The sequence below is a fragment of the Copidosoma floridanum genome, unplaced genomic scaffold, assembly GCF_036245765.1.
Source record: "Copidosoma floridanum isolate Cflo_tuat_1 unplaced genomic scaffold, Cflo_Japanese_pri ptg000019l, whole genome shotgun sequence".
Classification (NCBI taxonomy): Eukaryota; Metazoa; Arthropoda; class Insecta; order Hymenoptera; family Encyrtidae; genus Copidosoma; species Copidosoma floridanum.
In genome coordinates, this window is record NW_028321896.1 from 21,226,291 (window position 1) to 21,370,469 (window position 144,179).

The 144,179-nt window shown below is 35.0% G+C and overlaps 9 protein-coding genes and 1 long non-coding RNA gene across 19 annotated transcripts; 7 read left to right on the forward strand and 3 right to left on the reverse strand.

Moving 5' to 3' along the window:
• Positions 1-2,008: 2,008 nt before the first annotated feature.
• Positions 2,009-15,809, forward strand: Sclp (leucine rich repeat containing protein 20 sclp). 2 transcript variants are annotated; one of them, XM_023390775.2, is made up of 4 exons: positions 2,009-2,221; positions 12,393-12,536; positions 12,628-12,795; positions 12,999-15,809. In XM_023390775.2, the coding sequence occupies exons 1-4, from the start codon at positions 2,059-2,061 to the stop codon at positions 13,157-13,159; spliced, it is 636 nt and encodes a 211-aa protein (XP_023246543.1). In that variant the 5' UTR covers positions 2,009-2,058; the 3' UTR covers positions 13,160-15,809. The 2 variants fall into 2 exon arrangements, with proteins under 2 accessions (XP_023246543.1, XP_089448842.1); XM_089592716.1 differs by lacking the exon at positions 2,009-2,221 and adding an exon at positions 9,349-9,433.
• A 90-nt stretch (positions 15,810-15,899) lies between these two features.
• Cip4 (formin-binding protein 1-like Cip4) lies at positions 15,900-37,723 on the reverse strand. 4 transcript variants are annotated; one of them, XM_089593458.1, is made up of 11 exons: positions 36,316-37,723; positions 27,611-27,726; positions 25,839-25,889; positions 24,278-24,584; positions 23,211-23,357; positions 22,563-22,925; positions 20,577-20,606; positions 19,653-19,960; positions 19,326-19,523; positions 18,871-18,995; positions 15,900-18,781 (listed from the first exon to the last, which is right to left on the reverse strand). In XM_089593458.1, the coding sequence occupies exons 1-11, from the start codon at positions 36,337-36,339 to the stop codon at positions 18,624-18,626; spliced, it is 1,827 nt and encodes a 608-aa protein (XP_089449584.1). In that variant the 5' UTR covers positions 36,340-37,723; the 3' UTR covers positions 15,900-18,623. The 4 variants fall into 4 exon arrangements, with proteins under 4 accessions (XP_089449584.1, XP_089449583.1, XP_089449586.1 ...); XM_089593457.1 differs by having other exon boundaries at positions 18,871-19,007; XM_089593460.1 differs by lacking the exon at positions 20,577-20,606 and having other exon boundaries at positions 18,871-19,007; positions 19,653-19,927.
• A 1,089-nt stretch (positions 37,724-38,812) lies between these two features.
• On the forward strand, positions 38,813-39,844 carry mRpS18B (mitochondrial ribosomal protein S18B). Its single transcript, XM_014358832.2, has 5 exons — positions 38,813-38,961; positions 39,038-39,206; positions 39,295-39,392; positions 39,474-39,604; positions 39,682-39,844. Exons 1-5 carry the CDS (start codon positions 38,899-38,901, stop codon positions 39,842-39,844), a joined length of 624 nt encoding a protein of 207 aa, XP_014214318.1. The 5' UTR covers positions 38,813-38,898.
• Positions 39,845-39,884: 40 nt separating this feature from the next.
• Pyroxd1 (pyridine nucleotide-disulfide oxidoreductase domain 1) lies at positions 39,885-41,372 on the forward strand. Its single transcript, XM_014358831.2, has one exon. It carries the CDS (start codon positions 39,885-39,887, stop codon positions 41,280-41,282), a length of 1,398 nt encoding a protein of 465 aa, XP_014214317.2. The 3' UTR covers positions 41,283-41,372.
• On the reverse strand, positions 41,365-61,931 carry neb (kinesin family member nebbish). 3 transcript variants are annotated; one of them, XM_089592903.1, is made up of 13 exons: positions 61,587-61,931; positions 61,345-61,461; positions 60,612-61,130; positions 59,977-60,526; positions 59,672-59,899; positions 59,458-59,586; positions 46,390-46,550; positions 45,518-45,718; positions 44,623-44,898; positions 43,457-43,529; positions 43,208-43,377; positions 42,673-43,135; positions 41,365-42,608 (listed from the first exon to the last, which is right to left on the reverse strand). In XM_089592903.1, the coding sequence occupies exons 1-13, from the start codon at positions 61,634-61,636 to the stop codon at positions 41,856-41,858; spliced, it is 3,690 nt and encodes a 1,229-aa protein (XP_089449029.1). In that variant the 5' UTR covers positions 61,637-61,931; the 3' UTR covers positions 41,365-41,855. The 3 variants fall into 3 exon arrangements, with proteins under 3 accessions (XP_089449029.1, XP_014214320.2, XP_089449030.1); XM_014358834.2 differs by lacking the exon at positions 61,345-61,461; XM_089592904.1 differs by lacking the exon at positions 44,623-44,898.
• Positions 51,525-56,963, forward strand: LOC106643628 (uncharacterized). The gene is made up of 3 exons (XM_014358842.3): positions 51,525-52,119; positions 52,467-52,646; positions 56,186-56,963. Exons 2-3 carry the CDS (start codon positions 52,544-52,546, stop codon positions 56,476-56,478), a joined length of 396 nt encoding a protein of 131 aa, XP_014214328.2. The 5' UTR covers positions 51,525-52,119; positions 52,467-52,543; the 3' UTR covers positions 56,479-56,963.
• LOC149374587 (uncharacterized) lies at positions 58,678-59,677 on the forward strand. Its single transcript, XR_016293079.1, has 2 exons — positions 58,678-59,039; positions 59,150-59,677. It is a non-coding gene; the product is annotated as an uncharacterized LOC149374587 (long non-coding RNA).
• Positions 61,932-62,369: 438 nt separating the features above from the next.
• Positions 62,370-64,421, forward strand: Catsup (zinc transporter catecholamines up). Of its 3 annotated transcripts, none has more exons than XM_014358840.2 (4): positions 62,370-62,507; positions 62,579-63,575; positions 63,648-63,723; positions 63,811-64,421. In XM_014358840.2, the coding sequence occupies exons 2-4, from the start codon at positions 62,604-62,606 to the stop codon at positions 63,984-63,986; spliced, it is 1,224 nt and encodes a 407-aa protein (XP_014214326.2). In that variant the 5' UTR covers positions 62,370-62,507; positions 62,579-62,603; the 3' UTR covers positions 63,987-64,421. The 3 variants fall into 3 exon arrangements, with proteins under 3 accessions (XP_014214326.2, XP_089448920.1, XP_089448919.1); XM_089592794.1 differs by having other exon boundaries at positions 62,370-62,474; positions 62,555-63,575; XM_089592793.1 differs by having other exon boundaries at positions 62,370-62,474.
• Positions 64,149-66,139, reverse strand: Ttc19 (tetratricopeptide repeat domain 19). The gene is made up of 4 exons (XM_014358841.2): positions 65,619-66,139; positions 65,078-65,340; positions 64,703-65,010; positions 64,149-64,635 (listed from the first exon to the last, which is right to left on the reverse strand). Exons 1-4 carry the CDS (start codon positions 65,952-65,954, stop codon positions 64,436-64,438), a joined length of 1,107 nt encoding a protein of 368 aa, XP_014214327.2. The 5' UTR covers positions 65,955-66,139; the 3' UTR covers positions 64,149-64,435.
• A 496-nt stretch (positions 66,140-66,635) lies between these two features.
• LOC106643625 (phospholipid phosphatase 3-like) lies at positions 66,636-93,608 on the forward strand. Of its 2 annotated transcripts, none has more exons than XM_014358838.2 (7): positions 66,636-66,838; positions 75,808-75,897; positions 87,176-87,380; positions 90,146-90,300; positions 90,420-90,646; positions 90,825-90,945; positions 91,656-93,608. In XM_014358838.2, the coding sequence occupies exons 1-7, from the start codon at positions 66,770-66,772 to the stop codon at positions 92,148-92,150; spliced, it is 1,362 nt and encodes a 453-aa protein (XP_014214324.2). In that variant the 5' UTR covers positions 66,636-66,769; the 3' UTR covers positions 92,151-93,608. The 2 variants fall into 2 exon arrangements, with proteins under 2 accessions (XP_014214324.2, XP_014214325.2); XM_014358839.2 differs by lacking the exon at positions 66,636-66,838 and adding an exon at positions 69,958-70,488.
• Positions 93,609-144,179: the final 50,571 nt, after the last annotated feature.

Here is a 144,179-nt window from a genome sequence, read left to right on the forward strand (position 1 = left end):
AAGAAACAAAGGCGTTGATTGACGTTGATTTTTAGCTCAAAAAATCGACATGAAGGTTTCGCGGACATAACAGCACATCCGTTAATAGACTAATTGTTGCTTACAACTAACTACTTTGCCATCGCTGTATAACTATATTATTGAATTACACGGTTTCACGGTTTTCTTCCTTTTTTTTTTTTTTTTTTTTTTATAATACATCTATAATACAATATTGAACGAAATGATAAAACGCTATCAACTGTAACGACGCTTTTGTGCTTCTCTGCGCTAACTCCTCTCTACACGGATCAGCCAGCGCGTCTGGCCATACTCCGGACACTTTCTACTGATTTACTTTTACACATATATAATACATATGTATATACACACCTCGTGTCTATACACACGAGTAGATCGATGTTGTGGTGTTTGCGGACAAAAACGAACGGTAAAGAGTAATTATTATGGTCATGGTTTGTAAGAATTGTAATAATAATAATAATAATAATAATAATAATAATAATAATAATAATAATAATAATGATGATGATGACAATTGCCAAAGCCGCGGAGAAAGAAAAAGAAAAGAGGTTCATTTATCCGTCGATTATACATCACACCCATAGGTACATCGACGTCTCGGTGACCTCGGCTTGTAAAATTTCATAGGTAAGTACTTATATGCGTGTAAGTAAAAATGTATGTATACGATGAAGCGATAATTGGACGACACAGAAGCGCAAGGCTAAGATCACGTGATTATATTATATTTCCCGACAGTCATGACAATAACCGGGAAACCGCGACAGAGACAAATTATATTTAATAAGTACAGGTATGCTCCTGTATGTAGATTATTTCAGCATCCTTTTTTTTCTGCAAGTCCTTGTAAACCCTTATCAAGTGAGTAAGAAAACCACAAACTCGATCGATGGTACTTGAAAATCATGGTGCACTTTATAATACTGCAACACTTGCAAGTTGCTCCTCCTCTGTTTGTGAAAAATTAACGAATAAATAAATAAACAAACAGTACGTAAGTATACATATGCGCAAACGCAATTCTCGAAGAAACACGTGGCTCGACGTGCAATAATAAAAAAAGGGATGTTTTGGTTTCGATTCGTCCGTGGGACTGCAGATGCATTTACGAAAATGATGCACAAAGAGCGCCTCGGAGAAAGAGAGAGCTCGATGCACCAGTACTAACAATATACCTATACATATATACGTAGGTAACAAAAAAAAAAAAAAAAAAAAAGGAATAATAATAATAATCACAAAGTACGACTAATTTAAATTATAGGCATGCATACAGTGAGAAAAGAGAGCGAGGGAGGATGGATATAAAGAGATCACGAGAGAGCGATGGTCGGTGTATAGGGGGTGGGGGGAAAACATATACACACACACACACAAATGTATAGTGTGGCGCAGTCAGCTGATCGCCTGCATCTCTCGGGTATATAGGAGGTAGGTAGGTGGGTAGGTAGCGCGGGCCTGCGAGGTCTTAAATAGCCCCGATTGCTCCCGAGCGTATCAGTCATATCAGTGTAACCGCGGGCGCGACGGCTCTCGCGAGCAGGTCTCGTTGGCCCCTACAAGTATTATACCTATGCTTGATTGTATCCTATCTCGATACGCGATATACTAAAAAAAAAAAAAAAAAAAAGTCGTTTGCTCCACGTGTTTGTTCGTACATACTTGGTGCTTTCGTTCTTTATTCCGAGATCTTGAAAACTCACAACCTGCCGATTGTCATTTTTGATCGAAGTAAGATTGAAAAATAAGAAAGCTCGTACTGTTCGTAACATCCAGTGCTGGACACATTTCCATAGCTCTCGAGGAGACTTGGGAAGCGCTTGTATATATACAATTATTACGTACATATAATATATGTGTCAATGATATTATAAGTATACACACCCGGAAAGAGTAAAGCAGAGTAACGCGAGTAGGTACTTATTATAGTATACTTACTTGTACTGCACATCGCCGGGAGGAGGTATTAGAAAGCAAGCGTCAAGTTAAAAACGCATAAAAAGAGATAGGGAGAACAGCAGCAGCAGCACGAGAATGAAGCCTCCGACGTACAATCCCGAAGAGATTCAGCACCAGCAGATCAGTCAGGAGCAGGGAGAGCGCAATGTCGCGATGGCCGTGTGCGTCCAGTTGGCCGGCAGGGCCATCATCCGAGTCGTCTCGCGCTGCGAGGAGGCGCAGGACAACTGCAACCTTGGTGAGAATATTTACCTCCTTTTATTGCTCATCAAGTAAGTTACAGCTCCCTCCAAAAGTAGTTCTTACAATTACATTCGAATATATTTTTACTTTTTCTCCATCCGAACCTATATGATATATTATATATATATATATATACTTACCCCAACGATTCGTACTTTCCGACTTCTGAATTCAATTTCGAGAATTTCTCAAGTCGGTACAATATGCATCGAGATTTGAACTTAACGGTTCAAGCGCGACGAAAGATTACGTATTTCAAGGTTTAACTGACATGGATAATATATTATAATATAGTTATGTTGGAAATCCAATTCACTCGGCTACGACAAAAAATCATCAAATTTTTTTAACTAAACAAATTTCAATCAACAAAACAATAGTTTTACCATTGCATTGTTATTGCTATTTTACTTGATTTTTTCCTCGGGCTCCAATGTTTTTTTTGTTTGTTTTTTTTCCTTATTTTTACGTTTAGCTATATGATATACTCATTTGTCTCTCTTTTGTTCGTTCTTGAGAAAAATCATTGTTTGATGCTCAAAAATTAAAATAGTTGGGCATCAGAGTAAATAGCACATTTTAGTAGGTACACGTTTAAGGCAGTGTGTAAAGTAAGTGTATCGCAGGTGTATCGTCAAAGGCGAGGCGACAATGCGGCTAATAACTATATAATATGTCATACCTACAGCAATACATCACATGCGATCTGATAAATGTTAACTTTCATCCGTATAAATATGTGCATCCGATTTTACACCTTCACTTGGACAGAAAGTACAAGTTGCGGAGGAGAAAGTAGCAATATATATATATATATATCCACGAGAATGATGATGTAAAGCTTATTTTCTATTTTCGTTGTACTTATGTATAGTTGAAGCTCATGTTTTATGAGATGATAATAATAATAATAACAATAAAAAATCTATGTTTACTTTTGTAAATATCGTAGGGCCCATCAAGTAAGTACGTGTCTTTGATTATAGCTCTGTCCTGCGTGCACTTGCATAGTTATTTAGTTATCCACTTGCAGTAAACACACCCTTGTAACATATATATATGAATATTGCTCGCTAAGAAAGAAAAAATCGCTGGAGCGCGATAAGGATGCAAGTAGATCGCGTTGAGGTACTTCTTTTCGGCTGCAATATATTTCTCTCAAGGTTTAAACCACGCATTAGGTACTTACTATATATATAACCTATAACTATTCTACCGGATTGCCTATATCCACGGCAATGCAATGCGTACTTACATTATTTATAGTCACGGTATGCATGTACATACACTAAAACCTTTGTTACGTGAATTTATTTCGTTACCCTTGCGTTTCCGCTGTACCCAACCACTTGTACGTGTTCATAATTTAGAAACATTATATTTATTTGATCTTAAGTAGATTGTAGGCTTTGACTCAAAATTAAATATCGCAAATGATACGAAACTTCAATTGTCACGTAACATTATAATATTACGTATATATTTTCGATATGTTAAGCATATATTTATGTGTGTTTGTATATACTTATATATTATTTAATTATCTATACATCCCTTTGTTGGATATACTATCGCAACAAGTATCAATTTTCGTATTTTACTCCACACTCTCACCCTTCAGTTCGTTTGACTTTGAACTCTCTCTCTCTCTCAGCGCTATGCCGTAATTTCTTTCACTGTTTGTTAATTTGCTAACCACATTGCATACTGACTTTACACTTATATGTATATGTATATAGATGCTTTATACTATTTTATTATCTTCGATTCCCCGTACCTCATCTGTCTCAGTCTCTACGTTGATATTTTTTCAATCATCTCGTAAAAATGATGTAGATTTTTGGTAGTGTCGCTCTATCTCTCATTCGATACCATATTGTTCTCTGCATAAAGATGTTAAAAGTCTTTACAAATACTTTTTTTTAAATAAAAGTACGTAGGTACATGTTTTTCGTCTGTTATACGCAGATCCTTGACGATTCATAGTAATAGCAAGAGTTATTAATTAATTAATTTTTGTTTTGTTTTTAAATCAAGCATAAATGGGATTGATATGTTGAGCGTGCAGGGATGAGGCAAAGCTCTCTCTCTAATATACATACCTAACATCTGCAGACTACCTGATGATGATGATGATGATAGTCACGAGTATAAATACAAGTGGGTACTGAATAGGTATTTATATATCTGTACGCGCCATCCACAGATTCACCCTTGACGATACTGCAGCTGATGCAAGCGTTCAGTGCGTGGCACACGTTTTTTCTCTCTAGCTCGTGCTATACCAACATCGCCGAGTTGACCTATTATTATATCAATATATTATTTTTATTGCGGGGATGAAACTATGCGCAAGGTACGTTAAGCACAACGTGACCGGTATTAATTTGCAAAATATTCATTCAGTGATTCAAGTGCTACGTGTGTAAAAGTTAGTACTATATGTAGTGACGTTATTCGCAACTTCAAAAAGTTAAGAGTAAAATCGAGCAAAATAAAAACAAAAAACAAAAAAAAACAAAAAATTGTGCATTTTTAGCGTATTTTGACAAAATATACTGCACTTATGTGAAATGATATAAAAGAATTGATTGTTGTGTATAACAGAATGGAGAGTAAAAGAAAAAAAGGAGAGAGAGGAAGTGTAAATCTATTGGGACGCACATGAGAGTCCAAGCAAATATATTATTGTTGTATTGTACATATATTTTTATTATACGCATACAGTGCTGGGTGTTTTGGCGGCGAGACATTTGCGGCACGTGCACTTTGTTTGCTCTCGCCAAAAGTACTTAAATCACCGATTAGATTACTCTGAGCTCGTGCGTATATGTACAATATAACATATTATATTATATACCCATATACCCATTGGTAACCATATACAATGCATTTTTTGATAAAATTTTTCTTTCTCTACTTTTTTTATGCATACAATCAACAGACAATCTTTGGGAACCGAGTTTCCATGTATTTACCAAAATGACACTTGCGTTGTAATCTCAAACGAAAATAGCGAAATTTTGCCTCTAACATTATAAAGTGCCGCGATACAATTTAAAGCTCGCAAGCAATGCTTTACTCTGCAGAAATACCAATGAGAACTATGATAGTAGATGATTATACATATACCAACTGCTCAGATGAAAATAAAAAACACTAGCCAATCACTAACTTGGTTTACCGCCGTCATTTACTCAATAGAATTTCTATGTACAAGATTATATATATATATATATAGTTAACTGCCTACATTAGTGAAGTGCACAATGAGAGGTACTTAGTTGCGTAGACATTATATACGTAGGTATATATTTTACTGACCTTAAACGAATGGGCATTGTTCAGGTTATCCTTTTCTTCAGATAAGCGCATAGCATACATTTGTAGGTATCCCCGTAAAACATACATTGCATTTGGATAGAGTGTGGTTCGTCGACGGTGGGTATATAATATATCATGTGTATGCACTCTCTCTCTCTCTAAATCCGAATCGATTAGCAGTTACTTATTTAATAGTTAAATTAAATTATCACTGCGCCTTGGTCAGTCGCGCTTTGTTCATTCGTGAATTTTCTCTACCGTGGCCCAGTGCAGGCTAAGTTCACGGCTCCCCTTCTCCATTCGAACTTGAACAAACTGTCGTAGCCGTACTGGAATCACTGGATTCGCTGATGAATAGTTGGAACCAGATTTCTACCGATTTAGTTTTGGACACACGATTTGACGCGGTCGCTTTTAACGTTATATGAATAAAGTACCTTTGTTACGATTAATTCGGCAAAATATTGTAGGCATACCCATACGTAAACATAAATGTGAATCATCAAGTCGGTCTTGGAGCACGAAAACTGCGATCATGTTGATAATACATATATATTTTGTTACGGAGAGGGGAAAAAAGGGTATAAGGTAAGAAGGGGAGCCCTTCTCGCGAAGGATCATGTATCATGTATGACTATGCACGTATGAAACAAACAAACAAACTGCTCTCGTTTACATTAACGTCCAAAGTACCCGTGGTGGGTTTACGAGAAAAGGGGGAAGGAATAAATTGAATAAAGAGGCGGATAGTAAAAAGAAACGCGTGAGACCCCGCGTTGTTGAGAGAGAGAGAGCACTCGAGCGCGTGCCAATTCTTTGTTTCGCGCGCTTCGTCGACCCAAAGCCGCCAATCTTGCATTGTGACAAGAGCGAGAAACGATTTTTCTTGGAATTTTCCCAAACTCTGCTCGGGGCTTTCCTCTCGGTCGCGGATTTCCGTCAGCACACGAAAATAACCTTCTTTGTGTCAAAAAGGCTTTTACAACGCACGCGTATAAACGCTTGGAAAATAAAAATAATAACATAAATAAACGCCACATATATGTATATATATTTATAACATAATTTAACAAAATATAGTGCATGCAAACATCGAAAGAACATCAATAAAGCGAGCGAGTAGTCTGGTGTACACCGTGTGGTGGTGGTGTCCAGCTCTCAAGTAGTAAAAAATGCACAATAATCATAATAATGGTAATAATAATGAAGCACACGTGCTCCCTTGTTTTGCCCTATATGGGACCTAAGGCCTTAAAAGGCAGCTTGCCGTGCAGTTGCGGCGTTTGAGGACTGTAAGGTCGGTCGATTCCCGCGCGAGACAAGCCGGAACGCGTGCATCTCTAATAAGCGTATACATGTGATGTGTGTTACATACGAGAAAATCCGCGAAAAAAAGAAAAAGGAACACCATTTTTTTACGACTCCAGAAGTGGCTTTGGTTTTTTTTTACGTATATAGCTACAGTACATTTTTTTTTCTTTTTTCTTTTTAACCTATACATTCCTCGAACAACTGATTTTCCCTTTACATCTGTCATTTCACAAACCTGCGTTTTTTCGTTTCCCGATAACCATTATAAACAAAGCAAGTCTTTTACTGTCCCACAATTTTCTAATGTTAAAAAAAAAACTTTTCTTTTTTTTTTTTTTTTTTTTTTTTTTTCCCTGACACATGGTTCGAGATAAAACTTATTGTCACGGCAAAAGATGGGAAAAAACAAGCTAAACAGCTGTTCAATTTTAAAAATTACACTTTCTGCTGAATATACGTTTATGAATATCCATCCACCAGCAAAAAAGTTACAATAAAGTTTGTCAAAGAGTCTCTTACTCTTTTAACATAATGCAAGTATATATGAGTCGTACAACGACTTTTCTTAAAATTACTCCTTTAAGGGGGAACACTTTGTTTTCGGTCCTTTGGTTGAACGGTTTTGTTAAAATTTATGATGATTATACCACGCAAAATAATAATCTTCGTTTATCTACTCATACTTTCTATATGCACGTTTGGAACTATGTATTATTCGACACAACGTTTTATTCCGAAGAGTATACTAGTAGAAATAAAAACAAATACGAAATCCTGTCGAGCAGTTACAGTTTACAATTGTTTTATTAATATTTTAAAAACAAAAATATACATAAATGCCTAACTAAATTGGATTACAGTTTTGATTAAGATTCATATTCAATAACTATTGTACATGTTATCTATATTTACTGAGCGCGCGGTGGCTCGGTCGGCTAGGTCGTGGATTGGCACGCGGGGAGACCGTGGTTCAATTCCCGGCCAGTGCGACTTTTACGGGCAAAGTACCTCTGTGTCTTTCACATGTGCTTTTTCACCACGCAATGCTCCTCGACGAGGGTTTAGGCGACCTTCTCGCAGCAAATTTGCCTAATTCCCCCTACCCCCCTCCCAGTGATGGGAGGCTTCCCATCCCTCTTCCCTTCCTTCTCCCAAGTGCTAAGTGCCCATTGTAGTGCCCTTATTAAAAAGGAGCCGGACGTAGAGCACTATAATATAAAAAAAAAAAAAAAAAATCTATATTTACTGTCAGTTTTCAAATACAGTTAATGTTTCTTCTCTCTACTATTTGAGCTTTTCCATATTTGTATAAATATATACGTATGTACTTCTAGATTAATAGTACTCTATTTTATTTTTTCGTGATTTTTATTGTTCGGAGTTGCGATGACGTCCAAACAAGCTGGAAAATTTTGGGCCTAGCGCTATATCGACACTTTTACAAAGCCCATGGCAACTTAAGGCATTTTTTTTTTTTCAAGTTTCAAAAAAGCATAAAAGTAGTGATGGTTTTGGGTTATTGGTATTGGCCATGGTATTATTGTACTTAAATGATGTTTACCGTGAAGATGAGTGCACTACTTATGTGTACCCGTCTCATCGATAATTAAAAAACGGCATCACGTATACATGGACAAAATTGATTACGGCAATGATATCTGAGCGTGTTTCCAATAAATTTTATCTCAATACAAGTGTCGAACAAGAAAAAAATTAAAAAAAGAATTTGAGATTAAATTGTATATTGTGTTGTTTATACACTAGCTAAAACATGTAATAACGCAATTATTCTTATAAAATGATGTGTAAATTGATGATGCACAATTATTATACAGTCGAAATAATATGCCTTTTCATTTCGGTATGATGAGGTACCAGGTGAGAGTTATCAAGCACGGAGGGAATTTTGTATATATATACTTATATTTGGTCATTTGGTGAGCCAAGCAAGAAAGCAAGAAATATGTAATAGATAGGATCACAATACATAATGTTTGTCCTGGTCCAATTTATTTTGGACTACTTATATGTATTGTATGCTTGTGTATAATTATTATTATTATATATAGGTGTGTTCGAGGTTCATCTGCAGGGAGATCTTCCGAGCTCCAGCGCAGAACACGCATTCCTCTTTTGACACCTCATCACGAGAGGAGCTCTGTTAGCTCACTCCATTGGGAATCATTTTTTTAGCAATGAATTAAGTTTATGATGCTTTTCTCTAGGCTTTACAACATTAGTTAGACTATACGCTTGCATGATTAACAATTGGTGAATTATCGATGCTCACGTAACTCGGGGCTCCTCATGCATGTAGAGGCCTTGGATGAAGAAAGCGCGTGTTTTAGGATAAATTTTTGATCTCCGAGCGGAGCATCTCCGAGCTTCGAACGAACCTATCTACCATATAGGCAGTTATAGGTTATAGGTGTACTAGGCATCACACACGCTCACGTATATAAATAAGTATAGCAGTGTAGCCGTGTAGTCAGTTAAAGTAGCAGCAACATGGCGAACGCCGTCACGAAGGTCGTTCAACGCTGCGAGGATGCCCAGGAAAGCAGTAGTCTAGGTAAACCGACTCTGTTTACTTACTTGCTCAGCTATTATTATGTATCAAATTTAATTTTTTTATCCCCTTATACTGTTTCCGATAATCTTGCTACTTTCTGCTGCCTTTCTTGTCCAGTATCATCAAATCTACTTATCTCTTGTCTTTGAATTTTGTGGCGCTATACTAAGAACTTTGCAAGTCGATCTGCAAGCACAGCGCAGTGTTGAAGGTTAAGTTGAGCGGGCCGCAGACTCCGGAGTCCGGAGCTTTAATTTTTGCACGGTGCACGTCACATATACATACATACACACATACATGCCTATAGACAGAAATAAAAAAATTCTACAACTAAGAAATTACTTGCTCTCCGTGGACGTTGAATATTTTTGAAAATCCTCCAATTAATGAAATCGATTCAAGTATATCAGTAGTCCATCATATTTATACGGGAAGCCAATTTTTCGATATTCAAAAATGAAAATGTGTCCTAGGTACTCCTCACCTGCATAGCATATACGTATATATAGGTATACACCCACGCATTATTATATATACGTATAAATCCTACAATACTCAAACGCGTCTGTCTGACCGTTTTTCGTCCAAACACATGATGTGTGCATGTATATTTTACACTTACACGTAACTTTGGAGCTTTGGAGCTTGCGTGTTCAGTTAACAATAGTTATATACAACTTTAAAATTTTTAATCTGCAAATAAAGAAGAAACAGTATAAAGTACTAATCTCCATTGCAAGGAATAAGTGATTGCCGATTTTCCTTTTGTAATTATATTTACTTGATGATCAAACTAAACGATTTGCAATTCACGCAATTATTTTGCGTATCGTTGGAAGCGCATGTTTACATATAGGTACACACATTGTACCTTTTATCTCTAAATTGTTGTATTTCGTGTTCTTCGTTAAAAAAAAAAAAAAATAATAAAATCGTTGTAAATGTTGACAAAGGATGATATGGAGCAGCTATTGCAGAAGTAATGGAATTAACAAAGACGACCTTGGCTGGATAAGCACCAGCAGTTGCGCGGCAACAAAATTATGGCACGCCTAGATAGATAGGTATAGCATAAAAAATGCCGATTGACTGGCTAGTTGGTACTCGGGCTTATTTTAGCTCGTACCTAGGAAGAAAAAAAATTTAAAGAAACGTACGATAATAGAGCAGCGCTAGAGAAAACTGAGCGAGTTTTTTTGCGGATGTTGGATGGAAAAAAAGATAGAGTTGTAATAAATAATATGTAACGTGTGCATTAAAACGCCCGTATAATATAGGTAATAATATATTTATAGAGAGAGGTGTGCCTCAAAGCTAGGATTATTTCGATAGCGGCAATGCAATGTATATAAGTATGTACACGTACGAGTATATTATACTAGGTATTCCGTAGGTACCGAGTGATTGTGAGACAAGAGAGTCAATGCACCCGGAAAGTACAAAATCAACGGGTCCGTTAATTTAAAAAAGACTCATCGTATTTAAGTACACCTAGCATATCTGCGCGTTCCAATGCCTCGGCTCGAGTGAAAAATACTTACGCGTAGGTCGCTATAATAATGCCCAAAAGTAAATAAGTAATTGAGTGTACAAAAAAGAGGTAACAACGTGCGTGCAGCGCATCGGGCGTTGTTATAGGTATATCCGATATCATATTATATACAATATACGTTACGCGGAAGGAAACACGCAAGTAAACGCGCGTATAGTAAATTAAAACATTTCCCGTATAGGTGAAAGCGTAAACTACTTACTTTCGTCGATCCGCGTGCCTATATATGTGCATGTATCATACATAATACAATGTATATACAATGTATATACCTATAAGTAAGGTAGGATGATGATGATACGATGATGTGCACGTATGAAAACTTGCATCAATGTAACTATATAAGCATATAAATATGTTGTACATAAATAACACGTACAGGTATAAGTACTTAGGTATTTTTATTTTATTTCTAATAGATATATTTGAAGAATAATAATACGTAGGTATATCATCGAAGAAATATTAATAAGCCCGACCACAATCATGTCAGTCAATCACTCCTCGTTCAATCACCCTCCCCTCCTTGTTGTTGATAATTAATAATAATAATAATAACAACAACAATGTGTCTAATCAATTGATATCTGCTTGTACAAGTATAGCTTACATAAGTATCAAGGTAATATGTATCAATTAAAGGATTCTCGATGTGAAAACGTGGTAGTGGAGAAACATGATATACTACTTATATATTTAAATTGAAAATTTGACGAAAAAGCGAGATTTCCCATCACCTGGTAAATTGAAAATCGGATTTATGGAGATTTACACTTACAACAGAAATTAGATATAAACTATTTCTTTTATTTTAAAAGGCAAAAAGTGGCTGCTCATTTGGCGTAACAGGCTCTCGTATCACATTCAAAAATGTTCACTTTTGACGACGCCTGGAAGAAAAATACGGCCTTTTAATCATTTTTGCGAGTCATATAAGATGTTACGTAAAGTAATTAGGGTTGGCTTTACTTGGTAAATTTTAGAGAACTAAAAAAAAAAATTTTGTCGAAGAGTTTCATGCTGTAAAAGTGGCGCTCCTTAAATCTGATGAATCTCATGCATGTTCTCATAAATCCGCGCAACTGAATATACTTAGATTGTGTATTCTAAAAAATCATGGCTTGTTTTGGTCACTAACCACACCAAAAAAAAAGTACTGAAAAAAAAAAATAAAAAAACCCCAATAATCCGTTTTTCGTAAAATGACCCGTGTGCCCTTAGGTATAATAGTATATATGATATGCGTTACTATTATAGGTACCTAAGTATATATTATATTAAAGGAACTCCACTTCTTGTAACGTTTATGATATTCGTGTACCTATATATATAATGTATGTACGTGTAGCTGTTTATTGGTCGACTGATGTAAGTATATTGTAAATATATATCTATTAATGTTTGCAGATCTGTCAGAATGCCAATTGATGCAGGTACCAGATGCCGTCTATCACCTAATGCGACACACGGAACTCAAGAGCTGCGACCTTTCCGGCAATGTCATCACCAAGATACCCCCGAAATTCGCCGTCAAGTTCTCTCTTATCACCGGTTTGCATCACTGATTTAATAATGTTTTACCGCACTATGTGCTCACAACTTACGTTTTTTTCCTTTTTGCTTATGACAATGCCCGGCACAGAGTTGAACCTCAGCCACAACCAGATGAGCAAACTGCCCGAGGAGCTGTCCGAACTCCAGGCCCTCGAGAGACTCGACATATCACACAATGCCTTTATCGATTTACCCACTGTAACCTGCCGGATACCTCAGCTCAAACGTTTACTCGCCAACAACAACTCCATCATAGGTATGCAATGTTCAAATCTCTACTTGTAATTACGTGAATGCACGTACGTACATATATATATTTTTTTTTGTATACTCGTACTTCCGCACGTCAAATATCGTGCCGTGTAATTTGGTGGGGAAAAAAATTTCAAGTATTTTTTTTCATAAAAGTAATGATTTCTTTTCTTCCTTTTTTTTTTTTTTTTTTTTTTATTTTAACAGAAATCGACGTTGAAATGCTCAGACACGCGCCAACGTTAGAATTCGTCGATCTCAAAGAGAACCCGCTTCCGGCGCGGACACACGATAGTTTGCAGGACCTCGCAGTGCGACTGAGAATCGAGTTGTCGCCCAGACAACGCGAGGAGTGGGAGGACCTCTGAGCTCTCTCGATCACTCCCCATATGCTGATCATCGCACTCACAGAGACACTTGTATGCATGACTTACCTGTTGGGGTACTTACTTAATTTTCTTTTGCATCCACATCGTCGATCTTCCGTTCCAACGTCCCCACGAGTCGCGCACCGACTCAACTTATAGGCACTCGCAATACCATACTCAAGTGTATAAAATATTGTGTATGCGCTCACACACATGAAGAAAAATGAATGCTCAGATTTTGCGTTACTCAATCTTTTCCTTTATTTTTACTTTTCACGATTTTTTTTTTTTTTTTTTACGTACATCAATGACTCATATGTGATAATTAATTATTTTTACAGCGTTTACGCGGGCGCGTGAATGTACAGTTGTGCATGCAAGACGCGATCGGTGTTATCGAGCATTGATTTTTACGAAACTTGGTAATTTTATTTAATCCGACTCAACCAATTATTAAAATTTTAGTGATATATTTTTTTCGTCAACAAGCGCACAGTGTACTCGTATCGGTTGCTTAAACTCGACATGAAATTATAATATACGGATTGTTCCGTACGTGTAGGTGAATTGTGTGATCTATTTAAAAAAAATTTATGATGAATTTACGTGGATGGTGTTGTATAATTTTTACCCTACAGAGCTATCCGAAATCATGATTCGATGACCACGATCAATTTGAAACGATTATTATCATTCGTTAGGGTATGTAAATAAGTATACCATCGTCTTATTTTTGAATAACTTTATCTCGAACTTTTTTCGAGTGAAATCGCAACAGTGCAAATTTAACATCGATTTATCCTAAGATTGAAAATTACGAAACACGATTCATTTTTTTGTTGATTCATTTATCGGAAAATCTTAATCGCGCATAAAATCACGTGAAAAATGCATGTAAAAAAATTTTACAACAGTGGTACTATAGGTCAATTGGTGGATAGCTCTCTATGTAGTACGATGGACAAAAGTGCTCGACTATTATGTACTTACGATTAGTATGTATTAGTATGTATTGTTACGATGCAATGGGTGAACAGTATATAAGATGTGTGATAGTTGCGAATGGCGCCAGCCAATAAGTATTCTCCGAATACTTGTTACATCCTTATTTCATAAAATAAAATTTGTTCGATGCGGATGCAACGATGCATCATCGGTCAAGCCTTGGTACCTCAAAAGTGTTTTGCGCTATAATAAACTGCATCGTGTAGAAAATATATAAGTAATGTATACAGATATTTATATACCTACTCTTGTGCAATTATCGATCCAACTTTTTGTTACTTGGAAAATTGAAAAAAAAAACCTACATTCTTGTCATGATCCGTGCATTTCAATTCGCATTATTTTCAACGTGAATTGAATAAAAATTTGCGACGTGTACTTTTTGTTGATAAATGTCACAGATAAGAATGTGTACCTAAATATACAAATTTATACAACTTTTATAAATAATCAAAATATTTATTTACATGTATCTTGATTTTGGTGTCGAGTTAAAAATTTACTTTTGAAAAAAAGGCCGTTTGATGCTTAATGATCAATTTAATCATAATTGCTGTTAATCAAACGAAGCCAAGCGCAATTGAAAATATGAAGCGAACACTTTCGACTGGATTTCATACTGTGATATCATGTACATGACAAAAAAAACCAAACCTAAAGTAAAAGTGGATTATCGTCAAATCCATGTAATATGCACATGTTTTATATATGAAAGGCTATTATTTCCTACAGATATCGTCGATCTATATTGTTAATTCAACTATCAAGTTTAACTATATGAAAGATAATACACGATTTTTTTTACTCATTGATCACATTTTTGCAGATAAAAAAAACAACTTCTTTAGTTTAGGGATTTTCGTCAACGATCGTTTGGTATTCATAATTTAATATGTATAAACAATGAAAAATTTTACATTCAGTAAACTTATGCTAACATTGTAGATAATATATTTATTTATTTGAAATAACAAAAAGCAAACAAATCCAGCTAGTCACTTTCTAGCAGTTTGAAATTTGTTTGTCTTCATCAAACGTTTAATAATATTAACACAAGCCGTTTGCATGACAATAAATACGACTGCCAATAATAAAATTCGTCACGGCCCACCGTAGAGTGTTACCTACTTTTCGGCCGTTGATTATATATACTTAGTGCCTTTTCAGTGGCAGCGGCAATAACAACAGCTAAAGCACACACCTGTATTTATATCTACATGTAAAACTTAACATAAATGTTATACAAGTGTGAGATTTCAACGTGACTAATGAATATGTACCAATGTGTGCGTGCTACGAGCTGGCGGTACTATTTGACTAGAAAACTATCGTGATCGAGAATATGGAATATTTTCAATCTCAACGCGCAATAATATAAATAATTTGTAATTAAAATATATTTGTTTAACTAACCGATTAACTTTTTTTTAACACATACAACTGTACTACTGTTGTATTTTATTAGCCAGAGAGATTGAACATGTTTTAGAGCACAGTAATGCCATCCGAGTTGTACTAAGATCTAGGATGATTGTGCAAAAATTTTATTAACTACATTTTTATGCGTTTATATTTGTAACATATTGTATTTTTGATCTAGTCAACTGTCCACTGGACGTAATACACTTTGTGAGATTACAAGATATTATTATGTTTTTTTTATCATTTTTTATTTATCCCATTCACAAATTTCCTGGTAGGTATACAAATAATGACACATATAGATACAAAAAAATTTCTTTTCTTTCGATTGTGGTGCTTAATGCTCACAACCTTCATTTATTATACACAATAAAATTAATACACAAGCTTTGTACAGTTATTAGAAAAATTGACGAGGATATATAAATGTATGTCTTATTCAATTCGAATTTCATGAAAAAACGAAAGTACATATCCTTGCAAAAGCATTTAAATAGTCAAATGTAAAAAAAAAAAAAATTGACATTATATCAGGTTTGAAGCGCTTTGCAAATTTTTTCAAGCGATTTTGTCATTTATCAAAATGATGGAATTTTTTTTCCCCCAATAAGGTAGGTAAAAAGTCGAGAAAGTCGCACGACTCGCATACGCTTACTTGATTATTTAAAGTATACATTAGAGTAATATTGGCTTAATATTTATGCTTCATTTGAGCATTATTCATAATGTTTGTTAATGAATATCGTCAATGCAGCCGATTGCAATGATAGCTAGTAAAAAAAATCACAAATAGACAAAAAGCCAACGCAATTAACATGTCGATTATTAATTAAATCTTATTCGATCCAGGCTTTGCCGTATGTTCTTTACTTGCTTAATAAATTTCGTGACTCATTGTCATACACTTGCTACATATTGCTACTTTCTCTCTCGATTTCGACAATAAATTACAAGTCTTAAAGTATACAACTACAAGTAACTTAAAAAAACGCTATTTTTATGTGCATACATAAAATACAAATTTAGTAAACAAATTGGATAAAAAAAATGAATAGAATACTCTGATAAGAAAATCATCATCTTCATTCATGCAGTAGCATTTGTTGTCTCGCTGCTCTATCGACTAATCTTGCTGAATCTGTTTTTTCTTATGGAAAACTAGTAACGATCGAACATATATACATTGAATATACGCAACTTTCAGGTGCATATATAATTTGCTTATTCCATAATCGGATCTAGGACGTATCTAATATATTCCCACGAAATTACGAGTTTCCTCAAAAAATGAGTTAGTATAGTTCGAACTGAATTTTTTTTTTCTCAAATTCATAAAATTAATTTTCTAACTAAATATCAAGTTTCCTTCAAATTTGTCATAATAATTTATTCAGGAGCCTGTAAAATTGCCTATTACGTTTCACTATTTAACTACTGTGCAATGTTACATACAAAATACTCTTATCTACAGTAGAAACTTGATTGAAAATCTTTGTTTTGTATCTTTACATCTAATTTCAGTATAATGGCAGTAACAAAAAATTTTTACAGTTAAATATAATCGAAAAAAATAACAATAGAAAAAATTCTTTTCAAAAGTCTGAATTTACCCTGTGCAATCTCATAAAATTCTGTTGGCATTTACCGAGTCACGATTTCCGAGTACATCCGGCTTGCAACTCATGGTAAATTAAACCATTTAAATCTCGACACTCATTTTCTTTGACTAGCATTGCGCTGTGTTCTAAGAGGGATCGTGCCATTGTCGTTAATACTTAGTTAGAAAAAATAAATCAACAAAAATATGGGACAAACACATATCGTGCGTTTGCCGACGGGCCAGGAGAACTCGTAATTAACGCGAGACTCCGATTCTGGCACTTTCACGCTTTCATAATTGTTTTTTTTTTTTTTGTCACTCACGCCGATATTAATAGTATATGTATATTTATTTACATGTGAATGAGTAGTTTTGTTATCAATATGCCTTTTGTAACGATTGAGCTATGCCTTTGTTTATAAAGCAACGTTTTAGCGACTTATTCTAGGCTCTTTCACGCCAAAAGTGTTTCTAAAATAAAATAACAACGTATATACGCATACAGTACTGAATCTACATTTTTTTTCCTATCCAGAACTTTGTCTATAATCTTATGAAGTAATATATCATCCGGCAATTGGATGAGTTTCATTTTATGACTCGAAATCATTCGACGTCATCGTACTTTTGTTTTATTGAATAATCTATATACTTAATCAAATCGGATAATCACGCGTTTTTAAAGATTACAAATTTTTAAGAATAAGACGATTTTCGATACTCTAATGTTAATTACGAGAAACATATTGCAAAAAAAGGGCAGGAAATACTCATTAGTAACTTTTACAGTATACATTCTCGCTTTTTCTCCCAACAAAAAATTCTTCTATGGCTGTTTAGCATTGTTTCTTATATCTACATGCATAAAAGAAAAAATTGCACCTAATTCGATAGACGTACAAAATAATAAGATTAAAGGAATCACACAAAGTAATGCCTGTATTTCACGTATTTAAATGACAACCTATATGAATCAAGTTCCACGAAGGAACAAGTTACGTTGCCCTATTTACGTTTCTAGTGTAACATTTATGTATACATACGTACACTCGATACAGTAAAATCTGTCATGAATTAGTATTACTTTTCATTCAAACTTGATTTTAAAGCTCTATGGTTGTTTGAAAATATACATTTATGTTTTTTTTTCGACCAATAAATATATGATCCATGAAAGATGAGACAGGCAGATGTCATCTTGTATGATAAAGTTGGAATTTAGAGTCGCATTTTGCTTTGAACTCAATCAATATTGAAAACGACTTGAAGACAACTGCAGAACTAAGTTTTTCTCCACATTGAGTTTAAACAATCACATGGGACTGAAAATCCCAGCTCAAGCGTAAATCGACGTAAATTTTTTATAGACGTCTAGATCTATTACGTTTCGCACAATTTCGGAATTTTTTCTTCAAGTAAAAGTTCGTATTGCTCCAACTATGTATTGTATAAATGACATTCTATGTATGATGTGGGTACAAAACCCTCAATTGGTTGCGAAATCCGACGGACTCGCGTCCATCCATCGCCTTGGTCCAATTCAATCATATAAAGTTCTTCGCCGTCGTACATTGGTATTGATCCTTCACTAGTAGCTGAAAAGAGAAAAAAAAAAAAAAAATTACGAAACAGTAATAAAAATGCTTTATTCTTGTATCGAAATTTAATACAAAAGTATTACAACCATCAAATGGGTAGAGAGCCTTGCAGGTACCGAGCGGAGGCTGGGCGTCGACTTCGTCAACGTAGTATTCCTCGCCGGTGCTACCTGGCAGGGACGTCCTCGAGGCTCCAAGACCAGACTCCGGGCTATTCGTGGAACTGTGCATGAGTATGGTAAAACAAAATAGTCGATACAAAATTCCTAATCCTAGTCTGTTACAAACTATAATCGTTCCTAAACTCTCTTGAAAATGACGCTATCTGTAAAGCAGTCTAGCAATTAATAATGCATATAGTAATATCTAAAAGTTCTAATGCGAATGTAAGAAAAAAAAAAAAAAAATTTTTAAATAAAATGAACTAAAAAATAAAGAGTCAAAATTAAAAGGTGCAAAGTAAGCTTCGTAGCTGCAATCGTGAATGGGAACGAAAAAATATAACATTGAAGACAGTCGACAAAAATTCAACAAAACTCACCCATGGGTCGGCTGTGGGGTTCCTGGATTACTACTCTTTTTAGCATCCGCTTGATTATTTGCATTGACGTTACTAACACTCGAGTCCGACGCCGATCTTGAAAGGCTCTCTTCATCCCCGGAATGACTCGATCTTCTCGAACTCAGTGGTCTCGTTGCCGAACCGTTCGTCGTTGGCTTTCTTTGCAATTGGCTTGGACTGCAAGAGATTTTTGCATATACTTGTGGGTCACTCGATTAATCGGACATGCAGGTACAACATACAACAAGCAATCGTCCATGGTACTGATGTAACTGGTGTACTTTATAAACATATGAGTAACGCTACCTTGACAGATTGACACCTGCTTTGATAGCTTCTTCCAAGTAGGCCTGAAACTTGCTCAGTTCCGCTCCAAGTTTGTCGAGCTTGTGGCTCGACTGGTTGAGCTGGCTCTCTATGGTCATGGGATCGCCCAGAGCTGGGTTCTGCTCGTAAACGCCTTTCATCTTCATCAAGCCATCTCGCGCCGCGCTCTCTTGCTGTATCTTTGCCTGTAGCTCGTCGATTTTCTGCTGCAACCGCTTCTTGCGCTGATTGGGCGGCAGATCGCTAAAGTCCTCCTTTGCGCCGTCACCGTAACCGGGCACATTGTTCTGCAAACGGGCAAAAGTAAGTCAGAGTGTCTCGTGTTGCACTATACACTTCTGAAGGGTCGTGGCGTGGCCACCAGGGAAGGGGGGAAGAGGGACAAAAAAACAACAAACAAATGTCAAATATGAAAGTAAACGAAAAAAAAAAAAAAAAAAAAAAAAAAAAATGTAATCATCAGCTTGTTACCAATCATCATCATCATCATCATCATCATCATCATTATCATCCTTGTCATTATGATTATAATAATCATTATTATTAATATTATAAATGATAAAAAAAGCCAGCAAGCATTGATACATCAATTTTGATCCCATTCCAAGCCAATTAGCAATTTTCGTAATCACAGACTGCCGATTTTAAATGTGTGAAATTAAAAAAGCAAAGAATAGAGAATTAGAAATTTTGAAAAATAGTAAGCAATCCTGTTTTTTTTTTCGTTCGATTGGGAAACCTTTTTTATTTTTTTTGACACGTAAAAAGCTCATAAAAAATGGCTATAAATGATAAATCTGTCGTAAGTAGGAAGAAGAAAAAAAACAAAACAGAAGGATCATAATCATAAACACAAAAATAATAATAGAGGAATAAAAACTATGCGTATTGTAGAAAACAGACCTTTAAAGCTATGCACACCTCGATCAACTTCTGTCGTTTGCATGAAACAAATCACAAAAGCGTGTCATTCAACGAATTATGGATTTTTTTTTCAACATAACAAATTTGTGTATGTATAGAGATATGTTTATAAGTTAAAGTGAAAAATTCAACAGTAGATTTTTCTCCGCAACAAGAGCCCATTTGACGTAATAATTTTATTGGGCAACTCATAAACAATTTCAAACCAATTAAATCATACACTGCATCGTTTGAACGATCAATGTATTCAGCTGAAAATGCGCGTAAAAATCGCCATTTGGTTTCTAGCTGTATTTAATTGAGTTTTAAATTGAAATTGTGAATGTATCGAATATCTCAGGAGCGGTAAAGGGAGAAGATGAGAAGCCTAAAAACAATCGTATCAAACCATTTGTGATGCTCATGCCAGAGAAGTGCAAAGGTGCAGAAGGACTTTGGGCGAACAATACATTAAAAGAACCACTCGACAAAAAACACACACATCAGGCACTTTACTAAATACTTACGAGAGGTTGGATCGTGAAAATCCAATATCACATGGTGTAGTTGATTGTAAGCAAGAAAGACCATAGACAGAGACCGAGTAAAATCCAATTCAGTAAAATTTATTACAAATAGTTGTATTATTAAGAGTCGCAATACATTCAACTGGATAAATGATATCAATTGTCAATGATACTAGTATAACTATTACGCAAACACCGGAAGATGTTACCGAAAATTTTATAGAAATCGTAGTACAAAATATATGTACACGGGGATTTGGCTGATTGCACTTCAATTTTACATAAGTTGACAGTTCGGATTCTGTGCGTACCATTCTTCATGTCTTCAACCCTGCCAGGCTTTTTTAAAGTATTCTTATAACTTTAAACTTTTCTAAACACGAATTTTTTCATAATTGAAAGTATAAAAACTGGAATGTTATAATAAATTAAAAATAGCGAATTAAAAACTGGTTTAGTTGTTTGCAGCAAAAAAGCTTTGTTATAAGTATTTTATAATTATTTTACGAAAATGTCACTTGTGACCTTTTTGCGTATATAAAAAGTGAAAAAACCTAAAATAATCATTATCAGGAAAAATCTAGAAACAGTCATGCTTATTGCAGGGGACGTTAAGATCATATTCCACCATCGGGTGTACGTGTAGATTGTATGCAATTCGTAAAGGGGTGAATCGTGTGCGAGACGATTTTAACACTTGTGTAATGACGTCACACTCGATTAATCGTTCCCGGCTACGCGTGTGACGGACTACTATTGCGGGAAACCGTCTTTTTTCAGTACTTTTTGTACAAAAAAATAATCATCAAATTTCGGACAATGACAATGTTTGATCGAAAAGAGATGAAAAATCGTATACGCAAAAGGGGCATAGTTAAAATTTTCGCTTCATACGACTAACATGTTCGCACATATTATTACTGTTAAAAATAAAATGAAAAATCGAAAAAGTGATTAATTAAATTAATTTTTGGATAGGCACCACAAATACATGCTTTATAATATTGAAGAATAGTTTGATTTATCAGAAAAAATCGTAAATTAAAAAAAACGTGCAACTAGCATGCAGCAGACTAATACGCCAAACAGATTTTTTTCATACTACGTAATATTACTCATAAAACTATGACTAATAGCGGTAGTATACTCATTTTCGTATATACAATGAGGACGACACAATTTGAATGGAACTAATATTGCCGGCAGAAAAAAAAAAAAAAAAAAAAAGATCGACACATGCAAAAAGTACTACTTTTCAAGAGTAAATGTTTGCAACCAACGGAAGGAAACTTTGATGTAAAATTTACTTGCATTCCATGGATTATTAGTATACACGAATGAAAAAATTTCCGCAAAATAAAAATTGTCTTTGAATAAGAGCGAAAGGTAAAGAGAGAGAGAGAGCACCTATTGGTTTGAAAAATGAAGATGGGTACTTTTCTAGGTAAAGTGCGCGTACCTTGTTGCTGCTGAAAATACCAAAAATGCCGACACGCTTTTTCATTTTGCCACCAGAGACTGTGCCCTTGACCGTAAGGTGATTGTGTATGGGCTGCATGGTAGGCTGGGCCTGCCGGCTGTTGCCGCCGTCGATCTGCATCTTGGCCGCGGAAAGGTCCTCGAAGGGAAAATCACCGGGAGGCGTGAAGCCGCTCTTGTACCGCTCGATCACCAGGAGCGTGTCCTCCTTCTCGTTGATCTCGTTCGCGGCCTTCTCGATGCCCTCGAGGCACTGGGCTATGATCGGTGCAACCGATCGCTCTATCTCCACCGACTTGAGCATGTAGTTCCTCGTATTTTTTATTCGCTTTTCGTCCAGCTCCTGACGCAAAAAGTGAATAATATATTGTATATTGATACACGCGTGTACCAAATATTATTTCATTAATAACAATAATAATAATAAGTGAGTCAAGTTTTTCACTCGTGTTTGTAAATACTGTGAATTTTTATATTTCATTCGATTAAACTTTATTGGGGGCTCGACTCCAACCGTGATCTGATAATTTTTGACGTGTACGAGTAGGTACTTACAAACCGAGCAAAAAATTATTTTTCTCTGCTTAGAAAATGGCAGATTCGACTAATATAACATAGCTAAGCTAACCTGCAGGTGTTGGAATACTTCTGGCATGGCCGTATGGTAATGGAGGACTTGCATTTCGTTGGTTGTCTGCAGCTGTTTTGCGTACTCCGTCTTGGCCTCCTCGCTCTGTTGCGTCTTTATAGTCATGTTCATTCTTTGTTTTTCAACCTATTGGGCGACAAAGGCACAGGTATCATCCGGGGCTTTATTCAAGCAGTACGGTGTAAGTATGGACTGCCACGCGATTAAACGGACTAATTGCATCGACATAGTGTGAGCGCAAATTTTTATATCACCGTGACTTTAAAAAAGCATACATTTGAATTAAATGCATTGTTTAATAATAATTTAAAGTAACATCGAAGCGCTTGTTACGTATATACCGTTATAGGTGTATTATTAAAATGTATGTATTTCTGGCACATGACTCACGAGATAATGTTCATATATTTATAGAGGTTGTAGCACCACTGGTCACGGTATGCGATTGATTGTGGTTAACAGTAATTATAAATACATAAAAGTTAATAAATAAATAACAAACGAGTTTGTTTTAATACATTTTTACACTTTATAACAAAGGGTGTGTTGTTATACTGTATAAAAGTAACTTGATGGATTTTGTCCCCCATTTCGTAGTAAATTGGTTACCAGGGTAGAAAAATTGGATACTTGTCCCAAAGCAATTTCCCACCTTAAGGCACAAAGTGAGCCCACGTCAAGAAAAACATCGTTCGCAACTCGGGCACAACATAGTACCATCAACAGCGCCGTTCCGGCACTGAAGTCACACTTTTTGCGCTTATGGCACGACACGCAATAGTTTTATCATTTTGTAATTTGTGCAGTTTCGTAGTGAATTTTTACGAGTATTTCTCTGGCAGCTACGACGACTAGAGGAGACGTTAAAGAGTTTCGTCATTAGTCGAGATGCTTTGATTAAGTACAATATGTATGTGTATTGATTTACGTGTAAGCGATGGAAAAAAAAAAAAAAAAAAAAAAAAAAAAAAAAAAAAAAAAAATGTGTCGAATTGGTTATGATGAAAAGATAATGAAACCAAGTAAAAAAATGTTTGGGGACAAACCTCCGCCCGCGAGAGGTCGTAGTCAGCGTCGGCCTTCTGGTAATTTTCCGAGGCGCGCTCCGCCTCGCGGAAGGCCTTTTCGTAAGCTTTCCTGGCGCGCTCGAGGTTGCCGATCTGAGTGGCGAGACTCGTGCGCAGCCGGACGCCCTCCTGCAGGTACTTTTTGCGGTCCTCCTTGAACTCTTTGATGAGCAAGTTGAGCTCGCGCAGCACGTTCGCCTGGAGGTTCTCTGAAATGATCTCGCGCTGGCCCGCCTGGTCGTTCACTTCGTTCAACTCCTTTTTGAACGCTCGGCACGGGCTGTACCTGACGTATCACGAAAAAAAAAAAAAAGCCATGGTTATCTCGGCTTATCTTTTATCGACGACGCCCAATGACGCTTCGAATAAATAATTTTACGAGCCAAGCAACAACAGACTCGAGTATTTTTGTTGTTCGCGACTAAAAATGGTATGCAGATACCTAGACAATTCTAATATTGTGAGCCCCAAGAGGGGGACGATCTTTTGTACAGTTACCCTTCAGATCTGTAGGGGATCCGCGAAATCTGCATCAATAATATCAAGATTTACATTGACCCTGGCTTCCTACTACCTATACATATCCAAAAATTTAATTTGTAGGGATGAAATTTCTTATGATTGGCTAAGTCGAAAACTCCTACGATTTTTCAATGAAATTCTAAACAAAATGCCCTGTGCACACGTTGAAAAATTATTATTTTTTGTTTTTCATGAGCTAGTAACCATACAGAGATGGTTATAAAAAGTGATAGGATGAACCAAACATGAACCTGCGTGTGAGGTTTTCATTGTTGCCCTCTGACAAAAATCAGCCAACAGTGATATTCTTTTTTTATAATTATTAAAAGTTACAACAATTCAGGAAAAAGGTAAAAACTATTGCTAGAAATTCTCAACCCTGCGAGCACAGAAACCAACAAATCAGTGCACACACATCCAAAAGCATATTTTAAAAATAACTGGACAAGGACTAAAAAAACTATTAAAATTGCCTAAACTAAAGTTTGCTGTTTTACGCGAGGTTAATTTTCAAAACCTTAAAGACGATGAAGCAAACTCATCTGCATTGAAAAATGAGCGAAAAATAATAATAATATACCTGTCGAGTACAATATTTATCTACGATGTAAAAAAATAGAGAAACAGTATAGGATCATTGTTTATACTTACGTATACGCGGTAAAATGAAATACTAAGCAAGAGGATAGGAAACATAAAGCTATAGGGAGAGATATCGATTGGGTATGCAGGTACAATCTGTACCATGAGGGCTGAGAGTAATCTAATTAAAGAGACATGCCGAAGTAGGTTACAATTGCAAGGGGCCTTGAGCTCTTCTTTACTTATATATGTACAAAAACCATTTAGCGGATCGAAATGTATACTAAAATACACACGTAAAAAACGGACATATATAGACGCAAGTGCGTGTGTTACAGTTTCGACTAATCGCGTTTTCTAAGTCAATGGTCTGGTTTGCTCTTGGAAAATACGTAGGTATAGAGGTTGATAGCTTTATTAGTATTGAAATACTCACTGGTTGTCTTCCTCCTCCTTCTTTTTTGGCTGATAGCGCTTAACCAAATTCCTGAAAAAAAAAAAAATTTTAATCTTATGACATCGTGTTGTAATAATCCATTCAAGCTGTAATGTACATTATGTGGCGTGCACGTATACCACTTTTATCAGGTAAAAAGAAAGTAATATATACGAATAGAGTTAAAGTTGGATTTGCTGGTACTCAAGAACTCAATTAAACAGAATATGAATCTAAAAATTAGACAGGACACGTAGTTTTTGACAATTTTCCCCAGAGTGGTAAAGCACTGTTTTTTTTTGTTTTTTTTTTTTGTAGAAAAATTCACAATTAAACGATTTTCGAAATGGCCAAGCTTTGGATAACTAAAGTCATTACTTATTTTTTTTTAGTTTAAATTTTTTATCATCAACTTTTTTTACTCATATTTATTTTTTTCACGTTATTTTTAACGATTTGTATCTCAAGTATTTTGTACGTACGTATTTGTCATAGAATAAAATTTTATTCTGTCGGTCGTTTTCAAGTATCCATGTAAATCAAATTTCAAAAGTGACACAAAAAATCAGAAAATGTTTCTACCTGTGTGTTATGATATGAGTAGCAAATTTTATATTTTACTTTGGTTAACTGGAACATAAAATTTTTTCTGGATGTACAAAAATTATTTATAAAATTGAAACTTGAATACAAGAAAATAATTGATAATGTATAGGTACAATGTTTAGAATCATTTGGATAAAGCTATTGATGAGTAATTAAAGTGGAGTAAAGATTCACAATATTCACAACTTTGAAGGGAAACAGAAAAAATAAATGATCACATAGTTTGAGAAGATCCGAGAAATAAAAAAAATGGAGAAACGAAATGTAACGATGAAAATTACACGAATTTGCATGAACAAAAGAATGCGGGGGGGGAGGGGAGAGGAAGGACTAGAAGTTGCAATTGGAAGGAAAAGTTGCTGCCGATCATGTACACGTGTAGAGGTAAAAGGTAGCGAGTAGACAATGATATCGGGCTCGTATTTACATGCGTGTGTTTCGACACAAATGACGAACAGAGACCTGTGTAAAATCCTGTAGAATGTGTCAGTTAATTAACTATATACGGCATTTCACGTTGGCATGCTTACTTCCTTCCAACTCGCTCGTAAGAGAGAAGGCACATTTTTTATACGTCAGGCTCTCTCTTTGCACAGTCTTATTACAAACGGCTCACATGATGGCTTTCGTTTCTCGGTGCGTCAAGTATTATTTTTGTACGTACATAAAGAGCCATGACTTGTTTGAGACGATGATGAATCAACGAGTGATGTGGAATAACTACGCGCTTATAATCCTTGTGTTGTATGCCATGTTTTGAAAATTGGAAAAAAGTAAGCTTCAAGGAAGGAAGTAACGAGACTATAAGCCATCAGACTTATTTGTCCATATCAATTTTGAGTTGGATTCTAATTTCAATTCCCACTGGTTTTTCCAATGGAGCTCCATCAAACGCTTAACTCTACTTTGGGACAAACCCCTTATTTTTTATCAAATTAAGAAGGTACCTGGCACAATTTTTTATTTCACTATATTCATGTATTTCCAGTGACTATTGACTAATTCACGGTGACACGATTTTCATAATATTTTTATCAGTGGATTCAATCATAACAGTGTTTTAACACAAATGGTAGACGCGACATGAGCTGTTGTCCTATATTTATGTCTGCTGACACTACACTTTACAGTTTGAGTACATATTTATATAAGTAGACGTTTCTTACCGTAATTTCGTTGCGTACTCTTCTTCGATCGTGCAGCGGTCACGAATAAAGTGTCCATATCTCTCCAAAAAATCGATCCCTTTTTGCGTATGAAGGGATAAATTTTCAAACTGGTCCTGTAACAGAAGAAGCCAAAACGCTGATATGAGTATAAACGAGAGATTTACACTTTTTTTTTTTTTTTTTTTTTTTTTTCAAAAGTCTCTACTTAAAAATGTACATATGAAAGTGCTTTTAAAGTCCAAGAAAACGTAAATTTTGAAATTTTGTGTAATAGTAAGCCGTTTGACCTTTCGTAGCGCAAGATGAGTGCAACGGCAAGGGAGAATATTTCGCATCGAATAAAATGATATAACCTAGACTGATATGAAAAGTATACTTCTTAAAAATATAAAGTTGTTCAACACATTGGTGCGTATATATTAATTGTATTACGTAACTTTTCAAATGAAGTTTCCCGATTGGTTACGTATAGGTGCATGATTATACGCGCGCACAAGCATCATCATCAACACTTACACACAAAGATGAAGAGAAAAAGAGACGTGAGTAATACCGCTACTTGAAAAAAATTGTTGTTTGAATAATATAGTAAACAATGAGTCACACGTGCAGCTTCTTAATATTATTGGCTATGTATAGGTACACTAATGGATGAATTGTACCATATATATAGAGAGTGTGAGTATCTTTATTTTAGCTTCAGCTGCTTAATGTCAGCCATTCCGCAAACGCTGCCATTAACAAACGCACATTTTGATGAGACGCAGGAAGCAGTTTCCACTTCTGTGGGGAACGAATGCTCGTTTGCAAAAATAATGGGTAATTTTAGAGCTTCGATTGTCATATTTATTCCCAACAGTAGTTGAAAAAAGCTTTGCGATTCAGTGAAGTCGTGGGCGCCGCTTCCTGAATCCCGGATTGGTCCAAACAACCTGTATATCATCAACTTTTGACACGTATAATATTCAGGAACCGGCCCCAGTAAGGCATCGTGTGAGCGCGAGGGGTACATGTGCGTGTGTTGCAAACACGCAAACACAATTTTTAGCATGCCTATATGCGGTTTCCACTCCCGCCCCGACGATGGGATCGAAAAATAGCAATTGCATCGTAGAGAGAGATGGTTTTCGAAAAATAAGCAGTAGATACAAATATTGAAAAAAATTTATTTAGCGACGGGGCAGTCCATAAAAGGGTTTCTGTGGTAACTTTCACGGCGCGCGCGAGTACGTATATATACATACATGAATATGATTGAAATGAGAGGAGGAAAGGAGTAATAATAAGAGGAAATAATGGGAAAGGAACAAATGTAGGCCTGTTGGGAACAAACGAGTACCATCCATGTGTACTGTACAATACACACACAGTGCTTCGAAATCTTTCACGCTTGGCAGAGCGCCATGCCATCGGAGACTCGACTGCCATAACAGGAAAAGTTTACGTGCACGCGTGCGAGCATATTTTTATGTTCGTACACCCGATTTGAGAAACTGATTTTTCACTCTGCTGTCGTAGTTTTGTGCGTCTACTCGCGTCTACTGATACGTCAGTACACGGTACGCAAGGACGGCAACCTAGGTATAGGGAAAGACGGTTGGGACTTGCCAAAATTATACAGGTACTTGCATGCAGGTGCTTATATAAACTCAGTAGACGGTACTAAATCCTTATTTTTCATGGTGATCCTCAAGGGAGGAGTGATCGTTCACGTCTTATGGTTTGAATTAGCAGATAATGTCCGCCGTATTTTATCTCAACCGGAAGTACTAAGAATGCGGATGCGTATTGTCTTGCTTAAGGATTACTTGTATTTATATATTTATTTGATCGGCCGTGTGGTCATGACTTCTCGCAGCAGAGATATACATAACCCCCCCCCCCCCCCCGATATAGTCTTTAGCTTCCGATGGCAGCAAAATTTAAAAGCGATTCTTCAAAAACATTTTTCAACTCGTATGTCGACGATCGACGATATATTTATGTTGGGCGCAATTCGCTTGACATGCTAACGCCGCGTATTTCATGAGGTTTATCCAAATGCTCTTCTTCATCCGTAAAAATACAACGCGACCCTTTGGACACTACCTTTAGTATTGAACAAAATTTAGTTAAAAATTGTTTTTAACCGTGAAAGAGCATGTTTATACTTATTGAAAAGTATACAAAAATACGGCGCAGGAAGTTGGTGTACGTATCTGTGAAGTGTTGCTATAGCGGGGGCCCCGTATCGGACTACGAAGGATGCGGAGTCTGATAAACGAAGACGCGAGCTACTCGCGCGACTCCATCAAGTTTTTGTATACGTATTGCGGAGTGAATTGCCGATGATATTAATGTAATGCTTTTTTTAGAGCAACGAAGTGGAGTTTTGCTATTCCATCTCGTACACTATACAAATATCTTGAAGACGAGCTCGAGAGCATTGGTGACATTTTTTCTCCAATTTTACATGGAGCACTGTGGTTTCGGGCGTTAAAAAAAAAATAAATCGACTCTTGCTTTGTTATCCAAAAGTCGAGGGAGAGCCCCAGTGCGTGCTTGGCTGCTCGACTAAGAGAGTCCCCTGTCTAACTGACTCACTGACTGACCGTCTGCCCTCCCCCCTTCTTTTTTATACCCTTCGCTTATCGCGCGGTAGTTCTATATAGTGGCGAGATGATCACGTCGAATGCGTCATGCATATGGTACGTGACACCGAGTGTAGAAAAAAATAATGTATTACGATCGAATGGCAAAAAAAAAAAAAAAAAAAAAACTTCTGCGTTCATTTATTATTTACTTTTCGATAAAATTTCGTCGTAAATTTGGAAGAGCGTCTACTTACACAGCAAGTGGTCACGTCTTACGTTTTCAAGCTTTACGACAATCCATACAATTAGCACTGCACTCGACAATCTATATTACACAGCTCTTTATTCTAAGCTTTGTGTGTAACACACTACATATTGTACTTACATTGTAAATTACAATATAAGATTACACCGAGCTATAACAATTATAATCTTGATGATGATGATAATAATAATAATAATGAAGGAGAAGGACGAAAAGAGAGGCTCAGCGCTATTTCATTCATAACAATTGGCGAAAGCGAGCTGGTTCATGGGTAAGTACGTGAGTGTAGTAGCATTGCCTATACGTGTGGCAGTGACTAGGAAAGAAAAACTCACTCGACGCGGCCGCATAAAAAAGTTACAGCCTGAAATCAGATATATGTTCCTCCTATATATACCTCAACACCTCTTTCTCAAGAGATTACAAGTATACATGACTGATTCCGCCACAATTTTGAAATCGGTAAAAAAAGAATAAAATTATGAGAAAAGAACGTTTTCATTGTATTTACCTTTATACATAAAAAAAGTTACATTAAATTTTTGGTAATTGAAAAAAAAAAAAAAAAAAAAGTTTACATGAGTAAAAAAATTCACTTGATTAGTTTTAAATTTTTAAAGCTTAGTAATAACAAAGCCACCATCATTGATGATTTGCATGTCGTTCGTTTACATCGCAAAATATACATGCTAATCCTTAGGAAATAAAACAACTCAAACAGCTTACATCAGTATGTCCTTGTTTGTTTGGAATTTTTTTCATTCACCGAGTAAAATTATTGATTAAAAATAATTTTATTGCTGCAAAGAAAAAATACAAAAAATACAACCAAAGTAGTGTACATGGAATTAATTTTACACGTGTCTCGTCTTCGAAAGCGGGGAGAGAAAGTAAAAAAGAAACCCTTATTTTCCAAAAGAGTAACCAGAATTCCGCAATATTTTTTCCATTAGTTGGTTGCGAAAAAAACAATTGTTTATTCTGACCGCTTGGCTCGAATTTTTTGACATTGCCGTACGTTACTGAGGGGTCAGTGGATCAAACAGGCAGAAGTTCCCGTTAAATAGGTATGCGTTGTCGTGCAGGCAGTTCTCCCTGGCATGAGTACATTATACGTTCATTATGAATTCGTGAGAGCGAACCAACGAATGAATGATGATGCCGCGTCGTCTACCCTCCGTCGCCTTCATCCTTGTTCTCTCCCACTTTTATTCGGTCGTACGCGAATAAAGTAACAAGGTCGTGACCGACTGAAAACACATTCTAAATTTGACAGTTTTTTCCTTTACTTTCAATTCACAATCCAACATTTATACAATTATTATTACACATATACACATACGTACGTGCACACACTCGGACGCAAAAGCAATACTATACAATAATGAGCCTCCCCCTGCTCACTACTTTGCTCTTCGACTCACCTCGTGTAGGTATACAAATATATTGTTAATTTTTTAAATGTCTTACTCTTTTTGTACCAGCTCAAATTTTACTCGAAAGAGGGTATTATTTATCCTCACGGGTGGCGGGAAAAATTTTAAACGTTTATCCGTATTTATTGCATGGGAAAAATACTACAATCTAATAGCATTTGATTCATATGCGTTGTATTTATGTAAAATGGATAAAAACACGACATTTTATTTGCGAACTAAAGCATAAAATCATTTTCCAGCGTACGCATGACAGATAAAAACGGGAGTCACCGAACTATTTCTTTTAGAAAAAAACCCACACTGATGTGGATAGCCCCGCTTTCATGATTCATGTTCTACTTTTTATTTTACAATAAATAAGTATAAATTTTTTTTTTTATAACCTTTGATTTTGATTTACCATTTAACTTAAAAGTCTACAGTGTATTTGACGTGCAACAATTCTCAACTAAGTTCATTAAGTGAGCATATTATAGAGACAGACGAGTAAGGTAAGACGGGCAGAGAAATTGAGGCGACCTAGCCTGATCTACATTTAAAATCTGTGATTTATAATTTATGTACCTAAATGAGAGCTAATAAAAACTAAAGAGCAATGCGGTGACTCTACAGGCAGCTTAGTGATTTGTTTTAAATGGTTCTGACGGAAGAGAGATTTTCAATGAATCTAGAAGTAAATAAAAATATATCGGTTACAACACTTCCTCTGTCCGTCCCGACATACAGATAGTTTAAAAACAGAGGGGACCAGTGGACACAGATGGACAGTTTAAATTAAATAAAAGCGTTAAATAAAGAGCTAAGTACGAATGTCAATAAACAAGAAATAAACATACATACACTCACACAATTATATGTTTTGAGCCCATACGTTAAAATTTTTACTTCCGTTTCTCTGTCTGTAACCATCTGTTGTATCTGTTATCAACTAATGGATTAATACTTGTAGGTGTTCCTTTAAATTTCTCAGAATTTTATTCACGTATTGCTTGTTATGAAAAAATTTGTTAATAAGTTGGTGAAAAAAAATAAAAAAAAAAAAAAAACGTCTCATATAAATATGTTCAAATTAATACTATGAGCACGTTAGAAAATTATAGTTTCTTCAATCGTTGGTTCCGTAGTTAATGCATTTTAAGCGTGCAAAAAAATGAATAGTTATGATTTCCTTTAGCTGCCACTTTTTGTTGAGCAGTAACACTTGAAAAATTATTGAAAAGTGTTTTAGTTATCTAAAAAGCAATAGTCAGCATGTGGTGATTGCTTGAATGAAACTAATTATTTCATCGCATGATGAGTGTGTAAATAATAGCAAACTTTAGCGGTTTCCTTTATCATTTGCATTGAGGGGATTGAGGTTAAGGGCACAATTTGTGCACACAGACGTGAGCCTTTTATTGCATTGCTGTTTTGTTCCTTATTCAGTTATAACTTCATTAATTATAAAACAAACGATAATTTTCGTCATTATATTATATTATAGACACGCTATATATTATTATTATTTTGCTGTTCTTGATAAAATTTTCCCTCAGTGTGTAAAATGTGGAATAAAAATAACAACTGAGGCCCTGGTATGTGAAAATAAATTATTTATACTGGCTTCTGATACACCGTGGTAGTACGTGTCTAAAATTTTAACGTGGCTGTAGGTACAAATCAACATTCACGAGCACACATTTACTACATAGTCACGCAACGCAATGCACATGCAGTCCATCCGCGTTCATTATAGATACGTACTTGACGTATGTTACTGATACACGTGTATATGTTTCAGAAATGCGATTTAAGCACAAATTAACTCTGCTCGTGACGAGCGTCGTAAAAAGGTCATTGTAACATACTCCGAAGTTTATATTTGGCACTTCATCCGAAGCATCCGATGCTTATTGAGATTAAGTAGGTTGTCATTTAGGAACATTTTGAAAACTTTTGTATTTTATGATCAATTTTTAACAAAGTATACTGACCTTGGTGCAAAAATTTTTCTCAGAGCATTAAAAAAAAGTACAAGCGAGTTTTCACTGTGGTTTGATGAAACAAGCAGCGTTACTGCATGCATCCTATACACACGAATTATCATTGTTTGAGCCGAAAATTTCGACTTTAAAAGTAAAGATATCACTTTGCCAGGTACTCTCTTAAATGATTGGAAAAAAGAGGCTTTTAAACATATGCCATAGTCTAAAAAAATTTTTTACTCCGATTAAAACGTTTTTTCAGCTTTACCAATCAATACACGTGACAAAGTAATCGTAATATAATATTTTTAAGACGAAAACAAAATTATTGAAACCATCATAAATACCTCGAGAAAATCTGTGGTTTGTTAATTTCACCCGTTTTTTGAATTACTTCATGATCATTGAACTAGAGATTTTCTACAACAAATCTTTACAATGATTGATTATTGACTCGAAGCTTAAAGATCTTTCTTTGAAAAACCGAGCTCCTCCAAGGTATGGGCGCTGATAGGTTCTACTTAGACATTGAACGAATGTAATCATTGGCAATGCAACGATGATCAACATTTTACGTGACTTCCAAACCATCGAATCGCGGTTAGTAATATGGAGTAAACGTGTTACGATAAAGCCAGTTGTACAGCGAAAACACCATCTACGGAAGTATCCGTTAGAACACACGGGGCAGTCGCAAAATCGTCAATTGATGTAGAGAACGGCCTATTGATTACCGGAAAACAGACATAACTTTACTTAATTTGATCAGCAGGTGTTTGATGGTTTTTTGGGTTGCGGGACACGGTAAGGATAATTATAGACCGTCCCGTACGTGAATTGATGGTTTTGTGACTATGCCTATTGTATCCTGACAGACGTCCCAGAAAATGCCAGTGTTGCCATCGTATAGGTACAACACTGGCCCGACTTTACGGAGCGCACCCACGCACGTGAGAAAATCACCGTGCTCCAAAAAGCGGGTGCCCAAGCGTCCCGAATGCTAAAAATTGCAGGCACTCTCGACTTGCTGCCAACTACGATCAAGCGAATTAGAAACAATGTAGGTCATTACTTATACAATCCTCAGTGGTAATGATTTAAAAGGATCCTTCACATCAGTGACACCCAGATGATCACATAAATCGCCTAAAATCTGTTCAGCCAATAAAAAAACCTACACCCAAAGGTGAGCGCCCGTATTTTTTTAGTTTTTTGAACGCTCTGAAAGCCTTGATCCATTCGATGGCCAATTACTTATATCATGGACCATGCTGAGAGGCGAGCTAAGTTAGGTGCAGCCGCGAGTAACTTGCATGGGTCACGATATTGGCAATATTGAAACCTTTTGGGCCCATAAAAATAGATTGAGAGAAATGCACCAAGGAAACCTCGTACTTATTCTTAAATAATGTGTATTGCGCATTTCGTGTCTCGAGTAAAGGTCGGGACTGCATGTTACCAAGCACACCGAAATGCAAGAATTACAGCTTCAACCTGTATGGGTATAAAAGTAAGTATAGAAGAGGAAGAACTGCAGACGAGAGGGTAGAAACGCAAAGAAAGGAGTCCTACAGGTATACGTATAATCAATAAATACCTGTAGAAACGTGGTTAAGTATAGGTATAAGACACACGCGAAACGGGCAACCGTACAACTGGTAGGGATAATATAGTCAGGGTTGAGCAAGAATGACCAAATTCCTCTCTCATAGGTACACCTGTAGGTATAATATATGTTATAGTGTGCCACAGCGCGTCTCGAAAAAAAACTACCGCGTTTTTGCGTATACTCGACGCACCTTTGCGTGATGAACATCACGAGCTCGTAACTTTCGCGTTAAGAATGGACAGCAGGGTACCGGCGCGGGCGCTCTATTAAGAAGTCAATGAAATGATAAGTATACAATTTTCACCCGCTGCAATGTTGCTAATGCTACTCGCTAGTTTCGCTGCTGCCGCAGATCGCCTCCGCCCTCCGCCCCAAGACGTTGCGGGAAAAAGACCGAGAGACTAAGTATATAACAGCGGGACCGTCCGTAACTATACTTACATATACACACTTGACACGGTCTGAGCAGGGCGTTTTACGTAGATATATATACGCGTTGTACAGATAACTCGTATTGTTAACTAAGAATTATGGAAAATATTCATCAACCTTTTTGTAATCAATTAAAAATTATAATTCTTATACGTTAAGGTAAGTAAGGCGCCCGGAAATCAGGGCTGTGAGTGGTAATACATATAGAACGTGAATCATTGTGTCAACATATGTGGATAGGATGAACGAGCAACAGCGCTCTTTCCCTGATTATTTCTATCTTACATGAAGGAAATTAAAAAAAAAAATGGAAAATAAAGGGGAAAAAAAAAAGGTGTCAGGTTGAAAACGGAGTAACAGACATATGTATACATTTGTAGTAATTAACATTGTACAGATGTGTAATTAAACTGGACTGACCCAAAGTTCGGTTCCCCAGCTCATGTCTGATGCTTGGGGCCGACCGAAGTCGGTGCTGCTTGGAATGTCGTAAGTCGTCTTGGCGGCCTCCTCGGCAGCGGAGCTGCTGCTTCGCGCAACGACACTTTCACATGTAGCCAGGGCTGCTGCGGCTGCTCAAGTGTCCACTGACACTTGCGGCTGCTGTACTAACTATAGTCTACTGCCACCACTGTACCAATGCTTCTCTTATGTACTTATTTTTCCTTGAATAAGTTGAATGTGTAGCTCGTTTGCTTTTGTTGAGTAGGTATAATCTGGACGCCCTGGTTGTATTCTTTTAGTGTTGGATCGTTGCTTAGCAGACAATAAGCCACCCCTTCAACATAACCTTTGGATCGTGAATAGGTTTACTTGCGACGAAAAAGGCAAATTAATGAGCGTTGTTCGGAACAGCGTCCGAGACAGCTAGTGTGGCGAACAATATGAAAGCGAATAGGTAGGTAGATAGGTTGAGTATAGGAGTACAAAAAACACGCACGACGCGACACAAAAAACTCGACGTATTTAAGTATAACACCATACACCACAGCGGAAAAGTATTGAGATTAAAATAAGAGCAAGGATAAAAAACAATACATATCCAGGCCGGCTCACGAGCTCAGCTCAAATCTCAGATGACCAGACCAGCTCACTGGCTCGCACACACACTTAACACGCACGTAGCCCTGTACATATACGTACAACTTGTACCTATGTCCTATATCACTGTATACACCTTCTTGCACACCTACATGTACATTATATATATACACATATATCTTGATTACTCTTGAGCTCACTGCTCAGTTACTCACGCAGCACAGGCAGCACAGCACAGCACTTCACAACGAACGTACTTATACAGCACAGACACACAACAAAAAATAACAAAATCGTACGTTATGTTACGGATTCCTTTTTCTTAATGAAATTCAACCATCACAAAGCGGACAGACCGTACTTAGCCGCAAGTCTCCTTTTTGACATTTGTTAACCAAGCCAAACAGCAGGTATAATTGGTAGCAAATGAACCACGACGATGACGACGACGGTAAACAGCCTGCGGTTCACCTTTCTCGCTTACTCACTCACTTGTAACTTGCAACTTGCAACGTGTATACTGATATCGCGTATATACGTATATACATATATGTATATATATATGGTGAGGTAGACCCTATTTTGCACTACACAAACTACACTACTGCGCTTGGCTATACCTAGTGAGGAAAATTTTACGTTTTGTGATTGCCTATTTGTCTCTCTCGCTCGCACCACCCACTATTGCATAGTTTCATGCTCTCTCTGTGTATCGTTATCTAAATACTTGGGTGTGTAAGTGGCGTATTACTAACTCTATTCGACTCAGTACCTATGCCCCGCCCGAGACAGACTCCGACTGACTCAGAGTAAGATCTGCCCGACCCTCTCCGCGCGCGACCGACTATATATACACATGTGTGATATATATGCAACTTGCGATTTGCGATTGCGAATCAGAAAGAAACGCCGGTACTCTGGCGACTACTCTTGACATCTCGCGGTTTTTCGATCGAATTAAGTGACTATTTGTTTTCAAGCACCGGCACCAGCACGACGCAATCACTGGGTCGTAATTTCAAATTTTCATTATAAAGGACAATTACACAATTACAGTAATAAATACTCTTGAGATACCCCTGTAAATAAAAATATTTTTTTTAATGTTTCGCATATTTATTTGATGAACCAAATTATCGCGGGCTAAAATTAAAAAAAAAATTTTTTTTTTAATCCTTACAGAAATCTATAAGTAATAATAAATGATAGAAAGGCCGCGGTTTGAATAAAATGACAATAATATTAACACCATATTTACCTATATAGTGCTCCATTAATATTTTTTAAAGAACAGATTTTTATAATAGATACGTATAGTCATAGGTATTTTTCTTCAATCTATAATAAAAAACATTTTTTATTAAATTTTTTTTTATAACCCCTAGAAAAAGAAAAGTAGAAAAAAAAAAAAAATTGTAATTAGTCATAAGTGTCATCATGTACGGTAGCATACTGTTTAGTGTGGAATAATAAATTTTTTTGCTGTATCCTACTTGAAGCCGTACAGTTTTGTAAAAACCAGGACATTTTGAGTGTTTAAAAAAAAATCTGAACTTATTTCCTCGCATAAGTTTACTTATAAGTTATCTATATTATCTAGTGTATAAGTATACCTCAACTAGGTGAAATACACTTTAATATAAAAAAAAAGAATCTATAAGTATTATCTAAGTTTCGTTCAAACCCCCCTGGATTCGGTTCGGTTCGGTTCGGTTCGGTCGGTTAACGAACCTTTAGATTAAACTGCGGTTAACTGCCGAACTCACCGATCGCACCCACTATAGAATATAGGATATGTGTGTGACACTGTGTGTGTGTATAGTGTGGATGATAAGGAAGGATAGGTATAGGTACTTTTAATAGGTAACCTCATCTTTATTGTTGCCCGTTATATATAAAACATTTTTCTTTTGCATTTGTATCTATTCACGCACGTAATTTCCCGATTTATTTTTATATAAAATGTCATTCATCCGTGTAGGCTTGCAAATCTTTGGAACTGCCAGTCGGAAAAGTCTGCAAAAGGTAGCGTAGTAAAATTAAGAAAGTAAATATACATCACCTTTCTCAAAAATGTTTTTCTAACGGAGCAGTGTTGTAGGTTACATCTGTAAGGAGTATTTCGCAAAACTTTTGCCGACGTCAGGAAGTACAGGAGCAACAAGCGGAAGGTAACGAGATCGAAGGCACCGAGTCAAACATTCATTCCGACAGCGACAGATCTAAACCAATTCCTGTTGAAATCGGTATCAAATATATGAAAAGTGATGGCAAGTTATTTTTTATCATTATGTGATTAGGGTCGAGGACTGATCATGACACGCATTTCATAAGAGGTATTGTATCATTTGATTACAGCTTACAAAGAAACTTATGGATTAGAGCCAATATGGAAAAAGTACAGAAGAAACTACAAGGGCCAATTTGCTCCACCTAAGACTAGAAAAACTTGTGTAGTGAGCATCATTTATTGATTCTTGTTGATCATTCTTTTTTTTTTTTATCCATTAACACTCAGTGTAACTTCACTATTCTAGAGGCAAGGATTTATAGCTACAAGTAACCCGTGTCCCATTTGCAGAGATGAGTATCTAGTATTGGATTATAGAAATACGGATTTGTTGTATCAATTCATTTCTCCGTACAATGGCGAAATAATTGACTGGAAGTAAGTTTTGGAAATTGCAATCGTTTTTTTCAATTTTAAGAGCGTCATGAATGTAAAATTTTTTTTTTATATCACAGCAAAACTGGTCTTTGCCAAAGACAACATTTAAATTTACTGGTAGCTATACACAAGGCAAGAGATTTTGGAACTATATCTTTTGACGTACCGTTCCGACAGTATGATTATTCTGAATGGTGCAATTCAGAAGTCGCATTTTCTGATTCTAAGGAAAATAAGTAATTCAGTCAAATGGTTAAGTTGAATTAATAATCTACTCATTATGGAAGCTACTTTTGTTGTCATTGGAGGAGGCATTTGCGGTGTGTCCTGTGCTGAAAGCATTGCATTTCTTGCACCTGAGGAGAAAGTAGTTTTAATAACAGCGAGTTCAATAATTAAAGCTGTTACTAATGTCATGTCAATTGGAAAAACGTTAACACAATTCGATGTTGAAGAACGCTCATCAGATACTTTGTCCAATCTTTATCCATCGATCACTATTATTAATGACGTAGTAAAAAAAGTTGATACAAGTAAAAAAACTATCACTACAGAAAAAGAACAAGTTATAATATACAAAAAATTGTGCATTTGCACAGGAGCACGGCCAAAACTAATTCAAGACAATAATAGTAGAGTAATCGGACTTCGTGATACTGAGTCTGCTGAAAATCTCACGATAAAGTTGAAAAATGCTAAAAAAGTTGTTATCGTCGGCAATGGAGGAATCGCTACTGAACTTGTCCATGAAATAAAAGGTGTTGATGTTGTTTGGGTGATAAAAGATCGGCATATTTCAGCAACTTTTATTGACCCAGGTGCGGCGGAGTTCTTTCAAGAAAAACTATTAAACAAGGATCTAGATTACCAAGAGAAAATAGCAAACCGACCAAAATGGACTGTAAAAACAGAAAAATCAACTCAAAATGGATTTGGACCTTCACTTGGACCGCACTGGCACAATCAAATAAATCTTATCAAGGAAAATGTTTTGAAAAGGGTCGAAGTTGAATACGAATGTGAAGTATTACAAATCATAAATCGCACCGACAGCACTGATGATTGGCCTATTTACGTTGAATTAACCAATGGAAAAAAAGTGGGGGCCGACTTTATCATTTCGGCTACTGGAGTCATACCTAATAGCAACATATTAGGATTAGAACACTTGAAAAAAGGGAAAGATGGTGGTTACTCTGTTGATTGGAAATTAGAAACTATGGAAAAGGACATTTTTGCTGCTGGGGATGTTTGCTCGGCAGAATGGGATATTGCAAAACACTGGTTCCAAATGCGACTTTGGACTCAAGCTCATCAAATGGGTCGATATGCAGCGAAAAGCATGGTTTCAACTTTAAAAGAAGAAGATTTTTATCAAGACTTTTGTTTCGAACTTTTTACTCACGTTACAAAGTTTTTTGGCTACAAAGTTGTTGTAATAGGATTGTATAATGGTCAGAAACTTGAAAATAATTATGACATTTTATTAAGAGTAACCCAAAGACACGAGTATGTGAAATTAATTCTTGTTGATGGAAAAATGCAAGGAGCAGTTCTTATTGGTGAAACAGATTTAGAAGAAATGTGTGAAAATCTAATATTGAACCAACTAGACTTAAGCCCATACGGTGAAGATTTATTAAATCCAGATATAGACATAGAAGATTACTTTGATTGAGTAGGAAATACTAAACGAAGCTTGATGGTTGAGTGTTAATAAGACTTGTATAAAATAAATGTTTAGTAATAAGTATTTTCTTTTTATGTTTACTCATCTTTATTCAATGTTTGTGCCCTTGCTTGGTAATTTTGATAAAAAATTATCAAAACATGCCTCTTTCACAGTAAAATGTCAAGTGACGATGACACTAGTTGACGAAACAATTTTTTAACATTAATATATCATGGATTAATAAATGGCTTATCCATCCATCATACAAATTTTTTTTTTATTTTTTATTGGAAATTAGTAACAAAATATATTGAAAATACTTATCCATGATACAAATTAAAATCTTTGAAAATGCATCCAGAATAAACATAAAATGTGATATCAATTACAACAGTAATAAACTGTGGAAACCTTATTTTAATTAATGATTTATTATGAAAACAAACTAATTTTACGCGTAAAATAAAAATTTACCAACAAATTGCATGGTGAACACTTATCAAAACATATGCTACAAAATAAATTATAATTAAATACAAGTTACAAAATCGGAAATGGCGTTGAATACTAATTGTAAAATTACTCGACATCGAATTTCACAGATTTCGTATTGTTATCGTTTTTAAAATAAGGACATGCAGGTTTTAAATTAGATTTGGAAGGCGTCGTATTGCAATTGGCGAAAAAATTTTTGACAACCGCAAAAGGTGTTGAACTTTTGTCGATAACTGAGTTTTCAATTACTGTATTTTCGGGATCGCCAACATCAGATGCCATAATTTCGGCAACGCTGTTTTCCGGGGGCGATTTTTCTCGAAAAAGATCTTTTAGATCTTGCATTACAGAGTTGACCTGATCCAAAGCTTGAGTGATTTTTCCACTTACTTCTCTTGACTCGTATTGATGGCACAGCCCTTTCAATGTTTTGGAAGCAATTTCAATTTGAATAAAACATTGATGAATATCATCGCGACGCTTCAAAAAAACTGACTCATTAGTTCGATCGGCTACAGAACAATCAAGAAAAGACGTATCAATCGAAAATTGACTTAAGCTCTCGTTCAATTGCTTCTTAACTGGTGTCATATTTATCGAAATTCGACTACTACATAGTGAATCTGGCATGATGTCGCTATCATCAAAGGGCTCCCACTTGTCTTCAGCATCTTGTAATTCTTTGATTGAATGTTCGAGTTCATGATCTCGTAATTGACGAATCCAGTCGAGAAAACGCATAGGCTGCCAAAGGGTCTCCAGCATGTTATCCCTGTCACGGACGCGGATTACTGGCTGCAAGGATTTGTCAACAACGATTTGCTGCTGATGGAACTCCTGCAATAAAATGTATAAACATTATCAATAATTGAAAAAAAACTTGGAGGGGGGGGGAACTTACGTAGTTAACACCAACATCTCTGCACGTTTCTGTGGCTTCTCTAACTAATAATTGAATTTCATGTGGACTAACTCCGCCGATCTTCATAGCATCGATACTCGTTTTGACCGACAAGGCAGTCTCAACGTCAGCAGTGGTTTCATTTAACAATCCTTCGAGCTCTTGAATAAAATTTGATTTGTATGGTGAAATATTTATTCCTGAATCTTCGATCTCAAGCCTCCTTATTTTGTTGCTAGTTTCTATTTCACTAGCAAGCAACTCTTTTTCACGTTCGAGTTCTTTTTTCTTTTTATTTGCCTCTTCTAATTCCAATTTTTGCTGCTCGAGATTCGACCCCAGCTGCTTTATTTCACATTCGTAAGCGGACTTTTGTAGCTCCAATTGCATTTCCACTTCTCGTTTAGCATTCTCAAGTTCTTTCTTAGCTTTTTGTTTTGATTCTTCTAATTCTACTCTTAATCTGTAAAATATGCAATTTAGAATAATATTGCTTTATTGCGATGATGAAAAAATATAACCATTAAAATCTTACTTTTCTTCTTGGATTCGTAGTATCTCTTGATACGCAAATTCAAAGTCAATTGGTTGGAGAGACATTTGTGCGCTATCTTGATCCCCTTGAGAGTTACAAATTTTAAAATAATGATTGCCACCGATACAGAGTCGATCACCGTGATTTAACTGCACTCGTCCTCGAACCATCTAGCAAATATTTTTCAACAGGTAAGAATTCATTTTTTTTCGACCAAGACATTTTTGTAACAAAGCAATATAATAATACCTCTCCATTAAGGTAATTTTCTGCATCCGGTTCTGGGTATAAAATCAATTTCCCATGGTCATTTTCGATTGTGCTGTTGATTGAATAAAAATATTTGGTAAGATATCTATTTTTGTTTATATGATACAAAGCATGAAAATACTTTGTAAGAAACAAACCATATTATTGTGGCTTTTTTTTTTAAGATACATTGGTTGCGTTCGATTTAGCGCCGAGCGCTCGTACCGTACCACAGTCGGTTTGCAGTCCCGTTTGTGCGAGCCAACTGTGGTACGGTACAAATGGTACGAGCGCTCGGCACTCAATCGAACGCAACCATTGTTTCATAAAAAATTGTACGGAATTATTTTCAAGCAGAAGTTTCTTACAAGAATATGCAAACGGAAATATTGTTTTTACAAATAATCAGCTAAATCAAGCTTTTAAAACAATCTTACAAGTGCAATTTTAAAAATGTGGTTCATAAAAAGACAAATGATTTATAATTGTACGCCAAAAAGATGATAAAAATTACCACGATTGTTTGTACGAAAGACAAAATAACAAGTGTCAAGAGAGGGTTACAAAGTATTCTGATGAGTTTAATTAGCTGACGATTATTTGCTGATGTGAAAAAAAACCATAAATTGAATAAACGTTAGGTTTATTTGCAATCATGTTCGGTTCGATTTGATAATCCAATCAATTACTAAACTGAAACGCCAAAAGTCACACATTTTCGTCTGAAAACTGAAATCTGACGAGAATGCATTATGTGTGTGCGTGTGCTGTGGTTCAAAAACTGACGGTACCAGATTGGGCCGAACTGAATCGAAAGTAATCGCAAATTAGCAAATTAACGTAACAATTTATAGAATAATTTCTTAACAATGAATCAAAAAATAGTAACGCTGTAAATTTAAATTTTTGACTAAGCTTTTACCGTGTCTGACGATAAATAAAATAAAAAAATTCAAATTAAATTCAAATGTACGCTGCTACAAACAATACCCAAAAGTAATTGACCATCTTATGCAACTCCAATATTTACCTTCAACGGTCATAGAATGACCACTTAACTACGCTATTGTACGAAATAAATAAAAAAAAAAAAAAAAAAAAAAAAAAAGAAAACGTTATGTCAAATTGCATTGAGCAATCTGACTCCAAAGTTGCTCGTCACCCACCAATGTAGCAGTTTAATTAATGGGCCGTCCAAAACAATATCGATTTTCTTCTTGGATGGAGTGCTGGACCTAGGAGCTCTACCGACCCGTACGTGACCTGGAGGAATGAGATACAAGAGCGTGCCGGACAACATTGGATCAGCTGTAAGGTTTACGAGGCAGGGATGCTTTGGTTCCCCTCGGAAATCAAACTCTACAGCAACGCCGCAACGACGCAGGTACGCAAGCTCCGTGTCCTTTTTCGCCTGGGCCTCAAGAAGTTTTTCCTCCCAAGATCTAGAATATAATCAAGTTGGCTGGATGCCATTACAGCCTGGAAACAAATACGAGCCTCTCTTTTTCTCTCTTTAGTTCGTTCAGTGTCCGTCTGGATTAAGCAGGATTAATTTAGGAAAATACGAGGGTTTTTTGCCGATTGTCGTCGGATCTCGTCATACTCTCGTTCGCCCTGCAGGAACAGAGTTTCCACTGTGCAATGTATCCAGGAAATAAACAACAGATAACCGCAACAGAATAAGCAAAGTTTAAAAAAATTTGATTGAATAGTAGAGTGAGTTCACTGGTAACATGTACAGTAATATGGCTGTGGGTGTGCGTGTGTATGTCACTGGGCGAAGGCTGTAATTATGTTTAAATTATTTTTGTATTTCAGTCTCCTTACAACTAAAATTGATCAAAATTCTTAAAAAAATTTAATCGCAGAATAAAAGAAAAAAAAAAAAATAATAATTTCAACGTCATTGATGATGAACATTAGCTTCACAATGCTGATAATACCTGTTTGTTGTGTAGGAAAACAAGAACCTTATCGTAGGATTAATATTATAAGGAAAAAAAAAAGACTTCTTATTGCGTTGCAAGAAAAAAAAACGAAAAACAAGTAGAGTAAGCTTACTTTTGTGACACAAAGAGCTGGTCCTCCATCTTTTTTAGCTGATCCTTTAGTTGGTCAATTTCCTTTTGTTTGCTCAAAATTTCCTCCGCTGTGCTGCCCGGGGTTTCATACGCGTCCAATAACTTCCGTGGCGTCACGCCCAATTGTTTCTCGTATACATCCCGCATACCCCTAAGCCTCTGAACCTCCGCCTTCAATTGTCTGATGAGCGTTGAAACACGAGAATAACAATAAATAACGCAAATAAGCCAAACATACCACTTCAAACCGTCCATCGTTTACCATTGTAGGGTAAAAAAAGAAATTATAATAAAAACTCACACATATCAATTAGAGACGAAAAAATTTAAGATTGATGTTGATCAAAAAGAAATGTATGGTAGATTTTATCAATGATAACACATTACAATCACCCGTTGTATTGATATAACAATTATTTCGAGCATTATCGTGAAATACGGGCATCAAATAGGATCAGTGATTGAAAAAATTCTCACAAGATTACACACCGTCATCCCTTACGAAAAAAAGTAAGATTCGAATTTTTCAAGAATCGTACTTTTTTGTTGGATTTTCCTGTGCAAATTCAAATTTTTTTAAAAAATTTCCAAACATTTATCATTTATTATTAACCTTCTTGGTGATTTAACAAGCTAACTTAAAGACTGCTATGCTGATATCATCGTAATAATTTTTTTTTTAACTCACGTTTATCGAAAAAGCGGCTTTTTTTTCGTAAGGAACGACGATATTGATCTTCTGTTCAAAAGTTATCAAGTAATGCCAAAGATTGAACGCATTGTGCTCCCACCTGTTCTTGTTCCAATAGTAATAATAATAATAATAATAATAATAAAAAAAGACAGTCATACCTTATAAGCCTATCGTGAGGATCTTCGTTGATTCGCACGCGATTGACGATCGCACGGGCTTGGCAGGCATATCTCAACGTGGCCAGCGTTTCCTCCAGATGTATGTTGGCCGGCGAAACCGTGCCGAGCATAGCCGTGCGAGAATTTCCGCCGAGACTCTCCTGAAAATAATTGACATGTATTTTTTTTTGTGTTAACGTATTGCTCAGCCGGTCACGTGGTAGTAGCCACCCCTCGCCCCATTTTCTTTACCATTCGGAAAACACAAAAACAAATGTGAACAAAGTAGTTTTTGTTTGGTTGATAAGCCGGCTGGTTTGCGATAAGACAATAATGAAAGGTGAACGTACAGCATGACGAAACGACGCAAATAATGAAGTTTTAGCAGGTATAATGCACAAACAGGACTTACGAAGAATCGCCAGCTTTAGGAATATTTTTTATCACATCCCTGACTGGTTGCAGTGATTGAGTGCAATAAATTATTTGAGACACGCAGAAAGCTTTTAATACGCACCCATCTCAAAAAGTTGATGATTAAATGCAACCCGATCAATTAACAAGTTAACGTGGGATTGCGTAAAAAGTTGATAGATGACCTATTTATAAGTTGATAGATGACTTATTTATGTTTTGTTTTATCAGTGCTGTTAAACTTTTGTTGACAAAATGAAAAGTTATTAATTAAACAAATGATTTCAATTTGAGCAAAAAGGTACGCTTGTCACATTCACGTGACCGTTTTTATCTGCAAAGGTAGGTTTAAAGCAATCATGTCGCTTCAAAATAAATAACAACTTGATACAATATAGTCACGTGCCTACATAAGTATGACATTATCATGTCATGCCAAATTGGGAAGACCCATCTTAACTGTGTATTAATCGTACTTGTTGTTGAAACGAGGATTCAAATATTCACGTGAAAAATATAAGGAAAAAAATGATACTTCTTACACGAGTCCCCGTAGAATATCATCGAATTAAAATAATATGCTTGCAAGCACTACCATGATTATACTTGCAACTTGAAGAGAAAAAAAAAAAAAAAAAAAAACAGTTGTAGCAAATTCTATCGAGGTATATGAAAAAAACGGTGTGGATTAAATTTTTATAAAATTGTCAACCAATACCAAACAGATTACAATCAGAATAATCAGTACTTAATTAGTAGTAGATAATTAGAACTATACGGATAAATCATTATTGTGTATAAAACACTGTGAAATTGAAAGATGATAATTGTTACAAAATGGAGTTTCGATAAAATCGCTAAAAAATTATCGCTGTATCAATAGTAATAAGACTTTCAGTTTTTACTTTAGAATATAATATATTCTAATGTCACGTACAAAATTTCAGGTATTCTTAAAATTATTTTTAATTTTTCGCACAGATTTTTGTATTTTTGTCGTAGAGAGATAGGTACATTTCATTTGGAACATACATTTTTGCAATTCCATTCAAGGGCATTAAAATAAAATTTTTTCTTTTTTTTCCTATTCCGTAAATTGGCCACGTTACACTCGTACTACGTTTTTTTCAATTAAAAATGTTTGTAGAAATATTTATTTCAGATCATGCAAAAGGACATAACTTTACAACTCCGAATGTATTCCTGCTATTAACGTTATTCGATACATGACATTATATTACGTCTACATATGCACGCTCCCACGCACACGGAGTGTAAAAACAAATTGAAAAATATGTGTTTTCGCGATTACGTAAATGCAATCAAAGATCGTAAGGTACAACAAAAACAAAAAAATACAACGTACTTGGTAAAAAAGCATTAACCATGGGAAAAAAAACATACGACTCATGATTATTTTGTGACAGTCGCATAAGCATACACAGCAAAATATACTAATTTATTACGTTTACATGGGGGTAGCAACTTAGGTATGTGGCAGGTATAAAAAATTTCTGCAGAATTACGAGGTATAGCGATAGGACGCATAGTTTTCAATGGTTCTCAGTAAAGACTATGTAAAGATTATAAATGCACATTTGATTACGACTGCAGATTCCAAACTTGTGCAAATTTATTTTATGAAAACTTAAAAAATAAATTATATTATAAAATATTTACAAAATATTGACGCAAGTGATGTACTACACGAGTGACAAATACGTCTTCTACCCCTGCGAATAAGGGAGCGATACTAGTATACATTTACGCCCGAGTTGCATACGTCATGGTTTAGTCTGAAGGTAGAAGAAATACTTTGCCACGAGTGGCTACTATAATTTTTAGAAGCTGCATGTATTTTTACTAAAATTATTATAAATCGAAGATAATTTTTTCTCGTACAATTGAAGAAAAGTAATTTATAACAAATATGGCAAATGTCCATTGCACATCTATGTAGTCAAAATTGTATGTATGAAGACAAATACAAAAAATTTACTGACAGCGTAAATAATTAAATACAAAAAAAAGGATGAAGATTAGCATAATAATTACGATTTTTTGGGTCATTCATAATAAATCTGACGTTACGTTGAAGAGTTCGATTACCATAACTTTGTTAGAATTCGTAATCCGTTATCCAAAAACTATCAAAACAGTACATTTGTATGTTTAAATTGGTTAGAAAAATTAAAAACAAAACTATTAATATATAAATATAAATTTATTTTATATACTTATAAATAAGACTCTTAAATCATTAAATTCGATATGAAACTTTTTACTCTCTACTAAAGTTATGAAAACAACATTGTTTGTACAGCTGATTTGAGAAATTTATCGTGACTTTTGTCATACTGGCCGATCTTTCTCGCAAAAAATATTGGTTTTAATCATATAAATATAGCCATATGATGCTTTGAAAATATGTTGGATTAAAAATATGAACGAATGTAACGTCCAAATAATTGGTGTAATTACGCAAATTCTTACAAATCTTTCAAATTTCGTACGCTTACTGAAACCAATTAAACAGAAGTCACTAGGGGGGGGGGGGGAGAAAGAGAGATAATACAAAAAAGTGGCGGTGCAAAGTGAAAAAAAGACAAAGAAAAGAAAAAAACGGTAGAACTGGCGAATAAGTAAATGAGAATAATCGAGAATCAATGTACAGATTTTAGTGGCATTACTTACTGCGTATAGCTGAGAGTACGTGTGCAAAGGAATAAGAAAAAGAACCAGTAAGAAATAAAGATAATAAGAGTAATAATAATAATAAACAACATTCCTCTTCTTGTGACACACTTGAATAAAAAGAGAGCTGACCCTGAGGTATGATTATTCTCGTGTTGGTTGTACAGTGGAATTACATATGTAGTGCACTGTGCATATATATTATGTGTATGAATAGCACCTATATGAGTAATGTCATCCAGGGATGCCTAAACAAAAGTACCGATTTATTACTTATATACTGTAAAGAAATCTACGTCTCGAACAAGACTGCCGGTGCCACGGCCACTATCATGTTTCATCAAAGTGCATGTTCACGTTTAAACAATATTCAAATATCTATACGTGTTACTTTTAAATGTTTGAATTTGTTGTAACATCTCCACCTGTGAGATAATAATACGTACCATACCTTATTTACATTCAATGATGTACGATTTCATTATAGAAGAAGCAAATGTGCTTTCTTAACTTAATTTTTCCTAGTAGAAAAGAAAATTGATGATCTTAGGACATTTGAAATTTAATATAGTCAACAAGACAGATAAATAATACATCATGTACGTCAACTGATTTTTTGTATTATAGTGACAAAATTTGTTGAACATACAATTGTGAATAATTACCAAAAATTACCATACACTGTACGCGGCATAAGGTACGTATGTATGTATATGTAAATATAACATGGGTATCATTAATGCAGCAGAGCCGTTATGTATTATGTTTGCAGTGACTTAAATTACACAAACAATATACAATTTGATAATTTAAAAAAAAGTAATTTTAACCAACGAAAACTTTTTTTTGACAAAAGCTGATCAAAAATCGAAAAGGCGGTAAATGAAGCTCGTGTGGTTAAAAAAAACTTAAAAATGATATTACTTGTGTCAAAAAAATTATGATATGTTATTATCAATACAAGTAATTTAAGCACAGATTTTTTTTTCATATCTCTCAAATGAAATATTGCTTGTAAATGTTGGTTGTGACTTTTGTTTTTAACCCCTACAGGTTTTATTCGACAGCTAAAAGCTAAGAAAATGTATTGCAATGTAAATTTTTTGTGTTGACTCTTTATCGAATAAAGCTAAAACTGTGAGAAATAATATTTTTCTTTAAACTTAATTGAAAAAATGGAGGACAAGGGTTGTACTGTCGATTGTAGTTTAGTTTCGAGGACGTCGAATAAATTTTGCAAAAATTGTATGACAATATGTGTCAATGTAACTTACGCATAAGTCTTAAAGAATTTATAATTAGCGATAAAAATTTAAAGACAAGACAATATCAAGTGTATTTCGCCACGAATGGTGAATTTTGATAAAACTCGTCAATTTGAAGAGAAAGCTCAACTCAAGTATCACGAATTACTTTTTCTCGGAACGTTTGATTTGGACACAATGGGTCTTATTGAAAGTTCTTCAGGCACTTATATTGATTTTTGATTAGTCCTTGTCGATGCAGGGAAAGGTACAGGAGAAGGATGAGACGAGTTAAGGGATATAGGGATATTTCCGGAATTCCAATCGGATGTCTATTATTATTGTTATAATACTATTATTTTTATTTTAAAGCATAGGTCGAGGCATAGGCACCAGGATTGAAACTCCTGTTTTGGTCAAGGAGCGACAGCTAACAGATCCGCGAAATCAACGGCCAAGGCGAGCGATAACTCGACGGCCACCAGTCCAAGCACTAAGTATATACGCGGCCGAAGCTGCTCAACTTTGCCGATTGACCAAGCCGCGCTCTTCCATACACGGTTGCACCACAGTGCACGCATACATCGTGTCGATATGCGTAGGATTAAAGCGTGTATTCGCATATGTATATATATATATATGTACATCACACAACACACCAACAAGTCGCGAAGAGAAACGCGCAGTTCTTCCCCCAGTAGGAGAGGTGGCAATGGTAGGGGGGGGGGAACGCCAGCCAGCAGTAAACTCACCAACGGGTTATATATATCCGTGCGCTAGCAGTACGATTCGCTTAGTTTACCCGAGACGAGCCCATTCGATTACTGCCATTATAATACGTAATAAACGTACCTATCTATCTTATCGGACGATAAGGGCGAAAAAAAGGTTGTCCCGAATGTATTTTCGCGACAAGCAGTGGCGAGCGGTACGGTTAAACGACACCGTCCTATTTCTCTCGAATGAGTAGTTGATTGAGAAAATGAACTGGAACGAATTTGTGGTGGTAAGCGAAAAAGTTCGTTTTGAGAAAAAATCGGGCTGAAGAAGAGTCAAGGTGCATAGAAGTATATAAATAATAGACGACGAGCCGAGTGATAGGGCCAGTTAGTTATCCAGGGTAACAAAGAAGAAAATACAGCTGATGGTGCGAGGGGACTCTCGTGCCTCGAAGCGGTGAATGCTGCCGGTTTTGCAGAGCTCCAGATCGCAGGAGTAAACAAAGACGTCGGTGAGGCCTAGAACGTACTTGGTGCGCCGTGCCGCGTACAGTCTCCGTACAGAAAATCGGCTGTGACCGCTAGCAATATATCGGTACAAACTATACTGATTCGACATTACGCGGCGTCTCGCCCGACTTGCTTATCTCGAGCTAAAGGTAAGGTCTCCGTACTGACATCTCTTTTTTTGCTCGTGCAGCTTACACCGAGAGAGACAAAAATTTTATTAAAATTACCGAGGTACAACGCTCAAGTAGCAAGTGTTTATTGACTTAATAAAGTGAACAATTATTATTTTTATCGCTAATTGTGATAGAAAATTTTACAGCTTGGGCACAGTATGAGTTATAGGCCAGTATGGTAAATAATAATAAAGACCCTCCGGACAGCGGAATAATACTATTTGTCGTTCAAGCCCAGTAATTTTTGTAATATTTGTTTCTCTTTGTGTACGATGGGTAGCATAAGGCATCAACCAAACTGAGAATTTTACTACCCGTACCAGCTTGGCCACTAATGGTGCTACGATTGCTCCCAAAAGTACATTGACGGAAGGTGCGAAAATTCATATAAAGGGCCAAAATGGATCTTGTTTACATTCCGGATGTACTGACATTTGGATTCTTCAGGAACCCCCAGTACCGCGATTACGAGCAATCGTGGAACAGCAACTATTTTAGCAACGGTAGGATATTACGTTTTATTATTATGATGTTCTTACGTAACATATCTTTTCGATTTTTTTTAATTTTTACCACTTTTCATGAAGTTTTTCTTTGCTGCTCGCTTTTTTTTCATTTTTTTTTTTTTTTTTTTTTTTTTTTTTTTCATCTTATTTCGCAAATGCGGATAATATACGATTTAAGAGCTTAACCATGAGATACGTCATGCATCTTGTATCTAAGATTATAAATACGCGTATCGATGAGTGATTATTGAACAAAGTCGAATGTATCCGTTTATGTGCAGCCACGTTGATCGATTGAAAATAAAAAAAAACCTGTCATTTGTTTGGCACAAAGCTTCCTTGCATTTTTGTATTGTTTGCTATGAATTACGTACTTAATTTTTCATTAATTATCTTTTATCGTAACAACAGCTGTCCACAATCGTTATAAAACTAACAACCAGTAACATATCGTTTATTTACTGTTTTCCCGACTTTTTTCCCTAAGATAATGCATTTGTTGATTTGGAAGTTTGACAAAAAAAGAACTTTACTGGTATTTATCAGTAATAAATAAAGTGATGTCACAAAAGTAAAATTACTCTGAACCCAATGACATGGCGTAGACTGAAAAGGTGTAATCAAGGTAAGCCGAGACGTCAAAGCATATACCTTTGGAAAAGATAACAAAAGTTGCAGTTAAATGTCATAAACGCTGATCATTCGCCGGATGAAAAATGAAATGCACAGTTTAAGGAAATTTGCATTATTCGCCGAGTGGGTGAGATTCGGGGGGAAGGCTGGCTCTAGGCGTAACTTTTAAAGACCCATTTTCTCGCTGGCCTCCAGTATCCAGCGTCCAGTGTTTTTGTCGGACGAAAAAAAACCCGCTGTTGTCAAAGCAGTCCCCGGATGTTTTTTCAGCTCAACGATCGTTTATAGCTTCGAGTTCGGTTTCTAGTAGAACACGCTCAGCTTCCAGAAAGGAAAGCTAAAATACTTTATCAACATCTTTTTTTTTTTTTTTTTTTTTTTTGCCACGTGCTGACCAAGATGCTAGATGCTAAAACGCCGCTAGTTCGACTAGCTGAGCGCACAGCATGCAGCGGAACACGAACCGTATTATTAATTATACCAAATATTAAGTTGTTTTGTTTAGACTCAAGGAATACATTAAAGAGAGTATAATCTTGTGTCAATCTTTGACTTAACTTACTGATAAGAGGGATTTACGTCTCCCGTAGCTGCCCTGTACCTCGGTTTTTAACTAACATATTACCAACTTGGACTCAAATGATGTTTCCCGGGACAGTACAGCCGAGAATGTAACAAAGTCATTGTGAAACCTGTAAAAATTGAAAAAATTTGTTCAATGTTGTTTTCCGACCCGTGGCCATTAAAGTGCAAGCCAACGTTTCTGTTACAACGCGTTCTCAGACCAACCTGGTACGGCATACGAGCCGAGTTGGCTGTGCCTCGTGCGAAAATTAACTTGAAGCCTAAAAAGTGTATACGGACGGAGAGTAATACAATTACACCTATACCAAGCGGTCGCATAGTTCATTGGCCTTAACAACTTAAACAATAGAATCTATTGAAATAATAATAATAATAATAATAATTAAAAAAAACTATTTTATCTGACAGAATATATTATAATGTTTTGCTGGGCAAGAACAATGAATTCAAATGAGTATTTAAAAAAAAGAAAAAAAACGTAAACGAGGATGTACCATACTATATAGGTCTGACATCGTATACCTATAATTGAAGTATTAGTCGCGCCATGCATTATTATTACCTTTTCCGCATAAAAAAATACTGTGAATATGATAAATTGTCTTCTTCTTGTTAGGTATAACAAGATTTTATTTAACTGATCGGTTTAAGAATCAAACATAGAGAAAACAATAATTGTATTAATTGCAAGTAATGCATTGTAATTGATGGGACTCGAAGAAATCTATGAAAATTTTAGGTTGTCTTTAAAACGATTACTAATATACAATTATATACTGTAGGTATACTTGGCTATATCTGGTGCAAAAGATGAAGTTGATTCTTGCTACGATCGTTAGACAGTAGCGATTTTTTGTATTGATATATAGATACACGCAATAGTCCCACACTTGAGGAAACTAAATTCAAGGTTTTTACTTTGACTCGGATCTCGGATAATATGTGTAAACAACTGCGATGTTGACGTCTAGAAAAAGTATACCTCTAAAGAGTCGGCGCCTTGAGAATATCGGGCGGGCACGTAATAATACATATATGCGATCAAGGGCTTTGGGACTTTTTCTCCTCACACGTTATGCGCATACATCCGTATACGTATAGACTGGGCCCGCCCACCCTTGATCGTATACATTATAATATATAAAAGTACAGATATAACGACGCCACGCGGCGAGGTGCTTACTCCTGACTTCTCTCTCTCTCTCTGTCTCTCCTTCTCTTTCTCGTTCGTTCGCAAATAAAATTTATAAATAGGTTGCAAAGCCACGTCGGCAAAACTGTTTCGTTTTGTGTGGTAGATATGACGATGTGCCTATATTTTCACAGGCACGTCGGCGAAACTCAAAACGCACGTTTATCGGAATTTTTTATTATGTAGCAATACATCGATTAACGATCCAAAATCATTTGCCAGTTGTTAATTGACAACCTAGGAAATTGTTGGATCATAATGATAACAAAGATGACTTTATCAATTTTCAATTTTTTTGGTGTACATCACTGCTCCATTATATTTTTATTATTATTATTATCTTCACCATCATCAAAATATCATCAACGTTATTGTTGAAGAGGCTTAAAATTTCAGGTAACTGTTATTTATTGCAGTTATAAAAAAATCGCAATGTTCGCCATTCTTATCTCCTGAGAATCAAATTAGTGAATGGCTGCAAAAAGGTTTTGGCAGCTACTAACGATTTATCAATGCGCGTGTAAACAAATTGCGTTTTAAATTCAATGCTTTTGCACTTTCGAGTCATGACGAAAAAAGATACGATTAAGATTGGAGTCCGTATATTTTTTGCCCTCTCAATCGATTTTTTTAATCACATTGATTAATATTTTTTCCTTTCTTTTATGCTCTATACTATCGTCAATTACAAAACTTATCGAAAAAATTACTAACGATCTATTCAATGTTGTTAATCGATTTAAATCCAGCTGATCTAGTTGTAGTCTATTTTGAAAAAAAATGTATATTTACATTATAAGTATATAAATAACATCAGTTTTTTTTGTCGGAAAAAATGAGATGGTGCAAAGATCATTTACAAACCGCGTAATCATAAAGTAGCCCGTAAGTATCTTAAAACTGTAAATCGCCAAGAGTCATCGGATTACGACGAAGCGATAATACCCACTTGATTATACGATACAAGTACATAGATGGGTATCTTGTACTCCGGGGTATGTACATGTTCTGATTACAGCATGTAATCGGTCTATTTATGAGTAGGTGTCCCTGGGAATTTGCAATACATTGTTCAAGTTGAAAAAAAAAAAAAAAAACACTAAATAATGATGTACTGAAATTTCAGACAAGAACGCTAATCGTCATAATCGCCAGCAGCAGCAGCAGCAGCAGCAACAAAAACAACGACGCGACGGTTCATCGAGCAAAGAGTCCTGCCAGCTGTGCCAGGAAAACAAGCGACGCAGCCTAGCGGCGTATATACGCAACAAGTCGCGTAACAAATCTTGTAGCGAGATCTGCGAGGAGGTCGAGGAGGAGGTGCAAGAGGAGACGGATGTAGCTTCGGCCGCGGTTCGGCATCAGAAGCACCAAACGGACAACAAGCCCGAAAGCAATAAGCAGTCCGCGGATGCTTGAAACCAATCACGGCCGCTTCTGCAAACGCGCACTCATACATCAATATATATATTATCTATATGTACAAAAACTGCTTTACCTTGTAAATACGTTGTGTTGTATGGTAATGACGCGTGATTTTGCTGACGAGAGGAATACGTTATACCTAGAGAGGTGCATAAGCACTGATGTACGTATAACAAGCAAGTGTGGACGGGGTATGGAAAAACTAATGCCGAGTCTCCTGCAGCCAGCGCAGCGTAACTTATAATAATACCTATATACTTTATACTTTGGCGCGTGTTTTTGCGTTTCGAACGTAGTTACGTTGTTCATAAACAATCGTATTCACCTTGATGATTCATGTGTACCTATCCGTAATCACACGCTGATTTCACGATGCATGATAAACATCAATCGTAGCGTTTGATGCTGTGTTACTCTTGCTAATGATGATGTGTACTTTTTTTAATTTTATGCAATGGTAATTATAGCTAAGTACTTGAGACATTAAAGTACCTTAGAACATAAGCTACAATACTGTTTGCGAGCCCATGCGCGTATATAAATAATACAAATGTACAATATACAGGTCCACGCAAATAAGTTTCGGCGCTGTGGCTAATTTTTTTTAATATTTCTCATTTCAAAACATAGTATATGGATGAGAAAAAAATTTACATACATCTTTACCCTAAAGTTATAATATTTTAACTGTACAGTTGTGACCAGCTATAATTTTTACCGTATAATCTTCGTGGCAGAAAAATTCATACGCTGTTTACTGTGAGGATTGGATAATTTTTCCTTGATTTAACGCGAAGCTATATACGGTACAATTTACGATTTTTTAATTTTTTTTTCACCGTATCTTTATTTTCGTTCATCCATGTACAAAACGACTGTATATAGCAAAATTTTTTGTTTGGCCAAATAGCATAGCAAAACGGAAGGTGTATACTGTACTGATTAATTAAACAAAAATAAGGACCAAGTTTTGCGCACCTCAAAGGAAAAACAGCTTATGTTACGTAGTTGATCAGGAAAATCAGTAGCAAAGGCAAACGTGACCCTACGAAAAAAGTGTTATGTTTTTAACGAAATGAAATTAATTACACCAATCGATTCATCGTTAATTTCCCCATCCCATGGCGTTTTTATAAATTTCAAATATTATTTTGAGGCTTCCTTCTATTTAAATAAACATCTATGAAACGATAACAAAAAAAAAGTTGTCTGGTACGAAAAAAAAAAAAAAAAAAAAAAAAAAGTGACACTAATTTGGGTTATTGGGTTACTACTACTTTTCGCCGTCTTTTATGCCGAGTCATGTCAGCCAGCAAGCCCCTGGGTTGCAATAAGAAAAAAAAACCTTTCGCACTTGCCCTTTACTTTCTTTAGAAATAGCGTGAGCTGAAAATGAATACTTAAAAAAAAATAGTTTTTATCCTTTGATGTATTTGACCTTTTTAACTATTGGATGGACATGCCACCACCATGTTGTTGTACCAATAATAATTAATAAATGCTTATCAAAAGATATTCTTCAAATGCTATGAGAATTAAAAACATAGAGAAACTGTTTTTTAATGATATTAACCGATTTTTTTCATTCAACTATGAGTTTCAAAATTGCAACGAATTGATATTGGTCATTTAGGTAAAAAAAAAAAAAAAAAAAAAAAAAAAAAAAAAAAAAAAAAAAATGAAATTTTGAAACTTTTGATTAAGATAAATTATCAATGCTTCGGTACTTGCTCATTTTTTCATGCTAAAATTCGTTTTTTTTTTTTTTTTTTTTTTTTTTTCAATTTCGTTCGATATGTGATTAATATTTGTAATGTTTTAAAGTAAGCAAAGTAAAAGCTGTGTTCCGGAAGTCAAGTTCATCGCTTACCAATAAATCGTCACTTAAATCAATGTCTTTTGTATTTTCAAGAATATCTGTGTCGTAGGTAGTTACCGATAAAAATTTTTGAAAGACGAGGCTTGAGAAAAGCAGTCGCCGACCACCCACGCAAGAGGTAAGAATTAAGAAAATTAAGCAGCGCATGCGTCATTTGCACACCACACACACGCACGCATCAACCACCTTTAGCATCAAATTTTAAGCAGAGTCCGAGATCAATTCATTTGAAACTGAGAATTACGATTTTTTAAAGAATTAAAATAACGCTAGAGCTAGTTTCAGATTTTTTTTTTGGGTGGTCGTTAAAACAAATTATAATCATGTAAGTGTAAAATTATATATGTGTATTCCAAGTCAACGAAAGTTCTAGATATTACGTATCGTGAGTGCCGTGGGTTCGCATAATATAATCGACTGCGTCGAGTTCAAACCAACAGTATATATACTATATAAGAGTGACGTTGTTGTTGTTATGTCCTGCCACAGGAAAGTGATATCAAACCTCAGAGCGATAAAAAAACCCCTCAAGTTTCCTCAAGATTTTAACGAAAAATACAATCTTTACTCAAGTAGTTCAATTGTGAGACATAACTTGTGCGTATACAAAAGTACGAATTAAATAAAATGGTGTGGAAAGCAATAAAAGAAAAGTGTCATCTCCAGGTTAAGAGTGGTAAGTTTTCAAAGTGACTCGGATAATGAGCTTCGCGGTCGGTAAAACTGATTAACCGTGAGAAACCGTACTTTTTAAACTAAAAACACACTCGTGTATTTTTATTTCAGAACCGAACAATGACAAGCCAAAGTCATGTGGCAATAGCTACTGTAAGTGCGGTGATCAGTGCAAGAGATGTGGCACTGATTGCAAATGTTCCACCAAGAAGGTCTCTATTCGCCTTCCAATGTTTACGTATTATACAGACACAATGCATTAAAAACCGAGCAAAGAAGTTTTCTGGAAAAATTCCATTCTATTTACACCGTATTATTTGAAAAAAATTTTCTCATTTTTCCATCAAAATAAATTGATTTTGGCACTACTAGTACATAAAAATAAACAAAAAAATATTCAAGTACAACGAATAATTTACCTTTAAAAGCCACGTCAAAACAGATTCACGGTATGGAACAAAATTGCGTTTTTTGTCATTTGTACTCTCAGCGAGAGATCCAATAACTTTTCCCAATGTGAGAAGCGATTTATTTATCGACACACCTTCCTAGAAATTAAAAGATAGTACATTTGCTCGTAAAATAATGTATCAACAATATTTGTTTTCATTTTATAAAAATACAAAAGCTTACCCTTAATCTGTCACCACTTGCACATGTATTGCTCAACCTCTCACTTCCAGCAAGATCCACCAAATTTATTTTACTACGCTTTCCAGCATCTTCTATTTTACTAGTTGATAATCCTTTAGACGTTGTCTGTGTTAAAATTATACTAAAAATACTGTGAGATCTAGAACTTTTTTCATTCATTCCAGTTGCTGCTGTGGCCCTCTGCGAGTTCCCAACTTTTAACCACGTCTGACCACAATAATCAATATTTATAAGAAATACTTGCTATGTTGTCAACAATATTGTAAAATAAATTTTAATTTTACCTTTAAATCCTCATAGCTTTGAACACTGTGCTGGCTCAAGTCAACAATGTAAGGACCAAAGACAGGATGTTCTCTTACTTTAAGTGGAGCTCTTTTGTTGCCATTATTATTATTACTTATGAGAAGATCATGGATCTTTTCGTTGTAAATCTCAAAGTAACTTATTTCAACGGTAATATTGTTTTTATGATCTAGCGATATTCGTTGAAAAATTTCATGGCAAAATCTTGGAATAATACCAGCGTCAGGATGAATATCAATTGAATTAGGCTGACTTGGCTCTGGACCCATCATGCTGTAACTTTTTCCAGAACCAGTCTGGCCGTAAGCAAAAAGACAAACATTGTATCCTTCAAATGCATTTTGCACCAGTGGCAAACCAATGCTGTTGAATACTGTTTCTTGACTTGCATGTCCAGGTTTGGATGAATCATTGTTTGAAAAGAAACAATGATCATACATAAAAGTATGTTTTGACGTGTCACAATCTACAATTATGTTTTGACAATTTACTTCTACAATGGATGTAATCTTTGGTTCAGCTTGCTCCCTGAAATTATTTTAATTTTGATTTTATTTAGTTGACAATTAAAATGTATCAAAAATTCATGCCAAAGTTGCCACTAAGTACTTACTTATAATTTAAGGGTCTAACTCTAATGCCTACGTTTAAATTACTATTTTCTCCTTCACACACAGTCTGCTCTTCAATTCCATTTTCAAACTTGGCTTTTGGAGTCTCCAAATGCACAGAGTTATAGCAATCTGGAGTTTGAGGTAGAACGTTATCACTAAGGAAGCGCTTCATGGGCTTGCGTGCAGAATTGGTACATGATTTTGTACTTGAAACATTTTTTGGCGTACAAAAATGAGTAACAGGAATTTTCTCGCCAGAAAGTCTTGGATTTGATCCGTTCTTGTTGACTTTGAGTCTCTCATTTTTAGTTGGTGTCTTGTCTTGCAACACGTCTTCTGATTGGGATCGTGGAAGGTTTCTGAACATATTTTTTGGAGTTTTACTCAGATTTTGCGTTACATTTCTAGTTGCACTTTGTTCTTTGGGCTTATTATTCTGCGGCAAATTATGAACTAAAGTCCGTTTGCGTGAAGGAGATCCCAGATTTGTGTTTGACTTGGCATTCGACGTTGAGTTACTAAAGTAAAAAATGATTCCCTTTTTATTAGTTACCAAATCCAAGACTTATTTTTACAGGTTTTTACAGAGGTTACTTTGTAGGAAAGATGATAAAAATTGAAAACGATTTAGAGATGCGTATTTTGATGGATGCAATTAAATGATTCGGTGGTTGTTCAGGTATACATTAGTGAAATGTGCGAGTTGCTACTGGTATTGAAAGAAAAACTCACGGCGTGTTACAAGGCTTATTCTCTTTGTTGAAGTTGTACGGCGAACTAGAGAAGATGGCATTGCAAAATCCGCGTTGTCTCGCGGGTGTCTGTTCAGCGTTACCTTGAGACATTATACTATTCCATCGGCCGCGAAGAAAACGAAAAAGAAACTCTCTTTTTTTTGTGCAAGAAATGCAATAGAAGCATGCAGTACTTATTAGGCGTTTAAATTATTCATGCAACAAGATGATGCGTATAACCTTCCGAAACGACCGCCTTTTTTCTCAGCTTGACAGTTCACCAGACTCATGGATCATCTGCTTGGGAAGACTGCTTATCCTGAATTCGAGGCCGAAGCCAAAGGTGAACCCGAGTTTATAACTATACAGATATATGAATATTTCTGTACAATACAAAGGTGCAATGGACTGTTGAAATTCTGTCGTCGATTTTCGGATGAAAATATAAGTAATACACTTGACGAGCTCAACTTTAACGAATTCTGTTTTAAACTTTTTAAAACGCGTTATAAGTATACATATATACGTACACTTTAGTCAGTTGGTCATGCAACATGCAAGACAAATGCAACGGACGTCCATGATGGGTCGTGCAAAGCCATTGGTTGATATGCGCTGCACTTTTGGACGCTTTTTGTTGGCGAAATTGACGTTATGTTGGATACTTTGTTTTCAGCGCAATTTTTCAAAAATCTGACTTATACTTAAGTCTGATTAGTATAAATCATCATTTTCAGCCATTAAACATATCTAGAAAAATTACGTTTTTTTTGGTCGATTGTACGGGGGTAGGCTAAAAAATTAGGTCTTTACACGTTTTGTCTTTTATTTACACGATGAAAAATCTAAAAACGTCTGTCTCGGGGAACCGGGACCGACAAACGACCAATTTTGGGCTAAAGTTTAAACGAACCTACCGACGTTCCAACTTTGGTATTGAATAAACCTTATGTCTTATACATCAACATCACGTATATATATACTATACGGCTTACATGACTCCGCCACGCACTAAGGTAGTAAGGTGGGATTGGGTATACTTAGGTGGGAAGAAAACGTCAACAAACAGAGAGGATAATATGCATTAAACGTGTACCTATTACCTATATATCTATCTACAGCCAACAGGTTATATTTACTTAGCGGAGTTCGAAATATTGTGTATTGTTTTTTTGCTACAATTGAGCACAGATTTTTGTAATTTACAGCATAATAAGCTAATGTTTCAACAGGTACGCGCAGCGTGCATCCAGTAAGATGAGGGATCCTGGCAAGGATGCCAAGAACGAAGATAAGGGTTCCTGGGTCAACACGATCTTCATTACATTACTTGTGCTGGTGATTTTCTTCAGTTTTCCGGCTCCTGTCTCTTCCCATGAACACTCTAACGAGCCGGCAAGTTTCAAGTACTCTAAACAGGCTAATGAGGGCTTCCAGGACAGACGATCTCAGGGTTATGAGCGTGACCACGGGCACGAGCACATTGAGGACGGTGAGAAGCCGCACTGGAGGCCAGAGTCAAACTTTTATGGGCACGACGGCGATGTGTTTATTCAAGCCATGGGATCGACCTTTCTTATATCTCTTGCTCCATTTATTTTTCTATTTTTTGTGCCCTTAAACAATACCAAAGAATGCGAACCCCTGCTCAAGGTATTGCTAGCGTTTGCTTCTGGTGGTCTCTTGGGCGATGCCTTTCTTCATTTAATTCCTCACGCCCTTCAACATGATCACAGTCACGATCACAATCATGATCACAGCCATGAACACAAATCCGACGAAGGACCCAAAGCGCATAGGCATGTACATGACATGAGCGTGGGTCTCTGTGTTCTAGGTGGTATCATTACATTCTTACTTGTCGATATTATTGTGCGTTTGATCAAAATGGATCATGTACATCATCACGATGAAGGATCCAGTATAGATAAAAAACTAATCAAGAATAAGAAGGAAAATGATGAAAAGATTAGTTGTAGCAAAGAAAAAAATGATGAAAAAGAAAGTAGGGAGTGCAAAGAGCAAAAGCAGGATATCAAAGTAGCGGGCTACTTAAACTTGGCTGCAGACTTTCTTCATAATTTCACGGATGGCTTGGCGATAGGTGCCAGCTACTTGGCAGGCAATAATGTTGGGATTTTAACAACATTTACAATCTTACTTCATGAAGTTCCACATGAAATTGGAGATTTTGCAATACTTATTCAAAGTGGATGCAGTAAGCCAAAGGTGATAATTTTGGTGACTTGATTTGTCAAGTGACGTTGCATTGTTTAATTATTCCTCTTCTTTTTGTACCAGGCTATTGCCCTACAACTAGTGACTGCTATTGGTGCTCTTTTAGGAACATATATTTCTCTGCTTGTTGGAGGAATGGGTAAGTACTTGTCAACAAAACCTATCAGTGATTTTGATGATATCGTAAACTTTTAATACAATCAATTTTTTTTCCTGTTTTGTGTAGGTGATCTTGCTGCTAAATATATCCTACCTTATACAGCAGGAGGATTCATTTATATAGCCACAGTGTCTGTGATCCCAGAATTATTGACCGACACGAAATTTTGGCAATCCATCAAACAAATTATTGCCATGCTTGTTGGTGTGTATATGATGATGTTGGTTGCAGAATATGAGTGAATCGGTGAATGCTTTAAGGATAAAATCTATCTCTATGGAAGCTTATGTTGTAAGCTGGTAATGCTTTTAAAATATATTTTTTATAAAGTACAACTGTTGATATTACGAGTAGGATCAGTCGAAAGTATAGTGTAGCCCAGATAATACGTTAGTGTTGGACACTCGAGTTAAATTTGTTTTATTTTCTATACCGTACCTATTTGAAAATTCAACTATTTTGTTTATACAGAAAGCTTTAAATAATTATACATGAGCCAAAATTAATGTAAATATATACAGAAAATTTTACATAACGGATCTAAAAAAATTTTTAGCACTCTTCAACTCTTACTTATAAAAATCTATATTAACGACGTTGTTCCTATAGACTAGATTTATAATATTCTTGTCCAAATTTAAAAAATTGTTATAAACATAAAGCAATGTTTCAGAATATTTTCCACTGCTTTTTACTTTGTTAATAACTTCTTTATTTCTTCAAGACACAGTTTTGCTTCTCCCATAGATTCGTCATTTTTTGTTTTTTTCGACAACTTCCATCCTTTCACACAAGATTTTTTAGCTTCATCTAGTAAACCTTTTTTTATATAAACATTTCCTAAATTCACATGGATGGAAGCGATGTCATCCATTTCTGCCAACTTTTCTCCTATAATTAAATTTTTTTTTTTATGCAAAAGCCATTTCACTTTTTAACTTTAGATCTAAAATTTTACCTGTTACAACAGCTTTAGTTAAGTAATCTATTGCATCATCTAAATTACCTTTTGTAAAACTTATAGATCCTAAATCATTCAAAAGAATAACACTTTGCTCGTGGACCTCTCCATTAAGTCTTACACAAAATTCATAAGCACTTTTCATATGTCTCATGGCTTCAGTATATCTTGACATATTTAATAACAAGTGCGCATACCAATCTAGGCTCATAGCCCAAATATTCATAATATCAAGATCTTTTGTTCCTTGATCAATGTGTTCTTGCAAGATCTTTAAACAATATTTGTAGCCATTTTCTGCATTACTTTAATAAGAATAAGGGCACTTTGTGAAAAACATGACAATAACAGAAAAAACCTTATAGTACTTACTTGTAATCTCCCTTATGCTCCAATATCTTTGCTAATTTTAAGCTCATGGTAACAATTCTTAGATCATCTTGTGGCACTCCATCCATTAGTAATCTCTGCATGACAGTTGTATACAACTTTTGAGCTTTGTCATATTCTCCAGTTTCAAAAGCTAAGTTAGCCATTAGATCATAGATATAAGTGACCCCTTGTTCATTCTCAACGGTTTGTGCTTGTCGCAAAGCCAAATGCAGCATTTGCTCTGCTTTTTTGTATTCACCTCTCTGGGAACAAAATATTTCATTGTCTCTCGATCCTTTGATCAATTACCAGTACCAGAATCATTCAAATTTAACTTCATAAAAAAAAGGTATTTCAATGTGAGTTTCTCATTTCAGTGATATTTATTGTAAATATGAATTAAACATTGAATAAAGAAATGTACAAGTACACTTGAAATTCCTTGAAATTGATCTTCTGGGATCATAGAATGTTTCAAATGAAACAACGTTCTGGGGTGGTGCAAGTACAAAGGGTCTTTGACGCATGAGCAACTAAGTACCTGAATCAAGAGCACGGATCTTTTGATACTTGTCACAAGTTCGGGCTCCTTTTCTTCATCGTTTTTCTTGAAGAACAAGCCCAGAAAGCCGAGACTGGCTCCTAGCAAAATCGGTGCTTTAGTCTGGTGTGCTCTTGCATAACTCGAATACCCGCTCGAATTTTCATACCAACGACAAGTCGAGCATATCTTTTTGTGACAAGTAATTGCTATTCTTGTAGCAATAGCACATAGACGCTGATGGTGCTCTCTGGTACTTATGGCGATCTCGGTGACTGTAGGCCTGCGACTTAACGTCATCAGCAAACTCCTCGTAAATTTAGCGAGTTGTGCCATGTTTTTTCATCTGAGCCTCCTCATCATGATGAAATTGATGAGAAGAAAAAATAAGTAAGTGACAAAAAAAACATACAAAGTGATAATTTAAATGGTAATTATTCCGAAAATCTTTGAGCAACAATACTGCTTTACTTTATTTATTATTGTGCATGATGAAACGCGAGTACGCGAAGTTGTTTTGATAAAAGAGCAGACGACCGAGGGTGCGTTCCGAAGATCAAGTTGGTTGAGCCAATGGCAACGTCGCATTCAGACAGCGATTGTTTTTGCTTATACTCTCACAGCGCCGTTGGCGTCAGCTGATTGCAACGTTGCCGTTACTTAAACTAGTTTGTGTTTCGGAACGAATCTCGAGCGGACCAACCGCGCAACGACAAAAAAATTTAACAATCCCCGCCAGCAGGTACTACTTACCCGCGTAAAGATTTAAAAGCTGTACTTGTAAAAATTTTTTGATTTTCATCAAAAACTAAACCTAAAGTTTTTTTTTCAGTCTTTTTTGAAGAATCATACTTATTAATATGAGCGACGATTTATGTTTCACGTACGTAGACATGTGCGCGTCTAGCTATTAGCTAGTATAGCTATGTCAGCTATGGGTTGCATGTTATATATCGTATATACGTCAAATCTCAATGAGTCATAAATACGCAAGCCTCTTGAGGCTTGTGCATGACGTTTTCTTTATTGTGATCATATGCAAGCATTAAGTAAAAGATGGAGATTTTTACTAGCTGCACGTAAGTATGTAATGAGTATGTTGTACTGTTGATTTCACTACCATGTATACTTTATGGAGTATTTAATGACTAATGGAGACAAAGACGAGCAACCGCTTTTCCAGCTCCATCACCTGTAAGCTCCGATCACACCTCAAAAAGGTTAGTTTAATCTGTCCGCTTTTATTTTTTTATTTGTTTATTTTATTTTATTTTTTTTATCTCACTCATGTGTAAAGTAATAGTTTAGTTCTGGGTAGCCATCTGAAGCGCCCCGAGGCCCTCGGACCTCTGATGGGCGGTTTCGACGTTTTCGTGAAATTTTGTGCGTAGAACTCTAATTCCGTTTTTTGGTTGGGGAGGGGGGGGGGTGCCATATCGAAAGTCTAGCAGTTTTTTGTTTGTTGCAATCACTTAAGCAAATTAATTTAGTACTCAAAGTTTTGTCACACTACGGCTTCTCTTATTTTTTGGCTTGTCTCAAGCAGAAAAGGTCTTTTGCTTTTTTTTATAATTTCCGTAAATGTCGGATACTTTATTTAGAATTAATAAAAATTATAATTTTAATGAATATACGTACATACCCATTGAAACACTGAAAACTTTATTTTCGCGCAGGATAAAAACAAATTATGTGTACCGAGTCAACGGTAACATGTGAAAATTGATAAAATACATAAAAAAAGTTAAAAAGCATTGAAGGAAAAAAAAATGGCTCTTTTTGCGCTACAGAAGCAATATATTTATTCACTTGCTTTTTGTTTATTATATTTTTGTTATTTTTTAACATAAAATTTAAAAAAATAGCACAATTATTATTGCATAACGGGTCAATTCGTTCTTAATAAATACGTGAAGAACCAGCTTTTATACATGGAGAAAAAAAAATTAAAGTGAACGCAAAAAATAGTAATAATAAAAAAACAAGGTGAACCGAAGGACAAGCCGGTTTCAACATTTATTTTTTCACTTAAGATAATAAAAGCTAAAAATCCGTGTTCGGTCGGTGTATACCTACAGCTACATGCATAATTGTGTAACTTGAGAAGAAAAATTTGGGATTCCCAAACATTCGTACTTAACAGCATACTTGATTAATACGGTTTCGGTTACCAAAATCTAGGTGCTTCGTAAACGTTGGTAGATAACGGTAGACAAACATTTTTTCAAAAAAGTCTCCAAAAATCTGAAACTAAATAAATTGAGGAAGATCCTTGAATTTTTTTTTAAATTCTAATACCCAATATCCCTGGAGTACATACGTGCAATAAACTGAAACATAATTTTCTTTGTTATTATGTATGTGTAATTTAATGAATGTATTCGAATTATATGAATTACAGGCTTTTTACCTACGATTACAGGAATCTTAGTCCTTCGCTATATACATAATAGATTTCGAAATTCGTTTTACCTGTGAGGGAGGGGGCGATTATTTGCACTTATTGACAAAAATACCATTTGGTGAAACAATGGTATCCAGCGGTCGTGATGTGTTATAATCAAACAAGTTAGTATCGGTGATTAATTGTTTGTTGCCCAATAGCCTGAAAAGTTGAGAAATAGGTGCAAAAGGTACAAAAAAACAAACTCAACAGCGTCAAAGACTTATTTGATGTTAAAATAGAGCATTGTATTTTTATAATTCAATGAAACCTGCATAACAGACCTTAAAAGCTTTTAAGGAACCATATAAGTACAGCTATTTTGTATGTAAATGTACATACTACATACACACACGTACTATGTAATAATCAAACTGCGTAATGTAAGCATAAAATCTGATGAATGAGAAAAAAAAGAATCGTTGAGAAATTTTTACCGATCAGCTAGGGATGGCGGTATTTCGTATCGATTAAATCTCAATCGCATCGCATCGAGCGTGAGCTGATCGCGGTGAAAGTTGCACGCGGGGCTATTGCCCGCCATGGGCGTATTAGTATCCAGACGTACCTGGGCTGGAAAAGTTGGGAAAGGTGCAGAGGCTTCATCTTTACTTTCGCCTGTGGTGCGTATAACGTATAAGATTTTTCGTATCCCAGCGGTCGTGAAGCGGTTGCTTTCGCTCGGCTCAGCGAACACGTTCAGTAACCGCTTTTCGCCCGCAGGAAGAAAAACGCATGTGGCTCGGCTTGGCTTGATTTTCTGCATCGACAATAGCAATAGCATACTTTTTTTTTCCCCTACCCCATGGCCCACCCTGTCACAACCTGCCACATTTCCGAGTGTCATCATTGCTAGCATCTACAATGCATTGAAGAAAAAAAAAAAAAAAAATTCTCGCCATAAAAAATATAGCAGACGTGCATCTGTGAAGCGTGAGACTTTTTTTAAATGAGAAAATGCGTTACTTATCTCTGATCCTAATGCGAGAGAGCTCCGTCATAGGTATATATAGTTATTATAATAACGCACCTACAAATAAGTAGTTTTGTATGTATATGATATGGACGGATTCACCATAGTCACCAGTACAGACCAGCTCCAAAATGATCGGATGGTGAGGTCACGGGATAATTTATTATACGAAAGGTACATATTTAAATGATTAATGATCCCCCCGTGATCTTACTTTCCATGCGCTCCCAGGATAAAAAGGCATCACGATTAAGTACATGCGGCACGGAATGCGCAATACCTAAGTACACGGAATTCGCACTCTCGTGGTCTTGCTGATAGTTCCGTAATGCGCATTCCGTCACAGTTTGTGATTGCGTACTCGAATCACACTTCATAAATATCTATATACACCCGCATGGTCTCGGCGAATACGCTGCAGTCGTGTAATGGTATACGATACTCAACAGATTACATATTTATAGGTGAAATTTATTTCATAGGCTTTATACATATATACGCGTACTGTCTGTGTGTATACTGTATAGGGCTATATAGGGTTACTAGGTATAGGGTAGGTGTATATTCATAACGTCAGGTGTATAAGTAAATAAGTATACGCATTAACGCAACACAGCTCGCAGTATTAGCGGTTGTACTTAATGGCGTGCGCGAGAATCGCAAGAGCAAGTGGATTGCATGGCGTACGTGTATACTAACTATACATTACGTACTTGTATAATGCACGGTGCGGGGTGCGGGCAGGGGCGAACAGCGCGCGCGAGTCACAACCTGCTATAGCAGTCCTATAGCTATTGGCACACACACACACACAACAAGCTGCATGTGTGAAACACGTGAATATATGTATATACAGCATCGTACAGCGCGGGCCGCGCGTATACCGCCGCGCGATCACATCAGTTCAAGTCCACGGCATCTCAGAGGCGGAAGCGGAGGAGGAGGAGGAAAAGTCGGATAAACAGAACTGTGGAAGAAGTGTATAGAAAAATCATACTTAGGTGCAGAAATAAACGTGGCCTCAAAGCTTGCTTGAGCATCCCAAAGTACAACGCGAAACGCATTTATAAATTAAGCCTATACCGCTTGTTGTCATTTGTATATATATATATACACCTATGGTGATTATACCTTGTGCGATTATTACAAGTGATGAGCGCGGGTGTGTTTACCTTATTTATAAGTATACGGCATTTCAAATATATTATTACGGAAGCTTATAAATCGAATCAAGTGTATAATAAAGTACTCAACTGCTGCACTGTACTTATATACTTACTTGTTGTTAGTGGTTACTTTACTATATAAGACATTATATTATACCGGATATATCTGTACTTAAAAGCGAGACAGCCGCGAATCGGATCGCCGCGCGACAGGTGGCGTCTCTATCAAAGGATTGCTAACGAGACTCTCCACAGGACGACGGCGGCGACGAGGTCATGGTCCAGATGGTATGACGATTACCTCAATTTAAATTCCACACAAGTATATTATTATTATTATCATCATTATCATATCTGTCTATACGGTACATCTGTTATATATTATGCACGTGCAGGTACACAAAACACTGTATGCACGTTGTGTTGTCGTTGTCACTCTCTGCTTAATATGTACTGTACACACACCCATTATTTTTATTATCATTACTTACATTACTTAAAATATTTATATGCATGTTGGTATAAAAAACTGCCCACGAGGCGATGTAGTACGAATCCGGGACGAAGTAATTAACAAAATTACTTAGTGCCGTGCTGTAAAGAACACTACACTCCCCGTGTGAAAGGTGATTATATATACTATATACATTGTGAATACCACATACTTATTTGCAGCACAGCACAAATTTTGTGAATGCAACCTCTCGTGCCACCAGTGTCAACCGCCTAGCCCCTGTCATATATCGCCTCTGTAGATACGCGCGAACATACACCTGTCACTATATTGGTATTGCAATTATATCTGTTACTTATCCAAAAATTGCCGAAGGTGATTTCTCTTTTGGCGAATATACGTATACGTATACTTATTATTATTATATTATGCTAGCAGTAGCATACACATCACTGTGCAAACACATGTGCTTTGCTTACTATCGTCAACATCATAATGTATAACTCTTTCTGTATTCTGTATCCATTACGATAATCTAGGCACAGCTGGTGTATTAAGCACTTCAATTATAGTACAATAATATAAATATCTTTATATACGTATCACGCAAACTTTTTTATTTTGGTTAATCAGAATTTTTATTCACACCTGACACTCGTAACGCAGTGCAAGTACATACTTAAGTTACAGTATAAAGCGAGGTATGAAGCATGGAATTATTAGAAAATCAGTTAAATATTATAAGCGTAAACATGATTTAAAAAAAAAAAAATAGTAAATATATATCAAGTAGATTCGCGTTATATTTCCCTTGTTTTTTATATCGATTACTGAGGTAAAAAAAAATGTATAGAACAAACCCTCCTACCTTGGGTATTTTGTTAAGGTAGATTTATGAAAAACTGGGGCTTCACCTTAAATTCGCTTTGGGTTATGATTCTAATAAAGCCCCAATTGTACATATTTACCTCCTTTTTTTAACTCCAGCCGTTTGCTCCGTCCTGGATGAAAAAGGATTCGACACTAATGCGCATCCGGATGTCCACACACACACACCACATACCTTTCCACGGAGTGTGTATGAACCTCAATATTTTATGAATCGTTGATTAAAAATTTCAGGATTAACTTGAAAAAAAATTGAGATACGGTATCGTCAATACAGTAATGTATACGTATATTTTTAAATTACTACGTTTTATGATAATATTGATCAAAAGTAATCTAGAGATAACGCGCTTATTTTTTCCTCTGCTGCAAGGAAAAAATTCTGCCATTGTTATTGATGACTTTTTTTTTGCACATTTACCTAGGGAAAATATGTTCTATAGCTTATATTTTCTAAGATAGGGTTTAGCGAGGCGAAAATTCCCTAGCTTGAAAGTAAACAGAAAAAGGTTCTTATGTACGTTTATAAATATTAAAAAAAATTTATTTTCGGATTAAAAAAAAAAAAAAAACACAAACACAATCGGAAAAAAATTTCTTTAATTCTGAAAGTCAAGATATATGTTGTGGAGGTATCATTGTTTTTATTTGTCTTGTCTTTATTATTGATATCATGTAGTTTGAAAAATACTCATTTAAAATTTTTCAGACAACCCAATTTGGAGTTTTCCAGAGTTTTGGTCTTGTCAATATTTTTGATTATTTTGTTCAAACTTATTTTGTAAAAATTCAAGAATCAAAATTTGGAACATAAATTTATTTTCCTTTTGGCTCTATCTATACTATTCACGGAGATACAAAAGTTTGATGCGGATACAATACTGTAAAACACACATTTACTGTTGAATCGGAGCAAGTTGTGGTTAAATAATAATAAAAAAAACGCTTTTATTCGTCTCCCTTCAATCAAATCAACTGTACAAATTAAAATTTTGAAATAATTACTGATAAAAATTATCTTGTTGCAAGAATATTTAAAAATTACTGCATTACATATGATTTATGGAAAAAAAAAAAATCTTAAAAGCAGTAAATTCCTAATACTTATTAAAAATTACCTGAAATTTGTACTTAAAAATAAAGAAGAGCCCTAATAAAACGTTGTGGTTCTGACGCGGAGGGAAAGAATCTTCAGAAATTGGAATTTTTTTTTTTTTTTTTTTTTTCGTTACGTAATCCACGATCAATTTTGGAAAGCCCTGATTGCTCACGTGCCCACGAGAAACGCGCGCGCTTGGAGCTCTTACGTGTAGACTGTTTTTTTTTTTTTTTTTTTTTCTTCTAAAATACATGTACCTACGCAAGCAACAGTTGCTGATTCAGATCCGAGGCGCGCGCACTTTCAGATCTCCTAAGGTTTATGTATACTTATACATTGTTTGCGTAAGTCACGTTCCCTTTTTTGCGTTGCGTGCGCCGGTACGTTGCGGTGATTACGATACGAGCAACAAATATGTGGAACCCCAATCGATGCACATAGGTGCTTACTTTGTTTACTTTGTCGGACGGTCAGACCGTATATATTATAAAGGAGCGATAACCTCTAGCCCCCCCCCTCCTCCTCCTTTGCACTTTGACGGGCGAGATAATACATATCTATATGTATATTATATTCTCCGAACCAGCTTCAAGATTAATCCATGATTCTTCTCTCCTGTATAAATTGACAGTCCAGCATTCAAAGGCGGTTTTTCATGGTCTTGCCTTTTTTAATGAAAAGATTGAGTGTTATTTATGCCGTGCACGCATAACGCGCTTATGCTGATTCTGATGATCGCTGAAATTGTTTTCGAGCTCATCGTGCAGTACTTAATGTATTTTTTGAAAAATAATTTATTCAAAGGGCGCAATAGAATTACCGTTTGTCTACTTAGTGAAAATCATTTGAAAAATAGTCCGATTGCATTTCCGTTTTCGACAATGTTGATCACCAATGTTCTTCATCGCATAACTTTTCAATCCTAATTAATTGTCTCGTAGACTGCATGTATATTGAAATAAATCAAATATAATGTATACAAGGTGAGTCGTTCATCTTCAAATAACTTAATATATTTTTCATCATGAATACTGATTTTCAAGGTAATAGTCCTGTGAGGCTTTTCAGTATATATTTGTCGTCTCTTTTAAAACTTCTATGGAATTTTTTTCATGATGACTTAGTGATCATTTTTTTTATCTATCGCGCGAATGACATCATAGATAAACATTTTCAAGAGCGTACAATCCGAATTGCTCATTTTTTATCCAAGATTTACAATAGCTTCTATAGACTTACAGGGTACTTATGAGTAATGTATATGGATGTATGAAAAAAAAAAATCTCATTAATCTAATGGATCATTGATAGCCGGTTTTACTAGTTATTAGTGTAGGTATAAGAGTCAAGATATAGGTAGCTAACTGTAAACGATCCCTTACGCTGAAATTTGCGAGATAATTTGCGAGCCAAATACATCAGAAGTAATTCTTTGAATTATTCCAAAGTCTCGGAGTAGTGGAATAACAATTATTATACTGTTGCAGTTTATACGACCCTGTACTATCCAGTATTTATTTTGTCTACCCGAAACATTAATTCTTTTATTCCGTTTTATCTTAGACCTAATGAAGTAGAGTACACATATCTCAACAGGACTGACTATCTAGGCGTAGATTATTACGCGTCGTACTATACACATTTTACAGAACCTTGTATTTTATTATTATGATTACTGTGTAGACGAGTGGCCTCATTTCATCGATCGATTAAACAAGGTCTAGGGTATGATAAATAAAGGTATAAACAGCTGCAATATTTAATCGAATGCAATTTTTAAAAAACTTTATCACATGTGGTTCCATATTAAGTAAAAGTAGTTTTCTTTTTACGTGGTGGCGCATGTTGCCAGGACAATCACCAGATTGGTGTAAATTCTATTTGAAACTTACTATATTTTTCGAAAAATAAAATATCTGAACATTTACTTAAACATCGTCAACTTTGTAATCGTCTGTCACACCTCAACTTTTGGATACATGTATTGTATATATATATAGCTACATAAATAAGTAAATGAATAGATGAAGATGATAACAGCCTGACGATAAAATATTTTCGCATTCGCGTCCCTTTTTTACATGGTCCGTAAGGCCGATGCTGCAGGCAACTCACTGCTTTAAACCTCCTTCAATTGATGCGGTCATTGTAAACGTGCGTGTACGCGTGCCTACACTCATAATGAAGGGGAATGGAGAGGGAGGGGATCGCCTCCATAATTTCACATTTGCTAATCCAGACGTTTTCATGTAAGCTTACGTAATCGCTTAAGCGCGGCGCAACAACAACCTGCTCGGTCTCTTTCTCTTCCTGCTCAAGTAGGTATTCTGTCTGCTCGACATCGAGGTGTCCGATTCGGGGGGGGGGAGGGGTGTTTAAGTAGTACAAACTAACGCACGTATAGAGATAGGGCATAATATATACTCTTTCGCCTTTTACTGTTTGATAGGCAGAAACTAGTATAGGTGCGCGTCTATAGAAATTCGACAAGCAACTTTACCATATCATGCATCCGCACACCTTTACAACGCCTCTACCATTATACCTGGATTTCATTAATCACGTACTGCTACGTGAAAATACCTATCGGGCCTCAAAGAACTCGTGCCGTCTCTCACGGCACACTTTTCAAGTATAATGTGCCCACGAGTGTATATAGGTATACACATTTTTATCCTGCGGATATTTTTAACTTTCAAACTTTTGGTTAGTTCTACCCACCGCGTAGTTATTGTTTTCAATTTTTTTATTTATTATAATAAAATAATAATGATAAGTCTTTGATGAAATATTTCCAAAATTTGATAATTTTTTTGCCGATCTCATCGTGCACGTCCACTCGTGAGAACAAAAATGATGTTGTCTCATTCTCTTCATCTAGGCGGCACCCCTCTTCTTTTCTTCCACCTTTTTTTTCTTACTCCTTTATGTAAAAACTGTTTAGTCGACTATTGGGATTAAAGACTCTGCGTTACTTTCTTCTTTCCTCTGGCTTATTAAAAATATTTTGTTCACATTTGCTTATTCATTTTATCGGTTTAACGTTGAAAACAATAAATGTTGACAAAGTAACATTCAAATTTTCCACTGACTTGTTTTAAGGCGAAATAATGCAAAAATTCTCAAACAACAAATGAATTTTTTTTTTCTTTTTTTTTTTTTTTAGAATCCGCATTCTTCGTCTACCAGTGTTACCTACGAGGCGGAGGGTGGAATCCGTAATCCAGCCTGTCAAGACGATGACTTGTCGGAATCGGTAAGTAATGTACTTGTTTCACTTTGAAAGTTATAAAAACTAATATTCGTGTGTCATCCAAAGCAATATTTTTATTTTTGGTTTAAAAAAAGTGTTTGACTGACCATGACTCGTGTAATTTGTAGGTAGTTGATTAATAATTTTATTTTCGCATCGTTTTTATTACATGTTTGCGGGAGGTCACATCCCCCAAACAGCAATGATATGGGAATTATGTCCTAGGAAGCTCAGAACAGAGGTCGCGAGAAAGAAAGTACACTTTAGCCTCGATTGGAGCCTTCAGAGTAACGGTCCTGATTGGCTGTGGTCTTTTCCTCCCTAGCACCCTCTTATCGGCTAAGTTTTGTCAGTTGCCATCCACCCATAATCAATTGTACATGTACGAGCACGCACTTTAAAAACGTAATTCTCAGAATTGAAAGTCAACTAGCCTTACGCATTTCTCGAAGTTGTGATCGGATACCCTTGAAGAGGGACATATGACCCCCCTTTACTCATGTTTCGATTCATCTGCAAGATTGACATCATCTTTTTTTTGGAACGGTGACAAATACCGTATAAAGTTTACAGTGCTTGTTTGTGTGTTTTTCATTTATTGACCCACAATGTAAAATATATTTCATAGGGTGACACACACTTTTTGAGTGGTGTATGTTTTTGATAAACCGAAGAATAAGCAGCTTGTGCCATTACACGTCTCTTTTTTGAACTTTACTTCTCAACGTTCGTGCGTACCCGTCAGCTTCGCATAATCCCAGAGAAAGAAAAAATAGAACTGTTTTTTGCTTTGTTTCCCTTGAAAATTTTTATGTCCATAATTTCAATTCGTAAGTTTGATTCCTATCCAAGGAAGCATTGGAGGGTAAACTGGGGAATTGTGTTGCGTAAAAATGCTGTATTCGTCTTATGCATTCTTGTTCCCATTAATTTTTTTTTTTTTTTTTTTTTTTTTTTTTTTTCTTAATTCAAGTTCGCCCAGTAGGTACTAAAATAAAATTTGTTCTATTATTCATTGTCCCGTAGAAAAAAATATCAATAGGTAAACAATTTTCCACTGGGATACAAGAATTTTTTAGTATAAAACCATTCAAAGTGTCGTGTATGCACGTGATTATGATTGGGTCTTCAAAATTAATGTTTATTTAATATACTATAGTTTTGATAGTGCACGAAGCAGATAAGAATCTCAAGAATTCTATACACACAGAGTAGTATAATCACTTATACGCACTAGCATATAAATACAATTAAAAAAATTTTTTCGTACTAAAATTTGTGTCTTATATCTAATATAGATAACAAATGCTTTTTTGTTAGTTTCACGCATGAATAATGTCTTTTATACCGTACCCATTTAGTCGTTTTTCATTCGTCAACTGTGCCGCATACAGTGAGAGATAGAAAAAAAGAAATACCCTCGACATAGCGTAAGTTTTTTTTTTGTTCTTGTAAAAATTGAACCAAATTATATATTTCTACGAAAATGCATAAAAGGTGCAAAAATAAATTTGATGACTGTGTTTTAATGATAAATGATAAGCTAAGCAAGCATTTTCCTTCGATTCTGTAAAAATCACATTGAACGCATCGCGAAATGTTGCAGTATTGTCCTTCGGTATGTTTTATAATAATAAATCGAGAAACAGTACACAGTCACAGGTCTTGTAAACCGTTTTTAAAATTACTTGAGTCACGTGTAGTGAAATCCTCAAAGGGAATGCCATTTAATGGGTGGTGTGTATATAAGCGTGTAGTTCCTGCGAAATCTGATTTTTTTTTTCTTCAAAGGGACGTGACTAATTTTTGCAATTCGATATGAAAACATTGAATTTCCAGCTATCACCTCATCGTTTGATTGTTCAAACTGACAATAAAGCTCATACACAGCTCAACACTTGGTGCTACGCATCGCGACAAGATTGCCGTGTTTGTTTAAACTAAGCTTTGGCAACATGTGTACAATAAGAGTTGCATTTCTAGGTATGGCTCAAACGCACCCGAGAGATAACACGAAAAACGATAGGAATGTGTTTTGCAAGCTCGTGCCTCAATCGTAAATTTTACGTGCCTATATTTTATATATAAAATCGTACGAACAAGACACGATCTCAGAAATTGTGTCAAGAGCTTTTGAGGAAGACCTTAGAATTCGCAATTCTCTATTATTCACCAAGAGCTAGCCCATGAAAAAAAACTTTCACATTTTTACCGATGAAGAAAAACCATCTCTCTCGCTGACGTAAATGCAAATGGAGAGGTCCTCTTCAGGCACCACCGCTTCACAGCGTCGTACACTCTCACAAAAGCAAAAAGTGGACGCGCATGTAAATGGTCGAGTATTTTACAATGCTTACGTGTTGATGACAAGTTTTTTTTTTTTTTTTTTTTTTTTTTTTAATGGTTTCGGTATTCATACACACACCTGGAGCAAAAGATATCAGCTCATAATATTAAATGAATTCGTATATTTATTTCACATCCTAAACAGTAACGTTATTAGAATTTTTCTTTAGCGTGCTCAGGTCAAAAAAGAAAAAATCACAAGAAGCTACCGTTTACCGTGATCAGTTAAAAAAGCTTACTTACGTTCTATTTTCCCCGTGACCCTTATCGAAATAATAGCGAAATAAAAGCGGAATGTTTTTCGAAGCCGAAGGAAATCAATTAGTCTTTACATCAGTACGTACATTATAGTGTGTGTGCGCACGCATTGCGTATGTAACAGCTATGTGAGAATCCAAAGCCGTATTTGGACGAAAAAAAAGTATTAATAATAATAATAATTAAATAAAGCGTCTTAATGTGCGCTTTGGCCAAAGATAAATCCAGCTTGAGCATATGGATAAATTTAACGCACAACTGCATATTATCTTATACTAGATAGTAATAGGCCGTACGAAAAAAATATTTTTTTATGTTATCTACAACTTGATTACATAACACGTAGAGCCAAAATAGGAGTAAGAATCGGAAAAATTTAATTTTTTTCGGTCCTACACTAAAGTGGTAAAAAGTTGTAGTTTTTCGAGTACTGTATTTTTCCTCATCTGTCCATCTGTCAATGAGGATTGTCTGCACAAAACTTGACTGCAGTGACGCGAATGGCACTTGAGCCAAGGTGACGTTGCATATGATACGAAACTTAAACTATAGTCGGTATTACTTCCCTCTTCTTCCAAAATAAATCGGAGATACTATCTTCCTCATTTCATCGAGCAAAGTGTGATTTTTTTTTTTATAGTTACGTAATTTTAAGGTTGGTAAAATTAAAAATGACTCGATTAGAAAGCATTAAAAACAAAGGTAACATGAAATTTGTAGTGCCACTCCGATTATCCTAATTTAAGGTTCAAACTTTGTCTTGGACAAATAACACATGCAATTAAATGCACAGTGGCCTACACCTTTCGCTCCGGTGAAAATGTGAGGCACTCTTGTAAAGCTGTCGCGCCTAAAAATCGGCCTGCACCCGCGGTATTAATCGGCATTGCCCGTCACTAATAACCTTAACATTTTTATAGGCTCCCTTAGCTTTCTTGGAGAAAAAAAGAGAATGAAAGAAATGCGCAGGAAATGGAAGTGAAGAGCGTGCACTCAAAGTTCATGCGCTTCGCCACACATCGAGCCATGGATGAGAATACGGGAAGGGACGTAGCAGTGACACTTTTAATTATCTTCGTTGAACGCACTTGCCCCATTTATAAATGTGCGTACATCTATACATATATCTATGTGTGCATGTGCTCGCGTGTGTGCTTCCTACGTAATATATTTGTATTTTTTCCCCTCTCGCCTCTATGTTATGGACTTTTTTACTTGTCGATTAACTGTGCTACGGGACGTATAATAAGTATAAAATACTCGCGTGGTGTAAATGCATGTGTTTAGCCTACTATCGTGTATAATATGACCAAATCGTATATCGTATATATAATGTGTCCAAAAAAACGCTGTACTTACTTATCGTTATTTGACACGTTTATCCTCTTTTTTCATAATAAAAAGAAGTAGCTATAAAATATTTTTCGATCATTCATGTGATAAATACAGTGAGTTCAAAAAAATTTTTTAAGCAACAATCGTACCGTATCACAATGTGTGTAAATTGGAAAAAAAAAAAAAAAAAAAAAAAAAAACAATGAGTAAATGACTATAAGAGACGAGGAAAGACTGGTTTAAAGTGTGGTTTTTCGAGAGTTTTTATAGTTTTTTTTTTTCTTAGATTTAACTACGCAACAGTAGCTTGGGTGTTTTTTGCTTTCATTCAAAGCTCTGTCATCGTATGCGATTGGCCACTGTACACGAACATCCGTGCATGTGGTTTTTCCTCGTTGCTCTATAGGATGCCGAAAACGCAAATTTCGTCGAGTGAAATTAAATAACTTGCAATTGGAAAGTGAAGGGAGAAAAAATATTTACAGACAGACACACAAAAAATATATACACGCACATGCAGTTCGAACTATGCCGTACAATTTGTTTGGCGTAAAAATCGAATCGATGAGAGCGAGTATAAAACGTATCAAAATAGTTAGGCTTTGCTAGTAGGAATTCATGCTTTCAATTTTTTGTATCTTATCTAGTTTTGCTTATTTTTTCAATCTTTTTATTAAGTGCCCCCTCTCGTTTCGAAAGGCAGAGATGATATTACGAGACTCCCGATAAATAGCCTACTCAACAGGCATTTTCTTATTTGTTTCGGTTCACTCTTTCCAATACATATACATGAGCACGTGCCGCACGTGCCGCACGTGCATGTACCATGAATTTTTGTTTGTGTCAACGATATGCCAAAAATAACAGCTCATTTGACTTTTTCTATTGGACGTACAGTACTGATTCAACAAGTTGAGCTCAACTCAAGTTTGATCAAGTTTTTTTTCCTTATTATTGCAGCCGGAGCTTACTGTAACAAAATTATATTGAAGAATGTGTAAAGATCCACACGTACATGAATACAAAATTTTATTATTAAATGCCAGCTTTATCAAATTCAAACATATCTGACTCATACATATGCAATAATGAGCTTTATTTTTCACCATTTTTCTCTGAACACGTTCGCTTAACTGCACTTTCGCGTAAAATTTATAATTCCGAAAGTATCTTTTATTATGAATGCATTGCATTATATTCGTCGAAAATTCAGAGTGTTTTTCAACTTCATAATAAAATCTTGTTATTTCCCACCAAGGACCCCTAAAATATGGAGTATTGCGTTCAAAGTATATTTACCACCCGAAGAACTAACCGACTTTGTCAAGTAAAAGTTTCGGTTTTAAAAACTATCTTTATATACATTGTCGCATCTCGCCTCACTCTTACGTGCCTATAAGTAGATACCTGAATCATCTGCACTGTGCTCGCACTGAGCGTGCCACTCGTCTATTCATGCATTTTAATATCATTACATGAACTCGGCGCTGCCTCTGACCGCTCACCTACTCTTACGAGGCTTTTATGAAAAAACTCTCTAGGAAAAATTCAGCGAAATTTTTATCTACGTGAAATCAGCACTTTTCCATTTACGCATTTCTCTTATCCGACAAAGAAACAATTTTTTCAGATCCGAATTTTTTCTATTTGAAATTTTAGATTTCTCGTTCTACATGATTATTCTGGCCGTACCGAGCAAATCGAGAGAAGGACACGACAAAGCAGCAACAGGCGACCTTAAAAGATGCAGCCAGTGCTTAATCGCGGAAGCTCTTTCGCCGAGCTCCGCCAATTACTCGCACTTACGATTGCATTTATTCGATTCTCGCTGGCGCGAAATTTTCTCTTTGACCGAATCCTTTTATGCTATGCTCGAGAGAAGCAGCTGACTGCTCTCTCTCTCTCTGAATTTTTGCATGTTTAATCTTTTTTTTTTTTTTTTTTTTTTTTTCATTTCCTTAAAAAAATGTAAACTCATTCGATTTGTTTTGTTAATCATCGATGGTCAATCGTTATTTTAATTTTTTTGTTTATTTCGTTACACTAGACCACAGTACAAGTATATTAAATTTACTTCGAGCAACGCTTGTGTGGCGATGTACACTTTAAAAACATTGTATACGAGCTACGGTAGCTTGGGCACGGTGCCATCACGGCTTAATCACACTTAATCACTTGTACGCCATGTAATAAATAACTAAAATCTCCAATCAAAGTGTAGATAAAAATAAAAATTTCTCTATTTCACGAGTAGAAAAAGTGATGATCAAAATTCCAATTTAATTAAATTGAAGCACTTTATAGTTACTTTTTTTACATAATGTAAATGAAAACAACTACAGTAAAGTTAGCTCCATCGGTATGAGTATGTATATAAAATACTGAATCGACTTGAATAATAACAATCGCGATGTACTCCAGTTAATAACAAATAATAACAAATAACCTTGCCGATAATCAGATGAGCTTGGGTGCAGCTCGGAGATGAGATTTATGATTAAGAAAAAAAAAAAAAAAAAAAAAAAAAAAAAAGAGAGAGATTCTGATACATTACTTCCTACGTCGGTTTATTCACGTGTACTACCCATATCTGTCAAGGAATAGTGGCCAGTCGCTTAATTATATACGGCGGCGTCCCATAAATCGTTCCATTGTACCTACTATACTTGTTTACCCAGAAGTTCATCTGTGCTCGCTGGCCAATAGATTTTCCTATTGCTACTCTGCTTACTACTCCGCTGCTGACGCTTCTTCACCTTTCGTTCTCAAACTTGTGTTGAACTGATACTTATTACAATGCATAACATCGTTTGGGCGTAAACGAGAAGAAGAGGAGGAAATAAAAATGCGCCTCGTGCATTCGTTGGAGTTGTCGTGTATGAATATACCTAAACATACGGCCGCGTGGAAAAAGAAGCCCTTTTTTACGTCGCAAAGCCCAATCGTCTCCTTCTTTTTTTCTCGTACGGTTCATCCCTGGAGATAAGAGTGTGCGTGTGATATGCATGTGTATATGTTATATGTGAACAAGGGAAAACGAGTATGTCGGTTAGCCGCTAAAGGACGAATCCCATGAGTATGGGTATGCAGTGACGCGCGCGGGGAGAAAGATAAATTCGTTCGAGTCAATTAAAAAATGAGAGATGCCACTTTCCATTAGCCATAGGGAGGGAGGGAGAGGAGCCGGTGTCCGTTCGCCCTCGAGAAGATCGGAGTCGAGCAGCTGCACGCACGAGCCTCTCGTGTTATTCGTCTTTGACGTTGCTGGTGGTAGGATAAAAAAAAAAAAAAAAAAAAAAAAAAAAAAAAAAAAAAAAAAAACGAAGCTGCAAAAACTGTTGGAACGGTGAAAAACAATGTCCAACGAATGAGTTGAAGAAAAAGAGAAAGCGAGGGAGTTGATATGAGCTCATTGAAACTTAAAAGAGCGTAAAAATGAACGTGTGCGAGTATCTCTGCCTCTGTTACACTCAAATGAATTGTACAAGTACGCAACGCGAGTAAATCTATACCGCAGCCTATGTTTATTGTACAGGCAAGCGGTGGCTTAACTATGTGCGTGATGATAATATGCGTATTTTTCGAGTATTTTTATAGAAAGGTATACGCGTCGCACGATAAATTATAAAAAAGCACAGATAAAAAGCCAGTCCATATGCATGCGTGGTAAATAGGTACGCATGAAGCTAACGGCCGACATCAGCAATAGTCATCGGGTGGCCGTGACTGTGGCCCTGCGTCCATGGAACGTATCTATTTTAACAATCGTCGTCGGTTAACGACTACAGTACCTACTTAAACGTATTATTTCACGCAATACATACGTACGTACCCTATACAATTTTATGATGCTAAGACAGCCACTTATAATCGTTTTATGAATACACATTGATTCAAATTATTTCTTGTTTTTTTTTTTTTTTTTTTTTTTTTTGTACTGTAAAATAAAAATTATCGTTCTTTTATCAATATATTTAATTGTAAGTCACTTGCGGAGATACAGTCATTTAGAGTTTTAAAAAAATTGATCCAAGACTATATAGAGGGTGTGCTTTCTATGTACGTGTTTTCAAAGTGACTTTATTTACCCTGCGGATATTTAAAAAGTATTGTTAATTTTACACAGTTTTTACTTTTGCCAACCTAATTCTTACCGTTATGCACAGTAATATTTTTACTGTACAAACTGTAGAAATCTTTGTACTTGAGATAAAAATTACTGTTCTAAGCAGTAAAAAACAATCTCTTGACGATCGAAAAGTACCAGATAAAATTCTAACGCAGTAATTTTTATTACTTTTTTTTCTCTGAGTGTAACATTATTATTAATATTATTAATGTCATTTCTATAGCATTTTTATTTACCGTACTCAGTATCTGAATCAAAGCATGAAACAAATTATTACGCATACAACACATTTTACATTGGTACAAAATATATTATGGTATTATACGTACACGTGTTAGAAAAAAGGCAGCGTTATGACGTGAGTAGAAAATAGTTGGTGGTAGCGGTGCATGGACCCTATTACGTACGATTACCGCAAGAGCCCTCATGTGAGCCGTGTAGTTCATCGTCATTACATCCCGTCGATCACTCGGCAATTTTCGTTTTAACGCGAAATGTGAAGAGTCTTGATACAAAATGCAGCAGTGCAGTGCCTGAGAATATTACATAACCAGTGTGTTTAGGCGTACAGATATGTGCTAATCCTAAGGCCTTCTACATGCAGGTATAATGTACTTGGGTGAATCAGACCGAGAAACAAAGTAACAAAAATCAATTAGCTCTACCTCACTACAAGTATTTTTTTCACAATTATCATTGTATGGGGTTCTGTATGTGATGTATTTACTTGAAGGTCACGTACAAGTTCTGAGTACAGCCAAAGTAAACTTGGATTTTTTTTTTTTTTACTTTCGTTAGCTGGCGCAATGTTTAAAAGCTTGGTATGTACTACCGTGTAGTGAAAAAGTGTATACAATTCGAAAAATACGTATACTTACTTTTCAAAGTGTATTTCAAATTTTGTCAATGTTTTGTTAAATAACTATCGAGATTCAAGATAAACGTTAAGATGTAATTTTTTTTTTTTCTTCATTATTATATACCAAACTACCAGTGTGTATTATTTATTTAATTATTCCACTGGAAATAGAAAAAAAGAAATGTCCAGTCGCTAAAAATCAGATCAAATCAAATATACGAGCCGTGAACAGGAGTTGTGCGTAGTATTTTTTTTAGTGATTTCCCCGTTATGGAAAAATTCGACTTTTCACGCGGAAGAGAATTTTGTACTTTCAACCCTTTGAATCAGGGAAAATAACTCCAGGTATGGATGTACGAAAGAAAAAGTATTTTCCAAGCAAGATTGGTACCCTAAAATGTGGCATTCGCGTAAGACAAAAACTGGTAAAAATTGTATTGACATCCGACCAGCTTATTGTCTGACCAAAATTCTACCATTGTATTTATGTGGTACCTACCTATTGAGCTTTTTTTATCCTACTATAGTGCAGCGAAATTGAGAAAACTTGCCATTCCTGGGTGGATGTACTTATAAGACCATTCCGTGGTATATAAAAAGCGGACCGTGCGGGGTCAACATCAGTGAATTGGAGCCAGGGAGATGAACTTATTAGTTAAATGAAGGGAGGAAAGACTTTTTAATTGAGTGAGTCGTTTGTGTTAAAAGGTTGTACACGAACGCGTGCACCGTTATGGGCATCATGATGGTGCCAGGATGCTGGTATACGCGTATATACGTGTATGTTATAATATGTGGGTGTTTGCGTACATAGATGTGGCGCATGTGGGGAGGAGCACAGGGGGCATGCTTGGTACATAGGTATATATAGTTTTATATGGACTGGGCCCGTATACCTACTGCTCGAACGCCCGTGTATTGTACGCATATGATACTTTTGGCGTTGGTGGTTGGTGCTCCCGTTCCAAGCTTCCCTCCGCGCGCGCGGACATCGCTCTAGCAACCAAACGACCGGCCACACGCGGCATAGGACACCCATTATAGCACTCCACAGAGCGCACGCCAGTTTTCCGCGCGGCTCCGTACTGGCCGGATCGCTGAAGCCGGGCACGACGTTATTCGCGCGCCAGAGCTTTTTGGCTCGTTTGTTTCACTTGCGTGGCCTCTACGTACATGTTTATAAAGTGTAAATACCTATATTAAGTATATATTTATATCATGTGCACCGTACCTTCATACCAAAACTGAATATTATTTCTCCTCAATGGCTGATGTTACACTTGTTCTTCTCATTTCCGGTAATTTTTGCATTATTAAGTAAGTTGTTTTCTTTTTTTTTTTTTTTTTTTTTTTAGCAATTTACTTTTCATAGTTCAACTACGTCGCCATTGCACCCCTTTGTTTCCTTCAACTCATACTCTTGATTTTTTTTTTTTTTTCTTGTTTCTCGTGACGAATGTTTTTAGCTCGCAAGTTCAATCGTACGCTTTACAGTTTTGGAATTAAAATAGCTACCACCTCTGTCTATGCGATAGGCGTGCGTGGTAATAAGGTACGTCGTTGTTGGCTTGAATTAATTAGAAAATAACTAATTAGGACAGATTATTTCTAGACTTACGAATTGAAATATTGACAATCGTATACCGATGAGTTGGAGAAAAAAAAAAAAAATTTAACCGTACCAACAAATATGTTTCCACTGTGCGCCCGACGCTCGGGGTTACATCGACTTGTACGGATAAGTGAAGACGAGTCGCCGAAAAGATGACTCGAATTCTTTTCTCTGGGGATCACTTGCTGGTTCCACTTTTTATTCCTGACATGCTTAGTTATGCCTCTAGTGACCCAATAACCTTACCAGTAAAGTTTCACGGTGACATGGTTAACCGTTTACGATGTCGCGTCGCGCCCGTATAAATATCACTTGAATTTCCCGCGTCAAGTGTCAGGAGACGACGACGCCGACAATTTGAATTTCTCCCGGCAAAGTTGTCGCTGTATGTTATATTTGACTTGGCGGTACGTCTTATCAACGTTTTTATAATCACGAAACGTTATTATTATAACAATCGCGTAGGGGCATGTCGTACCTATCCAATGTGGTAGCCCAATTTAATTTGATTGATGGATTGACACCCGCAATTCACATCACTGAGTATAAATATATACCTCCTCTTTGCTCGCTCCGTCACTACAAACCTATACCGGCAAAGGTGAAATTTCATATATTTACCCATCATCTACCTACCTTCCCTATCACCACCCACACGCAGATGCAGTATAAATATAGGCGCACCAACCACTTGTGCACGCATTCTCTGAAACTTATCGCCGTCCGTGTTTGATCTTCTCAGAATAAGAAATCGCCGCGGCAGCAGCATCGGTATTGGTCGACGGCAGAAGGCGAGCTCGATCCCTCGACGGCAACGGCGGACAAGAGAAACGGAGATCCACAACAAGTCCATGAGAACAAGGGCCGAATACTCAAAAAGGCCATGACCCTCTGTCAGACTCGAGTACCCTGTTTATTCTCTTTAAACGTTATAATCGCCATTATAGGTAAGAAAACTCAAAATCAGTTTCTCTCTCTCTCTCTCTTTTTTTTTTTTTTTTTTTTTCTTTTCCCTGACACATTGATGGATCGTTATGCCACACATACCACAGTCGACAGAAAAACACACACACCTTGTCCAAACGTGTTTTGTACGACGCTTTTAAACGATACTATTATCCTTCATCGAATTAAAAAATATCTGGTGGTAAAAAATTTATTTTAGTATTTTACAATATTTATGTGTCGCCTAACTTTAAAAGCAGTAGGAGGAACGAGAAGTGTTTGAAAATAGCCGAGAAATTTTATCAAAAATGTCATGTATTATAATCCGATCATGAAATGTGGTCTGAGGATTCATTACCGAGTACCTATTTGTACAATTATTTTAAGTATTGCGAACAGTCATTTTAATCGCCAGTGCATGATGATTTTTACAGTTCAAACATTACGACTTTCTTAGACTACATTTTATGATATTATCATACATTTTTTTTACATGATCTCAATATGTTATGTCACCCAGACAAAGCCTACAATTGTTATTATTTTTCTTTGTCATGGAAATTTTAAGACAAAACCCGTTTTTGTAAATTTTACGGGTATTAATTTTCAAAAGTCGTTCAATTGATAACAATTTGGTAAAAAAAACTAAGCTTATACCTTATTTAACTCATGAAATAGCTATTATTTTTTGACTCAAAAAGTGTTCGTTTAAAAAAGATCGTTAGTACATTTTTTAAGTAGTATGAAAAAATCGGAAAAAACATCATACGGGCTTTTAGGGGTAATTCTAATTTTTCTGAATAATTTGGCTCTAAAAAATAAAAGATAAGTACAGTAGATACACGATTAACTTTAATGTAACTTTTTTCAAAATGATATCACGATTTATGAAATTACTCAGAACAAAGAATATGGGCCACTTCATATTTTAGATAACTACATGTATGCAATTATTACAAAAAAGACTGAAGTCTGACAAATAATTATTACTATTATAATGTAATTTCGTAAATACGACGTATGAAGAGTGCCGGCGTGGCGTAAAAAAATTGCGTCTTATCTTTAATTGCGACTCAAGTGTTAAAAAAATTATACACATCAATTACATTCAAATTAGCGTAAACAAGCAAAGTTGAAATATTTAAATAAGAAGAGCGACAGCTTGATATTAGCATCATTAAATAAGTCATTTGTGAAACAGGCGCAAACGAATTATTGGAGTAAGGAGATATATAATGTTTTACCTTGATACAATTATATTTACAGACCAATTAAACAGAGTCGTTTATTTGTGATGATAAGAAAGTTGAAGTGAAAAAATAATAATTGAAAAAACGTTAGTAAAAATATTTAGGAAGTTGATATTTATGAAGTTGAAGATTTGAATTAAAAACCACTCGTGTGTTAACAGTAACATGATATTTACACTTACGTACACGCCAATGATTCGGCAATTCCAAGAGATCATCGTGCACCTAGTTGCGGCAAAGCTATACTAACCTTGGGAGATGTTTTATTTACAATTACTTTTTCATTGCACTGAGAAAAATTACATTCCTAACCATCATCATGTGCTTGCCCAGTTTAATGTTCATTTTGCGGTTGCTAAATGATATTACTGTGCGTTCCTCAGCGCACATTCGGAAACTTGATATTCTCCCATCGCCGTCCCGTTTATATGGTAACACAAGCGCGCGCGACATGAAGCAACAATAAACAAACCAATACCTAGATTCGCTATTACAACGAATTTCAAAGTAAGTAAGTACCGTAAGTTTCGAAAAAAATTTTCAACTGTTGGAGGTTTCAAACGGTCAACATTAGAACTACGTGACCCAAGTATGGCCACCCATGTACCTATAGTAGCTGTTTTGCACCGGGACGCGCGTGTAAATGTATAACGCGCATGTAGCGCTATTTCAGTCAATTGGTAAATTCAATGTTTATTCGTGTAAACACATACACGTATGGATCAATCCGAAATTCGTAAGTTGTGAGTACTCTGCCGACGAACGGGCAAACCCACCGACTGACCGATTGACCGGTATTCTACGTGTATATGTGTGTATTTTATGTAATAAGGTTTACATACTATTGCGTAAAAACTCGTTTTTCCAAGACGGATCGACAAGTGAAACGAGTTTCTTATGGTGTAGTCGATTTGAACTTTACGTAATGTCTCGTGGCTGAAGGATTTTCGGGTCAGATGAACGAAAACATTGTCAATTTTACTGCGCAAGGTGCCAAAGATGCGAATAATCGACTTTTCCTTTTTTTCCTCTCAAACGTCGTACGTGTCTTTAGTTATGTTTAAAATAACAAGCAAATACTTGCCTTTGGTCAACTTTTTTTTTTTTTTTTTTTTTTTTTTTTTTCAACGATGCTTCTCACCTGCGTGCCTTCGCTTATAAAATATTGTCTTTAAACTTTCTTCCTAACTCTTTCCCTCTGCATAAGTTTCGTATTGTTATTCGCGCGCAACAATAATTGGAATACCAATTGGTCTGTTTTAAAGTGAAAGTGCAACGAAAGGCCAGCACCAGCTTATGGGCGCGAGCTTTCGAATGAATTCCCAAACTCTTTGGAAAAATCACGAAAAAGCCAACAAACATCTGTTGAGCACAAAAAAAGACAACAAATAAAGTACCTATTGCCTCTTCTTCAGTAAACACGCATGGCAAACTTATACTAACGAGTTGAGAAATATTTTTTCGTCCCATCAATAGTGAAACAACGTAATCACTTGTACTTATTTTGCTGATTGCAGTGCTACTGATGATATGTTTGACCGAGCTTGGAGTCATTCCGAGCCAGCAGGTCGGCTTTTTCTGCAATGATCCAAAAATTTCGCACAAATTTCGAGGCGAAACGATATCGGCTTTTACCGTCGTGTCTGTTACAATACTGGTGCCCGGGATAGTGGTAAGTTTAGCACGAATAACTTTTTTTTTTTTTTTTTTTTTTTTTTTTTTTTTTTTCATTTTTTCGGGACATGCACACCATGAAATGTGATCGTACGATTGTTCACGTATCCGAAACAGATGTGGCTGACGGAATGCTTGTGCTACAGTCCTGACAGCTACAAGTGCCTGGAGCGCGCGCTAAGCTCGAGGAGCCGTCAATTTTGGATGTGGTACGGCTACTACACGATCGGCTGGTGTTACGTGATCTTCGTGGTCGAGGTGATGAAGGTGACAGTCAGCGAACCCAGACCTCATTTTATCGACAGCTGCAAACCCATGAACATTGATAATTGCACCCCCTCTGAGTCAGTATTACTATTCAATAAATACACACATATTACCTTTTCTATCATATACCTGCATGCTCCTCGTTATACGTTGATATTATTATCACTACCTATTGATTTAGATGTACCTGTAGATTAGGCGAAAAATAATGCTTTCTGTTTTCCTCTCTCTATGATTTTTTTTTTTTTTTTTCAGATTTATATCGTCGTACACGTGCAACAACACCAAACTCTCTTCCTTGGCTGTGAAAGACTCCGACCGGTCATTTCCATCTGGACATTCTGCAGCCTCACTGTTTATGACTACGTATTTGGTGGTGAGTATTGAGTACTTATACCTGGTTTTACTTCATTTTATTGCTATTATTATTTATTTTTTTATTTTATTTTTTTCTTTAATTCCAAAGTTTTCACGGGCATGTTTCATTTTACCCAAAAGTCCTTTCATGGAAAATCTTATTTTTTCTTTCTCTACTTTTTTTCACCATATATATATTTTTTTTTTTTTTTTACAACAATAATAGCGCAAAGTGTAAGAAATAACATTGCTGCATTATTTCTCAAAGTATGTAGTGATTTCACATAAAATTCATTTTTTTATGCTTTAATTTATTATTATTAAAAAAAAAAAAAAAAAAAAAAACTTTTAAATTGCCTGTAAAGAGAAAAAAGCAAAGAAAATGTAAGAGTGAGGAGGAGGGAAAGTGCATGAGTAAGAGAGCTGACTACCTGCTATCCCTCCGCCACCTCTTATTTCCATATTCCCATATTCGAAATACTAAAGCGTGCATATATTACATTCGTAAGGTCTATATTCTGCGCGCGAACCTAAAGCAACTTTATTTCCTTGGTAAGCTCGTACCACTCCTATACTCCCTACACAATGTCTACCAAGTTATCCACGTATAGATACTACCTCACACCTATATCTTCCATCCCCTGCCCACACTGCTCTACTTGTTGATAGCAAATAATAAAAAAAAAAAAATAATAATAATCCGTGATTTCTGGATCCAACCATCCACAGTGGTACCTACAGAGTCGGTTGCCGGAGCGCATGACGCTGATACTGCTGAAGCCGTGGCTGCAGTGCCTCGTCGTGATCTGGGGTCTGAGCTGCTCGATGTCCCGCATAACCGACCACCGACACCACTGGTGGGACGTCCTCATTGGAGCTACCCTCGGCATCGTCTTTGCCTACTTCGTCGTGCGGCTGCCCTGTCGGAGCTTCCGTTCGGGTGCTACTTTATTCGGTCCCTCGACCACTACAGCGGACGGCTCGTTGTCGATCTGTGCCCTCGAAGGACTGCAACCCGGCCCAACGGCAAGCATGACGGGAGCTGGCTTCGCGGTGCCCAACAACAACAACAACAACAACAATAACAACAACAACAACAACCATAATTACTACAACAGGCGTAATCTGAGCGCCAAAAAGCTCCTCAGCCAAAGTGATTCCGAGGTACCCGAGGACCGCGAACTCGGCAACATGCCCCCTGCAACCGAAAATTGGAACTCGTAGAGTTGCCCTTTCGTTTTTCATTGTTATTGTTGCTCTTCTTGTTGTGCCTTTGTATTTTACCCTATACATAGTATATACAGGTATTCCGCGATACTTAATGATGATGCCTTATTCGTTATTGTGAAAAAACAATGTGACGGAGAGTGTCTCAAGAGAGTGTATATAATTAACTGTCGACAATTTTAACAAAATAGCGAAATCTAATTATGACAGTAATAATAATAACAATAACGATGAAAAAAAACAAAAAAAAGAAAAGAATTTTAAAAATGTCATGTTATTTGTAGATCTCAAGATTTTTGCTATGGTTCTTCATCGTAGCTGCTTTTCAATTTAAATTTTTACATTGTAAAACAGTGTAGGGAGCATTTCAATTTTTTTTTGATTTTATCATTAGAGTATGTATTATTTATTCGTTAATATTTACCTGAAAATTTTATCCAGATTATGGTGCATATGAGGATTATATATAAGTAATAATATAATAATGCAAGCTTAAGAGCTTTTGATTTTTTGAAATTTTTTATCGAGTAAATTTGTTTCGTGTATCGGTCTAGCTCTTTTGTTTTATATTTCATTCATTTATTAATTGGATTAGCTAGCTAAATGATGTAACACTACATAAAACTTTATTTAGAGTGTTTTAAAAAGGTTTTTATTAGAATTAGCTAATGGCGTTTTTCTGTACTATATGTAATTTCGTAAACTTAAGTAAAATGAAAACAAGTTAAAGTTTAAAAATAAATATTTAATGCCGTAAATTATTTTTTTAAAAGATATAATAGTATATTTTCTGAAAATTTATTACGTAAGTTTTTGTATTTAAAGTATACTCCCACGCGTGTAAAAGATTGTGTTATTTTAAATAAGGGTTCATGAATCCAAAACTATTTGTACAGTATTTCCTTAAATGCGTAAGGGAAACATGAAGATGAACCAAAGTAAATAAATTTGAAGATTTTGTTATATTTTTCTCATACATCGACGCTAATATCTATAGTACATATCAATTTTGTTATCGTTTATATAAGGATCTAACTGCGATTCGTTTGTTACTAGTACTTTGTACTTTCATATTCTTGGAACAGACGTACAAAACTAATTGCGTATAGTACAATTGTTGGACTTTTTGTTATAACTATCTTTAAAATATATTTAATAAAAAAATTGTAGTCTGCAAAGTTAAAAAGTATTCAATAAGTTTATTATAAAAAAGGCATTACGCCATTGAAAGTAGTTTTATCGTAAAATGTGATCTATTAGAAGATAAGATCATGTAATGTAAAAGTTTATTAATAGGTTTTGAAAATCGTTAATTTTACCGATAGCCAATACACGTATAATTAAGTTATCAAACTATTGAAAAGTGCACTTATAAAATAAAATCTGTGAAAGATAGCATAGCTAAAAAGTTTTGCATGTATGCATGACAATTTTCTGTGCAACTGTTTAAGCAAATAAATCAATGAATAAAAAGTAGTATTTGCAGTAATGATCATTTTGAGTGTATGTCTGTAAAAAAGAAAGCAATCGTCGTTGACAATAAAGACACTGTACGTAATGGGAAAAAAGCAGACACATCGAAAAGAGGTGGAAAATTTTTTTTTTTTTTAAACCAACAGACACAAAAAAGGCAAAGGTGCAAAGCACTCCATGCAGCACGTACTTTTTGGGGTAAGAAAAATCTGCTCGTGCTATGGGTTACTGCCATCTATGTATTTTGTATTTATACCTATAATAGGTGGAAATGGCATATAGTCGTACAGTGTAAAAAAAGCATAGCACACTGAGAGAGTGAGCACGAAAAATTAAAAAAAAAGAAACTGATGAGCGAGTCGCAGACGAAAAAAAAAGTACTTAGAAATGTACGCTCCCGAGGATTCGGGGATGCAGAAAGGTAAAGAAAAGGGCGAGCAAGAGGGAACGGGCAAAAGAGGGTTGTGAAAAAAAAGAATGGACGTAGGATTTGACGTTGCACGCGCCCTCGGCCCTCGTGTGCTATACATATACGTGTACACATATAATACATACTCGTAGGGTTTGTGAGGTAGGTATATACTCGAGGTGGTGAGGGGCATAGAGAGCATATAGGGGGGGAGAAGCATTGCTGGCTATACCTACACATGGCGGCTGTAAGTATACACACACACATACAACCTCTGCACGACCAGCGACTCCATCAGGACACAGTCCAGGAGTCGGCGCGACGGTAGAGACAGGAAGAGTTATGGTTGTATAGATTGCAGGTTGCACTACTGATGCATGGTATTTATGTGGGACGATGTTTACTACCACCACTATTTGCAGTCTTCGTTGCGGTGGTGTAGGGGTGAGAAAGAGGTGGGCGGAGGGAGAGAGAAAAAAGAGAGACAAACGGCCCGCGCGAGCCGAGCAAAAACACTCTCTCCCCCCCCCCGGACCCCCTTCAAATGTAAACGTAACGCGTAATGTCGTGTGGGTGTTGTCTATGTGAGAATTATACTGCGGCTGGTGCTTGGCTGCTGTAGGGTTGCGTCGGACGGAAGGGATAGGAGAAAGAACGAGGGTCGGGTGGTGTACTGGTATAGCTGCATGTTTAGGGGGAGGACGACGGGAGCGGCGCTCGTGCCACCCCACCTCCCCCCCCCCCGCTGCCGGCGCCGGTGGCTTAATAACGCTGCATCCCCTTTACTCCCACTGTACGAGGGGCGGGGAGTACTATATAGGGAGGGAGCGAGGAGCCATGCATGCAAGGGATCTCACGAGGTACACATCCCCTTTAATTCGGCGGATACACATAATACATACGTACCCACCGTATGGATACAGGTACATTTATATACGTATAGGCGGCACCTTTTACAATTTACAATGCGATGTACACGCGCAGTCTGGCGCAGTCACCAGAAAATCAACTGTCCGTCTTGTTTCGCATCGGGACAGCTCGCATCCTCCGCCCGGACGAATGAATGAATACTCCCAAGTACATGTACGGGGGCTCATAGTCCCAAGCCGGTGTACAATTATTTTTGGACGAGGCGAATCGGCTGATGAGGTATGGGTGACCATTGCAGTGCTGATGATGCAGGAAGGAACGCGCCCTAGGCGGGACGGATTAAAGAGACCGGGGAGGGCGGATAGTATATCCGATCGAAATACCGGGTGAGTAAGGAGGTATGCTTACTCGACGAGGAGGAGTAACACGCTACATGATGATATGTATTGAGTAAATTGTGGAGACTCTCGTGTGCACACAGGCAAAAAGAGGTGAGTGTGTATGGGGCAGCGTTGTGTAATGTGCGATTCGAGAGACAGTTGTTCCTTCCGCTGGGGATAATTCTTATACGATTTCTCGCCTTACTTATACGCCATATTTATAAGGGCAAAAAATTTTTTTTAATGAAATTATATCAAATTAATGTCCATCTCCGGCACTGAAATGCAATGCAATTTTTTTGGTCAACAAAAAATGGACACATCCTGCGAATAATGGTAGGTTTTTTTTTTTGCCAATTGGACGTTTACCAACATTCGAGTGCCATTACCACGGAAGATCGTTCAGAGATTGAAAAAATTGTATTGCATGTAAAGTAAGTAATTCCGTGTGACTGTGGATGAATAAATGATTGCTGAAAGTACAATATAGTGCGAATGAAGCGAATAACAAAAATAACATCCCAAAAAGCTGCAGCGTATCGAAAAAGTCGGAGAAAAAGGCCGTGCATCTCAATAGTGGAAGAAAGGGAGAGACTGAAAAAAAAAAAAAAAATCATGATTTAGGAGTGACCCGGAGATGAAGTAAAGTTGTTGGAGCGAATTATCAAGAGATGAGCGTGCAGGATAATTTATATACAGAGAGTACGTAGGTAAGTATGGAGATGCATACATATTTCATATATAACAGCGGAAAACTCCAGAGTTGATATATACCTACTGTCCAAGTGCGAGTACCAATATATGCATGTGTACGTATGATACATATATATATATATGTACGGCTCTGATAACGTGAAGCAAGACAGTGTATAGAGCCACGATATCACTCGAGCGCCCGCACCCTTCTCCATACACACACAGTACAACATACATGCAATGTATGCTCTATGCTGTTGCGCGCACGGCGCATACGTAAGTTACGTGTGTATTTGTGTAAATACGCACGTACGCGCGTGTATCTTAGATGTGTATATATTTATATAACTGCTGACAATGCTGGCGACGGTAGCGAGAGTTATAGTGACCTACATTAGCTGTTACAATGTGTGTAAATATGAGGGGATGTATGCGTATAACACACACATATTTCACATTGCATTGCCCGTAATATATATATATATAGGAAAAAAAAAAAAAAAATCTTGGTATAAATATATGCAGTGGCACGTGAGTGACGTTTTTTCTTCTCTCGATCGTAGTTACTTATTTCTTTCTCATTCGCAGCGCATTGCATGCATCAGAGGCTCTCCTACCCATATACATATACACATCGTAAGTATTATATTATTTTATACTGTCCTGTTAGCTAGATATTGTGTGGATTCCATGCAAGTGGCTAGAGGCTAGACGACGTATGGAAATAGAGAGAGAGAGAGAGAAAGGAATAGGAAAGTAAGTAGGTATATAACACACAGCACCGGCACGTCCACCTATACTTATACCTCGGATGTGTACATATACATATATACACAGTTATACACCTCCAGTATCAGATGCATGTATATGGCTTTGGTTTCAACAGGAGCCCATACTTGGCAGTTCTTGAAGGATCTTTTTTTTTTAGTATTCAGCGAGCGTTCACGCGGTTTTTGCGCATAAGAGCTATAGGATGGGTGTAACTGAGGGACGAGCGTCAATCTCGACGGAAGCACCAAGATAGGGAGCGTGAAAGAAAGAGGAGGAAAAAAAAATCAGAAATACTGAGAAAAAAAGAGGAAGGTTGAATAATATTGTAGCTGCTATATAATTATAATTCATACGATATTGTACCATGATGGGGTTACGACTTTTTAGTAAATTCAGGTACACACGTGCGTTTGTCCCTGCGACTGTAACTTTACTGTAGTTGCGCGTATTAAATGTCTCTACAAGTATAACGCAAGGTAATATTGATAAATGGTATTTCTGTAAAGTAAAAAAAAAAAAAAAATAATAATAATAATAATAATACTAGCGATATATCTAAGGAAGAAAATGAATAAGTACAGCCACTCGGACTATCATCCGTACACACCGATGCATAATAGCTATAGGTATACATAAGTATGCATTTATCTATTATAAATTATGTTTTATGTGTTCGCATACCAGCTTTCGACTTTTTACGGTCAAAGTTGTATTATCTTGAATTTTATAAACGATATGTTGTTATTTTTGTACATGCATTGGGGGCACATTTTATTCGCAATTAATCGATGAATGGCTCTTGCTCGAAGCTTGATAAAAACTCTCTATTTTATAATAACAGAAACTAAAATTATATTTGACAAGCCGATATTTGTTAACTTGAAATTGTTTTCCAAAGTCAACTTTGGCGAAAGCCTGCTAAGAGGATACTCGAAGGTATTTTTGTTTTGTTTCGTGTGCATCTCTACACATAACTTATGGATGAAATAAACGTGCAAGTAGATTGGGTGCTTGGATCGGAAACAGCAAGAGTTTGGCACGCATTTTCTCCACGGCGATTACTTACTTGGACAATCGAACATATCCATCAGTGGCAAATCCCAAATTTCGTACCGAAGGGGCGGCCAACGTCGAAATGTTGAAAAAAGCCGGGGTACCTATGGGTAAAAAATTTATTTTTCATGCTTCCGAATTACGAGACAACAATCCTTTGAAACAAGTTGTGCAGGTATAATATGTATAAGATATATTATAGCATATGCATATGTTAAACTCGTAATATAAAAAGGGCATGCGTATACGTAGCAGGGGATATATTTGCGGACTCTGGGCATTTACTGTTGGGTGTACCTACTACTGGCTGGCTCCAGGACGTCGTGGCGGCGTTCTACCAGAGATAAGGCTCAACTGCAGGCTCTCCGTAAATTTTAACACAAAGAGGTACAGCCCAAGTCTGGCAGGTTTTTCTCTCTCTTTCTTTTTTTTTTTTTTTCCCTGCAACCTATTTCGAACTCCAGTCGCGTACTATCCTCCTCCTCCGGAGCGAGCCCTGCCGCGCGTGGGATGAATGCTTAATTTAGCTCGCGGCAGCCACTACCACCGTATAATATAGTGTATATATTGTATACACATTGCTTACCGTTGTCGCAGTCCTATATGGTACCAAGTTCCAATGTATACACCCCGTGTTCACCTATATTTAAATATATATATATCACATACATGTACAATATATGTGCATGCGGTAACATATATATATACACTGTAGTAGGACGACTCGATTGTTTCGCTTGTACAACTACATATACTGCCCAGTGTGTAGAGGCGCATGTGTGTTGCGACTGCCGGAAAGTAAACCTTAATTATCGTGCGATCCTTGTCGAGGACTGCATGTTTATTGTGTCGTACAGGTGCATATTGTATAGAGAGTATCAATTACTCATCTTGCCGCTTATTTCCCTTTTTTTACAGAACCAAAAGTCTGGCAAGTTAACGTAAAATTTTTGGCTGAAAGTATAAAGCTGTGGATAAAGGAAACCTATCGCATACACTGTTCCATATACAACAAAATGCTTTATAAGCTATAGTTTTAAGTAGTTGGTGTGATTTTGGTTCAAATCAAACATACAAATTTGTTCTAAAATGTTTCATCATCGGGTATCACAGTGCAATAGCGTTACATTTATGTGCGTGTATAATATGTTGTAAGAACAATTGATAAATGAATTGACCTCGTAGTAGATCCTACTTACCTCAACCGCAACCCTACGACTTAATATGCTTATCTACGTACATTTTCATGTTCACGTGATTATTTTCAAGTGTCAACCACACATGGCTACAGCTGTTTTTCGCATCACTGTCCTATACACACACCATGTATAATGTGTGTACCTACATAACACATTTTAGCTACAAACTTGTGTTCTAGAATTTCATGTTATATATATATATATATATATATATATATATATATATATATATTCAATGAGAATCTTATAATTTATGGAGGCCTCGGGTGCGGGCGTTCAACTTACATCGAGTAAAAAGTAGATGAGTAAGCTCATAATATAATACATGTTGTGGTCCATTAGCGAACAGAAGTATAAAGTAGGAAAGTTTAAGTGGCTCTTAGAATTGAAGGGTACAATTTGATGCAAACAACTAGCCCGCACCATGTATACTTATAACATATTGTGATAGGGGATATTATCTAACTAAAACTTGTACGAAATACTGCATGCGTGTGGAATGTGGATGATCCACGATGAGCTGATATAGCACACGTCTAGTAAAAAATTGAGAAACGACAAGTACTTGTAACGTACGTGTGTACATATAAATATATACGTGTAAGTAGGGCATAAAAAAATACAGAGAAGCGACGACCAAAATGACACGGACCGACGTGGAGATAGCAAGAGTAAAGTAGTGGCGCTTTTAAAGTAGCTAATGGCTCTCAGAGCTAATTTTGAAAAAGTGACAATAAATCACAAGCACAAACAGACACTTTCCAAACAAAAACATTTCCTACATTTAGTATTCTACACCTATCAACTTCAGTCATTTCTCCTGCCGTTTGTGACAAGCATTGTTAATATTATTCAAAGGCGAAAAGAGGTAACAGAAAAATACGCACATTTAAAACATTGTAAGATTAAAACAGTCTTACCCGTCAGACATCCATAATCCCGTAACAATAGACGGAAATGTTATATTTCTTGAACCCAAAGCAAATTCTATGAGATAATAATTCAATCAGATTTCAATCGTATTGCTAATTATCTCAAACATTAAATAATTCAATTGAAACTTAATCCTCCCATGCTGTCTACTAAAAGCCAACCGATAAAACAACATCAACCAACAATTTGCTTCTAAACAACTCAAAACCCATGGACAAGCTAATTAGAACATTATTCAAGCACCAACAATCGATTAACAAGAGCCAAAAATGAAATTAAACATATATTGAACCTTAATATATTCAAAAAATTTCTTTACTGTCAGTCACTACCAAACAGAAATATAAATTTAAACAAATTATTTTCATATTTTTAAATTCTGACAAATAAATTTTTTTTTTTCAAATCATCTGATTCCAAAATAACGTCTTTTCGCTGTATCTCTATTATTTACGGAGATACAGGCATTTAAAGTTTTAGAATATTTAAAGACCAGAAATGTCAACTTTTAGGCAAAGCCTCTGCATGGAAAGAGTTCTTACGGAAGGTTTGACATAATTTCAACCATTTCAGTGCATATTGAAAATTTCCTTACAGTTACCAAGGGCCAAACAGCGATACAGAAAAAAATTTTTTTTTTAAATTTTCTGTTACCAAATTAACGTCCTTTTCCCTCTATCTCCATTATTTACGGAGATACGGCCATTTAAAGTTTAACAATATTTTTAGACCAAAAAAGTCGACTTTTAAGCAAAGCCTCTGCATGGAAAGAGTTCTTACGAAAGGTTTGACATAATATCATGCTCATAAGTGCATACCGCAGTTTCTCTAACAGTTACCAAGGGCCATACAGCGATACAAAAAAATTTATTTTTTTCAAATTTTCTGATACTAAAATAACGTCCTTTTCGCTGTATCTGTATGATTTACGGAGATACAGGCATTTAAAGTTTTAGAATATTTAGAGACCAGAAATGTCAACTTTTAGGCAAAGCCTCTGCATGGAAAGAGTTCTTACGGAAGGTTTGACATAATTTCAACCATTTCAGTGCATATTGAAAATTTCCTTACAGTTACCAAGGGCCAAACAGCGGAACATAATTTTATATGTTCTTTCAGATTTTCTGGTACCGAAATAACGTCCTTTTCGCTGTATCTCCATTATTAACGGAGATACAGGCATTTTAAGTTTTGGAATATTTCAAAACCAAAAATATCGACTTTTAAGCAAAGCCTCTGCATGGAAAGAGTTCTTACAAAAGGTTCAACATAATATCATCCATATTAGTGCATACCGAAGTTTGTCGCACAGTTACCAAGGGCCAAAAAGCGTTACAATAAAATTTATTTTTTTCAAATTTTCTAAAACCAAAATAACGTCCTTTTCGCAGTATCTCCATTATTTACGGAGTTACAGGCGTTTTGAGTTTTCGATAATTTCAGAGCCCATTTTTTCTAAATCGGAGGACTATCATGGCTTTGTAGACGTTTGTATCGATACAGTGAACTACCTAGGGAGCTTATTTGAACATATATGTGTCTATTAAAGCACTGGCTAAGGCCTAAATTGCGAGAAAAATTTTTAATTTTTTTTTTCATTTTAATGATCCGAAAATATGGCTATTTTCGCTGTATCTCCATTATTTACGGAGTTACGGGCGTTTTAAGTTTTCGATAATTTTCGAGCCCATTTTTTTTAAATCAAAGGACTATCATGGCTTTGTAGTCGTTTGTATCGATACAGTAGACTACCTAGAAAGCTTATTCGACCATATATCTGTCCAACAAAGCACTGGCTAAGGCCTAGATTACGAGAGAAATTTTTCATTTTTTTTTTATTTTTAATGATCCGAAAATATGGCTATTTTCGCTGTATCTCCATTATTTACGGAGTTACAGGCGTTTTAAGTTTTCGATAATTTCAGAGCCCATTTTTTTTAAATCAAAGGACTATCATGGCTTTGTAGTCGTTTGTATCGATACAGTAGACTACCTAGAAAGCTTATTCGACCATATATCTGTCTAACAAAGCACTGGCTAAGGCCTAAATTATGAGAGAAATTTTTAATTTTTTTCTTTTTTTAATAATCCGAAAATATGGCTATTTTCGCTGTATCTCCATTATTTACGGAGTTACAGGCGTTTTAAGTTTTCGATATTTTTCGAGCCCATTTTTTTTAAATCAAAGGACTATCATGGCTTTGTAGACGTTTGTATCGATACAGTAGACTACCTAGAAAGCTTATTCGACCATATATCTGTCTAACAAAGCACTGGCTAAGGCCTAAATTATGAGAGAAATTTTTAATTTTTTTCTTTTTTTAATAATCCGAAAATATGGCTATTTTCGCTGTATCTCCATTATTTACGGAGTTACAGGCGTTTTAAGTTTTCGATATTTTTCGAGCCCATTTTTTTTAAATCAAAGGACTATCATGGCTTTGTAGACGTTTGTATCGATACAGTAGACTACCTTGAAAGCTTATTCGACCATATATCTGTCTAACAAAGCACTGGCTAAGGCCTAAATTACGAGAGAAATTTTTAATTTTTTTTTTCAATTTAATGATCCGAAAATATGGCTATTTTCGCTGTATCTCCATTATTTACGGAGTTACAGGCGTTTTAAGTTTTTGATAATTTCAGAGCCCATTTTTTTTAAATCAAAGGACTATCATAGCTTCGTAGAAAATTGTATCGATACAGTGGACTGCCTACAAAGCTTATCTGACCATATATATGTTTAACAAAGCACTGGCTAAAGCCTAGATTACAAAAGAAATTTTTTTATTTTTTTTTTTTTAATGATCCGAAAATATGGCTATTTTCGCTGTATCTCCATTATTTACGGAGTTACAGGCGTTTTAAGTTTTCGATAATTTTCGAGCCCATTTTTTTAAATCAAAGGACTATCATGGCTTTGTAGACGTTTCTATCGATACAGTAGACTACCTAGAAAGCTTATTCGACCATATATCTGTCTAACAAAGCACTGGCTAAGGCCTAAATTACGAGAGAAATTTTTAATTTTTTTTTTCATTTTAATGATCCGAAAATATGGCTATTTTCGCTGTATCTCCATTATTTACGGAGTTACAGGCGTTTTAAGTTTTCGATAATTTCAGAGCCCATTTTTTTTAAATCAAAGGACTATCATGGCTTTGTAGTCGTTTGTATCGATACAGTAGACTACCTAGAAAGCTTATTCGACCATATATCTGTCTAACAAAGCACTGGCTAAGGCCTAGATTACAAAAGAAATTTTTTTATTTTTTTTTTTTTTAATGATCCGAAAATATGGCTATTTTCGCTGTAACTCCATTATTTACGGAGTTACAGGCGTTTTAAGTTTTCGATAATTTCAGAGCCCATTTTTTTTAAATCAAAGGACTATCATGGCTTTGTAGTCGTTTGTATCGATACAGTAGACTACCTAGAAAGCTTATTCGACCATATATTTGTCTAACAAAGCACTGGCTAAGGCCTAAATTACGGGAAAAATTTTTAATTTTTTTTTTCATTTTAATGATCCGAAAATATGGCTATTTTCGCTGTATCTCCATTATTTACGGAGTTACGGGCGTTTTAAGTTTTCGATAATTTTCGAGCCCATTTTTTTTAAATCAAAGGACTATCATGGCTTTGTAGTCGTTTGTATCGATACAGTAGACTACCTAGAAAGCTTATTCGACCATATATCTGTCTAACAAAGCACTGGCTAAGGCCTAGATTACGAGAGAAATTTTTCATTTTTTTTTTATTTTTAATGATCCGAAAATATGGCTATTTTCACTGTATCTCCATTATTTACGGAGTTACAGGCGTTTTAAGTTTTCGATATTTTTCGAGCCCATTTTTTTTAAATCGAAGGACTATCATGGCTTCGTTGACGTTTGTATCGATACAGTAGACTACGTAGAAAGCTTATTCGACCATATATCTGTCTAACAAAGCACTGGCTAAGGCCTAAATTACGAGAGAAATTTTTAATTTTTTTTTTCAATTTAATGATCCGAAAATATGGCTATTTTCGCTGTATCTCCATTATTTACGGAGTTACAGGCGTTTTAAGTTTTCGATAATTTCAGAGCCCATTTTTTTTTAATTAAAAGAACTATCATGGCTTTGTAGTCGTTTGTATCGATACAGTAGACTACCTAGAAAGCTTATTTAACCATATATCTGTCTAACAAAGCACTGGCTAAGGCCCAGATTACAAGAGAAAATATTTTTATTTTTTCTTTTTTTAATGATCCAAAAACATGGCTATTTTCGCTGTATCTCCATTATTTACGGAGTTACAGGCGTTTTAAGTTTTCGATATTTTTCGAGCCCATTTTTTTTAAATCAAAGGACTATCACGGCTTTGTAGTCGTTTGTATCGATACAGTAGACTACCTATAAAGCTTATTTAACCATATATCTGTCTAACAAAGCACTGGCTAAGGCCCAGATTACAAGAGAAAATTTTTTTATTTTTTCTTTTTTTGCTGATCCAAAAATATGGCTATTTTCGCTGTATCTTTATTATTTACGGAGTTACAGGCGTTTTAAGTTTTCGATAATTTCAGAGCCCATTTTTTTTAAATCAAAGGACTATCATAGCTTCGTAGAAAATTGTATCGATACAGTGGACTGCCTACAAAGCTTATCTGACCATATATATGTTTAACAAAGCACTGGCTAAGGCCTAGATTACAGAAAAAATTTTTTTATTTTTTTTTTTTTAATGATCCGAAAATATGGCTATTTTCGCTGTAACTCCATTATTTACGGAGTTACAGGCGTTTTAAGTTTTCGATAATTTTCGAGCCCATTTTTTTAAATCAAAGGACTATCATGGCTTTGTAGACGTTTCTATCGATACAGTAGACTACCTAGAAAGCTTATTCGACCATATATTTGTCTAACAAAGCACTATCTAAGGCCTAAATTACGGGAAAAATTTTTAATTTTTTTTTTCATTTTAATGATCCGAAAATATGGCTATTTTCGCTGTATCTCCATTATTTACGGAGTTACAGGCGTTTTAAGTTTTCGATAATTTCAGAGCCCATTTTTTTTTAATCAAAGGACTATCATAGCTTCGTAGACAATTGTATCGATTCAGTGGACTGCCTAGAAAGCTTATTCGACCATATATCTGTCTAACAAAGCACTGGCTAAGGCCTAAATTACGAGAGAAATTTTTAATTGTTTTTTTCATTTTAATGATCCGAAAATATGGCTATTTTCGATGTATCTCCATTATTTACGGAGTTACAGGCGTTTTAAGTTTTCGATAATTTCAGAGCCCATTTTTTTTAAATCAAAGGACTATCATAGCTTCGTAGACAATTGTATCGATACAGTGGACTGCCTACAAAGCTTATCTGACCATATATATGTTTAACAAAGCACTGGCTAAGGCCTAGATTACAAAAGAAATTTTTTTATTTTTTTTTTTTTTAATGATCCGAAAATATGGCTATTTTCGCTGTAACTCCATTATTTACGGCGTTACAGGCGTTTTAAGTTTTCGATAATTTTCGAGCCCATTTTTTTAAATCAAAGGACTATCATGGCTTTGTAGACGTTTGTATCGATACAGTAGACTACCTAGAAAGCTTATTCGACTATATATCTGTCCAACAAAGCACTGGCTAAGGCCTAGATTACGAGAGAAATTTTTCATTTTTTTTTTATTTTTAATGATCCGAAAATATGGCTATTTTCGCTGTATCTCCATTATTTACGGAGTTACGGGCGTTTTAAGTTTTCGATAATTTTCGAGCCCATTTTTTTTAAATCAAAGGACTATCATGGCTTTGTAGTCGTTTGTATCGATACAGTAGACTACCTTGAAAGCTTATTCGACCATATATCTGTCTAACAAAGCACTGGCTAAGGCCTAAATTACGAGAGAAATTTTTAATTTTTTTTTTCAATTTAATGATCCGAAAATATGGCTATTTTCGCTGTATCTCCATTATTTACGGAGTTACAGGCGTTTTAAGTTTTTGATAATTTCAGAGCCCATTTTTTTTAAATCAAAGGACTATCATAGCTTCGTAGAAAATTGTATCGATACAGTGGACTGCCTACAAAGCTTATCTGACCATATATATGTTTAACAAAGCACTGGCTAAAGCCTAGATTACAAAAGAAATTTTTTTATTTTTTTTTTTTTAATGATCCGAAAATATGGCTATTTTCGCTGTATCTCCATTATTTACGGAGTTACAGGCGTTTTAAGTTTTCGATAATTTTCGAGCCCATTTTTTTAAATCAAAGGACTATCATGGCTTTGTAGACGTTTCTATCGATACAGTAGACTACCTAGAAAGCTTATTCGACCATATATCTGTCTAACAAAGCACTGGCTAAGGCCTAAATTACGAGAGAAATTTTTAATTTTTTTTTTCATTTTAATGATCCGAAAATATGGCTATTTTCGCTGTATCTCCATTATTTACGGAGTTACAGGCGTTTTAAGTTTTCGATAATTTCAGAGCCCATTTTTTTTAAATCAAAGGACTATCATGGCTTTGTAGTCGTTTGTATCGATACAGTAGACTACCTAGAAAGCTTATTCGACCATATATCTGTCTAACAAAGCACTGGCTGAGGCCTAGATTACAAAAGAAATTTTTTTATTTTTTTTTTTTTTAATGATCCGAAAATATGGCTATTTTCGCTGTAACTCCATTATTTACGGAGTTACAGGCGTTTTAAGTTTTCGATAATTTCAGAGCCCATTTTTTTTAAATCAAAGGACTATCATGGCTTTGTAGTCGTTTGTATCGATACAGTAGACTACCTAGAAAGCTTATTCGACCATATATTTGTCTAACAAAGCACTGGCTAAGGCCTAAATTACGGGAAAAATTTTTAATTTTTTTTTTCATTTTAATGATCCGAAAATATGGCTATTTTCGCTGTATCTCCATTATTTACGGAGTTACGGGCGTTTTAAGTTTTCGATAATTTTCGAGCCCATTTTTTTTAAATCAAAGGACTATCATGGCTTTGTAGTCGTTTGTATCGATACAGTAGACTACCTAGAAAGCTTATTCGACCATATATCTGTCTAACAAAGCACTGGCTAAGGCCTAGATTACGAGAGAAATTTTTCATTTTTTTTTTATTTTTAATGATCCGAAAATATGGCTATTTTCACTGTATCTCCATTATTTACGGAGTTACAGGCGTTTTAAGTTTTCGATATTTTTCGAGCCCATTTTTTTTAAATCGAAGGACTAACATGGCTTCGTTGACGTTTGTATCGATACAGTAGACTACGTAGAAAGCTTATTCGACCATATATCTGTCTAACAAAGCACTGGCTAAGGCCTAAATTACGAGAGAAATTTTTAATTTTTTTTTTCAATTTAATGATCCGAAAATATGGCTATTTTCGCTGTATCTCCATTATTTACGGAGTTACAGGCGTTTTAAGTTTTCGATAATTTCAGAGCCCATTTTTTTTTAATTAAAAGAACTATCATGGCTTTGTAGTCGTTTGTATCGATACAGTAGACTACCTAGAAAGCTTATTTAACCATATATCTGTCTAACAAAGCACTGGCTAAGGCCCAGATTACAAGAGAAAATTTTTTTATTTTTTCTTTTTTTAATGATCCAAAAACATGGCTATTTTCGCTGTATCTCCATTATTTACGGAGTTACAGGCGTTTTAAGTTTTCGATATTTTTCGAGCCCATTTTTTTTAAATCAAAGGACTATCACGGCTTTGTAGTCGTTTGTATCGATACAGTAGACTACCTATAAAGCTTATTTAACCATATATCTGTCTAACAAAGCACTGGCTAAGGCCCAGATTACAAGAGAAAATTTTTTTATTTTTTCTTTTTTTGCTGATCCAAAAATATGGCTATTTTCGCTGTAACTCCATTATTTACGGAGTTACAGGCGTTTTAAGTTTTCGATAATTTTCGAGCCCATTTTTTTAAATCAAAGGACTATCATGGCTTTGTAGACGTTTCTATCGATACAGTAGACTACCTAGAAAGCTTATTCGACCATATATTTGTCTAACAAAGCACTATCTAAGGCCTAAATTACGGGAAAAATTTTTAATTTTTTTTTTCATTTTAATGATCCGAAAATATGGCTATTTTCGCTGTATCTCCATTATTTACGGAGTTACAGGCGTTTTAAGTTTTCGATAATTTCAGAGCCCATTTTTTTTAAATCAAAGGACTATCATGGCTTTGTAGTCGTTTGTATCGATACAGTAGACTACCTAGAAAGCTTATTCGACCATATATTCGTCTAACAAAGCACTGGCTAAGGCCTAAATTACGAGAAAAATTTTTAATTTTTTTTTTCATTTTAATGATCCGAAAATATGGCTATTTTCGCTGTATCTCCATTATTTACGGAGTTACAGGCGTTTTAAGTTTTCGATAATTTCAGAGCCCATTTTTTTTTAATCAAAGGACTATCATAGCTTCGTAGACAATTGTATCGATTCAGTGGACTGCCTAGAAAGCTTATTCGACCATATATCTGTCTAACAAAGCACTGGCTAAGGCCTAAATTACGAGAGAAATTTTTAATTGTTTTTTTCATTTTAATGATCCGAAAATATGGCTATTTTCGATGTATCTCCATTATTTACGGAGTTACAGGCGTTTTAAGTTTTCGATAATTTCAGAGCCCATTTTTTTTAAATCAAAGGACTATCATAGCTTCGTAGACAATTGTATCGATACAGTGGACTGCCTACAAAGCTTATCTGACCATATATATGTTTAACAAAGCACTGGCTAAGGCCTAGATTACAAAAGAAATTTTTTTATTTTTTTTTTTTTTAATGATCCGAAAATATGGCTATTTTCGCTGTAACTCCATTATTTACGGAGTTACAGGCGTTTTAAGTTTTCGATAATTTTCGAGCCCATTTTTTTAAATCAAAGGACTATCATGGCTTTGTAGACGTTTGTATCGATACAGTAGACTACCTAGAAAGCTTATTCGACTATATATCTGTCCAACAAAGCACTGGCTAAGGCCTAGATTACGAGAGAAATTTTTCATTTTTTTTTTATTTTTAATGATCCGAAAATATGGCTATTTTCACTGTATCTCCATTATTTACGGAGTTACGGGCGTTTTAAGTTTTCGATAATTTTCGAGCCCATTTTTTTTAAATCGAAGGACTATCATGGCTTCGTTGACGTTTGTATCGATACAGTAGACTACGTAGAAAGCTTATTCGACCATATATCTGTCTAACAAAGCACTGGCTAAGGCCTAAATTACGAGAGAAATTTTTAATTTTTTTTTTCAATTTAATGATCCGAAAATATGGCTATTTTCGCTGTATCTCCATTATTTACGGAGTTACAGGCGTTTTAAGTTTTCGATAATTTCAGAGCCCATTTTTTTTTAATTAAAAGAACTATCATGGCTTTGTAGTCGTTTGTATCGATACAGTAGACTACCTAGAAAGCTTATTTAACCATATATCTGTCTAACAAAGCACTGGCTGAGGCCCAGATTACAAGAGAAAATTTTTTTATTTTTTCTTTTTTTAATGATCCAAAAATATGGCTATTTTCGCTGTATCTCCATTATATACGAAGTTACAGGCGTTTTAAGTTTTCGATATTTTTCGAGCCCATTTTTTTTAAATCAAAGGACTATCACGGCTTTGTAGTCGTTTGTATCGATACAGTAGACTACCTATAAAGCTTATTTAACCATATATCTGTCTAACAAAGCACTGGCTAAGGCCCAGATTACAAGAGAAAATTTTTTTATTTTTTCTTTTTTTGCTGATCCAAAAATATGGCTATTTTCGCTGTATCTTTATTATTTACGGAGTTACAGGCGTTTTAAGTTTTCGATAATTTCAGAGCCCATTTTTTTTAAATCAAAGGACTATCATAGCTTCGTAGAAAATTGTATCGATACAGTGGACTGCCTACAAAGCTTATCTGACCATATATATGTTTAACAAAGCACTGGCTAAGGCCTAGATTACAGAAGAAATTTTTTTATTTTTTTTTTTTTAATGATCCGAAAATATGGCTATTTTCGCTGTAACTCCATTATTTACGGAGTTACAGGCGTTTTAAGTTTTCGATAATTTTCGAGCCCATTTTTTTAAATCAAAGGACTATCATGGCTTTGTAGACGTTTCTATCGATACAGTAGACTACCTAGAAAGCTTATTCGACCATATATTTGTCTAACAAAGCACTATCTAAGGCCTAAATTACGGGAAAAATTTTTAATTTTTTTTTTCATTTTAATGATCCGAAAATATGGCTATTTTCGCTGTATCTCCATTATTTACGGAGTTACAGGCGTTTTAAGTTTTCGATAATTTCAGAGCCCATTTTTTTTAAATCAAAGGACTATCATGGCTTTGTAGTCGTTTGTATCGATACAGTAGACTACCTAGAAAGCTTATTCGACCATATATTCGTCTAACAAAGCACTGGCTAAGGCCTAAATTACGAGAAAAATTTTTAATTTTTTTTTTCATTTTAATGATCCGAAAATATGGCTATTTTCGCTGTAACTCCATTATTTACGGAGTTACAGGCGTTTTAAGTTTTCGATAATTTTCGAGCCCATTTTTTTAAATCAAAGGACTATCATGGCTTTGTAGACGTTTCTATCGATACAGTAGACTACCTAGAAAGCTTATTCGACCATATATTTGTCTAACAAAGCACTATCTAAGGCCTAAATTACGGGAAAAATTTTTAATTTTTTTTTTCATTTTAATGATCCGAAAATATGGCTATTTTCGCTGTATCTCCATTATTTACGGAGTTACAGGCGTTTTAAGTTTTCGATAATTTCAGAGCCCATTTTTTTTAAATCAAAGGACTATCATGGCTTTGTAGTCGTTTGTATCGATACAGTAGACTACCTAGAAAGCTTATTCGACCATATATTCGTCTAACAAAGCACTGGCTAAGGCCTAAATTACGAGAAAAATTTTTAATTTTTTTTTTCATTTTAATGATCCGAAAATATGGCTATTTTCGCTGTATCTCCATTATTTACGGAGTTACAGGCGTTTTAAGTTTTCGATAATTTCAGAGCCCATTTTTTTTTAATCAAAGGACTATCATAGCTTCGTAGACAATTGTATCGATTCAGTGGACTGCCTAGAAAGCTTATTCGACCATATATCTGTCTAACAAAGCACTGGCTAAGGCCTAAATTACGAGAGAAATTTTTAATTGTTTTTTTCATTTTAATGATCCGAAAATATGGCTATTTTCGATGTATCTCCATTATTTACGGAGTTACAGGCGTTTTAAGTTTTCGATAATTTCAGAGCCCATTTTTTTTAAATCAAAGGACTATCATAGCTTCGTAGACAATTGTATCGATACAGTGGACTGCCTACAAAGCTTATCTGACCATATATATGTTTAACAAAGCACTGGCTAAGGCCTAGATTACAAAAGAAATTTTTTTATTTTTTTTTTTTTTAATGATCCGAAAATATGGCTATTTTCGCTGTAACTCCATTATTTACGGAGTTACAGGCGTTTTAAGTTTTCGATAATTTTCGAGCCCATTTTTTTAAATCAAAGGACTATCATGGCTTTGTAGACGTTTGTATCGATACAGTAGACTACCTAGAAAGCTTATTCGACTATATATCTGTCCAACAAAGCACTGGCTAAGGCCTAGATTACGAGAGAAATTTTTCATTTTTTTTTTATTTTTAATGATCCGAAAATATGGCTATTTTCACTGTATCTCCATTATTTACGGAGTTACGGGCGTTTTAAGTTTTCGATAATTTTCGAGCCCATTTTTTTTAAATCAAAGGACTATCATGGCTTTGTAGTCGTTTGTATCGATACAGTAGACTACCTAGAAAGCTTATTCGACCATATATCTGTCTAACAAAGCACTGGCTAAGGCCTAGATTACGAGAGAAATTTTTCATTTTTTTTTTATTTTTAATGATCCGAAAATATGGCTATGTTCGCTGTATCTCCATTATTTACGGAGTTACAGGCGTTTTAAGTTTTCGATATTTTTCGAGCCCATTTTTTTTAAATCAAAGGACTATCACGGCTTTGTAGTCGTTTGTATCGATACAGTAGACTACCTAGAAAGCTTATTTGACCATATATCTGTCTATTAAAGCACTGGCTAAGGCCCAGATTACAAGAGTAAATTTTTTTATTTTTTCTTTTTTTGATGATCCAAAAATATGGCTATTTTCGCTGTATCTTTATTATTTACGGAGTTACAGGCGTTTTAAGTTTTCGATAATTTCAGAGCCCATTTTTTTTAAATCAAAGGACTATCATGGCTTTGTAGACGTTTCTATCGATACAGTAGACTACCTAGAAAGCTTATTCGACTATATATTTGTTTAACAAAGCACTGGCTAAGGCCTAGATTACAAAAGAAATTTTTTTATTTTTTTTTTTTTTAATGATCCGAAAATATGGCTATTTTCGCTGTAACTCCATTATTTACGGAGTTACAGGCGTTTTAAGTTTTCGATAATTTCAGAGCCCATTTTTTTTAAATCAAAGGACTATCATGGCTTTGTAGTCGTTTGTATCGATACAGTAGACTACCTAGAAAGCTTATTCGACCATATATTTGTCTAACAAAGCACTGGCTAAGGCCTAAATTACGGGAAAAATTTTTAATTTTTTTTTTCATTTTAATGATCCGAAAATATGGCTATTTTCGCTGTATCTCCATTATTTACGGAGTTACGGGCGTTTTAAGTTTTCGATAATTTTCGAGCCCATTTTTTTTAAATCAAAGGACTATCATGGCTTTGTAGTCGTTTGTATCGATACAGTAGACTACCTAGAAAGCTTATTCGACCATATATCTGTCTAACAAAGCACTGGCTAAGGCCTAGATTACGAGAGAAATTTTTCATTTTTTTTTTATTTTTAATGATCCGAAAATATGGCTATTTTCACTGTATCTCCATTATTTACGGAGTTACAGGCGTTTTAAGTTTTCGATATTTTTCGAGCCCATTTTTTTTAAATCGAAGGACTATCATGGCTTCGTTGACGTTTGTATCGATACAGTAGACTACGTAGAAAGCTTATTCGACCATATATCTGTCTAACAAAGCACTGGCTAAGGCCTAAATTACGAGAGAAATTTTTAATTTTTTTTTTCAATTTAATGATCCGAAAATATGGCTATTTTCGCTGTATCTCCATTATTTACGGAGTTACAGGCGTTTTAAGTTTTCGATAATTTCAGAGCCCATTTTTTTTTAATTAAAAGAACTATCATGGCTTTGTAGTCGTTTGTATCGATACAGTAGACTACCTAGAAAGCTTATTTAACCATATATCTGTCTAACAAAGCACTGGCTAAGGCCCAGATTACAAGAGAAAATTTTTTTATTTTTTCTTTTTTTAATGATCCAAAAACATGGCTATTTTCGCTGTATCTCCATTATTTACGGAGTTACAGGCGTTTTAAGTTTTCGATATTTTTCGAGCCCATTTTTTTTAAATCAAAGGACTATCACGGCTTTGTAGTCGTTTGTATCGATACAGTAGACTACCTATAAAGCTTATTTAACCATATATCTGTCTAACAAAGCACTGGCTAAGGCCCAGATTACAAGAGAAAATTTTTTTATTTTTTCTTTTTTTGCTGATCCAAAAATATGGCTATTTTCGCTGTATCTTTATTATTTACGGAGTTACAGGCGTTTTAAGTTTTCGATAATTTCAGAGCCCATTTTTTTAAATCAAAGGACTATCATGGCTTTGTAGACGTTTCTATCGATACAGTAGACAACCTAGAAAGCTTATTCGACCATATATTTGTCTAACAAAGCACTATCTAAGGCCTAAATTACGGGAAAAATTTTTAATTTTTTTTTTCATTTTAATGATCCGAAAATATGGCTATTTTCGCTGTATCTCCATTATTTACGGAGTTACAGGCGTTTTAAGTTTTCGATAATTTCAGAGCCCATTTTTTTTTAATCAAAGGACTATCATAGCTTCGTAGACAATTGTATCGATTCAGTGGACTGCCTAGAAAGCTTATTCGACCATATATCTGTCTAACAAAGCACTGGCTAAGGCCTAAATTACGAGAGAAATTTTTAATTGTTTTTTTCATTTTAATGATCCGAAAATATGGCTATTTTCGATGTATCTCCATTATTTACGGAGTTACAGGCGTTTTAAGTTTTCGATAATTTCAGAGCCCATTTTTTTTAAATCAAAGGACTATCATAGCTTCGTAGACAATTGTATCGATACAGTGGACTGCCTACAAAGCTTATCTGACCATATATATGTTTAACAAAGCACTGGCTAAGGCCTAGATTACAAAAGAAATTTTTTTATTTTTTTTTTTTTTTAATGATCCGAAAATATGGCTATTTTCGCTGTAACTCCATTATTTACGGAGTTACAGGCGTTTTAAGTTTTCGATAATTTTCGAGCCCATTTTTTTAAATCAAAGGACTATCATGGCTTTGTAGACGTTTCTATCGATACAGTAGACTACCTAGAAAGCTTATTCGACCATATATTTGTCTAACAAAGCACTATCTAAGGCCTAAATTACGGGAAAAATTTTTAATTTTTTTTTTATTTTAATGATCCGAAAATATGGCTATTTTCGCTGTATCTCCATTATTTACGGAGTTACAGGCGTTTTAAGTTTTCGATAATTTCAGAGCCCATTTTTTTTAAATCAAAGGACTATCATGGCTTTGTAGTCGTTTGTATCGATACAGTAGACTACCTAGAAAGCTTATTCGACCATATATTCGTCTAACAAAGCACTGGCTAAGGCCTAAATTACGAGAAAAATTTTTAATTTTTTTTTTCATTTTAATGATCCGAAAATATGGCTATTTTCGCTGTATCTCCATTATTTACGGAGTTACAGGCGTTTTAAGTTTTCGATAATTTCAGAGCCCATTTTTTTTTAATCAAAGGACTATCATAGCTTCGTAGACAATTGTATCGATTCAGTGGACTGCCTAGAAAGCTTATTCGACCATATATCTGTCTAACAAAGCACTGGCTAAGGCCTAAATTACGAGAGAAATTTTTAATTGTTTTTTTCATTTTAATGATCCGAAAATATGGCTATTTTCGATGTATCTCCATTATTTACGGAGTTACAGGCGTTTTAAGTTTTCGATAATTTCAGAGCCCATTTTTTTTAAATCAAAGGACTATCATAGCTTCGTAGACAATTGTATCGATACAGTGGACTGCCTACAAAGCTTATCTGACCATATATATGTTTAACAAAGCACTGGCTAAGGCCTAGATTACAAAAGAAATTTTTTTATTTTTTTTTTTTTTAATGATCCGAAAATATGGCTATTTTCGCTGTAACTCCATTATTTACGGAGTTACAGGCGTTTTAAGTTTTCGATAATTTTCGAGCCCATTTTTTTAAATCAAAGGACTATCATGGCTTTGTAGACGTTTGTATCGATACAGTAGACTACCTAGAAAGCTTATTCGACTATATATCTGTCCAACAAAGCACTGGCTAAGGCCTAGATTACGAGAGAAATTTTTCATTTTTTTTTTATTTTTAATGATCCGAAAATATGGCTATTTTCACTGTATCTCCATTATTTACGGAGTTACGGGCGTTTTAAGTTTTCGATAATTTTCGAGCCCATTTTTTTTAAATCGAAGGACTATCATGGCTTCGTTGACGTTTGTATCGATACAGTAGACTACGTAGAAAGCTTATTCGACCATATATCTGTCTAACAAAGCACTGGCTAAGGCCTAAATTACGAGAGAAATTTTTAATTTTTTTTTTCAATTTAATGATCCGAAAATATGGCTATTTTCGCTGTATCTCCATTATTTACGGAGTTACAGGCGTTTTAAGTTTTCGATAATTTCAGAGCCCATTTTTTTTTAATTAAAAGAACTATCATGGCTTTGTAGTCGTTTGTATCGATACAGTAGACTACCTAGAAAGCTTATTTAACCATATATCTGTCTAACAAAGCACTGGCTGAGGCCCAGATTACAAGAGAAAATTTTTTTATTTTTTCTTTTTTTAATGATCCAAAAATATGGCTATTTTCGCTGTATCTCCATTATTTACGAAGTTACAGGCGTTTTAAGTTTTCGATATTTTTCGAGCCCATTTTTTTTAAATCAAAGGACTATCACGGCTTTGTAGTCGTTTGTATCGATACAGTAGACTACCTATAAAGCTTATTTAACCATATATCTGTCTAACAAAGCACTGGCTAAGGCCCAGATTACAAGAGAAAATTTTTTTATTTTTTCTTTTTTTGCTGATCCAAAAATATGGCTATTTTCGCTGTATCTTTATTATTTACGGAGTTACAGGCGTTTTAAGTTTTCGATAATTTCAGAGCCCATTTTTTTTAAATCAAAGGACTATCATAGCTTCGTAGAAAATTGTATCGATACAGTGGACTGCCTACAAAGCTTATCTGACCATATATATGTTTAACAAAGCACTGGCTAAGGCCTAGATTACAGAAGAAATTTTTTTATTTTTTTTTTTTTAATGATCCGAAAATATGGCTATTTTCGCTGTAACTCCATTATTTACGGAGTAACAGGCGTTTTAAGTTTTCGATAATTTTCGAGCCCATTTTTTTAAATCAAAGGACTATCATGGCTTTGTAGACGTTCCTATCGATACAGTAGACTACCTAGAAAGCTTATTCGACCATATATTTGTCTAACAAAGCACTATCTAAGGCCTAAATTACGGGAAAAATTTTTAATTTTTTTTTATTTTAATGATCCGAAAATATGGCTATTTTCGCTGTATCTCCATTATTTACGGAGTTACAGGCGTTTTAAGTTTTCGATAATTTCAGAGCCCATTTTTATTAAATCAAAGGACTATCATGGCTTTGTAGTCGTTTGTATCGATACAGTAGACTACCTAGAAAGCTTATTCGACCATATATTCGTCTAACAAAGCACTGGCTAAGGCCTAAATTACGAGAAAAATTTTTAATTTTTTTTTTCATTTTAATGATCCGAAAATATGGCTATTTTCGCTGTAACTCCATTATTTACGGAGTTACAGGCGTTTTAAGTTTTCGATAATTTTCGAGCCCATTTTTTTAAATCAAAGGACTATCATGGCTTTGTAGACGTTTCTATCGATACAGTAGACTACCTAGAAAGCTTATTCGACCATATATTTGTCTAACAAAGCACTATCTAAGGCCTAAATTACGGGAAAAATTTTTAATTTTTTTTTTCATTTTAATGATCCGAAAATATGGCTATTTTCGCTGTATCTCCATTATTTACGGAGTTACAGGCGTTTTAAGTTTTCGATAATTTCAGAGCCCATTTTTTTTAAATCAAAGGACTATCATGGCTTTGTAGTCGTTTGTATCGATACAGTAGACTACCTAGAAAGCTTATTCGACCATATATTCGTCTAACAAAGCACTGGCTAAGGCCTAGATTACGAGAGAAATTTTTCATTTTTTTTTTATTTTTAATGATCCGAAAATATGGCTATTTTCGCTGTATCTCCATTATTTACGGAGTTACAGGCGTTTTAAGTTTTCGATAATTTCAGAGCCCATTTTTTTTTAATCAAAGGACTATCATAGCTTCGTAGACAATTGTATCGATTCAGTGGACTGCCTAGAAAGCTTATTCGACCATATATCTGTCTAACAAAGCACTGGCTAAGGCCTAAATTACGAGAGAAATTTTTAATTGTTTTTTTCATTTTAATGATCCGAAAATATGGCTATTTTCGCTGTATCTCCATTATTTACGGAGTTACAGGCGTTTTAAGTTTTCGATAATTTCAGAGCCCATTTTTTTTTAATCAAAGGACTATCATAGCTTCGTAGACAATTGTATCGATACAGTGGACTGCCTACAAAGCTTATCTGACCATATATATGTTTAACAAAGCACTGGCTAAGGCCTAGATTACAAAAGAAATTTTTTTATTTTTTTTTTTTTTAATGATCCGAAAATATGGCTATTTTCGCTGTAACTCCATTATTTACGGAGTTACAGGCGTTTTAAGTTTTCGATAATTTTCGAGCCCATTTTTTTAAATCAAAGGACTATCATGGCTTTGTAGACGTTTGTATCGATACAGTAGACTACCTAGAAAGCTTATTCGACTATATATCTGTCCAACAAAGCACTGGCTAAGGCCTAGATTACGAGAGAAATTTTTCATTTTTTTTTTATTTTTAATGATCCGAAAATATGGCTATTTTCACTGTATCTCCATTATTTACGGAGTTACGGGCGTTTTAAGTTTTCGATAATTTTCGAGCCTATTTTTTTTAAATTAAAGGACTATCATGGCTTTGTAGTCGTTTGTATCGATACAGTAGACTACCTAGAAAGCTTATTCGACCATATATTTGTCCAACAAAGCACTGGCTAAGGCCTAGATTACGAGAGAAATTTTTCATTTTTTTTTTATTTTTAATGATCCGAAAATATGGCTATGTTCGCTGTATCTCCATTATTTACGGAGTTACAGGCGTTTTAAGTTTTCGATATTTTTCGAGCCCATTTTTTTTAAATCAAAGGACTATCACGGCTTTGTAGTCGTTTGTATCGATACAGTAGACTACCTAGAAAGCTTATTTGACCATATATCTGTCTATTACAGCACTGGCTAAGGCCCAGATTACAAGAGTAAATTTTTTTATTTTTTCTTTTTTTGATGATCCAAAAATATGGCTATTTTCGCTGTATCTTTATTATTTACGGAGTTACAGGCGTTTTAAGTTTTCGATAATTTCAGAGCCCATTTTTTTTAAATCAAAGGACTATCATGGCTTTGTAGACGTTTCTATCGATACAGTAGACTACCTAGAAAGCTTATTCGACTATATATTTGTTTAACAAAGCACTGGCTAAGGCCTAGATTACAAAAGAAATTTTTTTATTTTTTTTTTTTTTAATGATCCGAAAATATGGCTATTTTCGCTGTATCTCCATTATTTACGGAGTTACAGGCGTTTTAAGTTTTCGATAATTTTCGAGCCCATTTTTTTAAATCAAAGGACTATCATGGCTTTGTAGACGTTTCTATCGATACAGTAGACTACCTAGAAAGCTTATTCGACCATATATCTGTCCAACAAAGCACTGGCTAAGGCCTAGATTACGAGAGAAATTTTTCATTTTTTTTTTATTTTTAATGATCCGAAAATATGGCTATTTTCACTGTATCTTTATTATTTACGGAGTTACAGGCGTTTTAAGTTTTCAATAATTTCAGAGCCCATTTTTTTTAAATCAAAGGACTATCATAGCTTCGTAGACAATTGTATCGATACAGTGGACTGCCTAGAAAGCTTATTCGACCATACATCTGTCTAACAAAGCACTGGCTAAAGCCTAAATTATGAGAGAAATTTTTAATTTTTTTCTTTTTTTAATAATCCCAAAATATGGCTATTTTCGCTGTATCTCCATTATTTACGGAGTTACAGGCGTTTTAAGTTTTCGATATTTTTCGAGCCCATTTTTTTTAAATCAAAGGACTATCACGGCTTTGTAGTCGTTTGTATCGATACAGTAGACTACCTAGAAAGCTTATTTGACCATATATCTGTCTAACAAAGCACTGGCTAAGGCCTAGATTACAAAAGAAGATTTTTTATTTTTTTTTTTTTTAATGATTCGAAAATATGGCTATTTTCGCTGTATCTCCATTATTTACGGAGTAACAGGCGTTTTAAGTTTTCGATAATTTCAGAGCCCATTTTTTTTAAATCAAAGGACTATCATGGCTTTGTAGTCGTTTGTATCGATACAGTAGACTACCTAGAAAGCTTATTCGACCATATATTCGTCTAACAAAGCACTGGCTAAGGCCTAGATTACGAGAGAAATTTTTCATTTTTTTTTTCATTTTAATGATCCGAAAATATGGCTATTTTCGCTGTATCTCCATTATTTACGGAGTTACAGGCGTTTTAAGTTTTCGATAATTTCAGAGCCCATTTTTTTTAATCAAAGGACTATCATAGCTTCGTAGACAATTGTATCGATTCAGTGGACTGCCTAGAAAGCTTATTCGACCATATATCTGTCTAACAAAGCACTGGCTAAGGCCTAAATTACGAGAGAAATTTTTAATTTTTTTTTTCATTTTAATGATCCGAAAATATGGCTATTTTCAATGTATCTCCATTATTTACGGAGTTACAGGCGTTTTAAGTTTTCGATAATTTCAGAGCCCATTTTTTTTAAATCAAAGGACTATCATAGCTTCGTAGACAATTGTATCGATACAGTGGACTGCCTACAAAGCTTATCTGACCATATATATGTTTAACAAAGCACTGGCTAAGGCCTAGATTACAAAAGAAATTTTTTTATTTTTTTTTATTTTTAATGATCCGAAAATATGGCTATTTTCACTGTATCTCCATTATTTACGGAGTTACGGGCGTTTTAAGTTTTCGATAATTTTCGGGCCCATTTTTTTTAAATCAAAGGACTATCATGGCTTTGTAGTCGTTTGTATCGATACAGTAGACTACCTAGAAAGCTTATTCGACCATATATCTGTCTAACAAAGCACTGGCTAAGGCCTAGATTACGAGAGAAATTTTTCATTTTTTTTTTATTTTTAATGATCCGAAAATTTGGCTATTTTCGCTGTATCTCCATTATTTACGGAGTTACAGGCGTTCTAAGTTTTCGATATTTTTCGAGCCCATTTTTTTTAAATCAAAGGACTATCACGGCTTTCTAGTCGTTTGTATCGATACAGTAGACTACCTAGAAAGCTTATTTGACCATATATCTGTCTAACAAAGCACTGGCTAAGGCCCAGATAACAAGAGTAAATTTTTTTATTTTTTCTTTTTTTGATGATCCAAAAATATGGCTATTTTCGCTGTATCTCCATTATTTACGGAGTTACGGGCGTTTTAAGTTTTCGATAATTTTCGAGCCCATTTTTTTTAAATCAAAGGACTATCACGGCTTTGTAGTCGTTTGTATTGATACAGTAGACTACCTAGAAAGCTTATTTGACCATATATCTGTCCAACAAAGCACTGGCTAAGGCCTAGATTACGAGAGAAATTTTTCATTTTTTATTTATTTTTAATGATCCGAAAGCATGGTTATTCTCCCTGTATCTCCATTATTTACGGAGTTACGGGCGTTTTAAGTTTTCGATAATTTTCGAGCCCATTTTTTTTAAATCAAAGGACTATCATGGCTTTGTAGTCGTTTGTATCGATACAGTAGACTACCTAGAAAGCTTATTCGACCATATATCTGTCTAACAAAGCACTGGCTAAGGCCTAGATTACGAGAGAAATTTTTCATTTTTTTTTTATTTTTAATGATCCGAAAATATGGCTATTTTCGCTGTATCTTTATTATTTACGGAGTTACAGGCGTTTTAAGTTTTCAATAATTTCAGAGCCCATTTTTTTTAAATCAAAGGACTATCATAGCTTCGTAGACAATCGTATCGATACAGTGGACTGCCTAGAAAGCTTATTCGACCATACATCTGTCTAACAAAGCACTGGCTAAGGCCTAAATTATGAGAGAAATTTATAATTTTTTTCTTTTTTTAATAATCCGAAAATATGGCTATTTTCGCTGTATCTCCATTATTTACGGAGTTACAGGCGTTTTAAGTTTTCGATAATTTTCGAGCCCATTTTTTTAAATCAAAGGACTATCATGGCTTTGTAGACGTTTCTATCGATACAGTAGACTACCTAGAAAGCTTATTCGACCATATATTTGTCTAACAAAGCACTGGCTAAGGCCTAAATTACGGGAAAAATTTTTAATTTTTTTTTTCATTTTAATGATCCGAAAATATGGCTATTTTCGCTGTATCTCCATTATTTACGGAGTTACGGGCGTTTTAAGTTTTCGATAATTTTCGAGCCCATTTTTTTTAAATCAAAGGACTATCATGGCTTTGTAGTCGTTTGTATCGATACAGTAGACTACCTAGAAAGCTTATTCGACCATATATCTGTCCAACAAAGCACTGGCTAAGGCCCAGATTACGAGAGAAAATTTTTTTATTTTTTCTTTTTTTAATGATCCAAAAATATGGCTATTTTCGCTGTATCTCCATTATTTACGGAGTTACGGGCGTTTTAAGTTTTCGATAATTTTCGAGCCCATTTTTTTTAAATCAAAGGACTATCATGGCTTTGTAGTCGTTTGTATCGATACAGTAGACTACCTAGAAAGCTTATTCGACCATATATCTGTCTAACAAAGCACTGGCTAAGGCCTAGATTACGAGAGAAATTTTTCATTTTTTTTTTATTTTTAATGATCCGAAAATATGGCTATTTTCGCTGTATCTCCATTATTTACGGAGTTACGGGCGTTTTAAGTTTTCAATAATTTCAGAGCCCATTTTTTTTAAATCAAAGGACTATCATAGCTTCGTAGACAATTGTATCGATACAGTGGACTGCCTAGAAAGCTTATTCGACCATACATCTGTCTAACAAAGCACTGGCTAAGGCCTAAATTATGAGAGAAATTTTTAATTTTTTTCTTTTTTTAATAATCCGAAAATATGGCTATTTTCGCTGTATCTCCATTATTTACGGAGTTACAGGCGTTTTAAGTTTTCGATAATTTTCGAGCCCATTTTTTTAAATCAAAGGACTATCATGGCTTTGTAGACGTTTCTATCGATACAGTAGACTACCTAGAAAGCTTATTCGACCATATATTTGTCTAACAAAGCACTGGCTAAGGCCTAAATTACGGGAAAAATTTTTAATTTTTTTTTTCATTTTAATGATCCGAAAATATGGCTATTTTCGCTGTATCTCCATTATTTACGGAGTTACGGGCGTTTTAAGTTTTCGATAATTTTCGAGCCCATTTTTTTTAAATCAAAGGACTATCATGGCTTTGTAGTCGTTTGTATCGATACAGTAGACTACCTAGAAAGCTTATTCGACCATATATCTGTCCAACAAAGCACTGGCTAAGGCCCAGATTACGAGAGAAAATTTTTTTATTTTTTCTTTTTTTAATGATCCAAAAATATGGCTATTTTCGCTGTATCTCCATTATTTACGGAGTTACGGGCGTTTTAAGTTTTCGATAATTTTCGAGCCCATTTTTTTTAAATCAAAGGACTATCATGGCTTTGTAGTCGTTTGTATCGATACAGTAGACTACCTAGAAAGCTTATTCGACCATATATCTGTCTAACAAAGCACTGGCTAAGGCCTAGATTACGAGAGAAATTTTTCATTTTTTTTTTATTTTTAATGATCCGAAAATATGGCTATTTTCGCTGTATCTCCATTATTTACGGAGTTACGGGCGTTTTAAGTTTTCGATAATTTTCGAGCCCATTTTTTTTAAATCAAAGGACTATCATGGCTTTGTAGTCGTTTGTATCGATACAGTAGACTACCTAGAAAGCTTATACGACCATATATCTGTCTAACAAAGCACTGGCTAAGGCCTAGATTACGAGAGAAATTTTTCATTTTTTTTTTCATTTTAAAGATCCGAAAATATGGCTATTTTCAATGTATCTCCATTATTTACGGAGTTACAGGCGTTTTAAGTTTTCGATAATTTCAGAGCCCATTTTTTTTTAATTAAAGGACTATCATAGCTTCGTAGACAATTGTATCGATACAGTGGACTGCCTACAAAGCTTATCTGACCATATATATGTTTAACAAAGCACTGGCTAAGGCCTAGATTACAAAAGAAATTTTTTTATTTTTTTTTTTTTTAATGATCCGAAAATATGGCTATTTTCGCTGTAACTCCATTATTTACGGAGTTACAGGCGTTTTAAGTTTTCGATAATTTTCGAGCCCATTTTTTTAAATCAAAGGACTATCATGGCTTTGTAGACGTTTCTATCGATACAGTAGACTACCTAGAAAGCTTATTCGACCATATATCTGTCTAACAAAGCACTGGCTAAGGCCTAGATTACGAGAGAAAATTTTTTCATTTTTTCTTTTTTTAATGATCCAAAAATATGGCTATTTTCGCTGTATCTTTATTATTTACGGAGTTACAGGCGTTTTAAGTTTTCGATAATTTCAGAGCCCATTTTTTTTAAATCAAAGGACTATCATGGCTTTGTAGACGTTTCTATCGATACAGTAGACTACCTAGAAAGCTTATTCGACCATATATTTGTTTAACAAAGCACTGGCTAAGGCCTAGATTACAAAAGAAATTTTTTTATTTTTTTTTTTTTTAATGATCCGAAAATATGGCTATTTTCGCTGTAACTCCATTATTTACGGAGTTACAGGCGTTTTAAGTTTTCAATAATTTCAGAGCCCATTTTTTTTAAATCAAAGGACTATCATAGCTTCGTAGACAATTGTATCGATACAGTGGACTGCCTAGAAAGCTTATTCGACCATATATCTGTCTAACAAAGCACTGGCTAAGGCCTAGATTACGAGAGAAATTTTTCATTTTTTTTTTATTTTTAATGATCCGAAAATATGGCTATTTTCGCTGTATCTCCATTATTTACGGAGTTACGGGCGTTTTAAGTTTTCAATAATTTCAGAGCCCATTTTTTTTAAATCAAAGGACTATCATAGCTTCGTAGACAATTGTATCGATACAGTGGACTGCCTAGAAAGCTTATTCGACCATACATCTGTCTAACAAAGCACTGGCTAAGGCCTAAATTATGAGAGAAATTTTTAATTTTTTTCTTTTTTTAATAATCCGAAAATATGGCTATTTTCGCTGTATCTCCATTATTTACGGAGTTACAGGCGTTTTAAGTTTTCGATAATTTTCGAGCCCATTTTTTTAAATCAAAGGACTATCATGGCTTTGTAGACGTTTCTATCGATACAGTAGACTACCTAGAAAGCTTATTCGACCATATATTTGTCTAACAAAGCACTGGCTAAGGCCTAAATTACGGGAAAAATTTTTAATTTTTTTTTTCATTTTAATGATCCGAAAATATGGCTATTTTCGCTGTATCTCCATTATTTACGGAGTTACGGGCGTTTTAAGTTTTCGATAATTTTCGAGCCCATTTTTTTTAAATCAAAGGACTATCATGGCTTTGTAGTCGTTTGTATCGATACAGTAGACTACCTAGAAAGCTTATTCGACCATATATCTGTCCAACAAAGCACTGGCTAAGGCCCAGATTACGAGAGAAAATTTTTTTATTTTTTCTTTTTTTAATGATCCAAAAATATGGCTATTTTCGCTGTATCTCCATTATTTACGGAGTTACGGGCGTTTTAAGTTTTCGATAATTTTCGAGCCCATTTTTTTTAAATCAAAGGACTATCATGGCTTTGTAGTCGTTTGTATCGATACAGTAGACTACCTAGAAAGCTTATTCGACCATATATCTGTCTAACAAAGCACTGGCTAAGGCCTAGATTACGAGAGAAATTTTTCATTTTTTTTTTATTTTTAATGATCCGAAAATATGGCTATTTTCGCTGTATCTCCATTATTTACGGAGTTACGGGCGTTTTAAGTTTTCGATAATTTTCGAGCCCATTTTTTTTAAATCAAAGGACTATCATGGCTTTGTAGTCGTTTGTATCGATACAGTAGACTACCTAGAAAGCTTATACGACCATATATCTGTCTAACAAAGCACTGGCTAAGGCCTAGATTACGAGAGAAATTTTTCATTTTTTTTTTCATTTTAAAGATCCGAAAATATGGCTATTTTCAATGTATCTCCATTATTTACGGAGTTACAGGCGTTTTAAGTTTTCGATAATTTCAGAGCCCATTTTTTTTTAATTAAAGGACTATCATAGCTTCGTAGACAATTGTATCGATACAGTGGACTGCCTACAAAGCTTATCTGACCATATATATGTTTAACAAAGCACTGGCTAAGGCCTAGATTACAAAAGAAATTTTTTTATTTTTTTTTTTTTTAATGATCCGAAAATATGGCTATTTTCGCTGTAACTCCATTATTTACGGAGTTACAGGCGTTTTAAGTTTTCGATAATTTTCGAGCCCATTTTTTTAAATCAAAGGACTATCATGGCTTTGTAGACGTTTCTATCGATACAGTAGACTACCTAGAAAGCTTATTCGACCATATATCTGTCTAACAAAGCACTGGCTAAGGCCTAGATTACGAGAGAAAATTTTTTCATTTTTTCTTTTTTTAATGATCCAAAAATATGGCTATTTTCGCTGTATCTTTATTATTTACGGAGTTACAGGCGTTTTAAGTTTTCGATAATTTCAGAGCCCATTTTTTTTAAATCAAAGGACTATCATGGCTTTGTAGACGTTTCTATCGATACAGTAGACTACCTAGAAAGCTTATTCGACCATATATTTGTTTAACAAAGCACTGGCTAAGGCCTAGATTACAAAAGAAATTTTTTTATTTTTTTTTTTTTTAATGATCCGAAAATATGGCTATTTTCGCTGTATCTCCATTATTTGCGGAGTTACAGGCGTTTTAAGTTTTCGATAATTTTCGAGCCCATTTTTTTAAATCAAAGGACTATCATGGCTTTGTAGACGTTTCTATCGATACAGTAGACTACCTAGAAAGCTTATTCGACCATATATTTGTCTAACAAAGCACTGGCTAAGGCCTAAATTACGAGAAAAATTTTTAATTTTTTTTTTCATTTTAATGATCTGAAAATATGGCTATTTTTGCTGTATCTCCATTATTTACGAAGTTACGGGCGTTTTAAGTTTTCGATAATTTTCGAGCCCATTTTTTTTAAATTAAAGGACTATCATGGCTTTGTAGTCGTTTGTATCGATACAGTAGACTACCTAGAAAGCTTATTCGACCATATATCTGTCCAACAAAGCACTGGCTAAGGCCTAGATTACGAGAGAAATTTTTCATTTTTTTTTTATTTTTAATGATCCGAAAATATGGCTATTTTCGCTGTATCTCCATTATTTACGGAGTTCCGGGCGTTTTAAGTTTTCGATAATTTTCGAGCCCATTTTTTTTAAATCAAAGGACTATCATGGCTTTGTAGTCGTTTGTATCGATACAGTAGACTACCTAGAAAGCTTATTCGACCATATATCTGTCTAACAAAGCACTGGCTAAGGCCTAGATTACGAGAGAAATTTTTAATTTTTATTTTTCATTTTAATGATCCGAAAATATGGCTATTTTCGGTGTATCTTCATTATTTACGGAGTTACAGGCGTTTTAAGTTTTCGATAATTTCAGAGCCCATTTTTTTTAAATCAAAGGACTATCATAGCTTCGTAGACAAATGTATCGATACAGTGGACTGCCTACAAAGCTTATTCGACCATATATCTGTCTAACAAAGCACTGACTAAGGCCCAGATTACAAGAGAAAATTTTTTTATTTTTTCTTTTTTTGATGATCCAAAAATATGGCTATTTTCGCTGTATCTTTATTATTTACGGAGTTACAGGCGTTTTAAGTTTTCGATAATTTCAGAGCCCATTTTTTTTTAATCAAAGGACTATCATAGCTTCGTAGACAATTGTATTGATACAGTAGACTACCTAGAAAGCTTATTCGACCATATATCTGTCCAACAAAGCACTGGCTAAGGCCTAGATTACGAGAGAAATTTTTAATTTTTTTCTTTTTTTAATAATCCGAAAATATGGCTATTTTCGCTGTATCTCCATTATTTACGGAGTTACGGGCGTTTTAAGTTTTCGATAATTTTCGAGCCCATTTTTTTTAAATCAAAGGACTATCATGGCTTTGTAGTCGTTTGTATCGATACAGTAGACTACCTAGAAAGCTTATTCGACCATATATCTGTCCAACAAAGCACTGGCTAAGGCCTAGATTACAAAAGAAATTTTTTTATTTTTTTTTTTTTTAATGATCCGAAAATATGGCTATTTTCGCTGTATCTCCATTATTTGCGGAGTTACAGGCGTTTTAAGTTTTCGATAATTTTCGAGCCCATTTTTTTAAATCAAAGGACTATCATGGCTTTGTAGACGTTTCTATCGATACAGTAGACTACCTAGAAAGCTTATTCGACCATATATTTGTCTAACAAAGCACTGGCTAAGGCCTAAATTACGAGAAAAATTTTTAATTTTTTTTTTCATTTTAATGATCTGAAAATATGGCTATTTTTGCTGTATCTCCATTATTTACGGAGTTACGGGCGTTTTAAGTTTTCGATAATTTTCGAGCCTATTTTTTTTAAATTAAAGGACTATCATGGCTTTGTAGTCGTTTGTATCGATACAGTAGACTACCTAGAAAGCTTATTCGACCATATATTTGTCCAACAAAGCACTGGCTAAGGCCTAGATTACGAGAGAAATTTTTCATTTTTTTTTTATTTTTAATGATCCGAAAATATGGCTATTTTCGCTGTATCTCCATTATTTACGGAGTTACGGGCGTTTTAAGTTTTCGATAATTTTCGAGCCCATTTTTTTTAAATCAAAGGACTATCATAGCTTCGTAGACAATCGTATCGATACAGTGGACTGCCTAGAAAGCTTATTCGACCATATATCTGTCTAACAAAGCACTGGCTAAGGCCTAAATTACGAGAGAAATTTTTAATTTTTTTTTTCATTTTAATGATCCGAAAATATGGCTATTTTCGCTGTATCTCCATTATTTACGGAGTTACAGGCGTTTTAAGTTTTCGATAATTTCAGAGCCCATTTTTTTTAAATCAAAGGACTATCATAGCTTCGTAGACAATTGTATCGATACAGTGGACTGCCTACAAAGCTTATTCGACCATATATCTGTCTAACAAAGCACTGACTAAGGCCCAGATTACAAGAGAAGATTTTTTTATTTTTTCTTTTTTTGATGATCCAAAAATATGGCTATTTTCGCTGTATCTTTATTATTTACGGAGTTACAGGCGTTTTAAGTTTTCGATAATTTCAGAGCCCATTTTTTTTAAATCAAAGGACTATCATAGCTTCGTAGACAATTGTATCGATACAGTAGACTACCAAGAAAGCTTATTCGACCATATATCTATCCAACAAAGCACTGGCTAAGGCCTAGATTACGAGAGAAATTTTTAATTTTTTTCTTTTTTTAATAATCCGAAAATATGGCTATTTTCGCTGTATCTCCATTATTTACGGAGTTACGGGCGTTTTAAGTTTTCGATAATTTTCGAGCCCATTTTTTTTAAATCAAAGGACTATCATGGCTTTGTAGTCGTTTGTATCGATACAGTAGACTACCTAGAAAGCTAATTCGACCATATATCTGTCCAACAAAGCACTGGCTAAGGCCTAGATTACGAGAGAAATTTTTCATTTTTTTTTTATTTTTAATGATCCGAAAATATGGCTATTTTCGCTGTATCTCCATTATTTACGGAGTTACGGGCGTTTTAAGTTTTCGATAATTTTCGAGCCCATTTTTTTTAAATCAAAGGACTATCATGGCTTTGTAGTCGTTTGTATCGATACAGTAAACTACCTAGAAAGCTTATTCGACCATATATCTGTCTAACAAAGCACTGGCTAAGGCCTAGATTACGAGAGAAATTTTTCATTTTTTTTTTATTTTTAATGATCCAAAAATGTGGCTATTTTCGCTGTATCTCCATTATTTACGGAGTTACAGGCGTTTTAAGTTTTCGATATTTTTCGAGCCCATTTTTTTTTAATTAAAGGACTATCACGGCTTTGTAGTCGTTTGTATCGATACAGTAGACTACCTAGAAAGCTTATTCGACCATATATCTGTCTACCAAAGCACTGGCTAAGGCCTAAATTATGAGAGAAATTTTTAATTTTTTTCTTTTTTTAATAATCCGAAAATATGGCTATTTTCGCTGTATCTCCATTATTTACGGAGTTACAGGCGTTTTAAGTTTTTGATATTTTTCGAGCCCATTTTTTTTAAATCAAAGGACTATCATGGCTTTGTAGACGTTTGTATCGATACAGTGGACTGCCTAGAAAGCTTATTCGACCATATATCTGTCTAACAAAGCACTGGCTAAGGCCTAGATTACGAGAGAAATTTTTCATTTATTTTTTATTTTTAATGATCCGAAAATATGGCTATTTTCGCTGTATCTCCATTATTTACGGAGTTACAGGCGTTTTAAGTTTTCGATAATTTTCGAGCCCATTTTTTTTAAATCAAAGGACTATCATGGCTTTGTAGACGTTTGTATCGATACAGTGGACTGCCTAGAAAGATTATTCGACCATATATCTGTCTATTAAAGCACTGGCTAAGGCCCAGATTACGAGAGAAAATTTTTTTATTTTTTCTTTTTTTAATGATCCAAAAATATGGCTATTTTCGCTGTATCTTTATTATTTACGGAGTTACAGGCGTTTTAAGTTTTCGATAATTTCAGAGCCCATTTTTTTTAAATCAAAGGACTATCATAGCTTCGTAGACAATTGTATCGATACAGTGGACTGCCTAGAAAGCTTATTCGACCATATATCTGTCTAACAATGCACTGGCTAAAGCCTAGATTACGAGAGAAATTTTTCATTTATTTTTTATTTTTAATGATCCGAAAATATGGCTATTTTCGCTGTATCTCCATTATTTACGGAGTTACAGGCGTTTTAAGTTTTCGATAATTTCAGAGCCCATTTTTTTTAAATCAAAGGACTATCATAGCTTCGTAGACAATTGTATCGATACAGTGGACTGCCTAGAAAGCTTATTCGACCATATATCTGTCTAACAAAGCACTGGCTAAGGTCTAAATTATGAGAGAAATTTTTAATTTTTTTCTTTTTTTAATAATCCGAAAATATGGCTATTTTCGCTGTATCTCCATTATTTACGGAGTTACAGGCGTTTTAAGTTTTCGATAATTTCAGAGCCCATTTTTTTTAAAACAAAGGACTATCATGGCTTTGTAGTCGTTTGTATCGATACAATAGACTACCTAGAAAGCTTATTCGACCATATATCTGTCCAACAAAGCACTGGCTAAGGCCTAGATTACGAGAGAAATTTTTCATTTTTTTTTTATTTTTAATGATCCGAAAATATGGCTATTATCGCTGTATCTCCATTATTTACGGAGTTACGGGCGTTTTAAGTTTTCGATAATTTTCGAGCCCATTTTTTTTAAATCAAAGGACTATCATGGCTTTGTAGTCGTTTGTATCGATACAGTAGACTACCTAGAAAGCTTATTCGACCATATATCTGTCTAACAAAGCACTGGCTAAGGCCCAGATTACAAGAGAAAATTTTTTTATTTTTTCTTTTTTTGATGATCCAAAAATATGGCTATTTTCGCTGTATCTTTATTATTCACGGAGTTACAGGCGTTTTAAGTTTTCGATAATTTCAAACCCATTTTTTTTAAATCAAAGGACTATCATAGCTTCGTAGACAATTGTATCGAAACAGTGGACTGCCTAGAAAGCTTATTCGACCATATATCTGTCTAACAAAGCACTGGCTAAGGCCTAAATTATGAGAGAAATTTTTAATTTTTTTCTTTTTTTAATAATCCGAAAATATGGCTATTTTCGCTGTATCTCCATTATTTACGGAGTTACAGGCGTTTTAAGTTTTCGATAATTTCAGAGCCCATTTTTTTAAATCAAAGGACTATCATAGCTTCGTAGACAATTGTATCGATACAGTGGACTGCCTACAAAGCTTATTCGACCATATATCTGTCTAACAAAGCACTGACTAAGGCCCAGATTACAAGAGAAAATTTTTTTATTTTTTCTTTTTTTGATGATCCAAAATAATGGCTATTTTCGCTGTATCTTTATTATTTACGGAGTTACAGGCGTTTTAAGTTTTCGATAATTTCAGAGCCCATTTTTTTTAAATCAAAGGACTATCATAGCTTCGTAGACAATTGTATCGATACAGTAGACTACCAAGAAAGCTTATTCGACCATATATCTATCCAACAAAGCACTGGCTAAGGCCTAGATTACGAGAGAAATTTTTAATTTTTTTCTTTTTTTAATAATCCGAAAATATGGCTATTTTCGCTGTATCTCCATTATTTACGGAGTTACGGGCGTTTTAAGTTTTCGATAATTTTCGAGCCCATTATTTTTAAATCAAAGGACTATCATGGCTTTGTAGTCGTTTGTATCGATACAGTAGACTACCTAGAAAGCTAATCCGACCATATATCTGTCCAACAAAGCACTGGCTAAGGCCTAGATTACGAGAGAAATTTTTCATTTTTTTTTTATTTTTAATGATCCGAAAATATGGCTATTTTCGCTGTATCTCCATTATTTACGGAGTTACGGGCGTTTTAAGTTTTCGATAATTTTCGAGCCCATTTTTTTTAAATCAAAGGACTATCATGGCTTTGTAGTCGTTTGTATCGATACAGTAAACTACCTAGAAAGCTTATTCGACCATATATCTGTCTAACAAAGCACTGGCTAAAGCCTAGATTACGAGAGAAATTTTTCATTTTTTTTTTATTTTTAATGATCCGAAAATGTGGCTATTTTCGCTGTATCTCCATTATTTACGGAGTTACAGGCGTTTTAAGTTTTCGATATTTTTCGAGCCCATTTTTTTTTAATTAAAGGACTATCACGGCTTTGTAGTCGTTTGTATCGATACAGTAGACTACCTAGAAAGCTTATTCGACCATATATCTGTCTACCAAAGCACTGGCTAAGGCCTAAATTATGACAGAAATTTTTAATTTTTTTCTTTTTTGAATAATCCGAAAATATGGCTATTTTCGCTGTATCTCCATTATTTACGGAGTTACAGGCGTTTTAAGTTTTTGATATTTTTCGAGCCCATTTTTTTTAAATCAAAGGACTATCATGGCTTTGTAGACGTTTGTATCGATACAGTGGACTGCCTAGAAAGCTTATTCGACCATATATCTGTCTAACAAAGCACTGGCTAAGGCCTAGATTACGAGAGAAATTTTTCATTTATTTTTTATTTTTAATGATCCGAAAATATGGCTATTTTCGCTGTATCTCCATTATTTACGGAGTTACAGGCGTTTTAAGTTTTCGATAATTTTCGAGCCCATTTTTTTTAAATCAAAGGACTATCATGGCTTTGTAGACGTTTGTATCGATACAGTGGACTGCCTAGAAAGATTATTCGACCATATATCTGTCTATCAAAGCACTGGCTAAGGCCCAGATTACGAGAGAAAATTTTTTTATTTTTTCTTTTTTTAATGATCCAAAAATATGGCTATTTTCGCTGTATCTTTATTATTTACGGAGTTACAGGCGTTTTAAGTTTTCGATAATTTCAGAGCCCATTTTTTTTAAATCAAAGGACTATCATAGCTTCGTAGACAATTGTATCGATACAGTGGACTGCCTAGAAAGCTTATTCGACCATATATCTGTCTAACAAAGCACTGGCTAAAGCCTAGATTACGAGAGAAATTTTTCATTTATTTTTTATTTTTAATGATCCGAAAATATGGCTATTTTCGCTGTATCTCCATTATTTACGGAGTTACAGGCGTTTTAAGTTTTCGATAATTTCAGAGCCCATTTTTTTTAATTTAAAGGACTATCATAGCTTCGTAGACAATTGTATCGATACAGTGGACTGCCTAGAAAGCTTATTCGACCATATATCTGTCTAACAAAGCACTGGCTAAGGTCTAAATTATGAGAGAAATTTTTAATTTTTTTCTTTTTTTAATAATCCGAAAATATGGCTATTTTCGCTGTATCTCCATTAGTTACGGAGTTACAGGCGTTTTAAGTTTTCGATAATTTCAGAGCCCATTTTTTTTTAAACAAAGGACTATCATGGCTTTGTAGTCGTTTGTATCGATACAATAGACTACCTAGAAAGCTTATTCGACCATATATCTGTCCAACAAAGCACTGGCTAAGGCCTAGATTACGAGAGAAATTTTTCATTTTTTTTTTTCTTTTAATGATCCAAAAATATGGCTATTATCGCTGTATCTCCATTATTTACGGAGTTACGGGCGTTTTAAGTTTTCGATAATTTTCGAGCCCATTTTTTTTAAATCAAAGGACTATCATGGCTTTGTAGTCGTTTGTATCGATACAGTAGACTACCTAGAAAGCTTATTCGACCATATATCTGTCTAACAAAGCACTGGCTAAGGCCCAGATTACAAGAGAAAATTTTTTTATTTTTTCTTTTTTTGATGATCCAAAAATATGGCTATTTTCGCTGTATCTTTATTATTCACGGAGTTACAGGCGTTTTAAGTTTTCGATAATTTCAGAGCCCATTTTTTTTAAATCAAAGGACTATCATAGCTTCGTAGACAATTGTATCGATACAGTGGACTGCCTAGAAAGCTTATTCGACCATATATCTGTCTAACAAAGCACTGGCTAAGGCCTAAATTATGAGAGAAATTTTTAATTTTTTTCTTTTTTTAATAATCCGAAAATATGGCTATTTTCGCTGTATCTCCATTATTTACAGAGTTACAGGCGTTTTAAGTTTTCGATAATTTCAGAGCCCATTTTTTTTAAATCATAGGACTATCATGGCTTTGTAGTCGTTTGAATCGATACAGTAGACTACCTAGAAAGCTTATTCGACCATATATCTGTCTAACAAAGCACTGGCTAAGGGCCAGATTACAAGAGAAAATTTTTTTATTTTATCTTTTTTTGATGATCCAAAAATATGGCTATTTTCGCTGTATTTTTATTATTTACGGAGTTACAGGCGTTTTAAGTTTTCGATAATTTCAGAGCCCATTTTTTTTAAATCAAAGGACTATCATAGCTTCGTAGACAATTGTATCGAAACAGTGGACTGCCTAGAAAGCTTATTCGACCATATATCTGTCTAACAAAGCACTGGCTAAGGCCTAAATTATGAGAGAAATTTTTAAATTTTTTCTTTTTTTAATAATCCGAAAATATGGCTATTTTGGCTGTATCTCCATTATTTACGGAGTTACAGGCGTTTTAAGTTTTCGATATTTTTCGAGCCCATTTTTTTTAAATCAAAGGACTATCATGGCTTTGTAGACGTTTCTATCGATACAGTAGACTACCTAGAAAGCTTATTCGACCATATATTTGTCTAACAAAGCACTGGCTAAGGCCTAAATTACGAGAAAAATTTTTAATTTTTTTTTTCATTTTAATGATCCGAAAATATGGCTATTTTTGCTGTATCTCCATTATTTACGGAGTTACGGGCGTTTTAAGTTTTCGATAATTTTCGAGCCCATTTTTTTTAAATCAAAGGACTATCATGGCTTTGTAGTCGTTTGTATCGATACAATAGACTACCTAGAAAGCTTATTCGACCATATATCTGTCCAACAAAGCACTGGCTAAGGCCTAGATTACGAGAGAAATTTTTCATTTTTTTTTTATTTTTAATGATCCGAAAATATGGCTATTATCGCTGTATCTCCATTATTTACGGAGTTACGAGCGTTTTAAGTTTTCGATAATTTTCGAGCCCATTTTTTTTAAATCAAAGGACTATCATGGCTTTGTAGACGTTTCTATCGATACAGTAGACTACCTAGAAAGCTTATTCGACCATATATCTGTCTAACAAAGCACTGGCTGAGGCCCAGATTACAAGAGAAAATTTTTTTATTTTTTCTTTTTTTGATGATCCAAAAATATGGCTATTTTCGCTGTATCTTTATTATTCACGGAGTTACAGGCGTTTTAAGTTTTCGATAATTTTCGAGCCCATTTTTTTTAAATCAAAGGACTATCATGGCTTTGTAGTCGTTTGTATCGATACAATAGACTACCTAGAAAGCTTATTCGACCATATATCTGTCTAACAAAGCACTGGCTAAGGCCTAAATTACGGGAAAAATTCTTTTTTTTTTTTTTTCATTTTAATGATCCGAAAATATGGCTATTTTCGCTGTATCTCCATTATTTACGGAGTTACGGGCGTTTTAAGTTTTCGATAATTTTCGAGCCCATTTTTTTTAAATCAAAGGACTATCATGGCTTTGAAGTCGTTTGTATCGATACAGTAGACTACCTAGAAAGCTTATTCGACCATATATCTGTCTAACAAAGCACTGGCTAAGGCCTAGATTACGAGAGAAAATTTTTTCATTTTTTCTTTTTTTAATGATCCAAAAATATGGCTATTTTCGCTGTATCTTCATTATTTACGAAGTTACAGGCGTTTTAAGTTTTCGATAATTTTCGAGCCCATTTTTTTTAAATCAAAGGACTATCATGGCTTCGTTGACGTTTCTATCGATAAAGTAGACTACCTAGAAAGCTTATTCGACCATATATCTGTCTAACAAAGCACTGGCTAAGGCCTAGATTACGAGAGAAATTTTTTATTTTTTTTTTATTTTTAATGATCCGAAAATATGGCTATTTTCGCTGTATCTCCATTATTTACGGAGTTACAGGCGTTTTAAGTTTTCGATAATTTTCGAGCCCATTTTTTTAAATCAAAGGACTATCATGGCTTTGTAGACGTTTCTATCGATACAGTAGACTACCTAGAAAGCTTATTCGACCATATATCTGTCTAACAAAGCACTGGCTAAGGCCTAGATTACGAGAGAAAATTTTTTCATTATTTATTTTTTTAATGATCCAAAAATATGGCTATTTTCGCTGTATCTTCATTATTTACGAAGTTACAGGCGTTTTAAGTTTTCGATAATTTTCGAGCCCATTTTTTTCAAATCAAAGGACTATCATGGCTTCGTTGACGTTTGTATCAATACAGTGGACTGCCTAGAAAGCTTATCTGACCATATATATGTTTAACAAAGCACTGGCTAAGGCTTAAATTACGAGAGAAATTTTTTATTTTTTTTTTATTTTTAATGATCCGAAAATATGGCTATTTTCGCTGTATCTCCATTATTTACGGAGTTACAGGCGTTTTAAGTTTTCGATAATTTTCGAGCCCATTTTTTTAAATCAAAGGACTATCATGGCTTTGTAGACGTTTCTATCGATACAGTAGACTACCTAGAAAGCTTATTCGACCATATATCTGTCTAACAAAGAACTGGCTAAGGCTTAAATTACGAGAGAAATTTTTTATTTTTTTTTTATTTTTAATGATCCAAAAATATGGCTATTTTCGCTGTATCTTTATTATTTACGGAGTTACGGGCGTTTTAAGTTTTCGATAATTTTCGAGCCCATTTTTTTAAATCAAAGTACTATCATGGCTTTGTAGACGTTTCTATCGATACAGTAGACTACCTAGAAAGCTTATTCGACCATATATCTTTCTAACAAAGCACTGGCTAAGGCCTAGATTACGAGAGAAATTTTTTATTTTTTTTTTATTTTTAATGATCCGAAAATATGGCTATTTTCGCTGTATCTCCATTATTTACGGAGTTACAGGCGTTTTAAGTTTTCGATAATTTTCGAGCCCATTTTTTTAAATCAAAGGACTATCATGGCTTTGTAGACGTTTCTATCGATACAGTAGACTACCTAGAAAGCTTATTCGACCATATATCTGTCTAACAAAGCACTGGCTAAGGCCTAGATTACGAGAGAAATTTTTTATTTTTTTTTTATTTTTAATGATCCGAAAATATGGCTATTTTCGCTGTATCTCCATTATTTACGGAGTTACAGGCGTTTTAAGTTTTCGATAATTTTCGAGCCCATTTTTTTAAATCAAAGGACTGTCATGGCTTTGTAGACGTTTCTATCGATACAGTAGACTACCTAGAAAGCTTATTCGACCATATATCTGTCTAACAAAGCACTGGCTAAGGCCTAGATTACGAGAGAAATTTTTTATTTTTTTTTTATTTTTAATGATCCGAAAATATGGCTATTTTCGCTGTATCTCCATTATTTACGGAGTTACAGGCGTTTTAAGTTTTCGATAATTTTCGTGCCCATTTTTTTAAATCAAAGGACTATCATGGCTTTGTAGACGTTTCTATCGATACAGTAGACTACCTAGAAAGCTTATTCGACCATATATCTGTCTAACAAAGCACTGGCTAAGGCCTAGATTACGAGAGAAATTTTTTATTTTTTTTTTATTTTTAATGATCCGAAAATATGGCTATTTTCGCTGTATCTCCATTATTTACGGAGTTACAGGCGTTTTAAGTTTTCGATAATTTTCGAGCCCATTTTTTTAAATCAAAGGACTATCATGGCTTTGTAGACGTTTCTATCGATACAGTAGACTACCTAGAAAGCTTATTCGACCATATATCTGTCTAACAAAGCACTGGCTAAGGCCTGAATTACGGGAGAAATTCTTATTTTTTTTTTTCATTTTAATGATCCGCAAATATGGCTATTTTCGCTGTATCTCCATTATTTACGGAGTTACGGGCGTTTTAAGTTTTCGATAATTTTCGAGCCCATTTTTTTAAATCAAAGGACTATCATGGCTTTGTAGACGTTTCTATCGATACAGTAGACTACCTAGAAAGCTTATTCGACCATATATCTGTCTAACAAAGCACTGGCTAAGGCCTGAATTACGGGAGAAATTCTTATTTTTTTTTTTCATTTTAATGATCCGAAAATATGGCTATTTTCGCTGTATCTCCATTATTTACGGAGTTACGGGCGTTTTAAGTTTTCGATAATTTTCGAGCCCATTTTTTTTAAATCAAAGGACTATCATGGCTTCGTTGACGTTTGTATCAATACAGGTGACTGCCTAGAAAGCTTATCTGACCATATATATGTTTAACAAAGCACTGGCTAAGGCTTAAATTACGAGAGAAATTTTTTATTTTTTTTTTATTTTTAATGATCCGAAAATATGGCTATTTTCGCTGTATCTCCATTATTTACGGAGTTACAGGCGTTTTAAGTTTTCGATAATTTTCGAGCCCATTTTTTTAAATCAAAGGACTATCATGGCTTTGTAGACGTTTCTATCGATACAGTAGACTACCTAGAAAGCTTATTCGACCATATATCTGTCTAACAAAGAACTGGCTAAGGCTTAAATTACGAGAGAAATTTTTTATTTTTTTTTTATTTTTAATGATCCAAAAATATGGCTATTTTCGCTGTATCTTTATTATTTACGGAGTTACGGGCGTTTTAAGTTTTCGATAATTTTCGAGCCCATTTTTTTAAATCAAAGTACTATCATGGCTTTGTAGACGTTTCTATCGATACAGTAGACTACCTAGAAAGCTTATTCGACCATATATCTTTCTAACAAAGCACTGGCTAAGGCCTAGATTACGAGAGAAATTTTTTATTTTTTTTTTATTTTTAATGATCCGAAAATATGGCTATTTTCGCTGTATCTCCATTATTTACGGAGTTACAGGCGTTTTAAGTTTTCGATAATTTTCGAGCCCATTTTTTTAAATCAAAGGACTATCATGGCTTTGTAGACGTTTCTATCGATACAGTAGACTACCTAGAAAGCTTATTCGACCATATATCTGTCTAACAAAGCACTGGCTAAGGCCTAGATTACGAGAGAAATTTTTCATTTATTTTTTATTTTTAATGATCCGAAAATATGGCTATTTTCGCTGTATCTCCATTATTTACGGAGTTACAGGCGTTTTAAGTTTTCGATAATTTTCGAGCCCATTTTTTTTAAATCAAAGGACTATCATGGCTTTGTAGACGTTTGTATCGATACAGTGGACTGCCTAGAAAGATTATTCGACCATATATCTGTCTATCAAAGCACTGGCTAAGGCCCAGATTACGAGAGAAAATTTTTTTATTTTTTCTTTTTTTAATGATCCAAAAATATGGCTATTTTCGCTGTATCTTTATTATTTACGGAGTTACAGGCGTTTTAAGTTTTCGATAATTTCAGAGCCCATTTTTTTTAAATCAAAGGACTATCATAGCTTCGTAGACAATTGTATCGATACAGTGGACTGCCTAGAAAGCTTATTCGACCATATATCTGTCTAACAAAGCACTGGCTAAAGCCTAGATTACGAGAGAAATTTTTCATTTATTTTTTATTTTTAATGATCCGAAAATATGGCTATTTTCGCTGTATCTCCATTATTTACGGAGTTACAGGCGTTTTAAGTTTTCGATAATTTCAGAGCCCATTTTTTTTAATTTAAAGGACTATCATAGCTTCGTAGACAATTGTATCGATACAGTGGACTGCCTAGAAAGCTTATTCGACCATATATCTGTCTAACAAAGCACTGGCTAAGGTCTAAATTATGAGAGAAATTTTTAATTTTTTTCTTTTTTTAATAATCCGAAAATATGGCTATTTTCGCTGTATCTCCATTATTTACGGAGTTACAGGCGTTTTAAGTTTTCGATAATTTCAGAGCCCATTTTTTTTTAAACAAAGGACTATCATGGCTTTGTAGTCGTTTGTATCGATACAATAGACTACCTAGAAAGCTTATTCGACCATATATCTGTCCAACAAAGCACTGGCTAAGGCCTAGATTACGAGAGAAATTTTTCATTTTTTTTTTTCTTTTAATGATCCAAAAATATGGCTATTATCGCTGTATCTCCATTATTTACGGAGTTACGGGCGTTTTAAGTTTTCGATAATTTTCGAGCCCATTTTTTTTAAATCAAAGGACTATCATGGCTTTGTAGTCGTTTGTATCGATACAGTAGACTACCTAGAAAGCTTATTCGACCATATATCTGTCTAACAAAGCACTGGCTAAGGCCCAGATTACAAGAGAAAATTTTTTTATTTTTTCTTTTTTTGATGATCCAAAAATATGGCTATTTTCGCTGTATCTTTATTATTCACGGAGTTACAGGCGTTTTAAGTTTTCGATAATTTCAGAGCCCATTTTTTTTAAATCAAAGGACTATCATAGCTTCGTAGACAATTGTATCGATACAGTGGACTGCCTAGAAAGCTTATTCGACCATATATCTGTCTAACAAAGCACTGGCTAAGGCCTAAATTATGAGAGAAATTTTTAATTTTTTTCTTTTTTTAATAATCCGAAAATATGGCTATTTTCGCTGTATCTCCATTATTTACAGAGTTACAGGCGTTTTAAGTTTTCGATAATTTCAGAGCCCATTTTTTTTAAATCATAGGACTATCATGGCTTTGTAGTCGTTTGAATCGATACAGTAGACTACCTAGAAAGCTTATTCGACCATATATCTGTCTAACAAAGCACTGGCTAAGGGCCAGATTACAAGAGAAAATTTTTTTATTTTATCTTTTTTTGATGATCCAAAAATATGGCTATTTTCGCTGTATTTTTATTATTTACGGAGTTACAGGCGTTTTAAGTTTTCGATAATTTCAGAGCCCATTTTTTTTAAATCAAAGGACTATCATAGCTTCGTAGACAATTGTATCGAAACAGTGGACTGCCTAGAAAGCTTATTCGACCATATATCTGTCTAACAAAGCACTGGCTAAGGCCTAAATTATGAGAGAAATTTTTAAATTTTTTCTTTTTTTAATAATCCGAAAATATGGCTATTTTGGCTGTATCTCCATTATTTACGGAGTTACAGGCGTTTTAAGTTTTCGATATTTTTCGAGCCCATTTTTTTTAAATCAAAGGACTATCATGGCTTTGTAGACGTTTTTATCGATACAGTAGACTACCTAGAAAGCTTATTCGACCATATATTTGTCTAACAAAGCACTGGCTAAGGCCTAAATTACGAGAAAAATTTTTAATTTTTTTTTTCATTTTAATGATCCGAAAATATGGCTATTTTTGCTGTATCTCCATTATTTACGGAGTTACGGGCGTTTTAAGTTTTCGATAATTTTCGAGCCCATTTTTTTTAAATCAAAGGACTATCATGGCTTTGTAGTCGTTTGTATCGATACAATAGACTACCTAGAAAGCTTATTCGACCATATATCTGTCCAACAAAGCACTGGCTAAGGCCTAGATTACGAGAGAAATTTTTCATTTTTTTTTTATTTTTAATGATCCGAAAATATGGCTATTATCGCTGTATCTCCATTATTTACGGAGTTACGAGCGTTTTAAGTTTTCGATAATTTTCGAGCCCATTTTTTTTAAATCAAAGGACTATCATGGCTTTGTAGACGTTTCTATCGATACAGTAGACTACCTAGAAAGCTTATTCGACCATATATCTGTCTAACAAAGCACTGGCTGAGGCCCAGATTACAAGAGAAAATTTTTTTATTTTTTCTTTTTTTGATGATCCAAAAATATGGCTATTTTCGCTGTATCTTTATTATTCACGGAGTTACAGGCGTTTTAAGTTTTCGATAATTTTCGAGCCCATTTTTTTTAAATCAAAGGACTATCATGGCTTTGTAGTCGTTTGTATCGATACAATAGACTACCTAGAAAGCTTATTCGACCATATATCTGTCTAACAAAGCACTGGCTAAGGCCTAAATTACGGGAAAAATTCTTTTTTTTTTTTTTTCATTTTAATGATCCGAAAATATGGCTATTTTCGCTGTATCTCCATTATTTACGGAGTTACGGGCGTTTTAAGTTTTCGATAATTTTCGAGCCCATTTTTTTTAAATCAAAGGACTATCATGGCTTTGAAGTCGTTTGTATCGATACAGTAGACTACCTAGAAAGCTTATTCGACCATATATCTGTCTAACAAAGCACTGGCTAAGGCCTAGATTACGAGAGAAAATTTTTTCATTTTTTCTTTTTTTAATGATCCAAAAATATGGCTATTTTCGCTGTATCTTCATTATTTACGAAGTTACAGGCGTTTTAAGTTTTCGATAATTTTCGAGCCCATTTTTTTTAAATCAAAGGACTATCATGGCTTCGTTGACGTTTCTATCGATAAAGTAGACTACCTAGAAAGCTTATTCGACCATATATCTGTCTAACAAAGCACTGGCTAAGGCCTAGATTACGAGAGAAATTTTTTATTTTTTTTTTATTTTTAATGATCCGAAAATATGGCTATTTTCGCTGTATCTCCATTATTTACGGAGTTACAGGCGTTTTAAGTTTTCGATAATTTTCGAGCCCATTTTTTTAAATCAAAGGACTATCATGGCTTTGTAGACGTTTCTATCGATACAGTAGACTACCTAGAAAGCTTATTCGACCATATATCTGTCTAACAAAGCACTGGCTAAGGCCTAGATTACGAGAGAAAATTTTTTCATTATTTATTTTTTTAATGATCCAAAAATATGGCTATTTTCGCTGTATCTTCATTATTTACGAAGTTACAGGCGTTTTAAGTTTTCGATAATTTTCGAGCCCATTTTTTTCAAATCAAAGGACTATCATGGCTTCGTTGACGTTTGTATCAATACAGTGGACTGCCTAGAAAGCTTATCTGACCATATATATGTTTAACAAAGCACTGGCTAAGGCTTAAATTACGAGAGAAATTTTTTATTTTTTTTTTATTTTTAATGATCCGAAAATATGGCTATTTTCGCTGTATCTCCATTATTTACGGAGTTACAGGCGTTTTAAGTTTTCGATAATTTTCGAGCCCATTTTTTTAAATCAAAGGACTATCATGGCTTTGTAGACGTTTCTATCGATACAGTAGACTACCTAGAAAGCTTATTCGACCATATATCTGTCTAACAAAGAACTGGCTAAGGCTTAAATTACGAGAGAAATTTTTTATTTTTTTTTATTTTTAATGATCCAAAAATATGGCTATTTTCGCTGTATCTTTATTATTTACGGAGTTACGGGCGTTTTAAGTTTTCGATAATTTTCGAGCCCATTTTTTTAAATCAAAGTACTATCATGGCTTTGTAGACGTTTCTATCGATACAGTAGACTACCTAGAAAGCTTATTCGACCATATATCTTTCTAACAAAGCACTGGCTAAGGCCTAGATTACGAGAGAAATTTTTTATTTTTTTTTTATTTTTAATGATCCGAAAATATGGCTATTTTCGCTGTATCTCCATTATTTACGGAGTTACAGGCGTTTTAAGTTTTCGATAATTTTCGAGCCCATTTTTTTAAATCAAAGGACTATCATGGCTTTGTAGACGTTTCTATCGATACAGTAGACTACCTAGAAAGCTTATTCGACCATATATCTGTCTAACAAAGCACTGGCTAAGGCCTAGATTACGAGAGAAATTTTTTATTTTTTTTTTATTTTTAATGATCCGAAAATATGGCTATTTTCGCTGTATCTCCATTATTTACGGAGTTACAGGCGTTTTAAGTTTTCGATAATTTTCGAGCCCATTTTTTTAAATCAAAGGACTGTCATGGCTTTGTAGACGTTTCTATCGATACAGTAGACTACCTAGAAAGCTTATTCGATCATATATCTGTCTAACAAAGCACTGGCTAAGGCCTAGATTACGAGAGAAATTTTTTATTTTTTTTTTATTTTTAATGATCCGAAAATATGGCTATTTTCGCTGTATCTCCATTATTTACGGAGTTACAGGCGTTTTAA

What these genes read in the sequence shown, in the direction of transcription:
- Sclp (XM_023390775.2), top strand. Translation starts at nt 2,059, where the DNA reads ATGAAGCCTCCGACGTACAATCCCGAAGAGATTCAGCACCAGCAGATC. An exon ending in GCAGGACAACTGCAACCTTG is followed by an intron (nt 2,222 to 12,392) that starts GTGAGAATATTT and finishes TAATGTTTGCAG; the next exon opens with ATCTGTCAGAATGCCAATTG. An exon ending in CAACAACAACTCCATCATAG is followed by an intron (nt 12,796 to 12,998) that starts GTATGCAATGTT and finishes TTATTTTAACAG; the next exon opens with AAATCGACGTTGAAATGCTC.
- Cip4 (XM_089593457.1), bottom strand. Translation starts at nt 36,339, where the DNA reads ATGAGCTGGGGAACCGAACTTTGG. An exon ending in AAGGAGGAGGAAGACAACCA is followed by an intron (nt 24,585 to 25,838) that starts GTGAGTATTTCA and finishes GTGATACGTCAG; the next exon opens with GTACAGCCCGTGCCGAGCGT. An exon ending in AGGTGTGCATAGCTTTAAAG is followed by an intron (nt 19,961 to 20,576) that starts GTCTGTTTTCTA and finishes GCCCGTTTGCAG; the next exon opens with AACAATGTGCCCGGTTACGG.
- mRpS18B (XM_014358832.2), top strand. Translation starts at nt 38,899, where the DNA reads ATGTCATTCATCCGTGTAGGCTTGCAAATCTTTGGAACTGCCAGTCGG. An exon ending in CAAATATATGAAAAGTGATG is followed by an intron (nt 39,207 to 39,294) that starts GCAAGTTATTTT and finishes ATTTGATTACAG; the next exon opens with CTTACAAAGAAACTTATGGA. An exon ending in AGACTAGAAAAACTTGTGTA is followed by an intron (nt 39,393 to 39,473) that starts GTGAGCATCATT and finishes TCACTATTCTAG; the next exon opens with AGGCAAGGATTTATAGCTAC.
- Pyroxd1 (XM_014358831.2), top strand. Translation starts at nt 39,885, where the DNA reads ATGGAAGCTACTTTTGTTGTCATTGGAGGAGGCATTTGCGGTGTGTCC.
- LOC106643628 (XM_014358842.3), top strand. Translation starts at nt 52,544, where the DNA reads ATGGATCTTGTTTACATTCCGGATGTACTGACATTTGGATTCTTCAGG. An exon ending in CAGCAACTATTTTAGCAACG is followed by an intron (nt 52,647 to 56,185) that starts GTAGGATATTAC and finishes CTGAAATTTCAG; the next exon opens with ACAAGAACGCTAATCGTCAT.
- neb (XM_089592903.1), bottom strand. Translation starts at nt 61,636, where the DNA reads ATGAGTCTGGTGAACTGTCAAGCTGAGAAAAAAGGCGGTCGTTTCGGA. An exon ending in AATAAGCCTTGTAACACGCC is followed by an intron (nt 61,131 to 61,344) that starts GTGAGTTTTTCT and finishes TTTTTACTTTAG; the next exon opens with TAACTCAACGTCGAATGCCA. An exon ending in GTTAGACCCTTAAATTATAA is followed by an intron (nt 60,527 to 60,611) that starts GTAAGTACTTAG and finishes AAATAATTTCAG; the next exon opens with GGAGCAAGCTGAACCAAAGA.
- Catsup (XM_014358840.2), top strand. Translation starts at nt 62,604, where the DNA reads ATGAGGGATCCTGGCAAGGATGCCAAGAACGAAGATAAGGGTTCCTGG. An exon ending in GTGGATGCAGTAAGCCAAAG is followed by an intron (nt 63,576 to 63,647) that starts GTGATAATTTTG and finishes TTTTTGTACCAG; the next exon opens with GCTATTGCCCTACAACTAGT. An exon ending in TCTGCTTGTTGGAGGAATGG is followed by an intron (nt 63,724 to 63,810) that starts GTAAGTACTTGT and finishes TGTTTTGTGTAG; the next exon opens with GTGATCTTGCTGCTAAATAT.
- Ttc19 (XM_014358841.2), bottom strand. Translation starts at nt 65,954, where the DNA reads ATGGCACAACTCGCTAAATTTACGAGGAGTTTGCTGATGACGTTAAGT. An exon ending in GATCCGTGCTCTTGATTCAG is followed by an intron (nt 65,341 to 65,618) that starts GTACTTAGTTGC and finishes TTTTGTTCCCAG; the next exon opens with AGAGGTGAATACAAAAAAGC. An exon ending in GAGCATAAGGGAGATTACAA is followed by an intron (nt 65,011 to 65,077) that starts GTAAGTACTATA and finishes TTCTTATTAAAG; the next exon opens with TAATGCAGAAAATGGCTACA.
- LOC106643625 (XM_014358838.2), top strand. Translation starts at nt 66,770, where the DNA reads ATGGAGACAAAGACGAGCAACCGCTTTTCCAGCTCCATCACCTGTAAG. An exon ending in TCCGATCACACCTCAAAAAG is followed by an intron (nt 66,839 to 75,807) that starts GTTAGTTTAATC and finishes TTTTTTTTTTAG; the next exon opens with AATCCGCATTCTTCGTCTAC. An exon ending in ACGATGACTTGTCGGAATCG is followed by an intron (nt 75,898 to 87,175) that starts GTAAGTAATGTA and finishes TGATCTTCTCAG; the next exon opens with AATAAGAAATCGCCGCGGCA.